This window comes from Triturus cristatus, chromosome 11 (assembly GCF_964204655.1).
Source record: "Triturus cristatus chromosome 11, aTriCri1.1, whole genome shotgun sequence".
NCBI classification, from domain to species: domain Eukaryota; kingdom Metazoa; phylum Chordata; class Amphibia; order Caudata; family Salamandridae; genus Triturus; species Triturus cristatus.
This window is the reverse complement of record NC_140594.1, coordinates 125,025,262-125,151,194: the sequence shown is the minus strand read 5'-3', so window position 1 is coordinate 125,151,194 and position 125,933 is coordinate 125,025,262. Positions and strand designations below refer to the sequence as shown.

General features: G+C 47.7%; 1 protein-coding gene across 1 annotated transcript; it reads right to left on the bottom strand.

Moving 5' to 3' along the window:
- Positions 1-4,616: 4,616 nt before the first annotated feature.
- Positions 4,617-83,866, bottom strand: C11H12orf43 (chromosome 11 C12orf43 homolog). The gene is given in 7 exon segments (XM_085636092.1): positions 4,617-4,798; positions 4,800-5,129; positions 6,555-6,645; positions 9,563-9,633; positions 19,794-19,892; positions 20,297-20,345; positions 83,677-83,866. Coding segments are annotated over 7 exon segments (777 nt in total). The 5' UTR covers positions 83,780-83,866; the 3' UTR covers positions 4,617-4,764.
- Between the last annotated feature and the right edge of the window lie 42,067 nt (positions 83,867-125,933).

The following is a 125,933-nucleotide window of genomic DNA, read 5'->3' as shown; positions in this document are numbered from 1 at the left end:
GGTGCAGTTTTAAAGAAAAAAGAGGCTTCCCAGCAGACCATGAAGAAGCCCCGTGAAAGTTGGAAGGTTGGGGAGTCACCCCACTCGTGGATACCCCAGGAACCAGGATAGTTACACCAGGGAAGCCGGGTGCATAGGTGCAAAGTGACATCAGAAACCGCCGTAGACCACAATGGAGGAGTTCAGTGAAGATGCCGCTGGCGGAGAAGGTGAAATAGTGCAGTGGAACCAAAAGGTGGAGTCAAGATGAGAGGTACCTGCAAGCAGAGGGGACAGAGTATATGCCACTCAGGAGTGACCAGGAGGCACGGAAGACAAATGCCCACCGATGTCACAGATGCAGGAGAGTGGACGGTGACCTTGACGTTGTAAGCTGTATGGACCAGGCAACGCTGTAGAGAACCAAGAATCATTCACAAGCTGTCCCATTTCGGATGTCATGAGCCAAGGGGGGTCAGTGTCCGGCAGGGGCCCCATAAAGCCTTTGCAATAGCAACTAATGTAGTTGTAGAAAAGGGTGCAGTGTCGGGACCAGCAAGATCCAAGTAACTCACCACTAGCAGGTAAGTCAGAGCAGACCCAAAGCAACAGGGGAGCCCAGTGGAGCCAAAGAAGATCCTCAATGGGAGCCACGGGCCGAAGGCACCGTAGTCGCAGGAGGACCTCGAGCAGCTCACCAAAGGATGAAGGCCCACAGTGTAAAGGATGCGGTGCAGGTGAAGATCTTGGCTGCATGAGATGCTTGAGGCTGGAGCTTCTTGGAGCTCAAAGATCTCTGAAGGAGATGGTCAACAAGCCTTGGCAATGGCGAGTTGACGCGGTGCACAGGGGTACTGCCCCAGCAGTTCCGACGAAGAATACTGGCTTCAAACTTGCTGAGAAGACAGTGCACGCCTCGAGGGAGTTGCCGAACCACAACCTGTGTTGCTGAATCTTTTGGAGTCCGTAGGAGCTCAGGAACAGCAGACTGGTCAGCTTAGTTGCTGTGCCTGCAGATGCAGGGGAGTGACTCTTTCACTGCAAGGGAGACTTCTTCGGGTGTCTTGGATGTCCACAGGCCTCGTGAAGAACCTGTATGGAGCACAGGCCCAGATGTTTCGGATCTGAATCTAGGGACCCATCCACAGGTAAGCGCTTAAGTCCCCTAAGGAAAGGGTTGGGATGACTGAGGGGTCCCTCCCAGAGGAGGGGCTGGACAGTGGGTGGGGGGGAATACTCCCATGTCCTTTGTCCTGTTTTGCGCCAGAGTGGGAGCCAATGGCTCCCTGAACTGGTTTCAACTAGAGTATGCAATGAGAGCACCAAACTTGCCCTTCAAAGAAGTCAAGTGGCGCAGGCAAGTGCCCCCCACCCTGTTTCAATACAGCAAGTTCTGTCTGGGAGGTGGTCACACCTTGCTGTGACAGGAAAGCCATCGTCCTGCCTTCCCCTGCTCGAGCTTGACTCAGCAGCTGGAGGGCAAAATTATGCCTCTGGTCAGGAGCAGCCATAGTTTTCTGTCCGGGTCTAGAACACTAGTACCGGGAGCACTGCGGGCCTCCTGGAGGAGCTTTCATACCTCCCACACCCTTTACGGTGTGGGATTATGATTTCAACATGTTTGATACCAAACACGACAGGGTTCGTTACAGCCTGTTTAGAGATAGCCATCACGTAATGACGTATGGCCACTCTATGTATTGTAATGGCTGTTGCACTTAAAAACTGGGAGAATGGACTCCGAAGGTTGTACAGGTGTCCTGCTCATGCAGGTGCACCCTCCCACATAACCGAGCACCCTGCCTTCAGGATTGATAGGCCTGCCTTAGGGGTGACAAAGGTTTTAAGTGCAGTGACCTCAGATATAAGAAAACATATCTGTCGTAAGTGGTGCTAGCACCAGCTTACACAGGCTGCAATGACAGTCCTGTAGTCTCAAATTGAGTGGTCTCCCGTGGGTGGTATAATACATGCTTCAGCCCATGGGGGGCCCCTATGGTACCTATGCCCTGGGTACCTTAGTACCATATCCTAGGGACTTATGATATCCGATATCCTTGATAAGATTGCCCACGCATGTAACTGGGTCAGTAGAGTAGCGAGATTTCAAACGCGTTTGAAATCTCGCTACTCTACTGACCCAGTTACACGCGTGGACTATCTTTATATTATCCAAAACCCCTATTGTGGGGTACTTATCAAATCACAGCGTGTATGAAGGGAGATACACCTCACTTGTTTGAATACTGAGGAAAGTGGATGAGTGCTTTTCTTGGCCTTTATTGAGAGGTTTGACCCTGAACTATTTCGCTTGAATATGATGATGTTATTCTTCAATTTATAATCTTAGCCCTGATGAAGTTCCGCCTTGGGAACGAAACACATTGGCTGAAGGCCGTTTTAAGATTTTGAATACAAATAAAACTACTGGAGTCACTTGGATTATTATGACTTCATTCCTGGTGAACCTTCCTTTCTCACAAAAATAATTTATATCACCTTAGAAGAAAGCCAGATGTCCAGGACGCGTCATGCGACAGTTATATGTCTAAACACAAACAATAGGAATGACTGATGGTGGTCATTTCCCGGCCACCATAAAAATCTCTCCAAAGAATCCAAGCACCTCTTGCATATCTTGGACAGGTTTTTGCTATAGATAGTACAACACTCATTGATACTAAATAGCACACAGTTACAAAGTACCCCTCATGCACAAACAAGCAAAGTGCACCAACCTATCAACAAATCAAAGACAGGTAGAGCATGACTGACACAAAATCCTCCTTTGCTCTCACAAAAATATGTAATCCTGGCAGAGCATGGCCACGGTTACTGAAAATCTCACAAACACATACACTTCTGGTTATCATCTCTCTTTCATATCATCATCCCACAGTCATAGAAATATGCAACTTGCCTTAAACTCAGGAGTATCCAAGACACATCACGAAGAACAACAAGATGACCCAATGACACATTATCAACCCATCAAACATACCACTCCAACATGGTTTTGAGCATGTCATTGAACACATTCAGATAAGCCATCTCTCCCTCATACCACTGCATGGTCCCTTTACCTAGAGAATTTTCACACATGCTTTCTTTCTAAAACATTTGGGACTGCCAGCCAGCCATTTTTCAGGGACCACAGAATCTTTCTCAGGTCATAGGGTTTGGAGCCTCACTTTTTTGTGCTCTAAACTCTGACAGTTAAGTGTTGTTTAGATCATTACTCTAGTCTAAATCATCACAGGTTGGCACAGGAAGCCAACGGAGGCTGCACAACACGTCTGACATGCTCATCGTAATTCAGACTAGCCACTACTCAAGCTGGATTTTTTTTAGTAGCCTCACAAAAACGTTTAGAGGCTCCAACAAGAATCAGTCGACAGCATTCAAGTCCAGATCCTTCTGTTTATTCTATGGTAGATCTAATCTCTTCAGAACAACATGGCTCAATAATGACTAATTGGCAAATATAGACACTGCACATCTTTTTAAGGCATTTAGCTTTTTTTTCCAAATAGAAAACAAAACTGGAAAGACCCCCCCTAACGTCTTGACTCTCAAAGCTCCCCCCCTAACGTCTTGACTCTCAAAGCAACAGTAGGCCTCCCCTGCCTTCATGTTTTGTTTTTTTAATGGTTCCCATGAACAGTTCTGTTTTACTGGCCCTTATCAAATGAAACTCATCCCCTAGGTTGGAGAAAGCAGCAGAGTCAAGCTCAAAACAACGCCACTTCAAATCTTGCATGGAAAAATAGTGTTTCTTAGCACCATGAAATTCCATTCTAACAAACCAACAGACTGGAAATTGGGCACAGTTTGTAATTATGGAAAAAAAGAAGTGGGTAAGAAGAATTTATGTAAAACCAATATTACATACAGACATGCATGATTTAAAAAAACAACAACCTTACTGCATTAAGTCCCAGTCTTCTGTTTAACCAGATCATGTCTTTACATTTAGAAATGTATAGATGGTGAACTCCTCTCTCACTAGGGTGCGTCAGAAAGGTTGGTTGTCACTTCCCAAATGAAAGCTTGACGATGGGAACAAAGATAGGAGGACACCCCAGTGTGGGGAGAGGGAGGCCTACTACTGAAGGGATGAGTCGGTGCTCCCTGGTGTGGTTCAGTGCAAGTCTGAGTGGTGGAAACATGCCGACTGCCTTTCAGCAGGAGAAAATTAGTCACAATCTGTACTAATTGCAAAGACTGGAACACAAAAATAGATTTTCTCTGCTGAGTACTTCAGTGAGGAAACCTTTAAGGGTGCAGCATGCTCTGCTCTGTAGGATGAGGTTCCAGGTACCGCACTAGACAAAGGTCATTATGTTTCCACTAGAAAAAACTTTACGTTTGCCGGGAGGGGTTAAATCAGAGAAAGAAGGAGCATCCAGTAGGCAGTAATGGAATACAATGGTCATAATGTGACATGCACTGAGAGGCGGGCCTCTAGGGCCAACAGGATACTTCCAGACTGCACAGTAACCCTAGAAGGCCAGAAGAGCTGCAGTGCTGGTCTGATCCAGCTGTTTGTTCTAGTTCTAGTTCTACTGGCCTTTCACAAGATGCAGTCCTCCTGCCATTCTCTTTCTTTCACCAGCCAAAAGTCTAACCATGAAATTGTCAACCTCCCACTGTTGTATTTGCAGGATGGATATATTCAACATTTATATCGGACCGCTCACTCCTTCCACACAAGGAAGCAAAGTGCTGGCTAGAAACTGTGGATACAATTGAAGTGAGATTTAAGGCCACCATCACTATGGCAAGTCAGGCTCCATCAGAAGACAGACCTTCCTCAGATAGGAGCCAATAGCTTCTTCTTTTTTTTCTTTTTCTTCTTCTTAAGTTTGACTGTGTCCAAAGTGTCACAGTTCTGGGAATTGCACACTTGCTGTTCCTGCTCTCTGGCAAATGTCTGCTCATCCACAGTGCTACTTGTCCCATTAACTTTGGCCTTCTTCTTCTTCTTCTTCTTTTTCTTTTTCTTGGCAGGATTCTCGTTGCTGCACTCCCCACCCACGGCATCATGCGAGTCCTGCTCTGGGATGGGAATGGCACTGTGCTTTAAAATGTCCGTGCCGGATACTGCTGCCTCTCGGCATCTCTGAAGCTCTTCATCACTGTCCTGATCACTGCGGGGAGAGCCAGCAAGAGAAGGCATGTGTCAGAGAGCCCAGAAGACATTTTTCTGGAATTCCTACTAAGCGGACCCCTGCAGCATTAGGATTCCCAGCTTTGGGCAACCACTGCCCCAGTTTAGTCATATGCCCAACCCCAATTCAGGGAACACCTGCCAGTTACGCAGGCTCTTCTAGCATCAGTTCATAATGCCCAGTCCACACATTAATTCCTTCCCAACCCTTTTTTCCTTACACCTCCTCATTGATTATCTTATCCCCTTACCTCTTTGTAATCTTATGCTCTCCCAGAACTCTGTTCTCTCTCTCTCTCATTAATACTCTGCATTTGCCATCTAAGTCTGTTCTCTCTCGCATTAATACCCTGCATTTGCCATCTAGGGATCTCCCTCTATGGAACGTTCTGTCGGGATTATTCCCTGCACCAGCGCCTCCAGCATGTCAGGGATGTTTTGTTCTCTGCAGGACCTGGTTCTTATTGTGCAAAATTGCTATGCACAGTACATAACGCAAAAGACCAATGTTGCCTTTGGAGTTCGTTTTGAGTAATTTTATGATGATTTGGATTTTGATAAAGGATCACAGATCGGATCTAGAAGAATGATATCAGATTTAGTAGAAAGATACCAGTTTTGTTATCCAGTAGGCCTAATTAAACAGCAGGCAATGAACAGAGGAGAACAGTAAAACAAATCAAGTTTGTTTATTACTTTCATTATAAAACCTATACGGTCTTAATGCCAAAGGTTCAATTCAAAAGCCAAATGAAGTCTGACATTGCAAACCATGGACTGAACACCAACACATCAAAAGGTGTGGTATCCCTTTGTAAAATGGAAGCCGTCCATGACGGACAACTTACGCTTTGTGAATTTGACACAGTGACATCGAGGGGAGCAGGCAGCAGCGCATGAGACAAATTGCATTATTCCACTCAATATTCGTTCACATTGAGGCATTTTTCTTCTTAAATGTAGCTCCTTCCTTTTAAGAGGCATGAGAAGCCACGTTGGCATACTATGGATGGGAATGCAGCAATGGAGATCTGCTGTCTGAGGCATCAGGCCTACAACCATTCATGTCTAGGTCTATGCAAGAGCTTCCCAACTGAATCCTGCCTCATTAATATTAATGGGACAGGGATTCTGCGACTTTTATCGAATGTCAAGCTGTGGTATGACGGATTAGTCGCAAGGTGAAAACATTCTCGGACTGAACTGCAGATGCGGCACAAAAATTGCAATGCGGACAAATACACCAAGCTCAAAATTCCTCAAACCTAACTCCTAAGGCAACATCGTTCTTTTGCTTTATACAAACACACTTGGGTTACCTTTGGAAAATAGTCTAGCCCTATAACCCCAAAGACATCTAGGCACAATTTATGACACTGTTCCTGCCCCTGATCCCACGTCTCACCCAGAACTCGACGGCTGCCGGCGCCTTCTAAGGGATGGAGGGTCAACATCCGCAGAGCACCCAGGAACAGATGAAAAGAACAAGCGGAATCCTATGAAGAGAAAACAGCCACAAGTTTAAAATTCACAAAAAAATAAGAAAGCGTTTAATCGTATCAAGTACTCTAGGGTGTGCTCTCTCTGATGGTGCCCAAACTGCTGAAGACACACTCCGATGGGACCATGCTACTGGACGCGCTCAGCTAGGGGAACCATCAGATTTCTATAGTACTCTCAGGGAACTCTAGTGTAACAGGACAATGTCCAAGTCATTTAGAACTGACAACAGAGCTGGGGAAAGACCAAACTTCTGTGGCCCTTCAGGCTTGAACTTAAATTCTTCTCTGACTGAGAAAGACAAGACAACAAGTGTACATTTTCGAGCTCTTCCATTGGCTAACCATGCTCCAGTTTCAAACTAAAGATTGTGCTCTCATCAGCACCAACCTCAGACCAGTTTGCTGGAGACCATGTGAGGCAAGTGCTAAATGTACTCTCTTCCAGAAAGGTTATCAGCTCTCCCATGGCGAGCAAAAAGAGAATCCTCCTAATTACCAACCTGCACGTAGTTCATGATATTACCGAACTATGTGCACACTAATCAGCCTAATGATAGAATATAACTCAGAGGATTGTCCGCAATACTCAAACTGGGTTGCTAAAACACACACATGAGCAAAGGAATACAAATCAAAAGAAAGTACACGTCTTATGCAAGGGCTCTTTGTGATGAAACTTCTGTTGTGCCAACAAGCTTCTCAGTGTCTTGTGTTATGCTTTCAAGACGTAGACCAAATTTGTGCAAAAACAAATGAAAACTAGCATTTACTTGAAAATTATACTAATTTCAATGCGATACCACAGGGGATGATGGACGGAGCGTTTAAGCAAATCAAACACTCAGCCCCAGTCAACTGATCTGGGTTTAATCCATCATCATTCTTTAGCTCACTCCACCACCCCAGTTCAGACATGGCCATATGCAAATCAGTCTGACCTTGTGCCTCATGGGAACAGTCCAGCCCGAACTGCCAAGCCATGTCTTCCCTGGACCGGAAACAAGCATCCTGGGACCGGTTTCGGGTTCATAACCCGCATCAGCCAGGCTATCATGAATCCAGTGGCAAAGTGAGCAAGGGCCCCACGACAACTAAGGATGAACAAAGCGATACTAAAGGGGATCGCCCTAAGTTGGCAGGGTATGCCCAGACGTAGGTCCCTTGCTCACTTTGCCACTGGATTCAAGCTAGCCTGGCTGATGACGGCTGATTAGCCAGAAACCGGTCCCAGGATGCTTGTTTCCGGTCTAGGGAAGATATGGCTTGGCAGTTCAGGCTGGACTGTTCCCATGAGGCACAGGGTCAGACTGATTTGTATATGGCCATGTCTGAACGGAGGTGGCGGAGTGAGCTAAAGAATGATGATGGATTAAACCCAGATCAGTTGACTGGGGGTGAGTGCTTGCAATGTTCAACACTCCGTCCATAATCCCCTTTGGTTTTGCTTTGTTCGCACTAATTTCAATGCTACATAATTCGAAAAAGTAATTGTAGGTTTCATCTGTTTCTATGGAAAGCTACACTTCCATTTTAAAATTCTTTTTAGAATTATTGTAGTCAATATAAAAAAAGAGGCAATACCATTGTGGTAATTTACGTGAGTTAGCTCACATGCTTAAATGCTTTTCTTTTAGTTATAAAATACTTTGATAAATGTGTAAAACTATTTTAAGAAACAATGTTAATTGTATTATGCATTTTTTTAAAGGATGTACATTTTGACCAGGTGCCAGGGTTTACAAACAGATGGCTTTTGAGCTAAATGCATGCCACTTTTTTTTCAGTTTGAATTTTTTTATCACACACTTTTCATCCTACAATATATTCAGAGACACACCACAAACCGTAAAGACATCTCCAAAGTAGTAGAATTATCTATTACTAAACCAAGTTGTGATTCATGACCTCTTAAACAGTAACCAATAGGAGCCCAGCCCACAGTAAAAGGTCCGTGTTTCTTGGAGTCGTTGGATGTAGAACAGCTAGTAGTTTCCATACTGGGGCTCCAAAGTAGGTCTACGAGAGACCGATCAATTGTAGATGTTCTGGATAGCCATTATGTTTCATTTAGAGTCACTCTACGTGCACGTATCTTATGAGAATGTCTTGAATCCACTTTCCTGGCTATCTTTCTTGGCTATATACTGTAGGAGCTGTCAACTACCTTCAACACCAGGCACCAATAAATTATTTCTGAGTGTTGTGTGAGCCGCGACGGTCATTGTTCTAAATTTTTCTTTCCAACCCCACACAATGAATACTGTTGTCAGTGAAAAATCTCCGCTTTTATACTGACTGGGAACACCTGAAGGAGGCAATCACTATCACAAAGCTATAGGATTTAGATGGCACGGTTAAGGATATGCTGCTAAAAGCTCACACTGCCGGAGGAAGGTTGCACTTTGGGTTGCCACTTCGCTCACTGCTGGCAGGACACCAGGTTTCTATTCCTTTGCTTTAATTTAACAACCTTATTAATTCCAGGGGTTGCAATTCTCGCTTGAGAGAAAACTGGACAAACATAAAAACAAGGATTATGAAAAATGAAAGACAAAGACTGGAAACCTGGTGAGCTGCAGATATGGTGCAACGTGGCCACTTACTTGTGACACTGGATTTAAAAACAGTACAGACTAAGCCTCTCAGAAAGATGACAATGCTGAGGTAAAACAGCCCTGATGGTGACTGCTCAAATCTTACAGCACTGACTGATTGCTCGCACTCACACTGGTTGAGTCGTGGACCAGAGTCTTATAGCATTGACTCCGCACTACCGGAAGAAGGTCACACCACTGAGCTCCTAAAACACTAACGAGTCACTGCTGGAGTCCAATGGCACCAAGAGTCAACTGGTGCACTGGTACCACATTTCAGGATAAACTCTGCCTAGTCCATGATCAATCATACTCACCATCCTCCTCTTCATCCGCAGCCTGCTTCACAATTGAGGCCTGGACTGCAGCATCTGAGACACAAATGTAACTGAAAGAGAACAGTATAACTGATCAATAACTGGAGAAACTGAAGCACTGCCTGGTTTGAGATTAAGTGCTGGAGTGAGACATGTCTAGCCAATGGGACTGGCAACATTCAGCTTTGCAAATTCTTAATGATCCTAACATCCTTTCCTCATGGTCACCCTTGCCCCCTTTTTATTAACCCTACTGCCCTTTCCCCGCGTTCAGACTTGCAGCTTCTTAATAACCCTAGCGCCCTTTCCCCACATTCAGTCTGACCCCTTCTTGTTAATCCTACCACCCTTTTCTGACATGCAACATTTTATTAAACCCCCATCACCCTTCCCCAAGAGACTCTAGATCGTTCCACTTGGTCTCCTCCTCCTGACCCTTTAATAGGCTTATTCAAAACATCAGCATTGTTTTTCGAACTATTGACTCGTGGCACTACTGGTGCTACATACAGTTTCCAGACATAATGTGTATCTAATACCAGCCCATGCAGGGGTCTTTCACATTCATATACAAAGGAAAAAGATGTTGAAAGATTCCTTCACATCAGGACATTGGAAGAGGGGAAGACGAGAAGTTATCAACATGAGAGGACGAGGCCAGGCTGTGTACAACCAGGGAATGTGTTTCTGGCTGTAAGAGATGCACAATAATTGAGTTAGAGTATTTTTCCTTTAAGGGGAGTCAACTGTACACCTCAGGGATGAAGATATCTGTAGGAGAGTGGGTCTGCTTCTTATAGTTACCCCCACGTTTTCCTGATGTATCACTGTTTTCGACTTAGATTGACTGGGATCCTGCTATCCAGGACCAGAGTCTAGCTGCTTTCGCCTCTAAATTAATTGCATGTACTTTAGGTACACTCCAGATTGGATTCTGGGGTACCTAGTATATGGTATACTATGTACCCAGGGCATAGGTACCTCAGAGGCCTCCCAGGGGCTGCAGCATGTATTGTGCCACCCCTCAGAGACCATTCAAACTGACACCACAAGTCTGCTACTGCATCAATCAATCAAATAATTTGTAACGCGCACTACATACCCGCAAGAGTTTCAAGGCGCTGAGGGTGGGGAGAAGAGGGTGCTGTTGCTACTGGTCGAACAGCCAGGTCTTGAGTTGTCTCCTGAAGGTTAGAAGGTCTTCGGTTTGTCGTAGGATGAGGGGGAGGGTGTTCCAGGTCTTGGCGGCACGGTGGGAGAAGGATTTGCCTCCGGCTGTGGTTCTACGGATGCGTGGGACGGTAGCCAGGGAGAGGTCTGCGGAGCGGAGTTTCCTGTTGGGTACGTAGAAGGAGAGTCGACTGTTGAGATAGGCTGGGCCGGTCTTGTGGAGTGCCTTGTGTGCGTGGATCAGGAGCTTGAAGGAGATTCTTCTGTCGACAGGGAGCCAGTGCAGGTTCCTCAGGTGGGGGGTGATGTGGTCGCGGCGCGGGACGTCGAGGATCAGGCGTGCAGAGGCATTCTGGATTCTTTGCAGTCTGTTGATGAGCTTGGTCGGGGCTCCGGCGTAGAGGGCGTTTCCGTAGTCGAGTCTGCTGCTGACTAGGGCCTGGGTGACTGTTTTCCTTGTGTCTGTCGGGATCCATCTGTAGATCTTGCGGAGCATACGGAGGGTGTTGAAGCTGGTGGAGGAGACAGCGTTGACTTGTTTGGTCATGGTGAGTTTCGAGTCGAGGATGACTCTCAGGTTGCGTGCTTGGTTGGTGGGTGCGGGGGGTGTCCCCAGCGACGCGGGCCACCAGGAGTCGTCCCATGCTGAGGGATTGGGCCCGGGGATGAGGATCTCCGTCTTGTCTGTGTTCAGCTTAAGGCGGCTATCCTCCATCCAGTAAGCGACGGCCTTCATTCCCTGGTGGAGGTTGGATTTGGTGGTGAGGGGGTCCTTGGTGAGGGAGAAGATCAGTTGTGTGTCATCGGCGTAGGAGATTATGTTGAGGTCGTGATGTCGGGCGATACGTGCGAGAGGCGCCATGTAGACGTTGAACAGCGTCGGGCTGAGGGAGGATTCCTACGGGACGCCGCAAATTATCTCGGAGGCTTCGGATCGGAACGGGGAAAGGCGGACTCTCTGGGTTCTGCCAGAGAGGAAGGAGGAGGTCCAGTCCAGACCCTTGTCTCGGATCCCTGCGTCGTGGAGTCGTGTGCGTAGTGTGCGGTGGCAGATGGTGTCGAAGGCGGCAGAGACGTCCAGAAGGATGAGGGCCGCCGTCTCGCCGTTGTCCAGTAGGATAGGACCCTGATGTCGTCTGTGGCAGCGATGAGGGCGGCCTCGGTGCTGTGGTTGCGGCAGAATCCTGACTGGGAGGGGTCCAGGATGCTGTTGTCTTCGAGGTAGCGGGTGAGCTGGATGTTGACTATCTTCTCGATGACCTTAGCTGGGAACGGAAGCAGGGAGATGGGCCGGAAGTTTTTCAGTTCGCTCGCGTCCGCCTTGGGTTTCTTCAGTAGAGCGTTGATCTCGGCGTGTTTCCAGCTTTCCAGGAAGGTCGCGTTCTTGAAGGAGAGGTGGATGATGTTGCGTAGGTGGGGTGCGATGGAGCTGCCGGCTTTGTTGAAGATGTGGTGTGGAAAAGGGTCAGACGGCGAGCCAGAGTGGATTGTGCCCATGGTCTTGATTGTGTCTTCAATGCTCACGTTGGCCCAGGTTGTCAGGGGGTCGTAGTCGGTGGGGTGTGGTGGTTCCGGCATGCTGGGGCCTTTTCGGGTCGTACGGGGGTTGAAGCTATCATGGATGTTGGCGATCTTGCGGTGGAAGAAGGTGGCGAGGGAGTCGCACAGGGCTTGCGACGGCGGGATGTCGTTGGCGTTGGAGCTGGGGTTGGGGTTGGAGAGTTCCTTCACGATGTTAAAGAGCTCCTTGCTATTGTCTGCGTTGTTGTCGAGACGGTCTTTGAAGGAGGGCCTCTTGGCGGTCCTGATGAGATGGTGATGGTTGCGGATGGCGTCTTTGTGGGCTGTGCGGCGACTTCTCGCTATGCCATATGTTTTACAACTTCCGGCAGGTGCGCTTTGACGCTAGGAGTTCCGGGGTGAACCAGTTGGCTCTCTTGCTGGTGTCTTGGAGGGTTTGTTTTTTCAGCGGGCTAAGGTGTTGGCGCAGTCGTCCATCCATCGTCTAAGGGTGCGCGCACCATCGTCTAGGTTGGAGGGGTTGGTCGGTGGGTTGAGTGCGAGGTTTGACTGTACTTGTACTTCGGTGATTTTGCCCCAGCAGCGACGGGGGGATCTGTAGGGTGCGGTGATGTGCGACGGGTTTCCGGAAGGTGAAGTGGATGCAGTGGTGGTCGGTCCAGGTGGGTTCGGAGACGTGGCTGAAGGAGACGTGTGGGCTTGAGGAGAAGATGGCGTAGAGCGTGTATCCGGCGATGTGGGTCGGCGACGTGACGAGCTGTTCCAGTCAGAGGTTGGCGAGGTTGTCTATCAGGGTGGAGGAGTTGCTGTCGTTGTTCTCCAGATGGAAGTTCAGGTCTCCGAGGAGGATGTAGTCGGTGGAGGTCAGTGCCTGCGTGCTGATGAAGTCGGCGATGGCGTCGCAGAATTGTGGTCAGGGTCCGGGTGGGCTGTAGACGAGGGTGCCTCTTAGGGTGGTCTTGGGGTCCGTGTGGATCTGGAACTGCATGTGTTCGGCGGTGCTGAGAGTGTCGTCTGTGTTTGTTGAGACCATGATGGTCTTTTTGTGGATGATGGCGATTCCTCCTCCGACTCCGTTGGTGCGGTCTCTGCGGGCGATCATGTATCCGTCGGGGATGACTATGGCGATGTCTGGAGAGGAGGCTTCGTTCATCCAGGTCTCGGTCAGGAAGGCGACGTCTGGAGATGCGGTGTCGAGTAGGTCCCAGAGCTGGACGGTGTGTTTGCGTGCGGAGCGGGTGTTGATCAGGATGCATCGGAGCTGGTTGTGTTTTGTCGTGGCGGGTGTCTCTGCGTCTTTGATGCAGGAGAAGCTGCAGTTCTGGCAGGCGAAGGGACCGTGGGTGCGCTTCGGGGTGGCCCTGCAGCAGGTGGGGGTTCGTCCTGGGTTGAGAGCGATGAGGGTGCTGGCGTCGTATCGGAGGCGGTCTTCATGGCTGGTGCGGGGGCCAGGGGTTCTGGCGCTGGGCGCGGACGGGCTTGCCTTCAGCCACACAGTGGCCGCCATTTTAAAGGGAGGTGGGAGGGAGGAGCAGCTGGGTCGCGGGGGGCGGGGCCGCAGGGGATGCAGCGGCGGGAACGGCAGCAGCGCGAGCAGGCACAACAGGGGGCACAGAAGGCAAAATGGGCAGCGGGGCACAGAGGAGCAAAAAGGCACACAAGAACGGGGCACAGAAGGCAAGTGGGCAGCGGGGCACAGAGGAGCAAAAAGGCACACAAGAACGGGGCACAGACGGCAAGTGGGCAGTGGGGCACAGAGGAGCAAAAGGCACACAAGAATGGGGCATAGAAGGCAAGTGGGCAGCGGGGCACAGAGGAGCAAAAAGGCACACAAGAACAGGGCATAGAAGGCAAGTGGGCAGCAGGGCACAGAGGAGCAAAAAGGCACACAAGAACGGGGCACAGAAGGCAAGTGGGCAGCGGGGCACAGAGGAGCAAAAGGCACACAAGAACGGGGCACTGAAGGCAAGTGGGCAACGGGGCACAGAGGAGCAGAAGGGCACAGAGACACTCAGAGAGCGCAGGTGGAGCTGCAGCGGGGGGGGGGGGGGGGGGGAGCGACCTACCTGGCAAGGTCAAGGGTCGCTCTTCTCACCGTGCAGCGGGCGCCATTTTAAGGGGAGGTGGGAGGGAGGAGCAGCTGGGAGGCGGGAGGCAGGGGCAGCGAATGGGCACGGGGTGGCTGGGCCGCAGGGGATGCAGCGGCGGGAGCGGCACGAGCAGGCACAACAGGGGGCACAGAAGGCAAAATGGGCAGCGGGGCACAGAGGAGCAAAAAGCACACAAGAACGGGGCACAGAAGGCAAGTGGGCAGCGGGGCACAGAGGAGCAAAAAGGCACACAAGAACGGGACACAGAAGGCAAGCGGGCAGCGGGGCACAGAGGAGCAAAAAGGCACACAAGAACGGGGCACAGAAGGCAAGCGGGCAGCGGGGCACAGAGGAGCAAAAGGCACACAAGTACGGGGCACTGAAGGCAAGTGGGCAGCAGGGCACAGAGGAGCAGAAGGGCACAGAGACACTCAGAGAGCGCAGGTGGAGCTTCAGCGGGAGGGAGCGACCTACTTGGCAAAGTCAAGGGCCCTGTGTAAGGTGGTGCATGCACCCCTTACTTAGATATAGGTTCACTATATCTATTCTAAATCACTGCACATATAAACCTATCAGTCACCCATATGACAGGCCTTATCAATCCTGAAGGCAGGGTGCTGGGTTTTATGTGAGAGGGTGCACCTGCATGAGCAGAGCCCCTCTACAGCCTTCGGAACCTATTTTCCGGGGTTGTTTGTGATGCAGCCAACCATATATATTGAAGTGCATTATAACCTTGCGGTAAATGCTAACTTTAAAACGGTTGCTTAGAAACATGTCATACAGTAACTGGTGGGGAGGTATGATTCCACCCTTCTAGAGGGACATATGTGACACGCCGGGCTACCCGGTACCAGTTTTCTTGACCTGGGCATCACAAAATGGATGCTTTCAGTCACAGACACGAGTCTGCCCTCCTGCTGCTGAGCCAAGCTCGAGCAGGGGAAGGCTTGTCAATAGGTTTCCTGTCACAGGGAGGTATGACCACCTCCCAGACAGGATTTAGTGTATTGGGGCTGGGTGGGTGCACTCTGACAATGCTTTGAAGTCTGCACTGGGGGCACATTTGGTGCCCCTGTGCATAGGCCAGCTCAAAAGCAGGAGCCATTTGCTCCCGATCTGGCGCGAAACTGGACAAAGGACATGGGTGTAGCCATCCCTCTGTCCTGACCCTCCCATAGGTGGGTCCCCAGAGTTTGTCCCACCCCTTCCTTGGGTATAAAGTAGGAACACCTGACTACAGGACTTTAGATTTTACCTGGACTAAACTCTGCTACAGAAACCAAGTACTTCGACGATCTACACTACGTTGGATGACTGAAGAACCTCCCTTGGAGTAAAGGAATTACTCTCCTGCAAGGCAGGCACCTTTAACGCATCTGACCGGTTTGCATCTCCCGACCTCCTGAGGACTCCTAAGATTTCTGCAACACAGGAGGTGGGTTCCCGAGCGTCCCTGAGGTTGATCTGACCTCTCAGGAATTCTGAGACCAGTATCCCTCGTGGGGACCGTGCAACCCGAACCCCTGTGCACCGTGTACTTTTGCAGCAGCATATGCTTTTCGGCGAACCCTTAGGCTGTGTTTTAGGCTACTTTTAGTCCTGACCCAGAGCAGTAATTGCACCAAAGATTTCCGGCCTACACTCCACGAGTGTTCCGTGGGCTGGTATTTCGTGATTCAGCTCGACGTCCCTTCGCGATCCCTGGTCCGTTGTTCTGTGGGTCCCTGTGAAGGTAACTTTGACTTTCAGTGGGCTTTCCTGGTTGCCGCAGCCGTATCCTGACTCTTCATAGCTTGGAGAGTCCCCAGGCCCTTGCTGGTCCTCGCCGAAGCTTATTTACTCTGCTCACGTGGGTTGAAGTTGCCCAGGCTTGTTGGTGTTCAATCCGGACACTGACAAACCCCCCCCCCAACCCCCAAGCACTCAACATCCTTCGTGGGACAGCTCACCTCTGGACTTTAGTCATCGTCTACGTCTCCTGGTCGCTGTGGCTGCGGAGTCCAGCATCGCATCTTCTCACCTGAAGCACACGACACATCAGTGGGCATTCGTCTATCGTGCCCCTGGTCACTGTGAAGTGACCCAGACTCTGTCCCCTCTGCTTTCAGGTTCTTCTCACCTCGGATCCAGGCTTTGATTCCACCGAACACTTTTTATCTTCCCTGCAGCAGCACTTTTCCGCATCACGCCTTTGAAAACGACGAAGGTTCCCAACATCACATGACCCCTATGCACCCGGCTCCTCTGGTATAGGTAACACGGGTATCTCGATACTCTCAAGGGTGCTGGCCTTAGAACCTTCTATGTTTGAAAGGGTTTGCTGAAAGTCCTCTCCGAAATGTCCTTAATCTTTAAAATTCCAACCGCAACTTTCCCATAGGATTGTACGGAGCTCGCGCCTGTGTTCACACACTGAACCTGTCCTCCGTGGGTCCATGTGACACTACTTTGGGTGGTTCCTTGGGGTCCCAGGAATTCTACGTGCTCTAGGCACTGTGTCTAGTTAAGTCGTGGTTGTTATACCACTTTCTTAGTATATGGTTTCCCTGCAGCCCACTGTGTATTGTGCTATTTACTGTCGTTCTAGTGATTTAATATTGTGTGCTTTGTGCTCTAATCTCATAAAGAGGTTAGTAGAGAGTGTTGAGTAATAAATACATATATTTTATATATCTCGTGTGGTTCTCTTTTCATTTGGTCATTCAGGAGGTTCTAATCTGGTAAAACAAGCTGCTTTACACTCCTTCGAGACTTAGCCTGAAGGCTGCTCTCCATAGATACCACTAGGATAGCTTTCAATAAAGGTTGTCTTTAACCTAATCATCAATAAGGGTTGTTTGGACTGGTACAAGGTGCCCACTTTAAATTAGTGGTCAGCATATACCAGGCCAACTTCTCACAATATCGTCACTGCTACCATTAAAATATATTAGCAGACACGTGTCAAGGAACTGGTGGAAGGGAGGCTGTGGAGGGCTCAGAGATCTTTACCCAGGTGCAAAATATGAAGAAGCACAAAAAAGGTTCAGGTTGGGAACCGGGCAATTTTTACAATACGCTAAACTAACGAGTGGTGAGAGAATCCTGAACAAGTTTCCCACAAACATGTAATGCGAAGAAAATAATGGTGGCAAGACAGATAACAAACTTAACAGTCTAACCTCTAGAAATCAGATGATTAGAGGATACTTAAAAGTAAGGAAGCAACAGGACACGCTCATCCACAAACTGCTGATTGAAACCGCATTGAAAAAGGATTGTCTACATGTAAAAAAACAAATACACTAGAGCAATAATAGATTCAAATTAGTACAATTAAATTTCTTTCATAGAAACAATTTGACAGCCTCGAAGTGGAGTAAAATATACCAAGCCAAAACCAGTAACTGCCCCAAACGGGGCGAAACGGTCACTGATTTTATAGATATAATAAAGTCCTTTAGAATGGTCACAAAACTGGCCCCCATCATGGGAAACACTCCACAATTATGAACTAAGCACTGACTGCTAGGACTAATTTCCAAACCCAAATGAGGTTTAGCATCTACAGAAACACAGATTAATCACTAGAACCGTATGTATAGAGTGCGCATTAGGTGTGCATGGGTTGTGTCCTTATTACAGGATTCAATAGGAGTGGTAAACACGGGGCTAGAATCCGTGGAGTCCTAATGAAAGACTATTAGGAGAACAGCTTGAAACATGTTGACAAAAACACATTACTGAGACAACCAGACTCATTAAGGTCAGGTTTCTTCTCAGTAAACGACCCCTGATTTTTAACCATACTAACTAGTGGAAGGAATTAAAGAGTGGCCAACAAGTGAGGTATTTTTCGATTTTCTTTCCCTTTCCACTCCACATCACTGAACTAGCCATCGTCTACAGTAAAAAGTGCTCCTATGTAATTCGCAAGTCGCAGCACACCTCAATCCGTAGAGGATTTAGAGGAACCCCAGTGAAGAAGCATGCCACCTAGGGACAGCCCTGGTGGGTGAGGGGTCTCTAGAAAAAAAGTATAGACAAAGGATTACAACAAATTCTTGCTGTATCAATAACCAATTGCCTAAAGTCAGGTTTTCTTCGATATACTCAATTTTTGTCTCACTATGTATGAAAGTGCTGCATAGCCATACACTGGACACACCTCCGGAAGAGGGAGGCTTGGGAGAAGGACTTTGTAGAGTGGATGCTGGTGAAGGAACCCCAGATTAGGGTCCACAAGAACCGATGTAAGGTCCAGGAGTGGATGGAAATAATCAGAAAACTGACTAAGCCAAAAGTCAGATGGTAGACCACCATGAGTCTAGGATGCATGCATAAAAAACATCTGAAACAGAATTGTAAGGAAACAGAACTGAGTGATAGGAGAAAAACAAAGGGGGGGGGGGTGTTCAGGGGAAGCTGGAGTCCATCCTGTCGTGGGTCTGGGTACAAAAGAGGTTATTCATATACACACAGCATTGGTGAGGGTGTCCAGACAGCCTTTGCGTCTTTACGCAAAGGTTGGAACAGGGACGTAGCTCGGGACTTCTGAGAAGCAGAATGGAAGAAAGTGTTAGCTATCCGAAAAACAGTGTTCACACATTCCTCCCTGTGCCTCCAACTCCTCACCTCCTCCTAATCACAGACTGTGCTCTCTCCACATTTTCAAGACACACACTGTGTGCCTTCTCCAAGCCTCCTCCCCACTCAAACACTGACCTCTTCAACTCCTCCTTTAGTTATACTCTCACCTCTACATTCATACATGTACACTTGGGGCCCGATTCACAAAGCCAAACTTACACACTTGTTCAAGTTTATGATATTTTGCAATTCACAAAGGAATTTTATGAGTAGTATCTTTACGACTGCCGAGTCAACTCGGCACATAGAAAGATAGGCAGTGTAACTTTACTTTTGTGAATCAGCCCTTGGGTTCTCACCACAATTATCAATCCTTCCCACTCCTCTTACACATACAGATACAGCATCCTCAGTGGCAAAGCTAAGCAGCCCGAGGCCATAATTCAAGAAAGGGCAAGGGGCCCGAAGTCCATAGTTTGGTAGTAGAAAACAGCTATAACTGGGGTGCAGAGGGCCCCTCGCACTCCTGGGTTCCTGTGCCCGTCCAACTGTAACACTACTGATAGGTACATCCCTGAACAATCTTGTGCTCGCAGACTGCCCTCTACAGTGCTCCACCTCATGTACTCGGTCGTCTCCCCTCCATCTCATCAGACCTCATTCTCCATTAAGGGCCATTTGATGACAAGCACAGCACTGCACAACATTCAATTGATGCCTCAATGTACAAAGATACAACTTGCAGTATGACAGCTTGACAGAACCTTAAACATAAGTGGAGATTAGTGCAGTGCAAGACTGTGATTGCGCCTATATTGTCAGGAACATTTGCGCGTAAAAGTGAGCCAACAGTGCTCTCCACACATGGCAGGCGTTACCTGTCTAGCATGGCACCCAGTTTCTTGGCCACGTGTGCTCGGAACTCGGGTGTGGTCTGGAGCTCGTTGCCATCCTGCTCATGCTCGTCGGCCTTAAATCTGTCAAGAGATGGGATAATTTCACAGTCGGACAGATGCATCAAAAGTTTGGTCCTCTCACCTACTTCTCATCTGGACTAGTACATACAACAACACATGCCAAGTCAAACCTTAAATGATGGGAGAGGATAGCCCACCCTTTATGCCACTGTTATCTATAGCTGGAGCCTTGGGAAGGTGGGCTGCACGATCAACAGCGCTAGCGTAAAGGTAATCTTTTTCCTTCTTTGGTAGACCACAGACTTCATAGTCAGCAGCTCCTCAAAACTAACTACCACCAATATCCCTTCTTTGAGACCTAAATAGTGGACAGTTTAATCGCTATAATATGTTATAAAAGCCTACAGCAAAACCTCTCACCTAGTGCAAAAGCCTGTAGTACTTATTCAGTGGTCTGTACTCACCTAGTGCTAGGCTGTGCGAGACTGCAAGTGGAACCATCCTTTACAGGGGCTGAAAAGGAAAAGAAATAAAGAAATTAAAAGTGAGCACACCATAGGATAAGATTACAGAGACACAGATGATAAACATGGTTTCCTCCACAAAGCAAATCCTAGTGTACATGTGATAAGTACCGAATATAACAACACATGAAGATCTGCTTTCCAGATGATAAAGAAATAAAATGATGAGTAATAAACAAAAGGAACGCTGACCTCCTGGAGAACTTCAACACTTGATAGTAAGATGTGATGCCCCTACTATCAGGCAACAGCGCTGCTGGGAGGCCTGCCTTGCCCTAGACAGACAAGTCAAAGCTGGCAGCAACCACTTTTGTAAATGACTTCACCTTCACCGCAACACAGTCACCAACATGTTGTTGCCTTCCACGTAACCCACCATAATATAGTCATTTTTACCCAGTGGTCATACAAGTTGTCAAGATTGGAACTGAAAGGCAATATCAACCTCTATTTAGCCACTGTCAAATTTCAAGGTTGCCAATTTCAAAAAGTACCACATCCACCATATTCTGAACTGATGCAGCGGAGGGTGAATTGGTGCAGCTTGCTCTGCAGTATATAGCACAGCTCACTGGTTCTTTAATTGAATGTCTCACGCCTGTCCATCACAACTCTTACTTAGTACACACTGGAGGAAAAGATAAGCTGCAGGCCAAAACTGATTACTGGCAAGCATGATGGTCGCTCTGTGAAGAGCTCCTCTCAACCAGCAGCGAATCGGTCTTTCTCCGCAACTCCCCAGGGCCATCCAACCCGGGTCAAGCTGGGCTGTGGTGGTGATCCAAAAAGCCATCACGAACATGCTGGTCCGGCGCAACTGATACCCCTGAGAGCCGGAATATTCATCTGGCCCATGGCGCCATTTTTCTCAGGGAGCAGTGACCGGTGGCGGCCTGAGCACCATAAAAGAGGATCAGCAGGTCATGTTGAGATTTGTCCGCGGTGCTGCTGGTTTGTTAATAGTCCCCGAGGAGCCCCTGGAGGGAGCGATGGGCCTGAGGAGCCGAAACTGTGGAGAGGTGAGGCCTGTTGGTCGCCAAGGCAGTCTGCTCTGGGGTGCTGCTGGAGGCGCCGGCGTTCTGTGGGGCCCAACCACAATTGGGGAGTGTTAGAAATGAGATTTCTGGTTGGCTAGGGCATGCGCCTAAGCCAGGCAGAAACCACCATCAGGTCAAAGGAGTTAACACTTAAGATAACCCCTGCTCACCCACTTGGTATCGCAGAGGCAATGTGTAAAGAGTTTGTGACAAACTCACACACACACACACACACACACACACACACACACACACGCAGACACACGCAGACACACTCACACTGACACACACACACTGACACACTGACACACACACACAAAATAGCCTTTGTATTATCCATAAAACACATTAGATCATACTCACATATATGCCCGTGCATCAGTGCACCAACGTACCCACTTTCAGAGGGTATACATTAGGCAAAAGCATTAGGTAGCAGTACTCAGCATAGCACCTTATGCAAGTTTCATAATCATCCGTGCACCTTAGTACACACTTGCCATAATCCACCTATTGTGAGCACCTCCAGCTCACCTTAGCCTCATGCAGACATATATCCCCCTTAGTGCGGGGATCACAAAGCCAAGTCAGGCACCCCCCAAGGGGCCACCTCTGCCACCTTGTTATGCAGTAACGGTGCTCCGGCCTCTTAGGCTACTGGACCATCTGCCCAGCTACTACCCGGCTATCACTTCCGATTGGGGCCTCTATGCTTCCATCTGAAACTGAGGAGCAGCAGCCTCCGTAACAACAGGGCCTCAAATGCAGCTGCCCGTGACCGCGCAGTGCAACTGCGGGAGCCCAGAGACTCACTACTACTGCAGTTCCTCACCGGGCCTTGGGGCACCAAAGCGACGACTCTCTCTTCGTGCTTACACGGAGCAAGGTCTCCGTCAACGTGGCTCTCCTTCCTTCCTGCAAGGCAGGGACAGGACCCGGAGCAAAGTCTCCAGTGGACTTTCCTCTCGAAAGGTGGCCCTGCCCTCAATAAAGGCTTGGCCACGAGCCCCTTTCCTCTTGCCTGGCTTCCGTTAACGGCTAGGTTGCTGGGCAATGCTTCCTGCGGCTTCTTGTCTAGCAGTCTCCGCCGCGGCTCCCTTTCACTGCTGGCCCCGCCCACAACCAGGCTTAGCCTCTGCCTGGCTTCCGGCAGCGGCGCGAGCTTAAAATGGAGACCGCTCACCACGTACGGAACTGCATCACGAGCACACGCCAGGTGCTCAAATATACCTGGCACAAAAGGAAACGTGAAGAGCTCCACGCACTCCACTGCCGCGGGGGCCCACACCTCTCCACAACCACAGAGGGAAATGACCCAGCGCTCTCTGCGGCCACAGGAGCACCCAGCCTGTCTCCACCCTGGAGACACCACACAGAGACTGGGCAGCGATCTTCTCGTGTCGGGCGCACTCCCCAGAGGCAAGGGCACTTAATTCTCCAAATGCAGGGTGAAACTCTAGTGTGTACCCTGCGCTGAGTCCAAGGTCACCCAGGGCAGAGCTGGGCACAGGCAGGCCAGCTCACAGGACCCTCCAGCAGAGTGGAAATCCTTCATGGTGGTTCCTCCTGGTGGCCAGCAGTCCTCTTCCTCCGGTTTCAAAGTAAAAGCACCTCACATGGGGTCACAGCCCCAATATTTATATTGTACAAGGTTTTTGCTCTTCCCACTGGCACAGTGCTCTGAGCCCAGTCCAAACCAGTTCTGGGGGGCACTTATGCATATCTTTTCAAGTGCACGACCACCTCTATTGTTAGTGTAGGCTCTGGCCCCAAACACACCACGGGGGGTTGAGTCATCATTGTGGAAGGCAGGCACAGCCCTATTCAGGTTCACGTGCTACTCCTCCCACCACTCCTAATGCAGATCAGGCCTATTCAGTCTAGAGCTGACTCACCCAGCCTCTCTGGAGCCACAGCACCTCCCCAGGCCCCAACTCCAAGGCCAGACAGTCAATACGCAACAGGCAGGCACAAAGACACATAGCACACAGATATGCCTACTTCTAAAAGTGGCATTTCTAAAATAGTGATAATAAATCCGCGAACACAAGTACGCAGCATTTATCGCCACTATTCCAAACATACCAAACTTGATCACGCTACCCCTCTCATGTCAGTAATTACCACTGAAGCACAGATCAGGGAATCCCCAATGCATTCCTGTGAGAGGGCAGCCTCACAGCAGTGAGAAACCAAATAGGCTTTTTGTCACTAACAGGACATGCCACACAGTTAAGGCCCATGTCCTACCGTTTACCTATACCGCACCCTGCCCATAGGGCTAGGTAGGGCCTACCTTAGGGGTGACTGACTGACATGTAGTAAAGGGGAGTCACAGACGTGGCAACCACTTTATGTGCCACGTCACAGCGGCAGTAAACTGCGCGCGCAGGCCCTGCAATGGCAGAGGCCGGAGACAGGTTTGAAAGGCCACTTTGGTGGGTGGCGCAAGCAGCACTGCAAGCCTACAAGTAGCATTTAATTTACTGGCCCTGGGTATATGAGATACCACTATACAAGGGAGTGATAGGTAAATTAAATACGCCAAACAGGTGTAGACCAATCTTACCAAGTTTACCATAGAGAGCACATGCACTTTAGCACTGAACAGCAGTGATAAAGTGCCCAGTCCTAAAACCACCAACAGCAGGTCAGAAAAAATACCGAGCTAAGATACGTGGTCTGGCGCTCGATCATTTGTAACTTGCCAGAGTGAGATGGTCACGCTTTTGGCGCGGTCTCTGCAGCCTTCTCTGGGGGAACTGACGGGCACGGGTCCTTCCGGGGGTGCTGGACTGGACTTCGTTGGCACTGGGGGTCACCTCCCCTACCCCCTCCCAGACATTGTGCCATTGCAGTTTCTGAAGGGCGCACTTTCTCTGAGGGGTACCGGAGGTAACTTTGGATTGAGCCCCACTTAGACTTGATCGATGCCTGAAGCCTAGAGGGGCATAACTACTACTTGCAGTTCTTATCCTTCCCTCTGGACGGCCAATCCTCCAGAGGATAGCTTTGTTGTGCGGGGGCCAGGGGGTTTTGCTCGGGGTCCCAGCCACCCTACTTTGGAAGCTTGGCCCAGATTATATCCGTGGGTTGGTGTGATACTCACATTTGGACAGGGGAGGTCCTCCCCTAAAAGCATTGGGGTCCCGGCAATGCTTCCTTCTGGTATCGTTGGCATGGCAAGAGATAAGACTACCACTACGGCCTCCCAGCAAAAGATAGGCAAATACACTAAACAACAGACCCCCACGGGATGGGGCTAGGAGTGGAGGGAGGAGCTCCTGTACCAGATGTAGACCTCGCCCATACTCAATGCCATTCAGGACCTCAAGGTCACTTTGGAAGGCAAGATGGGTGGAACTTAAGGTGGACCTTGTACTGATCAGACAGGACTTAATGCAACACCATGCACAGGGTGACAGAGGTGGAAAGTAGGGTTTCGGAGGCCGAAGATACAGTCAAATTGTATGGGGAATGCTTGGCCACCCTGGCCACCCTGCAATGTCTGGTGAGCCAACTGGAGGCCCGTGCCGAGGATGCGGGGAGAGGTCTTGCAGGAATAATCTCCGCATGGTAGGCATACCGGAGGGGGCAGAGGGATCTGCGCCAACAGGATTCATGTGGGACTGGTTGAACAGCTGGGTACCGAAGCACTGATCGCCAGGCCATCGGTCGGTGCACAGCTCAGACCGTTCATTGTGCGCATACTCAACTTCTTGGACAGTTATGCAGTCCTCAGGGCAGCCCGCAAGGCTGGCCATTTGAGTCTTCAATCTTCTCCAGTGATGATCTTCCAGGACTGTACTCTGAAAGTACAACAGCATCGTCGGTCCTTTCAGGAAGCCAAGCAAAATTAGAAAGCCATGGGACCTAAGTATATGCTCTTGTTCCTGGCCCACTTGAAGGTACTCTATCAAGATACGAGCCTTTTCTCTGATTTACCTGGGGCAGTATGGGACTGGGTAGAGGAGAGACCTCTGTGACGCCCAGCAGCTAATTAATCTCCTGAGATAGGGAGGGATGGGCCTGGAAAGATGCTGGAGGCCCAACACGAGAATAGCGTAGGGCCTTGCGAAAACACTTGAGGAAAGGGGGTCGCAGGGCCCTTTCGCTGGGTCCTGAAAGTGCAGTAGCTGGAGAAGACTTGCCTGCTGTGGGGGAGGACCACTTGACGCTACGTGCTTGGACATCCCCCTGCAGGCGGCTCCTGGTATACCGTGATGCTCTCTGGGGGTACTGTTTGGGAGTGATGCACACATGTTTTTACTGCTCGGTTTTGCTGTTCTTCTTCTGTACCACCTTTGGCAAGGACCCTTATACCCTTCTTGAGTTGTTTAGTTCTTTTTGGGGGGTTGATTTGGGCAGCAGGGATAATATGCATCATACAACAGCCCTACTGGCTTCAGTCCCTAGTCGCAGCATGACAGGTACTTGCAGTTCACAAAGAATGGGGGGGGGGGATTTTGTTAGGGGAGATACTGGGGTGTTTTTGATTGTTTCCCTTTCATGTGCAGATGTTGAACGCTGTTGTAGGCAGGACGCACATGATCCTTGGGCACGACACACTGACACGCATGAGCCATGGCTGACTAATTCTCAGAAGGGCCCTACACAGGTTCCGGGTCCATTGGTTAGGGCGCGTAGCCCTTTGGCAGTCTCCAGGGTATGGCATGATGGATTGGGCTGTTATGCTACAGTATCCAGTGTTCTCCACGGGTGCCCGTGCTCCCCTCCCCTCCACTCCATTGCCCTCCGCCCCCCAGATTTCTTGGTTAAACTGAAGGACATTATACGGGAAATGCCAGATGTGCCATGGCTAATTGTTTGGGACTTCAATCAGGTGTGCTACGTGAGCCTTGACCATTCTTTGACTTCCGTGAGGACAATGTTCCCTCTAGTATTTTGCACGTGCGCACCTTACACAGAAGATAGGTCGTGAACCCACTACCCTTGCAGCCTTTGCGCATATCTGGAATCTAATAGACAATAGAGGGCACACCATCCTGGGGATAGAGGATTCACCTTCACCTTCTACTCAGAGTCACATTGCTCATTCTCCTGATTAAACTACTTTTGCATGAAGGCTAGGAGAGCCACAGGGTAGGGTGACCAGATTCTCAAAACAAACAAGCATTGGCATAACCAATAGGTCTCGCCTTTGCGACCTTATAAGTGTTTAGCCATGCAACAGTTGCATAACTAAATACTTATAAGGTCCCAAAAGCAAGACCTATTGGCTATGGCAAGGGGCCGTGCGGCCGGAAAAGTGATCGCGATCAAACATCAAAGCGGCCGTGGGGCCGCGAAAGTGAAAGTAATCACGGTCAAGCGCGGCGCGCGCGCCCGCGCACATGCACTGTAGCTCTAGGCTGGCCTGGTAGCACTTTTTGGAGCCCTCTCAATAAGTCTCGCCAGACCAGCACATGCACTGGGTCAGGCGAGACCTAAAAAACGGGACAGGTCATAGACATAAAAGTAGGCCTGTAGTTTACAGTAACCGTGGACATAATAGTAGGACTATTAGACAGCTGTCATTGACATAGAAAAGGGACAACAATGACAAAAGGATCCTGCTGGGGCAGCTCTGATGCGGAGCCAGGGTCCCGACGGTGCAGGTAGGGCTGGGGAAGCGTCATGCAGGTTGGTTTCACTTTTCACTGCTGCTGGATTCTGCTGCAGTCCCTTGCTGCTTTGAAGGGCAGAGCAGGGTCACTTAAAATACTGTTACTCGTCGTATCTTCCTACTGACATCCCAACCTTCACCTCACTAACAAGATTTGTAGACACAATCTTCTCTTTTCTATGCCCGTGAATCCCTACCCAATGGCGCGCGCAGTTCTGGTGTGATGGAAGCCCCGGAGGGCAGTGGCGTTGCGTTGTAGAAAGAGAAGGGAAATCCAGAGAGAAAAAGTCTCTCTTTAAAGGATTTTCCTTCTCGCTACAATGCTCACCTAAGTAATATCACGCCTTAACAAGCAGTGCAAACAGCATGCACACATCTATTTTACTCCAGTACACATGCTCAACCGAGACACTAGTAGAAAAACTGGACATTTCTATGTTTAACCAGGGCACTGCAGAAAAACCGGGACATTTCTTTGATTTGGAAGAAAGTGTCGGGAAACTTCTCCAAAAACCAGGACCGTCCGTGGAAAACCGTGACGTCTGGTCACCCCACCACAGGGTCATGACTGGTTGTTGGCCCGGGGAGTCTCCCAGTGATGATGGGTTTGGTTTCGGACCCGGGGAGGGTGGGGTCGCGATGGCGCTTGGACCACTGGTACCTGCAAAAGGACGATTTCAGGGAGATGTGCCAAAACACATGCCAGCAATTCCCTTGCTGACAACAGGGGTTCTGTATCTTCCCACATTACACTTTGAAAAGCTTAGGAAGCAACGGGAGAGGGAGAGAGAGGGGGAGATGTGAGAAGTTGGCCTGGTATATGCTGTCCACTAATTAAAGTGGGCACCTTGTACCAGTCCAAACAACCCTTATTGATGATTAGGTTATAGACAACCTTTATAGAAAGCTATCCTAGTGGTAGCTGTGGAGAGCAGCCTTCAGGCTAAGTCTCGAAGGAATGTAAGGCAGCTTGTTTTACCAGATCAGAACCTCCTGAATGACCAAATGAAAGGAGACCACACAAGAGATATATAAAATATATGTATTTATTACTAAACACCCTCTACTAACCTCTTTATGCGATTAGAGCACAACGCACACAATATTAAATCAATAGAATGATAGTAAATAGCACAATATACAGCGGGCTCCAGGGGGAGACCGAACCATGTACTAAGAAAGTGATATAACAACCACCAGTTCACTAGACACAGTGCCTAGAGCACATAGAATCGCTGGGACCCCAAGGAACCACCCAAGGTAGTGACAAAGGGAACCCACGGAGGACGGGTGCAGTGTGAGAACACAGAAGCGAGCTCCGTACAACTCTATGGGAAAGTCGCTGATGGAAAATTTTAGGACACTTCGGAGAGGACTTCAAGCAAACCCTTTGGAACATAGAAGATTCTAACGCCAGCACCCCTGTGAGTACCAAGGTACCCATGTTACCTATCCCAGATGAGCCGGGTGCATAGGGGTCAAGTGGTGTCGGAAACCCTAGTCGTTTTCAATGGCGTGATGCGAAGTGCTGCTGCCGGGAAGATGAAAAGTGTCCTGTGGAATCCAAGCCTGGATCGTAGGTGAGAAGAACCTGGAAGCAGAAGGGACAGAGTCTGGGTCACTTCAGAGTGAACAGGGGCACGACAGACGAATGCCCACCGATTTCGGGTGCTTCAGATGTGAAGATGGGATGCTTGACTTTGCAGCCACGGGTACCAGGAGACGTCGACCAAAGTCCGGAGGTGGGCTGTCCCACGAAGGATGTTGAGTGCTGGCGGGGTCAGTTTCCGGATTGAACACCAACAAGCCTTGGCAACTGCACCCCACGCGGTCAGAGGAAACAAGCTACGGTGAGGACCAGCAAGGTCCTGGGGACTCTCCAAGCAATGGAGAGTCAAGGCACGTCTGGAGCAACCAGGAAAGCTCAAGGAAAGTCAAAGTTACCTTCACGGGGGGCGTGGCTTAGCCGGCTGCAAGATGGCCACACCCCGAGTGGGCTCTGCCAGCCAAGCCGTTCAATCCGCCACGATCGTGCGGACTCCGGTGGAGGTGACCCTCCACCATTCTTACTTTCTGCATCCAGGGGCACCGTTCGATCCCCCGGCGGGCGCTCGCCACCAGCGCCACATCGAGTTCTGCTGCCCTTCCGGGCGTGGCTGCTCGCCGTCCAGCCGTCTCTTCATCCCGGTGGGTCGCGATGCTGCTGGGGTGATCCGCGGTTGGGTTGGGGGCACGTGCACCGCACCGCAGGGACCGGGCCTTTCCTCCCGCTGTCGGGTGCTATCTGGTGCCCTAAGAGCCCATCGCCTCTTGCTGCCTCATTTGGGCCCGCGACGTGGGCGGCACGCTCCCCCGCTTCCCTTGCCCCCACGGGCGCAGGCCTACCCCAGCGCTCCTGCTGATCTGCCGCGATGGTTGGGGGCTTCACGGAAGTCCTGTCGGTTGCGGAGTGAGAGGCCCACCACTGCCGCCCTGCACGCCAGGCTCATCACACCAGCACCCACCCGCCTTTGAGGTTCGCTGACCTGATTTGTGGCCCTTATTCACCTGCCGCTGAGAGTGGCGGTGCCCACAAACCCTTCACAGCTTCTTCATCACCGGAAGGCACGTCTGCTGTGCTGGTGCCCGGAGCGGCGTTGGCCTCTGTGGGGACCCTATCCTTGCCAGCCTGCGACTTGAGACAGCCTCTCTTTTGCCTCACCTTCCTGCCTTCGGCCCCACTTGGCTCCTCTGCCCAGCGTGCTGCAGGCGCCTGTTACCGTCTTTTCGAACTCTAACCCCACTTGCGTGGCCCAGCACCTCACCACCTCCCACCCAGATCTGCATGACTGCGTTGGGGCCTGGTCGGAAGCTGCCTTCCTGCTCTGGCCCTGACCTTGCTGGCCTGTGTCGCCTGGTCAGCGCCCTGCCTGCATCAGCCTCTCTCTTGGGACCTGTGCCTGCCGCACTGTCCAACACGCCGTCCACGGCCATAATCCCTCTCACTGTCTCCTGCCTCTCCGCCTCTAGATCGTCGGTGGTTCCAGTGGTGCGCTTGTGTGGGCACTGCGGCCCTGCCATGAGGAAGGCTGACCCCATCAACCCAAACTGGCCTTCGACCAGTGCAGGCAAACGCGACAAGATGGAGCTGCCTTGGACACGGGCGAGCCCGCCGCCCAGACTGAAGTTGGCCCGGCCCAAGAGGACGCCCTAAAAGCCATCATGTTAGACGTGAAAGCTACCGTGACTGGCATTGCCACTCAGCTCGACCAACTGTACACCCGTCTGGATACGGTCAAAGCCAGGGTTGACTCGTATGACACACAGCTGACTTGCTGGAGGCAAGAGTATCTGATGTTGAAAACGCCGCGACCCAAGACCACCATAAACTACTCGAAATGGACAAAGATCTAGAACTGATAAATAACAAGAACGAGGATTTGGAGGCGCGCTCCCGTAGGAGCGACCTCCGCATTACGGGCGCGCCCGAATCCTCCAACATCTCCAATATGGAAGACTTTGTTGAGCAACTCATTCGGGACCTATTTGGCGATGTTCTTTACCCTGTCTTCATCGTTGAGCGTGCCCACCGCTCTCTGGGTCCTCGGCCCGCTCCTGGCCTGCCTGCCCGTCCAATAATCGCAAAATTACTAAATTTTAGGGACCGTGATGCTGTTCTCCGCGTAGCCAGGGAGAAGGGTGAAATGCGCCATCAGGGGAACTCTCTTGCCTTTTATCCTGATTACACGATGGTGGTGCAGGCTGCACGTCGCGAGTTCCTCCCGGCCAAGCGACTGCTTCAGAAACATGACATGTCCTATTCCTTGGCTTACCCGGCTAAGCTGCGAGCCAAACAAGGCTCCCAAGTGCACGTCTTCACGGAGCGGAAGGCAGCACTGAAGCCGCAATGATCGTCACCATCCAGTTCCTAGGCAGCTGCCGATGGCAATTTGAGCGACAATGACTGATTATTGCCTCTACTATTGGGTTCTTGTTCGTGCTCTCTGACACGATGTTATCTGCCCTTGCAAGATTATCACCTGGTCGCGAGGGCACGTGTGCGACGGGCTCGTGGGGCTGCTGGTCCTGTTTAGACCTCTGGATCACCACTCAGGATGTCTTTGCGTGGGTCACCTCCTTGGGACACATGGCACGCACCCTCTCTGACCATGCTCCCGTGCGGCTTGGTATGCAACTCCCGCACTCCCAGCGGTGTGCGTTTGCCTGGCGGTAGCCTCCCCAATGCCCTTCGGGATTCGGTATTTTGCGACAAGATCCAAACGGCAATCACAAATTATTTTGACCTCAACGTTCGCTCCGTCGATTTCCCTTCCATGCTTTGGGAGGGTTTTAAGGCAGTGATCCGGGGCGAATGCATCTCCAAGCAATCGGGCTTACTGCACTCTATTCATGGTGCTCTTGCGAGATTGGAGGGGGAGATCAAGGCTCTGAACTCCTTGCAATCTCTGGACCCTAGCCCCAACACCCTGGCACAGCTTAGGGGTAAACTCACTGATTTCAATGGCGAGGCCAATAGAGAGCTCTCATTTCTGGGCAGGGAGGCAAGGGCACGTCGCTCCCGTGAGGGGGATCGCCCTGGCAAGACTCTTGCCAATCTCCTACTGCGTTACAACAAACAAATGATGGACGGAATGCTGACAATGCATACATTCTCCCCCAGTCAAGAGATCTGGGTTAAATCCATCGTTCTTTTGCCCACTACACCACCCCAGTTTAGACATGGCCATATGCAAATCAGTCTTGACCCTGTGCCTCATGGGAACAGTCCAGCCCGAACTGCCAAGCCATGTCTTCCCTGGACCGGAATCAAGCATCCTAGGACCGGTTTCTGGCTATCAGCCGTCATCAGCCAGGATAGCTTGACTCCAGTGGCGTAGTGAGCACGGGTCCCACGTCTGGGAATACCCATCCCACTTAGGGCGAAAAGCGTTACAACAAACAAATGATGGACGGAATGCTGACAATGCATACATTCTCCCCCAGTCAAGAGATCTGGGTTAAATCCATCGTTCTTTTGCCCACTACACCACCCCAGTTTAGACATGGCCATATGCAAATCAGTCTTGACCCTGTGCCTCATGGGAACAGTCCAGCCCGAACTGCCAAGCCATGTCTTCCCTGGACCGGAATCAAGCATCCTAGGACCGGTTTCTGGCTATCAGCCGTCATCAGCCAGGATAGCTTGACTCCAGTGGCGTAGTGAGCACGGGTCCCACGTCTGGGAATACCCATCCCACTTAGGGCGAAAAGCGTTACAACAAACAAATGATGGACGGAATGCTGACAATGCATACATTCTCCCCCAGTCAAGAGATCTGGGTTAAATCCATCGTTCTTTTGCCCACTACACCACCCCAGTTTAGACATGGCCATATGCAAATCAGTCTTGACCCTGTGCCTCATGGGAACAGTCCAGCCCGAACTGCCAAGCCATGTCTTCCCTGGACCGGAATCAAGCATCCTAGGACCGGTTTCTGGCTATCAGCCGTCATCAGCCAGGATAGCTTGACTCCAGTGGCGTAGTGAGCACGGGTCCCACGTCTGGGAATACCCATCCCACTTAGGGCGAAAAGCGTTACAACAAACAAATGATGGACGGAATGCTGACAATGCATACATTCTCCCCCAGTCAAGAGATCTGGGTTAAATCCATCGTTCTTTTGCCCACTACACCACCCCAGTTTAGACATGGCCATATGCAAATCAGTCTTGACCCTGTGCCTCATGGGAACAGTCCAGCCCGAACTGCCAAGCCATGTCTTCCCTGGACCGGAATCAAGCATCCTAGGACCGGTTTCTGGCTATCAGCCGTCATCAGCCAGGATAGCTTGACTCCAGTGGCGTAGTGAGCACGGGTCCCACGTCTGGGAATACCCATCCCACTTAGGGCGAAAAGCGTTACAACAAACAAATGATGGACGGAATGCTGACAATGCATACATTCTCCCCCAGTCAAGAGATCTGGGTTAAATCCATCGTTCTTTTGCCCACTACACCACCCCAGTTTAGACATGGCCATATGCAAATCAGTCTTGACCCTGTGCCTCATGGGAACAGTCCAGCCCGAACTGCCAAGCCATGTCTTCCCTGGACCGGAATCAAGCATCCTAGGACCGGTTTCTGGCTATCAGCCGTCATCAGCCAGGATAGCTTGACTCCAGTGGCGTAGTGAGCACGGGTCCCACGTCTGGGAATACCCATCCCACTTAGGGCGAAAAGCGTTACAACAAACAAATGATGGACGGAATGCTGACAATGCATACATTCTCCCCCAGTCAAGAGATCTGGGTTAAATCCATCGTTCTTTTGCCCACTACACCACCCCAGTTTAGACATGGCCATATGCAAATCAGTCTTGACCCTGTGCCTCATGGGAACAGTCCAGCCCGAACTGCCAAGCCATGTCTTCCCTGGACCGGAATCAAGCATCCTAGGACCGGTTTCTGGCTATCAGCCGTCATCAGCCAGGATAGCTTGACTCCAGTGGCGTAGTGAGCACGGGTCCCACGTCTGGGAATACCCATCCCACTTAGGGCGAAAAGCGTTACAACAAACAAATGATGGACGGAATGCTGACAATGCATACATTCTCCCCCAGTCAAGAGATCTGGGTTAAATCCATCGTTCTTTTGCCCACTACACCACCCCAGTTTAGACATGGCCATATGCAAATCAGTCTTGACCCTGTGCCTCATGGGAACAGTCCAGCCCGAACTGCCAAGCCATGTCTTCCCTGGACCGGAATCAAGCATCCTAGGACCGGTTTCTGGCTATCAGCCGTCATCAGCCAGGATAGCTTGACTCCAGTGGCGTAGTGAGCACGGGTCCCACGTCTGGGAATACCCATCCCACTTAGGGCGAAAAGCGTTACAACAAACAAATGATGGACGGAATGCTGACAATGCATACATTCTCCCCCAGTCAAGAGATCTGGGTTAAATCCATCGTTCTTTTGCCCACTACACCACCCCAGTTTAGACATGGCCATATGCAAATCAGTCTTGACCCTGTGCCTCATGGGAACAGTCCAGCCCGAACTGCCAAGCCATGTCTTCCCTGGACCGGAATCAAGCATCCTAGGACCGGTTTCTGGCTATCAGCCGTCATCAGCCAGGATAGCTTGACTCCAGTGGCGTAGTGAGCACGGGTCCCACGTCTGGGAATACCCATCCCACTTAGGGCGAAAAGCGTTACAACAAACAAATGATGGACGGAATGCTGACAATGCATACATTCTCCCCCAGTCAAGAGATCTGGGTTAAATCCATCGTTCTTTTGCCCACTACACCACCCCAGTTTAGACATGGCCATATGCAAATCAGTCTTGACCCTGTGCCTCATGGGAACAGTCCAGCCCGAACTGCCAAGCCATGTCTTCCCTGGACCGGAATCAAGCATCCTAGGACCGGTTTCTGGCTATCAGCCGTCATCAGCCAGGATAGCTTGACTCCAGTGGCGTAGTGAGCACGGGTCCCACGTCTGGGAATACCCATCCCACTTAGGGCGAAAAGCGTTACAACAAACAAATGATGGACGGAATGCTGACAATGCATACATTCTCCCCCAGTCAAGAGATCTGGGTTAAATCCATCGTTCTTTTGCCCACTACACCACCCCAGTTTAGACATGGCCATATGCAAATCAGTCTTGACCCTGTGCCTCATGGGAACAGTCCAGCCCGAACTGCCAAGCCATGTCTTCCCTGGACCGGAATCAAGCATCCTAGGACCGGTTTCTGGCTATCAGCCGTCATCAGCCAGGATAGCTTGACTCCAGTGGCGTAGTGAGCACGGGTGCCACGTCTGGGAATACCCATCCCACTTAGGGCGAAAAGCGTTACAACAAACAAATGATGGACGGAATGCTGACAATGCATACATTCTCCCCCAGTCAAGAGATCTGGGTTAAATCCATCGTTCTTTTGCCCACTACACCACCCCAGTTTAGACATGGCCATATGCAAATCAGTCTTGACCCTGTGCCTCATGGGAACAGTCCAGCCCGAACTGCCAAGCCATGTCTTCCCTGGACCGGAATCAAGCATCCTAGGACCGGTTTCTGGCTATCAGCCGTCATCAGCCAGGATAGCTTGACTCCAGTGGCGTAGTGAGCACGGGTCCCACGTCTGGGAATACCCATCCCACTTAGGGCGAAAAGCGTTACAACAAACAAATGATGGACGGAATGCTGACAATGCATACATTCTCCCCCAGTCAAGAGATCTGGGTTAAATCCATCGTTCTTTTGCCCACTACACCACCCCAGTTTAGACATGGCCATGTACCGCTTTGTTCGCCATAAGTTGGCAGGGTATGCTCAGACGTGAGTCCCTTGCTCACTTTGCCACTGGATTCAAGCAAGCCTGGCTGAAGACGGCTGAAATGCCAGAAACCGGTCCTAGGAAGCTTGTTTCCGGTCCAGGGAAGGCATGGCTTGGCAGTTCGGGCTGGACTGTTCCCATGAGGGACAGGGTCAGACTGATTTGCATATGGTCATGTCTGAACTGGGGTGGCAGAGTGGGCTAAAGAACGGTGATGGATCAAACCCGGATCTGTTGACTGGGTGTGAGTGTTTGATTGGTTCTGATGCTCCGTCCATCACCACCCCCTTTTGTACCGCTTTGTTCGCCATAAGTTGGCAGGGTATGCTCAGACGTGAGTCCCTTGCTCACTTTGCCACTGGATTCAAGCAAGCCTGGCTGAAGACGGCTGAAATGCCAGAAACCGGTCCTAGGAAGCTTGCTTCCGGTCCAGGGAAGGCATGGCTTGGCAGTTCGGGCTGGACTGTTCCCATGAGGGACAGGGTCAGACTGATTTGCATATGGTCATGTCTGAACTGGGGTGGCAGAGTGGGCTAAAGAACGGTGATGGATCAAACCCGGATCTGTTGACTGGGTGTGAGTGTTTGATTGGTTCTGATGCTCCGTCCATCACCACCCCCTTTTGTACCGCTTTGTTCGCCATAAGTTGGCAGGGTATGCTCAGACGTGAGTCCCTTGCTCACTTTGCCACTGGATTCAAGCAAGCTTGGCTGAAGATGGCTGAAATGCCAGAAACCGGTCCTAGGAAGCTTGTTTCCGGTCCAGGGAAGGCATGGCTTGGCAGTTCGGGCTGGACTGTTCCCATGAGGGACAGGGTCAGACTGATTTGCATATGGTCATGTCTGAACTGGGGTGGCAGAGTGGGCTAAAGAACGGTGATGGATCAAACCCGGATCTGTTGACTGGGTGTGAGTGTTTGATTGGTTCTGATGCTCCGTCCATCACCACCCCCTTTTGTACCGCTTTAATCTCCTACTGCAGCTCATGCTGCCTTCTATATCGCCGTGCTCCAGGATGGAGGCCCGGAAAATCAGACCTCTCCCAAAGAGGTGGTGGCCAGATTCACCGCCTTTTACTCTCAACCGCTGGAGTTGTGCCCCCGCGCGACATCCTTGATCAATACTTCGATACTCTTCAGCTCCTATGGCTGGGTAACGGCCACCGGGAATACCTCGACGAGTAATTTCTCCAAGGAGATTCTGGCTGCTATTAATGGCCTACCAGGCAACAAAGCTCCCGGCTCCGACGGCCTGCCAGCGTCCTTTTACAAGACTTTCGTGCCCCTCCTGGTTCCACACCTTGCCGGTATGTACAACAAATCTTTTGAGTGTGGCCATTTTCCTCCTTCGCTCCGTGAGGCCCTATTAACACTCACCCTGAAGCCAGACAAACCCCCAGAGCTCCGTGACTCCTATCGCCCTCTGTCTCTCATCAACACCGATAAAAAGATATTTGCCAAATTGCTAGCCTTCCGCCTACTCCCCTCATGCCCCTGATAGATCACCCAGACCAGTCTGGCTTCATCCCCCGCTGCGCCACTACGCACAATCTCCGGACTATATTCGCCGTTCTCCATCAAATTAACCCCGCTATACCGGCCGTGGCTGCCCTTTTGGATGCCACCAAAGCTTTTGATAATCTTGAGCGGCCATTGCTCTTTTACCTTTTCCCTCGCTTAGGCTTTAGCCCGTTTTTTCTGCGCAAAGTCCAGCTTCTTTACACTCTCCCCACTTCTCACCTTCAGCTCACCGGTCAGATCACAGAGCCCATCACCGTCGCAAGGGGCACAAGGCAAGGGTGCCCGCTTTCACCCATGCTATTCGCTATTGCTATGGAGCCCCTTGCCACCAGGCTCAGGCAACATCACACCCAGAGTCGTCTCGGCTTCGCGGCTCGTGCCTTGGTTGGCTCCATGTATGCAGAAAACATCACACTCTACGTCTGCCCTCCCCAGGAGACTCTCGGCTCCATGGTCCGCGAGGTGGTGCGCTTCGGAAGTCTGTCTGGCATCCAGGTCAACTGGGGTAAGTCCGTTCTTTTTTCCCTCACGGACGCCACTGTCCCCTTCACTCCGGACTACCCGTTTGTTTGGGCATCGAGACCCACTAAATATCTGGGCATTTGGCTCAGCAGGGATGTGGACGAACTTTGGAAGGCGAATTTCAGCCGGGCAGTGGACTGGTTGGAGACCAAGATTCACCTCTGGCGACGATTGCCCCTGTCCCTGGCGGGACGCATCACCATCGCCAAAATGGTGGTGCTTCCGAAGTTTCTGTACTTATTCTTGAACATCCTCATCCCCCTCACGGCTCACCTTTTTCGCAGACTCCGCTCACGTATAATCATCCTTGTCTGGGCCGGGCGCCAGCCCAGTATCGCTTACAACATTCTCACACTGCCCTTATCGCAAGGGGGACTGGGTGCCCCAGACTTCAAACCATATGCCCTCAGCGCCCAAGCCAGCTTCCTTCCCTTCTGGTTGCACCCAATGCCTTTTCAACCTCACGTTGTGGTGGAGGCTGACCTCGCTGCCCCCTAGCCGCTCCCGACTGCTCTCTTTGCCCCTGTAAACCCCCCGCGTGGCAAAATAGACACGGTGGAGACCTTGCGCTGGGCCTGGGACGGCCTCAGGAGATGCTCTAGCATGCTAATGCCATGCCCATTGCACCCAAACTGGCATTCCCCCATCTGCAGACTGCCGAAATGGTTAAGCGCGCAACTCACCTGGGGCTAGCCATGGTGTCGGACCTTTATCCTGATAATACCGTCTTCACCCTTGCTGCCGAGTCCGGCCCCATGGACATGCTGCTGCCTGGAGTGAAGACTTGAGCACCGATCTCTCTCAGGAGGTCTGGCTGTACTGTTGCAATCAGACTAAATGACTGTCCCCCAATTACAGCCTGTGATTAATACATTTTAAATACCGGCATAGATTATACCGCTCTCCTGTCATGCTGCACACAATGGGCCTCATTCCCAGCAACAGACGTCTGCGATGCTCCGCTCCCGACTTTTCCCACCTAGCCTGGCTCTGCCCAAAGGTCTTTGCCTACTGGCGCGATGTGTGCACCGCTATCACGGAGATCACTTCCACGCCCGTCACGTCAGACGCACTGCTCGGCCTCTCCGGCTTTGTGAAATACTGTCCAGATGCCTCCCGCAAGCTGACCGCCATGCTGCTCGTTCTTGCACGGCGTAGGGTCTCAATGCACTAGGGACGAAGGTATGCGCCCAAAGTCGCGCTTGGCTCGAAGACGCTGCACGTTGTCAGACACTTTTGTCCGAATTCTGGGACCTGGTGCCAGCAACCAGCCGTCTGATTGACATTTGGGGTCCCCGGTCCCCTTGTTTCTTACCTCCAACGCCAGAGCGCCTTACCCTCTGCAGCCTCTCCCGCACCCTCCGCTGGCGACGGCTGCCGGAGATGGCTCATGATGTGCAGGCCCTTGTCCTTTGTCCAGTTTGACGCCAGAGCAGGAGCAAATAGCTCCTGCGACCGGTTTGAACTGGACTATGCACAGGGACACCAAATATGCCCCCAGTGCCGACTTTCAAACACTCTCAGAGTGCACCCACCCAGCCCCAATACACTAAATCCTGTCTGGGAGATGGTCACACCTCCCTTAGACAGGAAACCTATTGTCAAGCCTTCCCCTGCTCGAGCTCAGCTGTCACCAAACACGACAGGGTTTCTAAGCAGCCATTTTAAAGTTAGCATTTTCCGCGAGGTTATAATGCACTTAAATATATATGGTTGGCTACATCACAAACAACCCCGGAAAATAGGTTCCGAAGGCTGCAGAGGGGATCTGCTCATGCAGGGGCACCCTCTCACATAAAACCCAGCACTCTGCCTTCAGGATTGGTAAGGCCTGCCATAGGGGTGACTGATAGGTTTATATGTGCAGTGATTTAGAATAGATATAGTGAACCTATATCCAAGTAAGGGGCGCATGCATCACCTTACACAGGTTGCAGTAGCAGACCTGTGGTGTCAGTTTCAATGGTCTCTCAGGGGTGGCATAATACATGCTGCAGCCCCTGGGAGGCCTCTGGGGTACCCATGCCTTGGGTACATGGTGTACCATATACTAGGGACTGATAAGGGTACCCCGGTATCCAATCTGAAGTGTACCTTAAGTACATGGAATCAATTTAGGGAGAAAGCAGATAAACTGGGGTCCTGATTAGCAGGATCCCAGTCAGACTATTCGAAAACCAGCAAAACACAAGGAAATAAGTGGCGGTAACCATGTAGTCAGATTCCACCTTCCTACAGGAGAGGGAGAGAGAGACAGAGAGAGAGACGGGGACCTTGAGGATCGTATACTTAACTTCGAGTCAGTACACAACGTCACAGTGGGAATCTCTTTTACGGGACTCGCTACAAACCCAGACTTTGCTCCTCTAGGAGCTTAAGCAGGAGGCAAGAGCGGCATGGCTGGCCACCCGCAGTAGAGTCTATCAATGGGGCAATAAAGCCAGCAAGACGTTGCACTATCAGTGCACCCCCAGGGAGGTGGGAGACCCAGAAGCGTTTTTGTTGGCAGACAATGGCTCCCGGGTGACTGGGAGCAAGTACATTGTGAATGCCTTTCCAGCTTACTAACGAAAGCTCTATGGTGCGCACCCCTTGTGCTCTCGTGCAGCCCTACCTCAATTCGCATCGGATCTACCGATGCCGTGCCAGACCAATGAAGAGCGGGATGTGTTGGAGGCAGGTGCTACATGTGCCGAGCTGTGCACGGCCATCGCTCAACTGCAGGCTTGTAAGGCGCCAGGTCCCAATGGTTTCCCGGCCGAGTTCTGGTGCCTAGTGTGGCCACAGACTGGCCCGCTACTACTGGAGACCTTACGAGAGGACTTGGAGAGGGGTGAATTGCCCTTGATCTTCGGATGGCAGAGATTATGGTGATCCCGAAGCCGGGAGCGGAGGATACGCATTGCAGGAACTTCCGACTAATCTTGCTTTCAATTCATAAAAATATGGGCGAAGATGCTGGCCGCCCGACATTGGGGGAGTAAAAGCACATTGGACTGTGTGGTTTTGTTCATCTTCTTTACTCGACTAGGGTTTGGGCCAAAGTTTGTGAGCTATGTTCGCTTTCTTTACACCAAATTGGTAGCCAGGGTATGGGTAAGAAGGGGGGCGTCAGAGTGGTTTCCGGTGGCGAGGGGCACCGAACAAGGTTGCCCCTTGTCACCTTTGCTTTTTGTGTTGGTGAGTGACCCTCTAGCTGCATGGGTGAGGTTCGATGTACTTATTAGGGGCTTTCAGTGGTCTGAGGAGGTGGGCAACAGAATTTGGTTGTATGCCAATGACGTCATCTTACTGTTGGATAATACGGAGGTTTCAGGCCCTAGAGCGCTCCAGAGTCTAGACATCTTTAGATCCTACTCTGGCCTTCGGATGAATGCCCAAAAATCTGTAATTTATCCCATTGCTCCTTGTCCAGTGGAAATGCTGTGAGGATACCGATCCTCTCTCAGGCTTTAAATACTTAGGGGTCTTTGTCACCAGCTATGTGACCTGCTCCTTTGAATGGAACCTGACCCCTCAGTTAGTTTCCCTTGGATGGGGCATCAAGTTCTGGTCCACTCTTCCTCTATCCCTTTTAGGGGCGCTTGGCCATTTTTAAAATGGTGACCCTGCAGCGTCTGTTCTACCAACTGCAAAACCATACATTCCCTATCGATAATGCCTTCTTCAGTAAGGTTAATGCACAAATCAGACTGTTGCTTGGAGGTGGGGGGGGGGAGGGGGGCGTATTCTGCATCACTTTGGTTAAATGTTGTAAACCTGCTGTTGGATGGGGGAAGCCATCCCAGATAAGTTCCTAAACTACTTGGCGGAGCATCTGTTGGTTGTGAATGAGTGGTGGTTTGGGGGCTTTGCGGATCCTGCGTATGCCACGGACGGCTGTTTGATGGGCGGGTGGGACCTTCAACGCCTGCTATATGGAGAGTGGGCCTCTGCGGCTATTCCTCCCCGCACCCGCGTGGTGTTTGGGATACAGAATGCAGCCCTGAAGACCGTGACGTGGGCTGATCGTCTCACACTGTGAAACACCGTTGTGGCAGGGCACCAGACTTCTGCAGGTGATGGCCCAGAGGGGATTCTCGGCCTGAGACGTAATAGGCATTTTAACACTGGTGGATGTGCATACTCTCTCTATTATACAACCTGTGGAAGCACAAATCTCAAGGAGCATAAATTGTCAAATATATAAAACAATATTGCGGAATGTGCCGGACCGGATGGTCGGCGTGCGGCAAGTGTGGGAGGGAGAACTGGCTCACCTTAATGACGATTGAAGGGAGGCAGTGGAAGCCCCCAGAGAGGTGATGTTAGCCACCTAGTTTAGAATAATTCAACTAAAGGTACTTGACAGAATATCCCACTAGTGCAAGGCTCCGCCGCATGGGCCTGATCCCCACGGTAAACTGTCTGCGGTGTGATAATTAGAGGGGAGATTTACCTCACATGTTTTGGCACTGCCAGGAGTTGGCTCCTTTCTGTGGTGGTGTGCTGGGACGGCTCGAGAGGGTGCTAGGATTGGATATTCCCGGAGACCCTAAACTTATTCTTCTGCATATCACAGATGGAGGGCAGCAGCGGCCATGGAGGGCACTGGCAGGTTAAATTTACTGCTCTAATGACCGTCATAGAAACTTCGGGAAAAGTGTACTTCCCCAAATAATCCAAGAGGCTTATTTACTATTCCAACTCCAGCCCTGGAATAGTTTAAAGAAAGTTAAATTCCCCAAGTCTCATTTTGTTTAAACTATTCTATAGGGCTTGTGCCTCGAATATCAACGATTAAGTGGGGGACCCGTTGTGAAAAATGTACACATGGGAAGCAATTTTCACTAATTTCACTTTTCGTCTCTGTACATCAGTTTGCAAATAGGTGATATGCAAATATGCGGAAACCAACTGTAGAGTCAGGTGAGTAGAACTATACCAATTAGTTGTTCCAATCCCATTCTGCATCGCTTCTATGTTTAGGTCTAGCCTAGCGCAGCGCGCATACACTGCTCAATGGGAGGCTTCTTGTGAGGGCTCAAAACTTCTCTGTGTGGGTCGGACTCCTCCCACACATCTGATTGGCCTATGAGTGTGTCTTTCAATAATGAAAGCATGCAAATGGCCAAAGGCGGGTGAATGTCCCACCTCTTCTTCAAATGTTCACTCCCCCGGCGTATTGCTCTCGGGAGTGAGCAGCGGCGCACAGGCTGGCAGCTGCATGCCTCCTTCGCCGTGGATCAAGTTACTAATAAGCAGCCTGCACTCCATGTTTGCACCCCTCCCACTCTTAGTTTGTTCTTTGTAGTTACAATGAGACTCCAAGTCCCACAGAGATTATTAAATTATGCTCCATATATCTTGTTTGCGACGCTGCGCCGTTCTGTGACCCAGAGAGTCCGGCCCAGATCTTCCACTCTCTCACTCTCACTCACTCACTGACTGACTGACTCTCTCACTCACTCACTCACCGACTGACTGACTCTCTCACTCACTCACTCACTCACTGACTGACTCTCTCACTCACTCACTCACCGACTGACTGACTCTCTCACTCACTCACTCACCGACTGACTGACTCTCTCACTCACTCACTCACTCACCGACTGACTGACTCTCTCACTCACTCACTCACTCACCGACTGACTGACTCTCTCACTCACTCACTCACTCACCGACTGACTGACTCTCTCACTCACTCACTCACTCACTCACCGACTGACTGACTCTCTCACTCACTCACTCACTCACTCACCGACTGACTGACTCTCTCACTCACTCACTCACTCACTCACCGACTGACTGACTCTCTCACTCACTCACTCACTCACTCACTCACCGACTGACTGACTCTCTCACTCACTCACTCACTCACTCACTCTCTCTCACTCACTCACTGACTCTCTCTCACTCACTCACTCACTCTCTCTCACTCACTCACTCACTCTCTCTCACTCACTCACTGACTCTCTCTCACTCACTCACTCTCTCTCACTCACTCACTGACTCTCTCTCACTCACTCACTGACTCTCTCTCACTCACTCACTGACTCACTCACTCACTGACTCTCACTCACTCACTGACTCACTCACTCACTGACTCTCACTCACTCACTGACTGACTCTCTCACTCACTCACTGACTCTCACTCACTCACTGACTGACTCTCTCACTCACTGACTCTCTCTCACTCACTCACTGACTCTCTCTCACTCACTCACTCTCTCTCACTCACGCACTGACTGACTCTCTCTCACTCACGCACTGACTGACTCTCACTGACTGACTGACTGACTCACTCTCACTGACTGACTGACTCACTCTCACTGACTGACTGACTCACTCTGACTGACTGACTGACTCACTCTCACTGACTGACTGACTGACTCACTCTCACTGACTGACTGACTGACTCACTCTCACTGACTGACTGACTGACTCACTCTCACTGACTGACTGACTGACTCACTCTCACTGACTGACTGACTGACTCACTCTCACTGACTGACTGACTGACTCACTCTCACTGACTGACTGACTGACTCACTCTCACTGACTGACTGACTGACTCACTCTCACTGACTGACTGACTGACTCACTCTCACTGACTGACTGACTGACTCACTCTCACTGACTGACTGACTGACTCACTCTCACTGACTGACTGACTCACTCTCACTGACTGACTGACTCACTCTCACTGACTGACTGACTCACTCTCACTGACTGACTGACTCACTCTCACTGACTGACTCACTCTCACTGACTGACTCACTCTCACTGACTGACTCACTCTCACTGACTGACTCACTCTCACTGACTGACTCACTCTCACTGACTGACTCACTCTCACTGACTCACTCACTCTCACTGACTCACTCACTCTCACTGACTCACTCACTCTCACTGACTCACTCACTCTCACTGACTCACTCACTCTCACTGACTCACTCACTCTCACTCACTCTCACTGACTCACTCTCACTGACTCACTCTCACTGACTCACTCTCACTGACTCACTCTCACTGACTCACTCTCACTGACTCACTCTCACTGACTCACTCTCACTGACTCACTCTCACTGACTCACTCTCACTGACTCACTCTCACTGACTCACTCTCACTGACTCACTCTCACTCTCTCACTGACTCACTCTCTCACTGACTCACTCTCTCACTGACTCACTCTCTCACTGACTCACTCTCTCACTGACTCACTCTTTCACTGACTCACTCTCTCACTGACTCACTCTCTCACTGACTCACTCTCTCACTGACTCACTCTCTCACTGACTCACTCTCTCACTGACTCACTCTCTCACTGACTCACTCTCTCACTGACTGACTCACTCTCTCTCACTGACTGACTGATTAACTTACTGACTGACTCACTGACTGACTGACTCTCACTCTCTCTCACTGCCTGACTCTCTCACTGACTCTCACTCTCTCTCACTGACTGACTCTCACTCTCTCCCTAACCCCTGTCCCGCCAACCCTACCTCCCCCTCCCTACAGATCCAAAAGACATAAATTATAGTTGATGTTATTATCCTAAAACCTTAACTAAGACATTAAACAAAAACACTATCACTGGGCTATATAGTCGCCATAGCTACGTATAGTTCATTGAATCTGTATCCTCATTAATCCATCTGCTTATAGGCTCCCAGATTTCCAGACCTCCTCTTTTTGTTCTATATCCCCTTCTTTTATATATTGCCAGCTCCCATCTATAGATAGCGAGCAACTTTCCTATCCAGCAATGTATTGAGGAAGGATTACAGTCTAGCCAAGTGCGGGCAACACATAGTCTATAGATCACCATAGCTATAAATACCAATATCCGATTAGATTCCACCATTTCCTGATTAGTTACCCCCAGAATTATTACCTCGGGTGTGAGCTCCACCATATATTCCAGCATTGTACTTAGATTTTGACCTATAAAAGTTAATAAAGTGGCAAGCTTAGAATATAGGACAAACATGTGTACACTGTCAGCAGCTACCGCCGCTCATCGAGAACATTGTGTCCCTGTCGTCCCACCCCATCTAAAAATCCGTGCAGGAGTTATATATAAATTAAGCCATGTTTTGAAGCACTGTACTTGAAGACTTGCAGAACTACATTCTGTCTGGCTTAACAAAAGGGAGTCCTCACATTCTCCTATCCCTGCTTGTAAAAGCTCCTGCCAGCGATTTGTATGTTTTGTTGATTAATTTATATATTGAGGACAGTATTGTGCGATCCCTAAAAACCATATCTTGTAAAGGAATTTTACAACCGCAAACCTCCTTTTTTAATAAAAAAATCCCTTAACTGTAGATATTTGAAAAAGTGGTTATTCCGAATCCCAAATTTCTCCTTAGTTGTATTAAATGAAAAAAATTCCTTGTCTTCCATAAGATCACCCAGATATCGTACACTGTTTTTAGCCCACATTCCCATATACCCGTCGTGAAATATATCTGGCAATAGATAGTTATTATCTATTGGGGTATATCTATGAAGTCTACCGATGTTCACTTTTTTCCAGACGGCGGTCAATACTTTAAAAGAGCCCAATAATACCTTAAATCTAACCATGTTAAAATAAGCAAAATTAATCTGATGCATAAGACAACTTTGAACTTCTGCCCCATATATTAAGTCATATATAGAAATATTAAATGTATCTCCTATATCCCCCAGATCACCTTTCATCAGATAGGCCATCTGTTTCACAGCTGTTGCCCAGTAATATATCAGAATATTTGGAACCGCCCATCCCCCGCGATCTCTAGGTAGAGTCATGAATTTTATGGCTCTTCGGGGGTGCTGCCCAGCCCACAAAAACCTAGAGATAAGTTGATTTATTGCTAAAAACCAAGCTTTCCTTATTTCCAGTGGGATAGCTCTTAAAAAATATAAAATGTTAGGGAGAAATAGCATTTTGATTACATTACACCTACCCATTAATGTGAGTTGCAGATTATTTATCCTGCTAAAATCTATCCTGGATTTCTGCATCAAAGGCTTTAAATTAAGGTCTATAACGAAATGGTAACAGTTCCTAATAGAGTAGAGGATAAGTACTCAGTAACCCAAGTGTGGTTAAGAGTAAAGTGTAAGTGTCTCCAAAGGATGGTTGAGTGTGCTTGGAAGGGTAAGAACTCCTAATATCTTTTTTGCCCTCACACACTCTTGCGAGTGTAAAGCATCATCATTGGGCGGTGCTCCTCGTGGGGGTGGCGCTGCAGTCCCTCATGGGCCCTTCAAGAGGGCTCTTTGTTGGAGATCTTTTAAGGAGGTGCCGTACTTGTGCGTGTGGGTCAAGAACGTGGGTGAAAGTGAAGTTAAAATTACCTCTCGGTACCTGAATAAGTTTAATTAAAGGTCCTTGAGGTAAATTAAAAAGATGATTGGGTTTGGAGGCTCTCCTTCAGACTAAATAAAGGGTGGGACTAGTGTGTTCCCACCTGCTCTCAAACAGTGAGCGAAAGTGTATGGTGAACTAAAAGTGAGTGATGGTCGACATATTTCGCGCAAACTAATGGTCCCTAATGGATCCCTGTGCGCTTCTTCAGGACCTAGTGCATGAAAACAAAGATAGTGGGAGTCAGGGGAAGACACCCTATACTTCCACTTCATCTATCGTCAGGTAGTATGAGACGTCACTGCGTCCGAGACACGTATTAACCGTAGTCTCAGTAACCGGAACCTGTTGGAGACATAATGGGAGAGAAGAGATGAAGAGATAAAGGAGAGCTGTATGTGGAGTATACACAGCTAATAATATAATGGATAGGCAAAGAATTACTTCATCTCCTGGGACCACATACTATGTGGCCCTGCCATTCATAGGTGTAGCAGAGAACCGTGAATACTATTTCATATGATTCGGTCTTGTCCTCTAAAGGAAGGGAGGGAAATGAGGGTAGCGCGAAGAGAGGGTGGCTACCCTGGTTGTATAAGCACACAGCAGTCGGCTGATGGTAGACAAAGTCTGGAAACAAAGTAGGCGATGTGTGATAGTTAGGAAGAAGTGTTGATAAAGTACCAACAGGTGGTAGGGTCCTAGCGTAGTGACTAGAGTGTGATCAATACAGAACAACCATCCTTTGGAGACACTTACACCTTACTCTTAACCACACTTGGGTTACTGAGTACTTATCCTCTACTCTATTAGGAACTGTTACCATTTCGTTATAAATGTTGTCTTAGGAGCATAGGTACAGGACCTCTCTTATTCTCAAACTAGCTCCTAGTCCCCCCTTCTTGTGATATTTTTAAATTAAGGTCAACAATTTCATCATTTATCTCTACCTCCAGCATTCCGGGCTATTCGGGGATCATCCAAATTTATTCTATGGTTTTTAACAATTATCGTTTTGTTTTCATTGAGGCGATAGCCAGAGAATTTACCATAATGGCTAGCTAGTTTTTCTAATTCAATAAGGGCACCCTGAGGGTTAGGTGTAGCAATTGCCAGATCATCAGCGTAGGCTAGAATCTTGGTGTTTCCTCCTCTGGTGTTGATACCCTGGATTTGCTGGTTCTCCTCTATTTTTCTAATTAAGGGATCAATATAAATAGCAAACAATAGAGGAGAACAAGGGCAGCCTTGCCTCATGCCTCTTGTAATATTGATTAAATCAGATATGACACCCATCGATATTACTCTTGCAGTAGGTTCCCGATACATACTTTTAATAGCCATGGTGAACCCTGTGCCAAATCCCATTTTTCCCCCCAGTTGCCCACAAAAAGGGCTAGGAGACCCTATTGAATGCCTTTTCAGCATCTAAGCGTATTAAAGCCATGGGGTATCCTGTAACCTTAGTGTAGTCAAACAGGGCAATGGTCCGACGAATATGTTCCGTAGTCCCACGACCCGGCACAAATCCGTATTTTAGCATAGACTTTTATATCACTATTGATCAGCGTAATAGGTCGGTATGACCCTAGTTCATTTATAGGTTTGTCTTTCTTTGGAAAAACTACAATATTAGCCGATTTCCAAGTTTCAGGTGGGGCCTCACCTGATTGAACTCTACAGAAGATCTCTAACATAACCATGAGCTGTGCCCTAAATGTTTTGTAGAATCCTCCTGGTATCAAAACCATGCTTGCTGCTTTCCCTAATGGCAAAGAATCAATAGCCACTTTTACTTCCTCGATTTCAATTGGGGAATCTAGCATTTACTTCTCCTCAGGGGTTAATAGTTTCAGATTTATTTCCTTTAGATATTCCTCAATATCACAGATTTCCAGTCGCCGGTCCTCTGTATATAATTTTTTATCGAATTTTTGGAAAGCAGATAAACCTATATTGGGGTCAATAATTTCAGTAATTCGAGATTGTACAACTTTTTCCCTGGTCCGAACTGCAAGCATATGCCCAACCCTTTCATTGCTCTCGTAAGCTCTACTTCGCCAAGCCATATATTGACCAAGTGCTTTTTTAATACAGATTTCAGTAATTGCGGATCTAGCAATAACAATCTTTGATTGCACCATACTTGGATCACCTCCCTCAGATAAAACCTCAATCAAGTGAGCTTCAGCATTGCTCAGTTTTTCATACAATATATGTAGCAAGTTATTATCCTTATTTTGTATCTCCCAACCATATTTAGATGTCTCCCCTCTTATGGCAGCTTTTAGCGTATCCCAGACTACCTGTATACTAGTGCTATTAATATTCTCCTTGATGAATCTAGGAATCCACCACTCCATATGATGAACATAGCCTTCGTCACTAAGCAGAGCTCTGTTAAATGTCCATCGAACAGGTTGTAACATTGGTTCTCATTGATATTAATTTTGAGAACCAAAGGGTTATGGTCTGTCATCACTCTGGGATATTTAAATATTTTGCTTTCTAATACCAATTCTTGTGAGACCAAAAAATAGTCCAATCTAGCCTGCGTCTTGTGAGGGGTGGAAAAATACGTAAAACTAGGGTCGTCCTTTACTTGTTTAGCCCAGATATCTATCAGGCCATTCAATAATCTCATTTGTAGCAGGGATTTATCGACTTTAGGTTTACGCCCTTGATATGTAATTTGAGGGTGGTTAGAGACCGAGCAGCTCGAAGTTAAAATCTCCACAGATGACAAGCGGGAGAGGCCACCCAACTAGCTCTACATTCAGCCAGTCAATTAGTGCTGAGTCATCGAGCACTTATCCATATATCGAACACAAAGTAAACATACTATTGCCCACACAACACTGCGTAATTACCCATCTTCCCATTTTATCAGCAATGAATCGGGGAAAGGTAGCTACGCCCCTCCTGGCAATTATTGCCACCCCTCTTGTCCTGACATCCTGCGTAGTATAAGAGATCAATTGATATCCATCAAGTTCCAGCATCTTCTGCCTACCAGCTTCTATGTGCGTTTCCTGAAGGCAGATGATGTCAGCCTTCAGGTATTGGATATCAAGACTAGTTCTATATCTTTTTGCAGGATTATTTAGCCCACATATGTTTATTGAGGCAATCCTAAGCTTCCCCGTCATCGTTAAGAAAAATGAAAACACCCCGTGATATCACCCGATCAGGTCTAGAAGACAGCTGTCTAGAACGTGTAACCTTCCCCATATCTTCATTTGGATCTTCCCCCTCCCCCTCCCCCCCACCCATCCAATAAGGCAAAAAAGGTCCGAGGACCCTTGTGATGCCTCCTGCATTCCGCTGTTCTCCCAGGTTCCTCCCTAGCCAATACAAAATATATATATATATATATATATATATATATATATATCACTGAAAAAACCATAGGTTTCACACATGTTATAGTTAGCGGAAATTTTACTGATAAAAAACCAATGAAATTCCCCCGTTATAGTTAGTGCAGGCAACTATAACTCATGCGACCGCAATCTTCTGCTGATGCTAATACTGTATTTAGACACTTATTTGCCCAGGTCTTCTTCCATACATTTTTAGCTATACATATATTACAAATATTTTTTTTTCATAAAGACACATATGTCATCAGCAGAAGATTGCGGTCGCGTGAGTTATAGTTGCCTGCACTAACTATAACGGGGGAATTTCATTGGTTTTTTATCAGTAAAATTTCCGCTAACTATAACATGTGTGAAACCTATGGTTTTTTCAGTGAATTTGCAAGGTTTTTTAAATGCTAATTCCTAACTATAACATGTGTGAAACCTATGGTTTTTTCAGTGAATTTGTACGGTTTTTTAAATGCTAAGTTACTTTACGCCATTCGTGGCGTGCGCGCCCACTTAACGCAGTTCGTTCCGTGCGCGCACGGTGCGCTTCGCGCACCGCGCGCCCACTTTACGCAGTTAGTGCCGTGCACGCACGGTGGGCACGCGGTGCGCGTAGATGGGCCATGTACGCACGATGCGCTTCGCGCACCGTGCGCACATGGAGGACATATGATGCACTTCGTTTCGAAAGGTAATATTTTAATTTTTCGTAAATGTTATAAGCCATGCACCATTTGCACACGGGGTGGAGAGAGTGTGGATATTTTTTTTTTTATTATTTTTTTTTTAATATTTCAGTTTATGTCATCTCTAATAAGCCATGCACAATTGGAGCCCTTCGGGCACCAATTGCACACGGGGTGGGGAGAATGTGGATAGTTTTTTTTTTTAATAATTTTTTTACCGTACGCGTAATCGGCGAAATTAGCGAAAAAATAAAAATTCCGTTTTTGGCCTTGGGGGACCTTTGGGGACTCCCTCAACATGGCTATGTGTGTGGGAGCTGTCTAAACAGCCCCTTTACATGTTTTTGTGCTTTGTTTTTTAAACAGGACTATCAGTGCGAGAGAGAAAATGGCGGCCGCCGCTTCCTGGTTTCGGCCGATTCGAATGTTTACTAAGATCTAAGAGCCAATCAGAATCGCGCTCGCGCACGCCACCGTACGCGTACGGTAAGCGTACGGTAAGCGTACCGTAAGCGCACCGTAAGCTGGCTCAGATATATATATTGATTTAAAGGCTATTTTCTCAGAATCTACTGAACAGATTTACACCAAACCTACAAAAGGCACTTCCTTGACCTGAGGACTACCTCTCTGCCAAATTTCTAGTAATTCTGTTCAGCCGTTCGGGCTGTAGCCCTGTCTAAAGGTCCTATGGAAAAATGCATGGGAAAAACGCGTTTTGGGACCCCCCTTTTATCTCAGCCCCCGCTTGACGAATCCCCCCGAGACTTTCAGGGTAGGAGCGGAGCGTAGCGCCCCACCTATTTTGAAAAATTCGCGAGGATTCGTCGACCGGCGCCAAAGTTATTCAAAATAGAATGTTGCGGATTTCCTATGGAAACGTGGTCCTAACTATAACTACCTACTGGCGACCGCCAGTAGGTAATATATATATATATATATATATATATATATATATATATATCTTATAGCAGAGTTTTCAACCATCATATTGTGTACAATATCAGTTATCCATTTACTAGCCTAAATAAATTCCTTCAGCCGCCTGTGAGTTCCTGCAGGTAGTTCTGGGCCAGGATCTCCGAGGTAAATACTCTGGTGTTTCCCTGAAAGATAACCTTTAAACGTGCCGGGTTCATTAAATAAAACCTTGCAGCCTTTTTTTTGGGAATGGACTGATCAATTGCCGAAGCCTCCATCTTCTTTCCACCGTTGTATGGTAGAAGTCCGGGCGTACGAAGAAAGAGTGCCCCTCCACTGTTCTTTTTGCATCGGTCTTGCTTTCTCAAATATTGCTTGACATAAAAGAAAATTCCACCAAAAAATGAGAATAGCTGGAGGTTTCTCGTTTTGGCCTGCATTGCTCTTTTTCAGCATTAATGGGAACCTATGCACCCGCTGCAGCTCGGCTTCCCAGTTCCAATGTGACAACTCTGGAAAAGCCCCTTTGAAAAGTTTCAACACAAACCCGCGAATGTCATTTCCTTTGGCATTTTCCTCTATACCCAACAGTCGTACGTTGTTCCTTCGCTGTCTGTTTTCGAATTCTTCCAGCTTCCAGAGTACATCGCTCATTCTAGCTTCATTTGCTGTTGATTTTTGATCAGTGCTCTCTAATCCAGCCTCTAGCCCCACCACGCGCTCTTCCAAGGCAGTGGTTCGTGCCGCAATTTCTGAGCAAGCCGTAGTCGCCTTACGGATCACACCCTGCAGTTTTTTGTTTGCTACCTGTGCCCTCTTATGCTCTTGACGAGCTTCTGCCTGCATTGATTTGAGCGTAGAGTATATTAGTCCCTCAGAGGGGGCAAGGTCTGCCTTGCTGACCGTAGCCTTGAGGTCTTTGAACGGGGACTCATCAATAATTTCTTCCTCAGTTCCTATTTCCAACTGGATAGCAGAGTAGTTCCACTGTAGATGGCCAGCTTGGCTGTTGTCGGAGTAAGAGCCTCTGTTTTTCTCTAGACCAGTAAGGCTCCTTTTCTTTGTTCAATTTGGTGCTCTTCTCAGAGTGTCTGTTGTTGTAGGGGGCTATCACTGTCCTCCCCTGTAGCTTCGGGCTCCGTATCGTCAGGATCGCTAACATTGGTGTGATCTGATTCATCTGTTAAAGAGAACAAATTCGCCATCCGGAGTTCCTACATTTTTATTACCAGTCCTTACTGAGTCAATGCCATAGTCCTTGAGCCCGGTCCCTCCAAACAGTTCCAAGCTATCTGCTTGCGCGTTATTATGCTCCGCTCCCTCCTACCTCCACCCTTCTTTAAATCCCATATTAGACCTATTTGTGTCACTAGATTCTGAGATGGGGGCTTCTGATAGAACAGTCTCATGAGACGCTTTGAGCATAGCATTTACTGCTGTACCTGGGGCTAAGTCTCTATCCATATCCGCTATTTTGCTAGCAGTCTTATCCCTAGGTGGGGGTTTTACCGGTTTGCCACTTGCCCCCCTTCCGGAGAACATCCCAGGCACAGTGTGAAGTTTTGGCTTGACTGCAGGATCACCGGGGGCACTGCTCACCGCTGGGCATACTGCCATCGATCTCCGCCCCTTCCTGGCTAAGCGTGCGAGCAGCGTCTGCACTTTTCAAAACAGCCGTTTTCCTGCCGGCAGGGATTGCCTTCATTCCGGTCGCTGTGCCTTCCTTCACCGGGGGTTTTGCTCGGGGGGGCATTCCGCGCCCAACTGGTCCTCTCAAGCACCTCTAGGCACCGGATAGAGTTTGAAGAACCTTCACCGGCCAAATGTACGTTCCGATTTTGATTGTCTGCACTCCGACGTAAAGCACCTTTACTGTTCATCTGATCAGAACTTCAAAGCGCTGCAGTGACCTCATCCGGAATCTCGAATTGTTTTCCAGCAAGTTTTTATAATCCACCTCTTTTAGTTTCTTCTTATCTCTGCTGTAACTCTGTATATCACAAGGGGTTCGTCAGCAGTAGGTTACACCATGGCAAGGGAGTGACTCTCACAACGGTCACGCAGCCGCCATCTTGCTGCACCGCACTCTCTCTCTCACTGACTGACTCTCTCTGTCTCACTGACTGACTCTCTCAATATCTCTCTCACTGACTCTCTCACGGACTCTCCGACTGACTGACTGACTCTCTCACGGACTCTCCGACTGACTGACTGACTCTCTCACTGACTCTCCGACTGACTGACTGACTCTCTCACTGACTCTCCGACTGACTGACTGACTCTCTCACTGACTCTCCGACTGACTGACTGACTCTCTCACTGACTCTCCGACTGACTGACTGACTCTCTCACTGACTCTCCGACTGACTGACTGACTCTCTCACTGACTCTCCGACTGACTGACTGACTCTCTCACTGACTCTCCGACTGACTGACTGACTCTCTCACTGACTCTCCGACTGACTGACTGACTCTCTCACTGACTCTCCGACTGACTGACTCTCTCACTGACTCTCCGACTGACTGACTCTCTCACTGACTCTCCGACTGACTGACTCCCTCACTGACTCTCCGACTGACTGACTCCCTCACTGACTCTCCGACTGACTGACTCTCTCACTGACTCTCCGACTGACTGACTCTCTCACTGACTCTCCGACTGACTGACTCTCTCACTGACTCTCCGACTGACTGACTCTCCGACTGACTGACTCTCCGACTGACTGACTCTCCGACTGACTGACTCTCTCACTGACTCTCTCTCACTGACTGACTCTCTCACTGACTGACTCTCTCACTCTCTCCCACTGACTGACTCTCTCACTGACTGACTCTCTCACTCTCTCCCACTGACTGACTCTCACACTCTCTCCCACTGACTGACTCTCACACTCTCTCCCACTGACTGACTCTCACACTCTCTCCCACTGACTGACTCTCAGTCTCCCGCTGACTGACTCTCAGTCTCCCGCTGACCGACTCTCAGTCTCCCGCTGACCGACTCTCAGTCTCCCGCTGACCGACTCTCAGTCTCCCGCTGACCGACTCTCAGTCTCCCGCTGACCGACTCTCAGTCTCCCGCTGACCGACTCTCAGTCTCCCGCTGACCGACTCTCAGTCTCCCGCTGACCGACTCTCAGTCTCCCGCTGACCGACTCTCAGTCTCCCGCTGACCGACTCTCAGTCTCCCGCTGACCGACTCTCAGTCTCCCGCTGACCGACTCACTCTCTCACTGACTCTCTCTCTCACTGACTCTCTCTCTCTCACTGACTCTCTCTCACTGACTCACTCTCTCTCTCTCACTGACTCACTCTCTCTCTCACTGACTCACTCTCTCTCTCACTGACTCACTCTCTCTCTCACTGACTCACTCTCTCTCTCACTGACTCACTCTCTCTCTCACTGACTCACTCTCTCTCTCACTGACTCACTCTCTCTCTCACTGACTCACTCTCTCTCACTGACTCACTCTCTCTCTCACTGACTCACTCTCTCTCTCACTGACTCACTCTCTCTCACTGACTCACTCTCTCTCACTGACTCACTCTCTCTCACTGACTCACTCTCTCTCACTGACTCACTCTCTCTCACTGACTCACTCTCTCTCTCTCTCTCTCTCTCTCTCTCTCTCTCTCAATGACTGACTCTCACTCTCTCACTGACTGACTCTCCCACTGACTGACTGACACTCTCAATGACTGACTGACACTCTCGCTGACTGACTCTCTCACTGACTGACTGACACTCTCACTGACTGACTGACACTCTCACTGACTGACTGAGTCTCACTAACTAACTGACTCTCTCACTGACTCTCTAACTGACTGTTATACAGGTACTATTTCCCAACCTTCACCCTCCTGTTATGTATGCCCCCCCCCCCATAACAACAAAAAAACATAACAAGCAGCCATTGGGACAGGCAGATAGAAGTTGCCAGCATTGATAGGACAAAAAAAACTCAAGACATTATTAATTGTTAATACTGTTTTTTAATATGGTCGCTCATTTGTACATAATGATTTCTTGACCATAAATAAGGTAACAAAAATGCTTCTGGCACTTCTTTATTATAACTTTTCAGCATGCTGCAGACTTCTGTGCAGCACAGCTTAAAGACATAGGCAAAGTCAATATCCATGGCTAAACACTTATAAGGTCCCAAAGGCGAGACATATTGGCTATGCCAATGCTGGTTTTGTTTTATAATCAGTCTCAACAAGATCCCGCTAACCATACTATTTAATTTATAGCCCCTCATGTTCAAAATGCATGTGCTGCACTAAACTTGTTCTCAGTAAACAGCATGGTTGCTTCTTGAAGAGAGGTCTGTGCTACATCAAATGTATAAACTAACTCCATAACAATATTTTGAATACTCATCTAAACACAGCTGAAGCGTCAATAGTTAGGATGTGTCAGAGATCTGCGGACAGATGTTTGGGACCCTGCAGACAATTCATTTCTGATAATGCCATATCTGAAATTATAGGGTCAGGTGCCTGCAAGGCCTTCTGTCTCACCACAAGTTAAGAGGATCAAGAGAAGAAGCCAATTAATAAATATTAATATTCGGTCAGAGATGACGACCAAGTCAATCAACATGCTCACCTATGTGCGATCATAGATATTTTGAGCTCCATAAAGTTTTGATGACACTGTAGTAAATGGGAAGAAACCAAAATGTACTATTCCACCAGATCCTGACAGGAGTTGATGGGACATGGCTGATGTACATATTTGGATCCTGCACCAGTGTATCAGTGCGGCCTGCACTAGCTCCAGCTGCCCTTCATGGCTCTGGTTTTAGGAGTCGGCTGGTGTTTTGAGCGTTCTGGGTTAGAAGTAGCCGTTCAGCTACCTGCAAGGGTAATTTCCCTGAATCTCACGCTGCAGGGCTTCTCCTGTCACAGCCAGTGCCATCACCCTTCGCAGTGAACAAACATTTGTCAACTTAACTGTGTCCCTCTGCCAGCTTGTTCGTTAGCTGAATATGGGAGCTGTTGTATCATTTAGAGCAGTTGGGTCAAGTTTGTGCTGCTCTTCATCAGGGCACCCAGAGAAGGAGTGTCATTGGCAGAGGAGTTAGCCAGCAAGCGTTCAGTGACGTGGGTGCATTCAAAGTATCAAGGAAAGTGTGAAAACTGGGTGACGCTGGGAATGACAATAGCTAAGCGCAACATTGCCCAAAGATGGGGATCCAGTGTCGGCCCCACACTGACTCAATGGTGCAAAGACATGGATATGGTGATGGTGGCGGAAAAGTCAGTGTACTTTCATCGGAGATGCCCTAAGAAGTGGGGAAAGATGTGGGGTGGATGGAATCGGTATCGAGGGAACATTTGTGAACCCCCCAAACCCATTGCCACAGACTCTGAGGATAGCGATGCAGCGGAGTAGTCGGGTCATGAAATGAAGGGACAGGAACGATAAGAATGAAAAAGATAAAGAACATAGTGAATAAAGGAGTGATAGCCCAGAAACATGAGAATGTGACTGTTCAGGATATGTTTATGCAGTTCGTATATTGCTATGCTATGAAGAGATTGTAAAACTGTGCAAGTTGTTAAATAAAAAGAATTTAAAAAAAATAAAATAAAAATAAAGTGTGAAAGGGACCACAGACATCACCTGTGGTTCCCCCCTTATCTGCTAGGTTCGCTGGCTGGCTGTTGCATCTTGTCAGTGCCTGTAACAGTGGAGAGCGTGGCACAAGTATTCATTCTTTTAGCAAGGTGCAGATGTTCATCCTGAACAAGAGGTGCCTTTGCGGAGATTTTATATAGCATTTTAATCGGCTAGACTTTGCTGCTCGGCTTTCATATAAAAAGGAGTTTCAGTTTTTTTATAAATCCGGTTAAGTTGCACTTAATGTTATGCCTGCTTCATGTTGGCTAGTAACATACCATTTGTTTTCTCTCGTTCGCACCACTATCTATTGGTTTCTTTACCAGATGTTTTACTCGACTTTGTGTACTCTTTATTATTACGACATATGTGCATTTTTTTTTTATGGTGAAGCACTACAGAATCTCCATAAATAAAATAAATTAATAAAAATGGTTGACCGAATGTAGCCACTCAATACTCCAGATAGCGAATATGTAAAGACAAGCCAATTCAACTCTGCCTTAAGTGAGCAAGAGAAGTCAACCCACCAGGCTACAGAGTTTGTTCCTCCTTCCCGCTAAAGGAAAAGCCTTCATGACTTCAGGCAAGTAGGAGGTTGTCTCAACACTGGTTCAGGCTTGGGAGAAGTCTATTTTAGACATCTGTGGGTTGGAAGTTGTCTATCAAGGTCATACAATGTACTTGATGATTGTTCCTACAAACTCAGGGTCCAAACTGGCATCTTGGTCAGTAGATCCTTAAGAAGTCAGCATGCATGCAGTGGGTCCTAGATCTTAAGAATGTGACTGTTCCTATGGTTGAAAACTTACTAAAATGGACTGGGGTTGAGGTGGTAGAACTTGAAGCACAGCAGAGACAATAGGGCACAGTAGTGTCAATACGAATGGAATGCCACTGTGCTGGTACTTGCTGCTAAATCAGAAGATAAACCCCCATAAGTGTTGCAAAGGAAGAGGAGAGATATCATATGTGTAAAAGGAGACATCGTACCAGTGATGCAAGTGCGACTACAGGGTAATGCCCACTCCCTCTTGGCCGATGAGATGAGTCTAGAAACCTATTAGGGTCCTAAAAAAACTGCAGAGACTAATAACAGAGCCTTTTGCCTCTTTATTTAGCAGACGTCTTTAGTGTGATGGATAGGCAGAAAGGGATTGTCTAACCCTAAAGAAAGTCGAGTGACCTATAGTGGCGGCTGGTGACTTTTGAAAGTAGTAGGCACAAAGATTCTTTCCAACTTTCACTGCATGGGCGAGGCAGTCACACTGTACCACGGTCTGAACTGCATAATGTAAAAGCAAAAATCCTGGGACCAATTCGGTCTTTCCTGCTTGACCAAAATGGGTGATCCTAGGCAAATATTTTATCTCACCAAGCCTCCCTTTTCTAAGTTATCACATATGAGTGGTTCTTAAAATACACAAGTTTAGGAGCAGTTGCTATGTAGAAAGACATTATGTTTGATTTCATCGAAAATAATGTTGCTTCCTGTTAATATTGCTTCATGCAGCATAAGAAACTAGGCCACATATACATGACAAATGACTATTAGCATTGTCATTGGGGTCTGTTCTCCTTTTTGATAGTCATAGTTTAAGTATAATAAAACAGGCGGGTACACAGGAATGTTTCTAAATTCACGTGAATCATCTTTAAAAAATTATATTTAAAAGACAAGCAGGCACACATACTCCAACACACGCTTACAGTCACACAAATCTGCGCCAGCAAGCCACTCCTTATTGAGGTGTGGGGCAGCTAACACCAGGGATGAAAATGCTGTGTTAATCACTGTAAATTAGACAAAGAACAGTGTCAGCCCGGGCATCGTGCTTCATGCAGCTCAAACATCAGTGCACACCTTCCTTCAAATTCAGCAATGCTTACATAACGCAGACCCTTAATCATTATCTGTTCTCCTTATGGTTTCAGGTTCCGAGTCCAGGTAATTACATTTGACTCCAGCAGTTTACCACTGGCTCAGGATGGAAAATTAGGGTCCCGTAGGCAATTACAGATGTGTTCATGGACTCATATTACCGCCAAAGCCACAGTCTGCCTGGAGTCGCAGCACGCACTCTATACGTTAAGATCAAGGGTTTCCCACCGCAGCTTGCTCTCACAGAAGCATGGTAAACGGAAACCTGTAGTTTATACCTACAAGTGAAAGAGACCCATCTGCACATCACTCACTCTTCTCATCGGTTTTTCAGAAAATACATTTTAAAAACTCATGTACAGCGTGATGGGATGATCGGTTATTAGGTCTTTCCTAGGCAACGCTTGCGCTGTCTCGAGGCATGTTGTATTCAGAATATATGCTTTAAGCTCCGCCCAGCGCTTTTACTGTGGTTGGTTATAAGAGTCCATCTGTTCCACAGAAATAATAGGCTCGTATCGTCCAATAGCATTATTAAATACGGACTACAAGATACTAGCCAAATTACTAGCAAGCCGGTTGGCCCCAATTGTGCTGCACCTAGTGCATGCGGATCAAAATGGATTTGTTCCCGCACGCTGTACATCACTAAACCTGAGACGCCTCTTTAGAGTAGCTCACTACTCTTGGGAGTACTGGACGCACTCGGGCTGCCTAGTACTCAACCTGGAGAAAACGTTTGATACTCTGGAATGGGATTTTCCATTTTGCGGCGGTAAGCAAGCATGACCTGGGTGCCAACTTCCATAGTCTGGTGAAATGGCTGTATACTCAGCCCACTGCTAGAGTTAAGACATGCCAATATCTCAGTCAATCCCAATTGAGCGGGGAACACGGCAGGGCTGCACGCTCTCCACACAACTGTTTTCACGGGCCATTAAGTGGCTGGCCGAGTCTCTGCGTAAAACGAAAGAAGACTGGGGCATCCCCTTGTGAGACGGCATACATGTGGTCTCCCTGTATGCAGATGGCCGGTTAATATATCTACGGGATATTAGGAAGCCGTGCAAAACGATAGAAAGAGTGCTGTCAGAGTTCGCCTCCCTATCAGGGCTTTGAGTAAACTGGGAAATTCATGCCTGTACTCCTTCGCAAAGTCAACTACTGACCTGATGATGTTGCTTAACAACACACCAGTACGCTGGCAGCAGGCAACATTTCGATACTTGGTACTTCGAATCTACCGAGAGCCGCAGGACCTTTTGGAGGGAAACCTCACACTGGCTACGTCAGATCGCAGATGACATTCAAGGGCACCCTTCCACTGACCATAATGGGTCGAATTGCCCTCCTGAAAATGGTGATGCGCCCAAGGCTACTCTACCACTTCACCACCTTACCACTATATGTTAAACCAGTGCTTTTCCTCATGTTTGAACGTGACATGCAGCAATTCATATGGCACAACAGACGTAGTATGGTAGCACTGGCCAAACTATACCTACCAACTAATAGAGGAGGTCTAGCCATGCCCAACATGGAGCATTACTATTTGGCGGAACAGTTACAATGGGTGGCCCGGTGGATTGGGGATCTCCACCTCAAAGACACCACCATGCGGCAAACAGGCTACTCCCGCCCCAGATCATAACACTATTTCACCCTGGAAGGACAGGTGTACCCAGCTGTTGGCGAGTGTGGCCTATACATGCTTCAGTTGTAACTTCAGTATCACAAAAACTGTTGTCCCGTTTGCGCCCTCCCTACCCCTGCTTGGCACGCCTAGACAGCGCCAAACAATCACAGTGGCAGAGTCCGCTCGTGGGAAGGGGCGGAAATCCATACTCTAGGGGGCTTATACCATGAGAAGCAGCTGCTGCTATTCGATATGCTGGTCGAAGACTATAGCCTGCCGCGCGGTCAATTCCTACTCCACGCTGCGCTGACGCTAAAGACATTGTGAGGTGACATAACGCAGGGCGGCATCTCACCAGATGGTTAGCAGATTCACTACGGACACACGCAGCACTCCCGCTGGTGTCACCTAGAGCCCACTGGGACACAGATCTACAGCGGCCAAGCAGCGAACGGGAGTGAGAGGCTATTCTAGAGGGGCCCACGCATATTCCTCAGAATGCCAGATTTCGTCTCATTCAATATTTCATAACACACAGAGCTTATATGACACCAGCCAAGATTAATCAATACTTCAGCAGTAATGACGCTCAGTGTCCCTGATGCGGGCTGGTGGGAGGTGATCCTCTACATATGCTATGGGCCTGTACTGCATTAGTCCCTTATTGGGAAACACTCACAAAGCTCTTAGCCCAGTGAACTGGCCGCGCAATATAGTGGACTTGGGAGGTATGTCTTTTGGGTCTCTATCAGAGGCCAAAAAAGTATAAAGTAACAACCCGGTTCATAGACCTAGGACTCATCGTAGCCAAACGATTAATTACCAGACGTTGGAAGTCCCCTGAACCCCCAGCAATGAAGGCCTGGTTCCAATGCTTAACATGCTGGACCCAGGCAGAAAGCGTGGACACTATAGGATTGGTTGCGTTGCCGTTGGCAGCAGCATAGGATGCAATACTAACAGACTTCTGCAGCCCCTGGCAGGTGGATCCGGGAGCACAGGAGACCCCACTCATGGGCAGATGAGGTGCGTGAGCAAATCACTGGTACAGAGTGACTTGGGCATCATGAAAATGCGGTCTCAGCCCGGGAAACCTACAAAGCCCCAAACACTGTGCGCTTCATAAACATGTCCAAGTTAAAACATGTTTATTCAGACAACAATGGTTGGCGTCATACAAACTCAGTGTGTGATTAAGGTGCAGTTATGGGAGGGGGATGTGTCAGGGAAGGTGGCATTACATTGCAACAGGTATATGCTGTTCCCCGGTTATGTTGAATCAATGATGCTTTATACCCTTATGTTTCATTTGTCAGTGTTAATACCCTGTTATACCTAGCACTCCAAAATGCTCTGTGTATGCAAAAGCTACCTGTGTAATGCTTGTATGTTAATATCCGCTTTGTGAATCCTCTTCTCAATGTTAACATACACCTGATTATCAGTGGAACCTTTCTAAATGCCTGCAAAGTTCAAACAATTCAATAAACAAATTTAAACAAAAAAAAAGAGTCCATCTGTCCCGCCTTGTGTGCCCAGTTCCCTCCCAGAGGGACATCACCAATTGTTTCTTTTGGTTGGCCATCTCTGGCCATCTGCTGTCATTGCTGCTCTCCTTCCTGCGCCGCTGTTTGTTTTCAAAAGGGAGTTTCTTTGCACTGGTTTTTGTTGGCCATGGGTTTCCCCTTGTTTGTTTGCTTTCCTAGGTTTCTGTTTCAACTAAAGCTCCCCTTGGTTTTCTTTGTGCCTGTTTAGGCTCTGAACTTGCTCGTGCCCACACTTGCTGCCTCTCCTCTGGCTGGAGCTGCCTTCTACTCCTCCCTCCTGTATATTTATTTATTTTCAGCTGGCTCTGCAATGTTTGTATCGCATGATCCCACGAGTCTGCATTTAAAAACAAGCTTTCTCCCTCTTTTGGGCTGCAGCTGCCTCCTTCCTCCTGCTTGTTTAATTTTAATTTCCTGGTTGCTCTGCGATTATCCCACAAGCCTGCATTTAAAAACTACTTAAAATGCAATTAACAGTTTAGTTAAACAAATATTTTCCATGAATAGCGAGAAACAGGACAGATGCCGCTTTGCCCTGTTCCGACTTTTAAGCACTTCACCTGAGTGCTAGTGTTTTTCAGGTTTGTGCCAAATGTCTGCTCCGTTTTCCCTGTGCTGCGGAGCGCCTTACATAGTTGGGCAAGATATAATGTTTTTTATGCGCTCCAATGTGCATTAACCTTTTTTTTTTTTTTTATTGAACATTCAAACATGCCATCAGATAGTCTGGCACTACGTGCTTTTATTTGTGGGTGCCTCTTTCTGTTTATTTATTCCAGCACCAGTTCCAGCGTACTCCAGAAGCCATGTCTGCACTTCTGACTTGTGTTTCTTTTTGAGGATGGTACTTAAGGGACATTTTTACTCAGCGAGTTTATAAGATGCATAGTAAATCCCGAGGCGCACTGCTGGAGTTCAGCAGTGGGTGTGCGACATCAGGCGGTGGTGAGCAGCCCCTTGCCGGCATAAAAGGCAGATCAGTCCGCACTCACGGTGGCTAATCGGCAAATGGGACTACTTTCATGCCCTTTTTAGGTCTCGCTGAGCCAAAGGCTCGAAGAGACATTTTGTATGTGGGATTTTCAAAGTGCTACCCACAGTCTTTTGGCTGGCCCATACCTTGAGTGCACGATCACATGCACGTGCACAGCTGCTCCCACTCCCCCCTCCCTTCTCTATAGCTTTCTTTCACTTTAGCCGCTTTGACCCTTGCATTCCCCCCTCCCTTCTCACCCAGCCCTTTGATGCTCTGCTGGATTACTTTCACTTTCGCCGCTTTGATGTTTGATTTTTATTGCCTTTGTTTATGTGACGGAGATCCATTGCATTTGGCAGAACATTTCTGGGGCCGTATTGCATGAAATACACCAGGTGGCGCTAACGTGTTTTACAGAGCACCATACAGCATTTTGTTCTGCGTTAAAAACAAGCATTTGCAATGCAATAGGTCTCGCATTTATGCAGTTTGAGCTATTGGCATTGTACATGACAATGCCCTTTATGTTTTGGTTTTCAAAACATAAATAAAAGGCATTGTCATATACAATGCCAATAGCTTAAACCCGCGTAAATGCGAGACCTATTGCATTGCAAATGCTTGTTTTGTTTGGTGAAAAGGCATCCCTACTTTCTACTAACAAGCTAGCCTTCATTCGATAGCGACCTGTTATTCAGATACATCGCTCCTATGTTTATACTTGCATCACTCGTGTGCTGGCTGCTATTACTACGATTCTCTTTCCCGTTTGTGTATTTATGTTCCCTCCCTCTCGGTCAACCTTCATCCTCTATCCAAAAGAACACTTTGATACAATGTGGAAGACAAGATGGTGAGTCTGCCATTTATGGTCATGCATATATGGGGTATTGAGTGGTTTATAAGTAGGGCTCCCGGTTTTCCGTTTAAACGGATTTTTACATATAAATACAGACGGAAAACAAGTTTTCCTTTGTCTGTATTTATATGTAAAAACGGGAAAATACTAGCACATTTTGCAGCGCTTCTGTGCTCCTGGATGATCTGTGGCTGCTAGCGCCATTAGGCCTGCATTGTTCTCAGCGCCCCACCTGTGCGAAGTTAATCACTCTCACACATAGCGCATTCAGCCCCCCTCCCTTGGCTCGGGCTGAGCTCTCACTCTCGCAGACACGCCTGGGGTGGACAGGGGGTAGTCAACTGACAACAAAAGTCTGCAGTGCAGAAGAATCCTGTATACAGGTTCTCGGATTGAAACTGGAGCACTTCAATTTCTCTTTTAAAGACCCATTTTTCACAAATGGCTGCGTTTCTTAAGTAAAATGAATAAATGCCTAATGAGCTATTAAAATCCAAAAATACTACATTCCCTGCAGGAAACGGCATCCATCCAATTACAGCCACATTGCACAAGAGCTGGACATCAGTCCGTAATGGGTAAGCGGACCGGCTACAGGCACTGTTAATGAGTCACCACAGTGACTGCAAGATGGCAACAGAGATATCTCTGTATTATGCCTCAGTCTCTTTATTGCTGTTGTCTTTGGGCACGAGTTGTTTATTTCTCCGAGTGAGAGCCACCGTACGTCATAGCCTGGAACACTGAATAACAACCAAGGAGAGATTTGTGCTGCAAATTGTGTTTCTTTCTCGAAGTGCTCACATTTGCTGTAATACGCATTGTGTTCTTTAGGCAACACCCAGAGATGAAAAAACGGTCAGTGGTAAGCAGAGTAAAATTTATCTAGGCTAATCCACCACACTGACAGGAAATTTGTACCATTCTCATTCAATATGCATTATTACATATATCGAATTATTTATAATTCAATTATTAATTAACATATATCAGTTGTAATTAGAGCGTCTACAAGCTATGGTTCAGCGCACCTTGTGAAAGGCCAAAGGTCGGAAGAAAAAGCCCTTTTCGTACCTCACGCCTATATTGGTATACATGCCTGGGAAAAGCTTATTTTGCGCATTATTCGTGTCGACACGGTAGTGGGCAGCAGAGAGAAGAAACCGGATCCATGACTTTTCAGCCCGGGCTGCGCTGGAAGGCATGGCTCAGTCAGACACACATACAGGGAAGAGGGTGTAAGTGAGACTCAGAAACAGTCTTTGCAGAGTTTGTGACCTGACTGCATTGCCCATAGCCATTGCTGTCTCTTCCTTCTTGCCTGGACAAGGACAATGTCCAATTCTGCTGCCCCCCCCTCTTTTTTCCTCTTCCTCCCTCCCTTTGTCGTGCTCCTCCTCACTTGTAGAAAACCGTGACTGTTCTTTCCTCTTGTCATTCGTTCCCCAGTGAAATGGATCCAAAAAAAGAGGACACGTCTTACAAAAGTCTTTTTCTGACATGTTTCTATTCCAAAACGCGGCCTCAGGAGGAGAAAAAAGGTTTTAAAATACGAACAATAAACACATAACTGAATAAAACAAGACAGAGTCGTCGCAAAGTGGCCAGATTGGTTTTATTCACACCCAAACACATTAGCGCCACCTTACAGAGTTTGCCAGTCTAGCGCTACTTTTCTTTTCATGTCCTTAGCTTTCTGAATAATTAGTGTAAAAGCTTTAAGTTGTATTCCCTAGGAGTGTTTGATTTTTCCAGAATGTTGTTACTTTTTTCAGGCAGCAACTTACTCTGGTCTAGTGCATAGTTTGAATAGAGTTGCTTCTAGGTGTTTATAGCAGGGCACAATTGGGTTGTAGCTGAAGGGAGTGTGAGTTTATCTCAGTGGGACAGTATGGTGTTCAGTGGGGCAGAGGATACAGCACTCTCTGCAGATGACAGAAACGGCAAGGCTCTGAGACAAATGGCTTGTGATAGCACTTTTAAGCGTATTTGGGACATTCTGCGAATGGCAACGTTTTCAGATGAACAAACTAGGCGCTTTTCCACTTATGGACCATTACGGCTTGCTCTTGATGACCGCTAGGCTGTGAGCGTTTAGCGCGTAATATTGAGATCCTTACGACGCTCTTCGCGCTAATTGCGTGTTTTAATCTACCTGTTGTAATATTTAATTTCATTTCAGTTTTTTACCCTGTTTTTAATGCAGCCCCTCACCTGCACTATAAATTGTGATTCCACCGCACTTGGCGGGTCCTTGTCCTGATAGTTAGGATTTGGGCGGCCATCTTGGGTTGGTCGGACGCCGGACGGCGACACTTGGGTTTCATGGTCTAGACGTCATAAGGACACTAGACCTCTATTTAAGGGGGACAAACTAGGCGCTTTTTCCACTTATGGACCATTACGGCTTGCTCTTGATGACCGCTAGGCTGTGAGCGTGTAGCGCGTAATATTGAGATCCTTACGACGCTCTTCGCGCTAATTGCGTGTTTTAATCTACCTGTTGTAATATTTAATTTCATTTCAGTTTTTTACCCTGTTTTTAATGCAGCCCCTCACCTGCACTATAAATTGTGATTCCACCGCACTTGGCGGGTCCTTGTCCTGATAGTTAGGATTTGGGCGGCCATCTTGGGTTGGTCGGACACCGGACGGCGCCACTGGGGTTTCATGGTCTAGACGTCATAAGGACGCTAGACCTCTACTTAAGAGGGCCTTGCCATCGCGCAGCGGATACGCGCAGCGGATCGCCGTACTTCCGCCGGAGTTACGCCAGAGTTTAGCCTGTCTGTGCCTGTCCGTGCCAGACCGGGGCTTGGGGCTATGACTCCCTCTACGAACTCCTGCGGTAGAGTCATTTATTCAGGTGAGGACTTAAAATCTCTTTGTCCCACTTTCCCCACAAACTGCACCGTTTGTCGTTTTCCGATCTCTAAGTTTGTGTGTGCTGGCTGTGGCTATTCTCTTGGTAAAGGGTCCTTGGCCAAAATAATACATCAGTCCTACACTCGGGGTAGTAGAAGGCGGAGACGGAATCTACATCCTAGTAGCCCTCCACTCCAGTTTTGGAGTATTAATTGCCGATCCCTCCCGAAACATAGGCATCACATCTACGACTTTATTATTGAAGAGCAGCCTGATGCATTGTTTCTCACTGAGACCTGGCTTCAGGATTGTTCTGGTCCTGATGTCGCTGTTGCTGTTCCCAACAACTACGTCATGGTAAGATTGGACAGAAAGTCCGGACAGGGGGGAGGGATTGCCATTATTTTTAAGGCAATATATACATGCAAGTTTGAAGTCCTTCCTATGTCTGGAAGCGAGACTGCATTCTTCAAATTAGTGATCAATCCTCAATTCACCTTATCGGGCCTGTTAATCTATCGCCCTCCTGGGAATGCCTCGTCTTGGATATCTTCATTTGTTGACATCATAACTCCCCTACTTCTCAGGGCAGCCTATTTCACCATTCTTGGTGATCTTAATTTACATCTTGAAGACCCTCAGTGTACAAACAGCAAACGTTTCTTATCTGACCTGGAGGCTCTTAATCTGCCCCTGTTGAATACTGGTTCCACCCATTCCGCTGGACATTTATTGGATCCTATTCTTTCTAATGTCTTTTTTGATTGCTCTCAGAGTGCCCGTCCTCTGGAGTGGTCAGATCCCTTTGCTGTTCGTTTTTCTTTATTGTACACTAAACATCAGGTAAATAGAATCCTAGATAAGGGCGCTCCAACTTATCGCTGGGGGAAACTCGATATCAATAGGTTTAATCACCATCTTTCTAATACCTGTCCTGAGGAATGTACGGCTTCAGCCGCTGAGATGAACACGGCTGTCTCCCACTGGCTTATAAATGCTGTCACTACTCTACTCCCGCCTTCTTCCACACATTTCAGGTCACATCGCCCCCCGGCGCCTTGGTTTTCCACTGATTTGAAAGCCCTGCGCACTAAATGCAAGGCCTTAGAGCGGAAATGGCGGCACTCTTACTCAGCCCCCCAGAAGACTGCTTATAAAGAGGCTTTAAGAGATTACCATCTAAAATGTAAAACCGCCAGAGCAGCTTACATTGCAGATACTGTTACACAAGCTCAGAACTGCCCTCGTACTCTTTTCTCTGTCGTTAAAAAACTGACAGGTGCGGATACCATCCCAACACCTCCAGCTTTAGATGAGGCCCAGTGTAACTCCATTGCAAAATTTTTCATAGCAAAGGTTGAACGTATTTACGACTCCATGAGCCCCCCTCTGAATACAGAGGAATTGTGTTCTGACAGACTGGAGATATCGAACCGCTTTCTTCTAGGGTGAAGTTGACACATTGGGAATTGTTTGACGACACTTCGTTCTCCATCTGTTTAAGCAGTATACGATCGGGCTCACCGCGTGATCCTGTACCTGTAAAATTTCTGAAATTACTTGATCTTGCTCCTCGGAGGGTTCTTATGAGACTTCTAAACGCCTCATTACGCGAATCCCAGGTGCTACGGGACTGGAAACACGCAATGGTTGTTCCCCTTCTAAAAAAAGCTGGAGCTGATATGTCCAATCTTGCCAATTTCAGACCAATATCAATGCTACCCGTACTTTCTAAAGTGCTGGAAAGGCATGTCAACACCCAATTATACCATCTAGTGGAATCGTCGGGATTTCTGCATCCATCCCAGTCTGGTTTTCGTGCCAATCCTTCCACTGAGACCGCCCTTCTTGAGGTAACAGAGAGTTTAAGACACGGTATCGACCGCGGCGAAACATCTGCGCTTATCCTTTTGGATTTAAGTGCGGCGTTCGATACCGTGTCCCATTCTATTCTTTTGAACTCTCTTTGTTCCCTGGGACTGGACGGTCCGGCTTTGGCCTGGATTGCCTCCTTTCTAAGTGAGCGCACTTTCCAGGTCTTTTCCACGAAAGCCACTTCTTCCACTTGTACATCGGCATATGGCGTTCCTCAGGGGTCTATACTCAGCCCTCTGCTGTTCAACATCTATGTAAGACCCCTCGCTTCTATTGCAGAAGACGCCGGGCTGACCATTTTTTCATATGCTGATGACACTCAGATTGTTTTTTCCCTCTCTAGCTGTGAAAGCAATGATATATCGGTTTTGAAAACCGGGTTGTCACGTATAGCTGAGTGGATGCAAAGGCATCTCCTCAAGCTAAACGGTGACAAAACCGAAATCCTTATTTTCGGGAAACAGAAAGATCTATGGGGCCCACAACATTGGCCTAGTGAGATGGGACCTCTGCCTCAGCCCTCTTCAGTGGTCCGCAACCTCGGTTTTCTCATCGACGACAAACTCTCCATGAGACAGCAGGCCACTCAGGTAGCCGCCATCTGTTTTACTACCTTACGATGGCTCCAGAAAATGTTATGGATGCTGCCTCTATCCACCAGGAGAACCGTTGTCCAGGCGTTGGTAACCTCTCGCCTGGACTACGGAAATGTCCTCTACCTTGGTGCTGATGTGGCCACTGTTAATAAACTTCAGGCTGTTCAGAATTCTGCAGCCCGTCTTCTTTGTAACATCCCGAGAAGACAATCAGCTATGCAGGCATTACGTGATCTACATTGGCTCAGGATTCCCAGTCGTATCAAATTTAAAGCCTTATGCTATCTTTTTAAAATTAAGCAGGGCTCGGCCCCGAAGTATCTGCGTAACCTCGTTCAACCTTATAAGCCAAATCACACACTCAGATCCTCCGCTAACTGTGACTTTGTGATTCCCCGATTCAAACTTGTAAAAATGGGAGGGCGGGCTTTCACTCACCTTGCCCCGAAACACTGGAATGCGTTACCCTCCACCTTGAAAACTGAGACGAATTTCCTCGCCTTTAGGAAAAAATTGAAAACATTACTGTTCGTGATTTGCATGTTGATCCAGTTGTCTCATGGTGCTGCTTCTAAAGGTCCGTTTGTTCTTCTCTAGTCTATCCCTTCGCGCCGGGAAACCCACTGTGGGTAGCTGTTGCGCGTTATAAGTTCAAATAAATAAATAAATAAAATGAATGTATTGTGTTGACCAAGAACAACCAAATGCATGTGTGCATTGTCAATTTAAATAAATGTGGAAAAATACTAGCTGCAGCGTTGCCTTCTGCTTGTGGCAAAAATAAATGTGGATAAATACAGAAAAAATGCCCAAAAAATAAATATGGATAAATACAGACGGAAATGGCAAAAAAATAAATACCATAAAACCGGGAGCCCTAGTTATAAGAGATGCCATAATTTTGCTGTGAGATTTCTGGAGAACTATATGAAATTAAGTTACGAAGGCCTGATGTAAAAAAGTTATGGACAGGACTTTAGTTCAAGCAGAAAAGCTCTATCAAACGTGACCGAAAATTACATGTAATGTGAAAACACAAGGTGCGTGTCCTCTTGGGTGGACACAATGACATTACGCCATACCTTCTATGGTCATAGAGAGATCCCAAAAATGATGAGATATGTTCCATGTCACTGGTACACCAGTTTTCCATTTCTGGACATTGCTGTTACAGATAGTTTTACAATATCATTATCATCACCTGTGTTGCTCCAATGGCTCAAATAAAATGCATCAAGACTACAACTCCCAAACTGCACTGGTTTGTCAAATCAAAGTCCAGCAATGAAACAGTGATGTTCCAAAAACATGGAGCCAACTTCTCACCCTACACCTGCTCCCTCGGTTTGATATTATATGTTTTATCACCTTTACCTCGTAGTTGCACATTCTGAAAACTATGTTAGAAAATTATGCTGACAATGAAATCTCAAGCTGCTGTGGCTAATAAAGTTGATAAGATCTGGCTTGATGACTAAATTCATATTACATTTGTCATAATTTTAAAAAATTCACTTTCCTCTTTACGTTAATAAAGTGTTTCTCTTTAAAACATCGCTCACCTGTGGCTGGACTGAACAGATTACACAATCGATGTGAGAAACTACCTGCGATGGTAAAACGATTTTTTTGTAAAAACTCGGACAACTACAGAAATATAGTTTACATTTTGATTTCTGTATGTCTTTCTTTGCTTCGCTCCCAATTTGTGAAGACATGTTTTACTTAGTTAAAAAACAAATAATCTTTCAATGTTTTCCCCAAAAATCTTTTGCCTCAGCTCGTTTTGCGACTTTTGTGTTTTTTGGCTTTCCGAACAAAACGTTGTCAGCCGACGGCAGTTTTAGGTCTCGCCTAGCGTTGCAGCGCACATGCGCTGCTCGCTCTGCGAGACACATTGTGAGAGAGGAGATTTCAGAAGGGTACTTGAAGCCCCGCTCATCATTTTCATTGGGTCGTGTCAGCGTTTATGCTAAACGCTGGCTTCCCATTGAAAAGGATGCTTCTTGGTTACCTCCCTCTCTCCCTTTAGGACGGCCCATCCGGACTGGGTCGTTAGTTTCACGGCTGTCGTGAAGGAATTTCTTATCACAAGGGGGCGTGTAAGTGTGAACACATCTGTTTCACTCAGCCGCGAGTTTATTTTTGCATCGCGCTTTCACTTAAAGTGAAAGCGCAATGCAAATATAAACAACCCCCCCACTCCCCCAATAAGATTTGAGCACCTCTCCCTGACTCGTACGTCTCCTCCTTCCTGCTCCTTCAGTTGTGATCCCTTTTACATCCCTATTTCACCTCCTCCAAGTTTCCTTAACATTGTGACCCCACCCCGTTAACTTCACACTGTCGTTCTTGGATTCATTTAATTAACAGCCTCACCTTTGGGCACCCGTTCGACACCTTTCCTCTTACCGCAAGTCCTAACCACTCCACCCCATCGGCCTCTGACCCTCTTCAGCCCTGCTCTTCGTACTCACTGTTGTTTCACTCTGACTGCCCACTCACTGCAAATAAATGTTACCGATTCAAGCCCACACTTTGCAGCCCTTTACGCTGTGCCTATGGCCTCACCCCCGGAGGGGAGTATCGAGGAGTAGCTGCCACCTCGAGGAGCCCCTCTCTGCCCGCCCCACCCCTGGGGCTCCGGGAGCATGCAGGGCAGGAAACTTTTCGCAATCCTGGGGAGCAGCCGGAGCCTCTGACCCCTCCCCCTTCTTCCACTGCCAGGTAAGTTTATGTTGTCTTTGCTGCCGTGCGCGAGGAGCGGTATTTTACCAACCCAGACCTGCACTCGTGGCACGTGCATGCATTATGGGTCGTTTTGGGCACCATCCGTGGTGGGTGCACCCGGCCGTGCATTGCTGTGCAGTCCTGCTAGCTACGACTTTCTGATTCTTATGTTGAGTGACGAGGGGGGGCTGTATTACAATATACACTTGGTCAGGGTGCTGTGTGTATGACATTCTGCTCTGGGTACTGGCTGTGCATGCTCTTGATTGCAACAGACTGTTCTGGTTACTGTCTGTAGCACAGATTCGCTGACCGTCACAGCTCACGGAGAGGGTCTCGTTTTCTACATGTTGCCGTCTGTGATCACACCGTGCAGGTTCTGTCTGTCTCATATAGTTTTATCATGCTGTGAAGAGTGTAAATGTGCAGGTTGCTGTGTGCACACGACGTGCAGCGTGTCTCGCATGCTGTTGGTACTGGCTGCCTCGCTGACATTGTGCAGGCTGCTTACAGAGCATGGTGCGGATTGTGTGGATGCAGGCTGTGCACAGTTTATGAAGGGTGTGACTGTGTCTGAATGTGTACCTGCACGAGTTGCACAGAGTGCTGATTGCTGGCAGTGTACACAACACATTTTCCAGTTGACAATAAGAGCACATATCAGTTTAAGACTAATGCAAAATGTACTGTCACAAGTGCAAAAATGCTCAGGAAAAGTGCCTCACACCGGAGAAATGTATGTGATCAAGAGACCACTTTAAGGTGCCCTACTACCGCTGACAGCAACTGAAACGCTAATGCACTGCAACCCTCTCATCTTCGTATGATCTTGGTGTCCATGTTAAAAGCAACAATCGATACCCAGAGTGTATCTTGTTTTTAAGTTTTATCTGCAGTGATGGTGATCTCACACCTGTAACTGCAGTCATAGTAATCTCACACCTATATGTGTAGTAATAGTGATCTCACACCTATATGTGCAGTAATAGTGATCACACCTAGATCTGCAGTGATAGTGATCACACCTATATCTGCAGTAATGGTGATCTCACACCAATATCTGCAGTAATGGTGATCTCACACCAATATCTACAGTAACAGAAATCTAATATCCAGAGTTCTTGTTACAGAACGGGGGAGTTTATGTAATATCCACTCAAAGTACTTATTGCACAATGCATGGGTATATGTAATATCCACTCAGAGTCCTTATACCAAAATGGGTGGGTATTAACATTTTAAAGGCATTATAATGATGTTGTGATTTTTTTTTTTTACATTAATAAAAGCCAGTACCATTTACTGATAACTCACACTAGTACAAATGCAATGCAATAGATTTCGCAGCTACAAAAAAGTAAGCTATTGCCATTTTGCATTACAGCATTTCCTTAATGTTTCATGTATGGGAAAAAAAACAAAATGTCATTTACAATGCCAATAGCTCAAAATAATGTCATTGCAAGACCTATTGCATTGTAAATGCTTGTTACTATTGCAAACATGCAGCTAACATACACAGAGATCTGCGTGCCATTAGACTTCAGTCTTCATGGCCCGCAGATCGCCGTGTACAATAGCTGCATGGTTGGTGCAATCCTGTCTAAGCGGCAAGGTACTTGAGCGTGTACCACAGCGCCATGTTGGAAGGAGAAACTGCAGTGTACGTTAGCAGTCCTAATAAACCCATGGCTCTCCATCGCCACACCGGACCCTGGTAACATTTTATATACTTTCAAGACTATTGGCTAGTTTGACCATGTGTCATTTGTGTTAACCTGGTGCTACTGAAGAAAAGATGTGGAATTGTTTTGTTCCCGTTTTAATATTGTCTTGATCTCCATCAAAAAACGGAATCGACGTCTGCTGTTGTGATTAAAAAAATTGTACAGAGGTTTAAGATTCTGGACTGAAACTGTTGCTAAAAATTCAAAGGATTCTCGGTTTACAAGTAAAGTTGTACTGTTTCTCTTACGATTATAGGGAGTTTGGGTGAGTGTCAGATCCTTTTTATAGTTCAGCTGGTCACCACACGTCTTACTGGCCACTCTCCGCCTGATAATTCCCCTAGGCGCCCTGCTCCATAATTACCTAGAGGAGCTCACCCTTGTATAATTCTCCCCAGAATGCTTTCTTGCCCGGGTACTTCTCTCTCCAAATCCTCATTGCTCTCTCGCGCCCATGTGCTACGCAAACAAATGATGGACGGAATGCTGAATAAATAATACATTCACCCCCAGTCAAGAGATCTGGGTTAAATCCATCGTTCTTTTGCTCACCATGCCACCCCAGTTTAGACCCAGCTATATGCAAATCAGTCTTGACGCTGTGCCTCATGGGTACAGTCCAGACCGAACTGCCAAACCAGGTCCTCCCGGGACTGGAAATAAGCATCCTGGGACCGGTTTCTGGGTATTACCCTTCATCAGCCAGGCTAGCTTGAATCCAGTGGCACAGTGAGCAAAGGACCCACTACTTTTTAAGTTACTATTGCTACTCAGAGTGATATACCTAGATATCACACTGGGACATTTCCTAGAGGAAAGGTAAGTAATTCAGTTTTTGTACATATGGAGTTTTTCAAGGTTTCGTACAAATTATTGGATAAACGGTAAGTACTTAGGTTTTGGAGTTGGTATTGTGGGGTTAGAGCCAGGGTTTCCCCAGGGTCAAGGATGCACTCTCAAAGCACCCTCAGCGGCACTAGGGCGGCCAGGTGCAGAGTGCTGAGGCCCAATGTTACCCAATGGGAGATAGGGGGGCCTCCGGTTGGTGGCTGCTCACGAGCAGGCCACAAGGTGTGGGAGAAAAGCTCCTGGGCTTAAGCTCAGGGCAAAGGGGGATCCGAGTTAGCACACAAGGTGCACCCACAGCGTCACAGGGGCGGCCGGGTGCAGCGTGCTGTTTTGGCGTCGAGTGCCCTGTTGTTTTCAATGGGGAATGCCGGTTTTGGTTTTTAACTGCAGGCTCGGTTCAGGAAGTCTTCCAAGAGGAACCAACAGCTGGACAGGTAAGTTGGAGGGCTCGGGACATAGGTGCACCTCAGGTCCTCTTCTCCAGGGTGCAGGGCATCTGGATGCAGGGGTGGTTTTTGAGGTCGGATTTCACCTTACCTGGCCACTCGTGGTTGGGGGTGTGAGGAGGGGGGGGGGGGTGGGGGAGTCTCCGTGCAGAGGCTGCAGGCGATGTCAGGGAGTCCTGGAGGGGTTAACCCAAGTGTCGGTTCCAGGCGATGGGTTTCTATGTCCTCAGAAGGCTCGGAGTCTTTCTTGGCTGTTTCTTTTGAGACCTGGTCTTTGTGGAAGGCAGTCAGTCCTCCCAGGGGTTCTGGAGGTCACTGCCTGCAGGACAAAGACTTTTGGAGCAGAATCTCTGGAAACTGCAGACGGGCTGGTAGGGCTGGAGGCAAGTCAGTTCTTCTCTGCAGTCTCCTCTGCTGGGCGTCTTCTTTCGTCCTTCTTTATTGGTTGCGGGAATCTGCCTTCTTAGTTCAGGGCTGGCCCCCAAATACTGTACAAATACTGTATTTAGGGTGTGGGGGGTTAGGGGTCTTGAGGCCAGCTTGGTGTGCTCACCCCACGTGGGGAAGTGGGCACAATCACTAATCCTGATTGGAGAGTGCCTGCCATCTGCAAGATGACGGGCATTGAAGAGTGGGCTTCACCTCGCCTCCCCCAACTCAGGGGTGGGGTTGTCAGCGGTAGGCACAACTTTTGGGCTGCTCTAATTTTTCCCGCCTGTCTTCCCGCTGAAAAGGAGGGGAGACAGAAGGGGGGGGGGGGCTGCACTGGCATCAGTTTGGGTTTATTATGCTGAGAAGTTTGATACCAAACTTCCCGGAATTCAGTAAAGCCATAATGGTGCTGTGGAGTTTGTAATGAAAAACTCACAGACCATATACTCTTTTGTGGCTTTACTGCACTTACAATGTCTACGAATGGACTTAGATATTGTAGGGGTACAGTGCTCATGCAACTGTACCCTCACCAGTGGTATAGTGCACCCAGCTAGAGGGGTGTCTTACCTATACCATAGCAAGTGGGTTGCAGGCATGGCACACTGGTATGCGTGCCATGTCGGCTCTTCACTTTTCTCTGCAACAAAACACACAGCCTGCAATGGCAGTGTATGTGTTTAGGTACAGGACCTCTAAGGATGGCACAATAAGTGCTGCAGCCCTTAGAGGCCTTCAATGGTCACAGTGCCCTTGGTACCCATGGTACCTCTCATAAGGGACTTACATGTGGCCAGAGAGGTGCCAATTGAGGGTGCAAGGTACAGTTTTGGGAAACAACACAGGTCCTGAGAACGTGATTGGCAGGGACCTAGGGCACATCAATTCAAAGTGCATCAGAAATCTGGAAAAAAGTGGGGGGCTTCTGCAACTGAAACCCAGCTTCCTACACTTCCACGTTATTTCCACTGAGTTTCACATTCCCTTTTGCTTCCCACAACCCTCGTCCTTCCTGTTACTTCCACCACGCCTGTTGTCCATGTTGCTTGTGGCACTTTGTGTTGCTTTTTCCTCACTTGCGCCCACAGTGATACTTCCACCCTATGCCCTCCGTGTTGTTTCCCAAACCCACCTAAAAATAAAAAAGTTTTTCGCTGCTTTTTTTTTTCTTTGTATTTAGATTTAACATTGGGATACTGGGCGGCATAGCTAAAAACCATTGCCAATAGGGCCCAAAGGCGAGACCTATTGGCTTTGCCAATGCTTGTTTTTATTACATCTCCACTTTCTTCTTCTAAAATGTTAGCATGGATGTGTACACTCAATAGCACAGCAAGTGTATTATGATGACCTGAGAATAACAATGGCAATAAATTGAACTGGAGAAGTTAAAGCAAAAAGTTTCAAAAGTGTGGAGAGGAATTAGAAAAGTTAACATTACACTTCTTGGCGCTGCATCTCTGCTATCTGTCTTAAAGATATTTAATTAAAAAAATTAATGAGTTCCATTGAGTTGGGTAACAATAAACATCTGTTAGTCAGCGCCAAGATACCTCCGGGTGAACGTGTGCTTTACAAATACATGTTATGTTATGAATGCATACTGTGATATGGTTCAGTGGTATACTGAGGAAAATTCAATGAAACATTTAAAAACTGAAATGAAAAAAAAATTGAAGTTGGCTGAAGATTAGAACTTGCATCCCCTAGGCGGTCATCTGACTAAAATGGTACTTGTTGCTGCTATGGTGTAGGCAGCTGTAAACTTTTTAAAATATATTTTCGTTCTCAAGAGAGCTATTCTTGAGCATCAACAAAACATTAAGCAAACTCAGTGGGAAGAAAGCAATAAGCAGGGCCACTGGAATTATGTGATTGTGATGCTGCATCAATTTTTGCATAATTATAGATTTACTGCATTTGCCACATAGTTCATCATCTGCCTCATGATCTGCAGATTTTAACAGCAAATTTGTTTTTAGCTCAAACGGTTCAAAAGTTATAGAAACCATAGCGACACGTATTGCAGCACCGTGGAAGGCCCTTAGCAAACCTGGACTAGTCACTCTTCTGTTATTCGTTGCTATATTTGAGTATTAAACTGGTACTAATGAGGTGCAACCAATGCCCAGATGGCGTTACAAAATTTTACATGCATTGGCAAAGCCAAAAGGTCTCTGCAATTCTCATGGTATTGGCCTTGTCCATGTGAAGATCTTTTAGCCATGTTGCCAAGCAGCACATCTGCTGTTCAGCATGGCTGAAAGTTACTGAAAGCCCAGAATCAAAGGATGTTGAGCTGACGCCAAGTCTCTTCACCCCCTCACCCAATGTTCAGTTAATTGTCCTGCCCCTCCTAACACAAAAAAAACACTATGGTGTGGCCTGCGCTGGCCTCATGATAGCGCTTTTTTTCAGTGATTTTCAGCCATGAGGAACAACAGATGTGCTACTAGACAACATGGATCAAAGATATTCACATTGACAAGGCCAACAACTCGAGCATTGCCAAGATCTGTTGGCTTTGCCAATGCTTGTTCTGGGTCGACGGGGTCTTGCTGAACAAATGTGGAAGCCATAAGTGAGGAACAGTTGAGGAGCTTTGAACTGAAACAAGGATGTGGCGTATCGGCCAGAGCTACAGACAGGGAATCTGGAGAACCAGGTTTGAATCTCGGGGTCAGCGGAACAATTTGTGATTCTGGGCAAGTCACTTAAGATTCTCCCTGCCTATGACAATAAATGTTTCAAGTAACTGGTGAGCACTTAAAGCGTTCCAATACCATCGGATTGTGCAAAAAAAAAGAAATATAGCAGCAGCGACAAGGGAGGTAGTTGGGCACAGGTCGAGCAGGGAAGCAGGAGGAGATGGGCAAGCATCAATGGGAGAGAGTGGGAGCTAGCAGTCCAATACCATTGGCTTGTGTTCGCGCTATGGCAAGACGTAGGACGGGAAGAGGGCGCCAGTACCATCGGATCACACAGAAAAACAAAATAAACACATGCTGTTCGTGCTTTAACAACTTTTTAAGAAATGCGACCAACACACAAGGTAGTGGTGGATATTGAGTCGCACAATCACATGAACATTTGAGTCAGAAGAAGAGGCATTTTGATGTTTTCGTTGGGTGTTCTTTTGGAATCTTTCTGTTCTACAGCTCCAATTCTGCTTTGGGCTTTTTCACACTTCATCGGTTACCTCAACCTTTTCCTCTTTTCGTTTTTTCTACTTATTCATTTCTGTGGTCACAGGGTTTATTTTCAAATTTAGAAATCCGCTTTAAGTTTTTCGGTTATTGACTATTTTTAGGAGAGAAAATCTTTTTAGAAATAGATATCCAAGCCTCTTTTGCATTCACGTCAGAACACTTATTGTATTATCCATGATTATTTTACAGCCTTGAGGAAGTCACGGTGGTGACGAAACGCGCGTTGGCTGTTTCTGACTCAACGTTCTACGTGTCAAGTTTTGTGTCTACTAAAACTGCACAAAAGGAAATATGTATATCAACTTTTTATGACATGGGATGTAACTTGTTAGATGTATTACTCTGTGTCTGACAATTATTAAATGTATATTTACAGCATATACTCGTACGTCTCATAACCTTTCTATGCCAAGCTGTTATCTCTCTCTATTATCTGGTACTTGCAGTGTATGAGATTAATTTCAAACAAATGTGTTTGGCTTTACTTTATTAGAGTGCCGGGGTTTCTCTGTTTGTTTTTAAGAAATGCATTTGTTTATGTACACAAGCAGGCATTTTAATGGTATGTATAAAAGGAAGACGGTCTGAAAACACAAGTACTCCTATGGAGTGCTTGAAAGGAAAGAAAAAATAGCTCAGCAAATTGAGAGCAGTGTAAGGAGACATGTACTTGGTCCATGCGCTATGGGAAGGCCAAACACAAGAGGGCATGATACCCGCATGCCATGACGAATGGCATAAAAGAAGACGAGAGCAACACTGAAGTTTAGCAATGGTAGGGGATAGTCAGCCTGTAAGCCCACAGATAGAACACAAAATGTCTCTTCGAGACAGCGCATGTACTCTCTAGCCAAGACCTAAAAATTACGAAATAATGAAGCAATGCTATTACAAAATGAACAGCATTATGGCATATAATTTGTGTTTTCTGGTAGCATAATTTACTCAACCCTGCAGAATAATTTGGCCCGCTGCCGATTCATAATTCCATGGCCCTGGCCATAAGAAATGTGTCTTGTCCATAGAGTGCTATTATGATCTAAGTGATAAAGAATTTAAGTTAGCTAGTGCTTGGGACCAATGCCAAAAACAGCCACTAATGTTTTTTTAAAATATCTGCTTCGAATTAGACACACCTACTTATTTTTACAGTTGTTACTACAGATGCCACTCGTACAAAAGCAACTGAGCTTTAAATGTTACATATTCTTCCCTAAACATGTGAGCTCTAAGTATGTACTAGTAAAAACCTGTGCTAATGAAAGTTTTAATTAAGCCCCATTCGAGGTTGAAAACTGCATTTTTCTTGCTTAAACAATAAACCTACTCACAGACTTTGGCTTTACGTAGAAACATGTCTGCAAAGAGTTCTACCAGACAATGCATGTATGATGGTAAATGCAACAAAATTGATCTCCAATGCATTGGCCTCTGGAATCGCTAAAAGGAATATAGCTCGGGCCTGGGGAGTGAGTGGGCTGCCGCAGATTCTGAATTGGGAATCTGATTTAGACTGGTGCCAACGGGTTGATTATGTGGTGTATCAGAGCCGGTGCTGCCCCAAAAAATGGGAGGTCTGGGACAATGGGCTCAGATACAGGGATTAGTGGGTGCCATTAGGAACCAACTGGTTTACCGGTGATTTGGGTATGGACCTGGGGATACTACAGAACCAAATTCCTTGTGTATGGATTACGGCTGTTTGCACACTTCTTATTTCAATGTATTCTACCTGTCAGGCTGCCTGTACAATAACATGTACTTTTACAATGTCTATTCTGCATAAGATAATAAATTTATGCTCAATGTATACTGAGCAACTGCTCAATAAAAAGACTTTAAAAAAAATTAATCTCCAGTCCTCTTAATTTCTAGAAAACATTTGTATACTAGGTCCATCAAATTCTCAATTTAAGTAAGCATTTCCTCGGTTCCGCTTGATAGTTCTAGAGTTGCTTCAACAGTGGCAGTGGCAGGGGTCTGTCATGGCATCCTCAGAATGCTGCGGAAAGTCCTCCCCCCTACTGCCCATGGAGGCAAAGAGTCGTGGTCCAGGCCCCGATTCTTTCACGCCTGGACTATTGCAACTCACTGTATCTGGGAGCTCCAAAATCTACTCTAATGAAGCTTCAGGTGGCACAGAATTGTGCTGAGCGACTTCTGACTGGCTCTTGTAGAATGCAGTCAGCCAGGCTCAGTCTGAAATCCCTACACTGGTTGCCGATTGAGGAGAGGATTTCCTTCAAGGCCTTATGTACTGCTCACAAGACTCTTATGGGTACATGCCCTCGCATCAACCAGTCTCTGATCACCGTGTACCTTCCTAAGAAGTCTCTCCGCTCGGCGAATTTAAATCTAGCCAACATCCCAAAAATAAATAGGATGCGTAGCAGAGGCCACCCTTTTTCCACTGTTAACCATAGCACCCTCCTCAACACTCTTCAACAGAGAATGGGATTGGATGGCACAGTGCTTAAATGGTTTGCCTCTTTCCTCTCAGACAGATCCCAAATGATTAAGATAGCGAACAGTCTTTCATCTCCATTGGCTGTAGGTCAAGGTGTCCCTCAAGGCTCTATCCTGGCACCCACTCTGTTTAATCTCTACCTGGAACCATTAGGGAACCTCCTAAGCAAATCTGGGATCCATTACCATCTTTATGCGGATGACACTCAAATCTACCTCAAGGTGTCTTCCGCACACGATCTCTCTTTACTCGACTCTACTCTCAACTCCATCAGAACTGGATGTTAGCTCACCAACTCATTCTAAATCCCCGCCAAAACTGAATTCCTCCTCCTTTCGACCTCTCTCTCACCTCCTCCTGTTCAATCGTGGACGGATCAGCGGAACCTGCTCAACAACAAACCCATCATTGTCGATAGCGCTAAATCTCTAGGTGTCATTCTTGACAAAAGACTCAACTTAATCTCCCACATCAACTCTATTGCCAAGAACGCACGGTACCAGTTGCGCCTTCTATGGGGGGATCCGTCGGTTCTTCCCGGAGAAAGACTTAAAAGCCTTGGAACAATCGCTGGTTCTCTCAAGACTGGATTATTGAAATTCTCTTCTGACGGGCCTACCCAAAACCCACCTCTCCCCTCTCAAATCCATCCTCCATTCAGCAGCTCGCTTCATTTCAGGGTCTAAACGAAGCGACCACATCACTCCTATCATGTCCTCTCTTCGATGGCTTCCGATTGAGGCAAGATCTATTTACAAAACTGCCTGCATCACACACAAAGCCTTGCACAAGTCCTCCCCTCGTTACCTGGCAAATAAATTGAAATTGTCCGGAGGCTCTTGACCCTCTCGTAATGCGGAAAAGCTTCTCCTTTAGCCCCCAGTCTTCAAAAGGGAAAGATCGATGGCGCAATCCTTCTCAGGCAATGCTGTGAGAATATGGAACTCACTTCCCCCATTGCTCCGTGCCACCTCCTCTACCCGGATCTTCAAAGCTGAACTCAAAACTCTTCTCTTCCAAAGACACTTTCAGAACTAATACTTTCATACTCCGGCCCCTCTTGGAAGTTTGCTCTTCATTGTAAATTTGTATTTTTTTCCTGTGCATACCTCACCCCTGCGTGCTGTGTTGGATTTTGTGTTTGTGTACCCTTTATTCTCAGGCCCCTCTTGGAAGTTCGCTCTTCATTGTAAATTTGTATTTTTTTCCTGTGCATCCCTCACCCCTGCGTGCTGTGTTGGATTTTGTGTTTGTGTACCATTTATTCTCAGGCCCCTCTTGGAATTTCGCTCTTCGTTGTAAATTTGTATTTTTTTCCTGTACATTCCTCACCACTGTGTGCTGTGTTGGAATTTGTGTTTGTGTACCCTTCATTTTTAGTCTGTGTAATGTTATATTCTGGACCACTTTTCTCTTGTAACGTAACTAGCTCTATTGTACAGCGCTCTGACACCTTTGGGTAATGTCCACGCTTTATAAAAATGCACTAAATATATAAAACTCTGTAAAAAAAAAAAATTACAATACTTGTACTCGCATCCTGTAGGGAACATAAACCATTATGCAGGCAAGGGTTAATTCAAAGTTCCTAGACGTTTCGTTATCAACATGTTTGGTCCAAAAAAGAAAAGATAAAAAAATGTGATCATTCATCAAACTATCACGAAGTCCACATCATCCTACACATTAATGTTTCTGTGACTTTGCATCACTCCAAGATGGCCGCCAGACAATCTAGAACAAATTGCTTTCTTACATCAACTACACCAGCAATAAATACAGCATTCTCTCGTTGACAGGGGCGTCCATCTTCAATTAGCAGGATGCGGACATTCGAAAAAGTAAAATAAAACGAACTACAAGATATGCAAGAAGTTAATTACCATTCTTGTCCACTTCAACCACGTAAACATGTGTTTACCTTTAACATTTTTAATCTAAATGTACGACCACTATACTGTTCGGCGGCGGTAAGCAACATTTTGCACCAATTATTACACTTATAACACATCACTGTCAAACACCCTTGGCGTAATTCCTGAAACTCCAAAACGGTCGTCAGATAAGCAATCTATTCCAGCCTGGTCGCTGCCTTTAGTTTCAACAAAAAGACGCAACCAGCCGCAGTCGGTTGACATAGATTAACCCTCTGTATCTGCCTACAACTCCGGTCCTTCATCAGTTTCAACGTTTGAGCGCCGTACAAACACATCCACCTTTTCTATACACCCCTTTTCTCCCCACGATACCTCGCACCGGTGCCACCTCCCACGTCGCTTCTCGAAAACGTTGCAGATCCTCGCTGCTGTCAGAGTCCGAGTCAACATGCGGGCCACGCACTAGAGCTGCCATCTTAGCATTGGCTGCCTAACGTGTCCCGTGGATATAAAAAGAGGGCTTAAGAAGTAAGCTCTCCAACTACATGGTGTGGACTACAGTAACAGGTACCGAACCAAGATGGCCGACGAGGTACTCTACTTAAAAGATTGTGAAGAATTGGTCCAAGTGAATTAAAGTGGAAAGTGCCTTAAAGTTGCAGGCCGCTGTCCTCGTTGACAATGACACTACCAAGATTTAAAGAGGATGTTGCTGGGGACATGAAGCTAGGATAAAAGCGGAGCTCGAAGGAGAAGACGCCCTTCTGGAATATGCTTGACCTTAAATACATGGAGAAGCTTCATTCTATTACAGGACTGGAGGCTTTAGATTATGCAGCAAAGAAGTGAGATGAGACTGAGTTGAATCAGATGGTCTATTTTATTGAGTGGTAGATGAACATCACTAACACACCTTTCAGCAATCATAAACAACTGCACAGCAGCAAAATGATGCAAATGCAGTTCACTAAACACAACACGGTGTGCACACCACACAATAGAAACAGAAAAGATCTTTCAAGGAAGGGGAATCAATAGGTGTTCCCAATGCTCAATTAAAAATTTGCGAACATACGTGACAAGAATTTTCAATTCTATTAAGGACAAGGAGGCGAGGATTATGCTTTCTCATTTCTTTACTAGAAATGCTCAGCAGCCAATAAAAACACAGTATATGTAAAGAAAAAACTACAATACCCATAAACACAAGGGTATGACGTATATAACCATAGAGTCCACAGTATAAAAGGTAATATGGCAAGTACAACATCCTCTTTCTTTGGTGAGGAGAGCAGTTCAAATATAAGGGAACGGTTCAAGAGTCACGATGACCAACAGGAGGGACAACCATCAAGAACCGCAGGAGTCCATAAGGAAAAAACACGCAGCACTGGAAGGCCACAGGATCCTGGTAGCAGAAAGCCATCGGATGCAGAAGAAGCCAGGAGAAGTAGTAACATCGTCACTTCGGATCAGAACCTGAAAAGAGATAGACTGCCGTAAAAGCCATCCAATATATAATAAAATATAAAAAGGGGGGGGAAATATCAGAGAGCAATGAATTATCAGACAATATATAGTACATTTGCAAAAACATCAGTATAAATGCAAAGAAATACATCAGAAGAAACACAATGGGTGGGATAATCCTCGCCTCCTTGTCCTTAATAGAATTGAAAATTCTTGTCACGTATGTTCGCAAATTTTTAATTCTATGTCAGGACAGGAGGCTCCGATTATGCTTGTTCAAAGCTTATCCACCACTACTGAGGCCACATGATCAATAGGTTTATAATAAAAAGATTTAAACATGGAATCAGAAGACCAATCTGCGGCCTTCATAATGTCAGACAAAGTAACACCCATTGAAAAAGCTTTAGAAGCCATAGCTCCCCGTGCCGAATGAGCACCAAAAATGGACACATCAATGCCGGCCTCAGACATAAGCCAGCGAACCCAACGAGCTAAAGTAGCCGGGGTAACAGGGCGAAAGGGCTTCTGCAAAGCAATCAACAGTTGACCCTGCAAATCAGAATGTAAAGAAGCAGTACAAACCTCATAATCCTTGACGCATTGGACCACACAAAGGTTGGGATGGAGAGGAAAAGAAGGATAGGAAATCAATGAAGTATTCGTTTTGGTACGACGAGAGAGTCGAAAAGTGACACCCTCAGGGGTAAAACAACGACCAGCCAAGTCTAATGCTCGAACATCAGACACCCGTCTGCAAGAGACAAGGCATAACAACATGGTCAGTTTGGCCAACAACTGTTTGCGGGAAAGCAAGGAGTTGGAAGGCCAGGCGTCCAGAAACTTCAAGACAATAGATACATCCCATAAAGACGTGTATTTAGGAGAAGGGGGAGTCGCCAGGCGAATACCCTTGAGCAATTTAGAAATTAAAGGGTGTTCTCCAACAGGTTTACCCTCAAGAGGTCCATGACCTGCCGAAATGGCAGAACGGAAGTTATTAACCGTCCGGTAAGCTAAGCCTGAAGAGGCAAGAGACGCCAAAAAGTTAATAAATAGAGAGACATCCGCTGTAGCGGGATCAGCCTCCCGTTGAACACACCAATCACACCATCGTTTCCAAGCACCTGAGTAGCGTTTGTGAGTGTTGGGTGCCCAAGAGTCACTGATAAATTTGCAAGCGTCGTGTGAAAGGCCTGGGACCGACCAACGGTCCCCGAAAGTCGCCAAGCCAGAAGACGGAGAGCGCCTGACTGGATCAGGGGATGCGGATTCCCGAGAGGGTCCAGCAAAAGATTCCACTTCTGGGGAAGAAGGATCGGCACCGCACAACACATTTCCAGAAGAACTGGGAACCAAGCCTGAGCCCTCCACAGAGGAGCAATCAGAATCATCTCTGACTGATAACGCTTTGTGCGAGCCAGGACTCTCGGAATCATCATGAACGGAGGAAAGGCATAACACAGAAGGGCAGGCCAGGTCTGGAGAAATGCGTCCGTGGCCAGGGCTTCCGGATCCGGTCTCCAGCTGAAGAACCGGGGAAGCTGCGTGTTGAGGCGAGAGGCAGACAGGTCGATGTGACTCTGCCCCCAAAACCGCCGGAGGGAGCGAAAGATGCGAGGGTGAAGCCTCCAATCGCTGAAATCCCGAAGGTGACGCGAATGCCAATCCGCAATCAGGTTGTTGCGGCCTGGAAGGTACTCGGCAATAACAGTGATCTTCTTCTGTAGACAAAAATGGCAAAAAAACTTGGCGATCTCTGCCAAGAGTTTGGACTTCGTGCCGCCCAACTTGTTGACATAGCAAACCACGGACACATTGTCCATGCGGAGAAGAATGCAACAGTTGGACTGAAGAGGCGTGAAGCAACGAATCGCAAAGGACCCGGCCAGGAGTTCCAGACAATTGATGTGAAGAGACAACTCCTGAGGGGACCATCGACCCCCCGTTGAAATTGGACCGCACCGGGCTCCCCAGCCCCACAGGCTGGCATCGGACTCGATCACCATCTCCGGGGAAGAACCGAACAGGGCTCGCCCATTCCAGGCCTCCATGTGGTCCAGCCACCACTGCATCTCGCACCTCGCCTCCTCTGAAAGAGGAATCTGATCTGAATAGCGAAGACCCTGCTGGAGATGACGGATCTTTAACCGTTGTAATGCCCTGTAATGCAGAGGACCTGGGAAAATCGCCTGAATTGAAGACGCCAAAAGACCGACTACACGAGCTATAGATCTCAATGACACAATCCGTTTGGAGATAATCGAAAGTAATTCCCGTTTGATGTAACGAATCTTCTGAGTGGGTAAAAGAAGCTGACAGGTCAGAGAATTGACCTGGAAGCCGAGAAAGTCCATCACCTGAGAAGGAATGAGGACAGATTTCTGCGGGTTCACAAGAAATCCCAGAGATTGGAGAAGATCGATCGTCCAATCGAGATGCAAGATCAATTTGTGAGGACAATCTGCCATGATCAGAATGTCGTCCAGATAAACAATCATGCGGAGACCCCGAGCGCGTAAGTGTTCCACAACTGGCCTCAGAAGTTTCGTGAAGCACCAGGGTGCCGACGAGAGGCCGAACGGGAGGACTTGGTATTCAAACCAGTTCCCTTGCCACTGGAACTGGAGATACCGCCGATGTGGCCCGAAGATTGGGATTGACAAATAGGCGTCCTTGAGATCTAGACGAACCATCCAATCTCCCGCTCGGAGAAGATTTCGCAAAAGATGGATCCCTTCCATCTTGAAATGTCGGTAAACCACTCCGCCGTTGAATTCTTTTAGATTGAGGACCAGGCGGGAACCGCCCCCTCGTTTCGGAACCAGAAACACCGAGCTCACAAACCCTCGAGGATGACGGGTAGTCTGAAGAATAGCCCCTTTCGCAAGAAGGGAGGCGATTTACGATGAAATGATCTCCCGAACCTGAAGAGAAAAAAAATCAACGGGGTGGGAAGGAGGGATTGAGGCGTGGGCTGATAAAATTCTATTTTGTAGCCCTGAACAGTTTCGAGAACCCAAGCATCGCTGGAGATTAACTGCCAATTGTGGAGAAAAAACTGGAGCCTTCCCCCCAAAACCACTTCGGAAAAAGGAATCAGCCTCACCTGAAGTGTTGGAGTCGTGATGACCTCCTTGTTGTCCTCCGAAGCGACCCTTCCGGAACTGTCCCCTCCCTTTACGGGAGGGATAGAAGTTTGAACGGGTGGTAAAGCCGGAATCTTGTCCACCACCACTGTGGGACTGAAATCCTCTCTGAGAATTTAGCTGGGATCCTCAGCCGAACGAACGTCCCCTAAGACGTCCGGCCTTTGCAAAAACCGGCCGAAACGCCCGCCGCAGCGAGGCTTGGGCCTTGTCAAGGCCACTGAAAGTGGCCACAAAACTGGAAAGCTCTTTGAGGAATGGTTGACCAAATAAGAGCCCCTGAGCCAAGGGACCGGCCTCCGAAGAGGAGAGCTCCGCCAGCCTGGGATCCAGGCGGAGAAGGATGGAGCGGCGTCGTTCACATGAAAGCGCACAATTGGCATTGGCCAATTGACATATGGCCCTCTGAGCCCATTCAATGAGTTCATCCGGGTTGACAAGAGCTGATGACTCCTTAGCCAGAACACCCAAATCCCAAATTTTTGTGAGTGGGCCCAATAAATCCAATAATTTATCCTGGCAGGAGCCCCAAGATCTGTCTAAACCTTTTTTGGGGTCTCTGGCGTATTTCTTAAGGTAGGTGACCATGGTAGGGTCAACCTCCGGGGTCTCGGCTAAATGGTCCGCCAGATCTGGACGGGGACACTCCGATCTCATGCGGGCCCGGACATCCTTATCAAAAGGCTGGCGAATGTGTGATTCCACATAATCCGCCACCACTGGAGAAGGCAACCAAGAAGAAGAGTGGGGATGCATAATGTCCGAAGGTTCAAATGTTAGAATGGGTGGATTTGAGGGAGCGTCAACAAAATGCTCCTTGCGAGTCTTTTTGCGAGGAGGTGGTTCAAACTCAGAAGAGGAGGAATGCGCATCGTCAGCATCAGGATCATGGAAAGATGAAAAAGAGGTCCCAGCCGACCCCTTAGTAGAGGCCGTGTCCGAAGACAGTGTTTTAGCCAACCGCTGAAAATCAGACCTATGAGGGTTGACAGGGGACTTTGACGCACGAGCAGGCGGTAACCAACCCTGTTGCTGAGCGTAAAGCGATAAATGACGCTTCAAAGGATTAATAGCGCGCACAAGCGCCTTATTCACGGAGTGTTGCACCCCTTGATCCAGCGCCTCCACCAAATCATGCTCCAAAGAGCCAGAAGGATCTTCCTCGTAATGATAGTCATCCTCCTCATAATATTCCTCCATACTGACACAGAGTGTAACAATATTCAATGCCCACAAGAATGACTAAAAATCAATAGTGGCCAAAGGCGCAATGCAGGGGGAGTGAAAAAACCCCACAGCAAGCCAAAGTGTAGATTAGAAATCTGAACACTTAATCAAATAAATTCAAATGTGGAGGGAGGGCTTGCTGTCAGAAAAAACTAGCACTCTAGGCAATGCCTATGCTTAATTATGCAGCCCAAACGTTTAAATATCAAATGGGCGTAAAATGGGGCAAATACTCAGGCTGTGGGCTCTCGGCGCGAAGCAACCGGTCTGACAGGCGAGAAACACCTGATTTTGTAAACAAATATGGCCGCCGCGCATGCGCGGTAACAACCGCCTGGTATTTCAAAATACGGAGCACTCGCAGCGCTAGCGCGAGCCTCCAAGCCCCTGTCTCCCTCTCCACAAAACAAAGACACGGGCGCGAAGCGCCCGTCCCCGGGAGGTGAAACCACTGGCTCCCCGCACGTTAAGGCAAGCGCGGCGAGCGGAATGAAAAAACAATGCGTGCCGATAAAGTAACCATGGAGATGTAAACACCACACGTCGAACGCTACAAATGAAAGCCTGGAAGCAATATGCAACACTATCAAGCATACATACAATTAGTCACAGGAAATGAATTAGAAAAAGAAAGAAGCACTTAACTGGCTGCGGAGCAGCAAAGAAAGAGGATGTTGTACTTGCCATATTACCTTTTATACTGTGGACTCTATGGTTATATACGTCATACCCTTGTGTTTATGGGTATTGTAGTTTTTTCTTTACATATACTGTGTTTTTATTGGCTGCTGAGCATTTCTAGTAAAGAAATGAGAAAGCATAATCGGAGCCTCCTGTCCTGACATAGAATTCAAAGATGCTCATTTAGGGCCTGGGTCGACCATGGCCAGATTCGAACTTGTGACCTGCGGTCGTACCAAGGTTGCTGCAACAAGAGCTCTATCAAAGGCGCTCTCTCGCCGCCTTCAACGCACATGTCAAAAACACAACTGTGGAATCTACTGTAGCGCGTCCTTCTTTTTAGGGGCACGTTATCCCACGTGGGTGTACCTCCATGTCTCTTGTCACTCTTTCTTTATTCACTAGTGGTCTCCATTTGACAATCAAACAGTTCGCCTTTCGTGCGGTATTTTTAGTTTGCCTGTTCAAATTTACTTTTTATTTGCCATTGGTCTCCTGCCAGTGACGGATGGAAAAGTTCGTTCTACAGGTTTCAGCACCTGGTATTTTTGTTTAAATGTATCGCTTCGTTATCGGTCAGATCGCTCAGATGTGCATAGGTGGTGATTAAGAGAGTACTACACAGATTTATAAGCCACGTTAATCATGTTTTGAAGGTTTGAGTGGAGGCTTCCCTGCACTGCCAACCAACATTATTTAACTGTAAACAAGACGGTCTGAATTTCTGTCTCTGTAACCATACATTTGTTGGCCTCTCGACTGACAGTGTTAGTAAAAGGTTTCGGTAATTCACAGTTTGTATAACCACATCATTTCAATAGAGCAGTGGTCTTCAAACTGTTTAGCTGACTCCCCTGGGTGGTATACAGACTCTGGCCAAGAGGAACATTATGTATGACCCTGAGGAATGCAGATAAACATCACGCTGAAAAGAAAAGTGTTTTAGATGGTATTTACAGTACACAGCAAAGGCTTCTGCCTGGCCGCAGTCCTGAGGGGAGAACCTGCCCATGTTCTAAGAACGTGGTTTGTAGGCACAGCAAAGGCCCACCTGTGTGGGTAGCAGGCATGCAGCCATACATTTATGTATGGCGGAAGGGTTTACTTAAATAAAAATATAAAACTTACCTTCTCCAGAACGTAGGCCGCTTCAGCTCCTGACCAGGTCAGATTTCGTGCTTTTTCTGCAGCTCTCCGACTCCTAAACAGGAAGCAGCCACCCACAGACGGCCTCCCTCCCGTCCGCCAATCACAGCAATGGCAGCGCCAGGATTGGCTGATGTTATCCCTGCCCATTAGGAGACCGGGGGCTGCGGCATGAAGCAACCCTTGGTCTCTTAAAGGGAAAGCTAGTACGTATGTTTGGGCTGATCGTAGAAATTACAAGCCCAAAAACGAACATGCGCACTATTGCTGTGACAGTTGTCTAATGCGCTGCTGTCATTCAACTCCCTGCAGCCCCGCCCCCACCCCCTCCCACTCCCTTCAGCGTCCCTTGTTCTACTTCTCTGACGCTAATTCCAATCAGGAGTCCTGATTGGAATTAATAGCGTCGGAGAAGTAGAACGAATAATTTGAATGGGGCCTTGGCATTGGTGGGGCAACGCCCCAGCGCCCCCAATGGATGCACCGCCACTGGTCTGTTTACTTGTATGCAATATCTGCTCCCATCACAAGGAGGAAAAAGTTTCGCAAGTCTGTGTTATGGAGATTTGTAGAGCGATCTTTCATTGGGAGGGTATCCTGGCTTGAGCAGGTGTGAGTCTAACCAAACCTAGGGCCTAGTTGGACTACTTAAAAAGCCAGGGCTTCAGCTTGTTGCCGAATAAGAAGTGAGGAGCTGGCTCTTATGTGTAGCGGCAGGTCATTCCATGTTTTAGGAACAATGTAGGACAGTGATATTTAGAGTACGGCTGGGGGCTGCGTGCAACCCTTACATGTGGCACCCTGGTCAACAGCAGCACTGGACTCTACTCAGCACGAATATTAAAAGATGTTAAACAAATAGGCAAGCATTTACTTAAAGGGAACCCACTTGGTGGGTTCCCAAACATTTGCTTCATTTGACCGTACCATACCACACTGGGCGTGTCCTCTTTTGATTAAGCTTATCTAATTCCAGGGGATACGGACACAACCCCCTCTTGTTGTCCCTAGCTCTCCCTTTGTTCTTCATAGTCATTCGCAGCGCACAGCTGTGAGAGCAGATCTTCTCTTGACCTGCGCAAAACACCTTCCCTCCCCTTCCCCTCCCCCCCCCTCCCCCCCTTTTTTTCACTATGGCTGAGAACCCTGGTTTAGGGTTCACTCTGGATGATGTCAATAACATCCTTGACAATCCTCCACTATTGGCTGACTTCAACCTAGCTACCTCGATCGCACAAACAGCCGATTGGGACAACCTCAATGAGAAAAAGCGCAACCGGATAAGAACCATACTCCACGGTGTAATCCTCACTGAATATCTGAGAAACAACACCGCGCCAAGAGGCCTGATAGTCACGAATGCCCCACGTATCTTTCTAGAGGATCCGACCTTTCGGAAGGACTGGGCCCAAATAGCGTGGAGATGCACCCGTGACTGGATGATTCTCATCATCCAAACATCTAAACGCCTCTCCGATGCGTTCCTCATAGAAATACAAACAACAGAATCACATTTCAAAGCCACTCTTTCCTCTTTTAAGAAAAAACTAGAAGAAACGAACAAAGAAATAAATGAATATAAAGAAGGTCTTACCCAAAGCAAGATTACCAAATTTCAAAAAGATCTCAAGAGATTCTCTTACACCAAAACCTACCCATATGCCGCCGAAGACTTTCAACCACCCAATCGAGCGGACCTGTCAGGTACAACATCAGATGAAGACTCATCCGGAAGTAGCAACTCTAGCAATAGCAGTTATCGCCGACGCCAACAAGGCAGAGGGGGTTCCACGGGATGGCAACAACCATGGACCCCGGGGCCCCGGGGTCCCAACGCATTATACCCACCCATGTACCCCCCAATACACCCACAATTTGGATATGGTTGGAACCCACCATTTGGTCCACCACCTCCTTACATGAACCAACACCAACAACAGCCTTTTTTAGGAAGAGGCCGAAGAGGTCGCGGAAGGAGACGCAGAGGGAACACAGTCCACTGGCAGGACGACCCTCCACAGGGAGCACAGACGAGGAGCCAAACCCGAGACCAGCAACCAGGCCCGAGCACACGCTAAGCCTTATCACCAACCTCTCCAAGCATACTCTAACACCCGCAGAGGAAGACATCCTTGAGAAAGGTTTAGGCTACGCACCTACGTCTAAGTTGGACAAATTCAAACTTCATTGCGAACTAGCTGAATTTTTTCGCAAACTAAAACTCAAGGCGTTCTTCGAAAACACTCCGATTCTTCCTGACCCTATTGACCAGGGGGACACCACCCTCCGAGTAAAGTCTACCTTTGTGCCCCCGCCGAGCTCTATCCCCCCGGAAATCTTGGTATACGAGCAAGCGGTGTTCAAGGAAGTAGAAGCCCTCGAAGAACCCCACACATTTCAAAATACCAGTAAACAAGAACGACTGGCCTTACAAACACTGAAGAATAACCCTGACATAATCATCAAACCTGCTGACAAAGGGGGTGGCACGGTAATCCTCAATAAAAAGGATTACCAGCAGGAGTGCCAACGTCTACTCAACGACATTAAGAACTACGAGCAGCTCGATCATGATCCCAGCTCTTCACTCAAAGCGAAAATCGAGACCCTTGTAGGAGAAGCTGAACAAAGTGGGCACATCTCTAAAAGTGAGGCAAAATTCCTGACCACCACCAAAGGAAAAATACCATACTTTTATACTGTTCCCAAGATTCACAAGAACAGGTTTCCCCCCCCAGGTCGCCCGATTGTTTCAGGCATTGGGTCCCTTCTGGAACCCCTCTCACGCTTCTGTGATCATTTTTTACAACCTTTGGTCCAGTCCACAAGCACGTATCTCAAAGACACCAAAGATCTGCTGGGACTCTTAGCCAACATTCACTACGACCCCGAAAGCTCTTTCCTGGTGTCACTGGACGTGGAGAGCCTGTACACCAGCCTCCCCCAAGATGATACCCTACGTGTTCTTGAACAGGCCCTCAATGAGGCTGATTGGCAATACCACACGCCCCCCTCTTTTGTCCTGAAATGCGCTACCCTCGCACTCAAGGATAATTACTTCGAATATGAGGGCAAGCTCTACCTACAGAAGTATGGTACATCAATGGGGAGCGTTTTCGCTCCCAGCATAGCGGGCCTGTATGTTTTTAGCTTTGAGACCAAACATCTGCTCAACAACAACCAGCCACGCAATCCACACATCAAGTTCTACAAACGCTACATTGATGACATTCTCCTTATCTGGGAAGGTTCGAGCGAAAACCTCATTTCCTTCTGTGACTGGTTAAACACGTGTGACCCAAATTTGCGCTTCACACACAGCTTTGACAGATACCATACCACCTTTCTGGATCTCGACATATATGCAGTGGCAGGGGGTCTCATGAGTAAAACACACTTCAAACCCACTGCACGTAACTCCCTCCTCCATTTTTCCAGCTTCCACCCACGGGCCCTCCGGGAGAATCTCCCATATGGCCAATTTCTGCGACTTCGCAGAAACTGTAGCGATCCCAAGGACTATAAAGCACAAGCCCAAGACCTCTGCCTTAAACTGCACCAACGCGGTTACCCAAGGCACATAACAAAGACCGCTAACAAAAGGGCCAGAAATCAAAACCGAGAGGGTCTTCTCACAACGTACCCAAAGGAACCCACCCCTCCCCCACTCACATGTGTCACCACGTACAACACAGTGTCCAACAAAGTGGCACAGATCGTTAAAAAGAACTGGAAGATCCTCCACACAGGCCACCTTAATTGGGACCCTCCCCTTCTCTCTACCAAAAGGGCAAGATCCATCAAGGACACCATTGTGTCTACTAGACCATTGGCCCCAACCAGACCTCCACACACGGTACTTAATGCCTGGGGCCTCCCCAATATCAAAGGGCACTACCCCTGTGGCAACTGCAGTGTATGCCACATCACAGAGACAACCAAGCAGCTGAATTTGGAACCTGGGAAGACATGGGAGTTACGTAAACACACCAACTGCAACACAGAGAATGTTGTATACCGCATCTTATGTCCATGTGATCTGACTTACATTGGAATGACCACACGCAAAGTCAAAACCCGCATCTGTGAACACCGCAGCACCATTCGCTGCAAGAAGAATACCACCAGAATGACAAACCACTTCCTGGAAAAAGGCCACACGACTAACGACATGAGATGGGTGATAATTGAAGCTTTGGACAACAACATCCCCAACATCCAGTCTCGCCTCCTAGAACAGGAACAAAGATGGATTTATCGTCTTTCGAGCAACATCACCGGCTTGAACGATAACATCCCTTGGAACAGCCTGAGAAAGCCCTGACCTCCTGGGACGATGCCACCAGCCTTTATCTATAGGCTTCGCCATACTGTATTCCTAATCTGGTTCATCCTCCCAAACACCCATTAATAGCTCTTATACCTGGCTCTCTCTTCCCCGCTGCCCAGGGCTCATGCACCGCCCCCCGGGCGGCCCCCAGGCACTGCACAGATTGTATAGTCGTGCCTCCTCTCTATATGCTCCCCGTTGGGATCTCCTGGCAATACCCAGTTCTATTTATCATACCTGCTTCGCCTAAAGATTCACTACTATGCATGACTTCCTCGAGCGCCACTACCCACCATCCGCGCTTCGGGCTACTTTTACACGCATGCGCGCCACACTGAGTGTAGCACTGTCATGCATTTACATCCGCGCATGCGCGGAAGCACGACGCTGCTCCTACACGCATGCGCACTAAAGCCAGTGACGCCCGAGCTAGCCAGCACGAATGCACGTACTCAATGGCGCCCCTCCCTACTTAACCTCCTCCCTCCCCGGGGTTCGTCAGCATCCGGGACTTCGGGAGACCACAGTAGGTGCAAGGCGAGGGCAGCTTCACAATCAAGTAAGGTGTCTCCTATTTGCTCTAGCAGGATACGAGCCCATTCCTGCCAACCACGCTCTCTTAACCTGTTCCTTTTACCTACAGTTCGTTTGTAAGAAGCGCCCCCCTCCCGCTTCCTGCACAGCGCAGTCACTCAGCCATAGTGTAATTACCCTTCTACTTTTGTTACTTTTTGCGCATGGTCCGTTTTTAGTCTGTGCCCAGTCATCTTCCACAGCGCTTAGAGGCTCCATGCAGCCCCTCACTTTTAGCGCACCCTGGGCCACTCATTGTGTACATTCCTCATTCTGAGGATCCGCAATCATTACCAGCAATATCACTTGGCGGCTGTTTGTATGACTTTCACGTATAGCCCCACATAGTGCCGCGGCATTTACCACTTGGCACCCGTAGTCCACAGATCGTTTTTACGCAGCATCTAGCACTACTAATGGTCTTGCCTCCGCTCCTCTGCATAGCAGCATGATACACTTCATAGGTATGTGTGTCACTTACGGTACGCTCATTGAAGACAGGTTTGATATCTCACGGCACAATAAAACCTACCAGTATGTCGCCTGCCATTCAGTGCATCAAATGTTAAATATGTATTGTGCGCTGTCTTGTTTTTCCTTCCACAGGTTTGCGCCAAGTGTCCGCTAATGTGTTGACACCGCGTTCCACACACCTTAGTGAGTGTGTAGGTAACCCTATTTTTAATTTTTTTCACCACGTGGCACTACACCTTTTGCCACTCACTCCTCACTGGTCCTGATGAAAGCTCCTCATTACTTTTACTAGAGAGCTGAAACATGTAGACCCACCACTTAGTCAACTAATAGATAATTACTTCTCCATTTAGTTGCACCACATAGCCTTTTAACCAATACCCTGAGCCGCCAATAATAAATTTTTCTATGGTAAGGATCCTCAGCGGTATTTTTTAAATTTTCACCACATCACACTTTTACACTACACCAGCTCCGCTGTAGTCAGGCGTCGCAGCACAACCGGGAGGCACTCGGCCACCCGGTTGGGGCCCCGATGATGAAGCATGACACCAACCAGGTTGGTGTGTGAGGGGTCTTTTAACCCACTTGGTGGGTTCCCAAACATTTGCTTCATTTGACCGTACCATACCACACTGGGCGTGTCCTCTTTTGATTAAGCTAATTTAAATTAAAGCAAGAAAGTAGCTAGGCTATCCTGCACCGCTTAGAATTAGAAACGCCTTCGTTTTTAAAGACATCTTGCAGCAAAAGTGTAAAAGTGATAAAGTCTGTGAAAATTCAAAAAATGTATATCATTAACATGCACAACTTTTTTACCGTAGTACATCAGATTATATCAGTGCATTCAGAAGTATTTTTTTTTTAAATTGATAGTTTCAAACATGATTTTAGAAACTTTCATTCTTCCGCACCACACACCACCCACTCTGATAACAATGACAATAATTAAATAAGAGGCAAGTCATTTGATATGTGCACTCTTTAAGTAGGCTGTGGTTATATAATACATGAACAACATTATGGTTTATTAAATCAAACACAGGAGAATGTTTTGTATAGCACATATCCCAAAGTCATGTATTTTAAGATCCTCATATGTGATAATGAAAAATGAGGCAAAGGAAAATAAAACAATTGCACAGGATTACACAATTAAGCTAAGTGAAGAAGCCAGTATTAATCCCACGTTTTTTGTTTCACATGGTGCAATTCAGACACTAGATGTATATGCTTCTCTTCCCCTACAAACACCTTAATGCCAGCTCCCTCCAACCTAAACTGCCACTCTGCTGGCATCAATGCAGCCCTCCATCACATAACAGACCAAACTTTGTAGCCCCTGTGATGTAGGAGGAGGCTCAACCACCAGATCTGGTTTTCTGTATGTGCTGGATATGTGCAAATAGGGTCCAGATGAGCACAGGCGTCTGGAAGGTCTGTGAAAGCAAATATGATCAAGTAAAGGGCCAGTGTTATGTAGTGCCTTGTAAGTGGGGGTGAAGAGTCTGAATTGTGCTTGTTTGTATATGGGGAGTGTTAGACCTGGCACCATTGGCGTGGGTCTCCCTTCCATTTTTTGCTGTTGCCTCCTGTGTTTTTGCTATGTTTTTGCTGGTCTAGATGCTTTGGGCACTTTGCCACTGCTGTTCAGTTCCAAAGTGCAAGTGTTCCCTATTGTAAATTGTTGTAATGGATTAGTGACTCCATGATTGGCTTATTTGATTTACTTGTCAGACCCTAGTACAGTGCACCATGTGTGCCCAGGGCCTGTAAATCAAATGCTGCTGTTGGGCTTGCAGCACTGGTTGTGCCACCCACAGAAGCGGCTTGTAAAATATGGCTCATGCCTGTCATTGCAGAGCCTGTGTGCAGCCTGGGGCTGCCATGTCGACTTGGCAAGTGCACCCCCTTGCCAGTCCCTAAACCTTCCCTTTTCTACATGTTAGTCACCCCTAAGGTAGGCCCAAGGTACCCCCATGGGCAGGGTGCATTGTATGTAAAAGGTAGGACATGCCCTGATGTGTGTGGCATGTCCTGATAGTGAATTGCAGCCAATTTCGTTTTTCACTATTGCAAGACTACCTGTTCCCATAGGCCAGAATGGGCAGTTTGATTATAACATCTTATAATCCTAAATGACCCAGGGAACTAGGAAGAAATTCGAGTTTAGTATGCCTGAACTCAGAATGGTAAAATACATCTTTTAGTCAGGGTGATTTTTACATTCTGTGTTTGAAAATACCACTTTTAGAAAGTAGGTCTTTTCTTGCCCAACCATCCAGCATGCCTCTGCTAGGTTTGTGTATTCCATGTCTGATTTGTGAGTGATAAGGGGCTGGAGAGGGCTTTGGCTCCAGCGATCTGATGGGTCAGGGCTGGGCTGGATAGGACCTGCATTGAATAGAGAGTGGGGGGGGGGGGCAGAGATTTCCTTTCACTGACCTGAGCCCTCATAGAATAGAGAGTAGGGGAGGAGATTTCCTTTCAATCACCTGGGCCAGGTCTGCTCTCAAACCATGCTGTCTCCACCTCCTGCCAGGAAGCTTCACAGAACTGGTTTTGGCTGGGCACAGGCACCCTCTGCCTTCAGAGGACAAAGGATATACTGGTATAAATATTGGGGCCCAGACCCCAGAACTTTAGATCACTTCTGGGAATCAAGACAAACCTTTGCCAAGGAGAAGAACCAAGGAAGCTGAAGGAGGAGATTGCCCCTGTGCTGTTTGCTATTTCTGGGGTTGGCCTGCAGTGGTTACTTTATTTGGCAGGGAAAGGGAAGAGGACTTTTTTGAACTTTTCATAATCTTAAAGAAGAATCTCCAAGGGCTTGAAGTGTGCTTGCCTCCTGCCTGAAGTCTCAGGGATACAAGACTTCACCACCAGCTCCCCTGAATTCCCTTGCTGGGAATTCTACCTGCAGAGAGGTGCCTACTGTTGTTTGGGCCTTCTGAAAAGACTGCATGTCGCTGGGAGCTGGAAGCATGACGCAACAAGGAGAAATGTGTCGCCACAACAGCAGTTGCCGTCGCATCTCCGAAGAAGCGTGCCGCCGCCGGAGCTGTTCACCGTCGTATCACTGATGAAGCGTGTCACATCACCGGAGAAGCGTGACGCCGCCGCAGAGGTCACCGTCACATCACCGGCGAAGCATGTTGCAGGGCCTGTCGCGACTCAGAAGTTAAGAGTTCGCCACACGGCCGTCAGGCGTGCACGCATCACATCCAACGTTACCACATCACATCAAAGACGCCATTTTGTCGCACCGGATCATCGCATCGCATCGAGGCGCCATCTTGTCGCATCGTCACCGGATCACAATAAGAAACAACGCATCAACTGCCCACACAGTAAGGAAGCGATGCATCACCTCCCCTACGCAGCAGTAAGGAAACAACGCATCCACTAACCTGAGTGTAAGGAACAGCGCATCAACTTCCCTGCGAACCTATTTTTGCATTGCGTGACGCATCTAAGGTACTTTGAGAGTAAAGTGTCGCATTTTCCATCTACATTGAACTAAGCTATTTTCTACCATTTTAAAGTCTTATTTTTGACTATAGTATTGTGGATTTTTGTCATTTGGTCTTGTGTTAAGTCTAGTGAAGATTTCTTATTTTTCTAAACTGGTGTGGTGTCCGTTTGTAGTGTTTTCACTGTATTACTGTATGTGTTCACAAATGCTTTACAAACTGCCTCTGAGATAAGCCTGTCTGCTCGTGCCAAGTTACCAAGGGGGTGAGCAGGGGTTATCCAGGAGTGTACCCCCCTTATCCTGACTAGAAGCAAGGGTCCCTATTTGGACAAAGGTACATACCTCTGTCAACTAGAGACCCACAATTCTAACGGGGAGCCAGTGGGTCTCCTTCAGGTGCCATGTGATGTGAGTGCGGCTTGGAAGGTTGAGATTGATTCTGGTCGCTGATTTCTGAGCGGTCTGCAGCCTTCGGGTGAGTTTTTTGTGACAAAGGTGTGCATGAAGGTTTTCCGGGTGCTGATAAGCGACTTTTGGAAATCTTCCTCAGCATCTTCAGGGTATGGAAGCATGAGGCGATGACGGTGTTGACTTTATCAGTCATGTCGAGTTTGATGACGATCCTGAGGTTCTTGGTGTGGGGGTGGGTGTCCATCCCAGCTGTAATGGCCACCAGGTAGAGTCCCATGGTGAAGTGCTCTTCCCAAAGACTACAATTTTGGTATTGTCGGTGTTCAGCTTCAGACAGTTAGTCTTCATCCAGAAGGCGATTTCAGTTATGCTGGTGCTAAACTTGATCTGAGTATTGGGCGTCTTGTCCGTGAGGATAAGTTCTGGTTCAACAGCTTAGAAGAGGATGCTGATGTTGAGAAAGTGGATGTTACTGGCTGGAGGGATTATGTATGCGTTGAAGAGGGTTGGGCTCAGGGAGGACTCTTGCGGAATTCCGCAGGTGAGGTCTCGGCTGTCTGAGTTGTTTAATGTAGCAAGACTCCATGATTGACAAACAAACATAACATCTTAAAGACTTCCTTAGATGAAATAAATACACATTTGTTTTAAAATCTTATCAGATTGTGATCCAATTGTTGAAATTGGTGATGGTTTTGGGGAGGCTGTTGCTATATCAGTGTCAGTGGGTGTTGAGAGCGGAGTTTCACTCCTTGCCAGTGATGCTGCTCCAGTTTTGGTGGGCTGGAATGGCGGTGGTGCTTATGCATTGGACTGGGGCGGGGTTTCTGAACTTGATGAGGGTGGTGTCTGTCCAAGAGACTGGTTTGGGCTCTTTGACTCGAATGTTGCCAAAGTGGTGTAAATAAGGTCTAGGAGATGTCGAGGGTAGGTCCTTTTACTCAATGGGTGAGGTCAGGCTTCCAGGGACTTCGATGAGTGCTTCTGAGTTGGGAATGGTGTGGTCTTCCAGGTGGAAGTTTAAGCCTCCAAGTAGGATGTAATTGCTGGTGTTGAGGACGAGTGGTGTGACAAAGTCAGTGATGTTTTTGGTGAAGTTGATGCACGGCAGTGGTGGTTTGTAGATGAGTGTTGCTTGAGGTGATATTGGCTATAATGGGGAGCTTGAACCACAGGTGTTCGAAGTTGGAGGATGACGTGTCCATGAAGGTGGTGAAGCTGATGGCATTCTTGTGGATTATGGCGATTCCACCTCTGGGCTTGTGAAGTCTGTCCTGCCTGGCGAGCTTGTAGCCGTGGGCAATGGCTGTGGCGATGTGGAGTTCAGCTAGGTTTCTGTGAGGAAAAGTAAGTCCGGGGCATTGTTGTGCAACAGGCCCCAGATCTCTCGGACACGTTTGGTGAGTGTGCAGGTGTTGAGCATGTTTGTGAGTGCAGAATGTTAGGTGGTGTGTGGTTGCAGGACTGTGAGAGTGTGAGAGCGGGGTGTTGGGTGCGGTTGGTGTGGTAGATGGTGGATGTTTGTAACTGCAAAAAAACTTGCAGGAAGCTCAGGAAAATACTCCCTCTGTTTTGTGGGGTGCAGCGAGGCAGCAGCATAGGGAGCGGTGGCCGGGGTTGAGGGCATGGAGGGTTGCAGCAAGAGGGGAGGACCACGGTTCCTGGCAATGGGCACGATCCAGGCACAGATAGGCTTGCCCCTGGCATGTCCGTGCTGCGGTTGCTGTTAAGTGGGCCTTTGCAGGGGATGTGTAATATCACTTCTTGTGCAGATGGATGATGGGGAATCCAGTGATGTAATTTCCTGTGCAGATGGATGATGAAAATTAGTCCTCTTGCTCGGCTTCTTTGTGTAAAGGCTGTTTTTGCAGGAAACCAGTGATGTCACTTCCTGTGCAGATGGATGATGGAAAAAATATGAAGAATTAAGGCTCCCATACTAAAGATGTCAATGTGAGTACTGCCCTGAACCTTGCTTATGCTAGGAACCCCTTCCAAATTAGTTCAGTCTCACTGTCCTTGGAGACTCAAAATGTTGAGAGGGATGAATGAGGAGAGAATGTGAGGGCACAACCTATGCAGCATTAAAGAGACATGGCATGGGGTGCGCAAGAAAATTGGAAACAAGTACCTAAGAATACGATGTGGTGAAAAACAGTTGGGGCACTGCAACTTTTCCTGACTTTTGCGTTTTAAAGTTTTAATTCTATTCTGGTCACAAAAGTTAGTCTTAGATTTGTCTCTGTCTCATGACTGTCAACCTTTTAAATAAAAAATGTGTTTGGAGTCAGGCATTTAAAAGGGAAATCCCATTAGGCATATTGGCAAAAAACATGAAAGAAGCATGTGACACACAGGAAATGTAGGTAAGTTGACAGATATGCTATTTTTCCTGTAATATAGCAGCCATAAAACAAAACAACATAGAAAAAACAACCATTAGTTGTAAAATACATAAACCAAGAAGCAGCCCCAACAGGTGCCATGCATCACAGGTTAGACATGCGCATTTCATTGCTTTGATTCTCATCACCACACTGAAATGAACACTTCTGCTAGCCTTTCACAATGTTCGATGCACTCTAGCATGCTGTTTATTTTATAGCTAGAAGGAGCTGTCAGCATGGCTGCCCTGGATAGCCCGGGGTGAGGGGCGGTTATAGGTTACCATGGATACCGGCATGGGACTGTTATGTTTTTCTTGTGGTTGGGGCATTGGGTTAAGCCCCCTCATTGTCACCTAGTCTGTACTTCTTCTGACTCGTTGATAGCCAATCGCCAGTCAGGAGCCCTGATTACGTAGTATTCTCATTCAGGTTGCCTTAACACTGCCATGGAACTGGTAGTTGGGTATTTCTACCAGAGAAGTCTTTCATGTGGTTTTGGTGAACTCTTAAGCTCTCAGGCCAAGCATTCAGGTTCCTTCTTGTTTGTGGCCTGTACAGTACAGCACAAGCTGAGCCACTGCTGGGGCAGATAGCAGGTTAGCTCTTCTATCCCTTCATGAGAGATGGTGAGTTTTGAAGAAGCCCGATCTAAAAACAAGCATTGGCAATGTCAATATGTCTGGCTTTAAAGGAATGTTATAGGGCAGTGTGACGCATTACAAGTAGACAACATGGACATGGATATGTATTTGTGTGGAAGCAAATAACTTTAGAATAATATTTGTGTAGGTTATACGGTCAGGTGACAGTTGCACTGTCAAGCCAGACCTAAACATCTGTGTAGGTTAATCACTGCTCGTCACCCATCTGTGCTGCTGCCAGAAAAAAACACCATTAATTATCTAGTTGTCTAAGACGCCTTAAGAGCTTTACAATGTGTGTGCCCCTTAAAGTTCAAGCATGGGGTGTTGGATAAATGAACAAAATGATCACGGCTGTGTGGAGGGCAAGCACAGTCAGTGGTTTGGCACTCAAAGCACAAAGCTACTTTACCAAGCTCCCAGGGCTTGTTTAGCACTATTCCCAGTCACAATATCAGTCACCCTGCACTTATTGCACTCACCACTGTATTTGGGTTCTATACAAACGATATGTGGACTTTGTGCTTCGTTTTAACTTCTAAATGCCATTTCACCACCTGCCCTCCTTAAACAATGCAGAAGGCAAGCAGTCAAATGCTATAAAAGGACGCGTAATGGAGCAGGGATTCAGGGTACACCTTCCTCACCCCGAAAAGAAGAAGGGTTCCCGGCAGAAAGCGGGGAGCACCATGTTTAAAAAACAAAAGTATAAGCACTGCCCATGCCGATAGGTCTGACTTTAAAGGAATGTTGTATGGTAATGTGAAGCATTACAAGAAAATAGCATGGGAATATCAATGTTTTTATGCGGAAGCAAAGGACTGAAGAGTAACATTAGTGAAGGTTAAAAGGTCAGGTAACAGTTGCACTGTCAAGTAAGACCCTAAAATCCAAGTAGGTTAATGACCGACCTCTTTTATCTAGTTACCTAAAGCACTTTAAAAGCATTCCAATGTCTTGTGTGTGTGCCCCGGAAACTTCCAGCTTAGACAGGGGATAAATAGACAAAATGATCACAGCTGTGGAGGGCAATCACTTTTTTTGTGAAAGCACACAATTTCTTCCCAATCAAAACGTGTACACCTGGCTACCGACATATGGGTGGAGCAAAAGCCACTCTCTAGTGATCCTCACATAATTGTCTGGCCAGTGCTGCACTGTCAAAACAGAAACTTGCTGCTTTTCAGTTTTACTGCAGAAGAGCTGTAGGCGGCATTGCCTACATGTGCTCGGAGGCAGACCGCATGTGGTTGTGGGATTCCCTGCCACTCTTCCATAACAACACAGAAGAACGGCAGACACAAACAAAATGAGGTACGCAGGGAGAGACAGACTACATCACTGTAGCTCAGACACCCATGCAGTGGGTGCGGCGGTGTATATGCCGCAGTGAAATATCCCTACATTTTGTCTGCTGGGCTTTGATATAAAGCTCCTTAAGATGGCATGCTTTAGTGATAGTGACTTGTAAAGCACTCAGAGACCTTGAATAGGTATCCTGGCTCTAAGAACAGTGAGCGACACATTGGTGTAGGTTTACTAGGTGACAGCTTATTTAATTCTTTGGTTTTCATTTTTCAGAACTTTAAAATCTGAATCTAGCTAGTTCATCTGAAGATAGATAAGACTACAACTCACAGAATGCATTAGGTTGTTGAATAGAAACCACCGTCTTGAACAATGTGTTCTTCAGTAACCTGGAGTTGTCTAGTGATACTATGACGCGGTGGGACCTTTGCCATGTTGGCTCTGGTTTGATCATGGCACAGATGGAGGCAAAACAAGGCACCCTCTGGAGGTAAAGTTCCTTTGCTGACACTTATTGCTCTGTGACCCCACTGCTTCACGGTGTTTGACACTCATGGCGCTCTCAACGTTTATGACCAATTACCATGGATTGTCAGTGACAAAGTATCAAAAATATACTATTTCTGTCTTAAAAAACTGGGAGGTAGCAGACTAGACAAAACAGATGTAGCACTTCACTTGCATGCAAAGGTTACAGGCTGTATTGAACAATTGATGTATGCAATCTATATTGACACCTGTTTCCAGCCCCAGGCTTCCATTTAACAACAGTGACATGGAGTGAGGTGGCTCCCATGTATGCATAGCATATATTTATTTCTAAAAAGACGTGCAAAGCAAGTGGTTTCAACTTCAGATGGAAAACACCAATGACTTGAGACCATAAGTACTTAAATGACTCAATAATTTAAAATAAATACCCTTTTGAGATCTGTACCGGTATTGTCAACTACAAGTACCAGAATGCAAATGCACAATGTTGACTTTAAGCGACTAACACATGCTGTTAAATGAAATACATGTGTATGGATTTAATGAATGAGGTTGTGCACACATTTGAGCACTTCTCTTCTCATTGACTTTAATATTGGTAGGCACAAACAAAGATAGAAGACTGTGGTGATGTATTATGCAGATGTCATAAATCCTGTACCGTGACACTGGTTGATGCTGGCCCTGCTGGCCTGGTAGGTCATCCTGGCATCAGGTATCAACATTCATATAATGATTACCGAATGTTCTGATTGGCTGTCCATGGAATGAAGAGTTCAGAAGTTCTTGGAAAACAGTTTTAAAAGGAACACAACATGGGAAGCAGCTGGCAGTCCGCATTTAAAGCAAGTGGGATCAACATTTGACGTCAATTGGTACTCATGATCTATGACCTTCAAAGAGCATTAGATCAACTTGTAAAGCTGCATTTTTGTTTTTGTCACACCAGAGTCGTCTGGAGCAATGAAAATGTTGGAACTAAAAATCTAAAACCAGAAAAAAGAACTAATTTCACTAAAGGTACCGTAGTAGCAACAGCCAAGGTAATAGGGTTGAGACACGTGTACAAATGACGCAGTACAAGTGGGTCTTTTTATTCAAGATGTAAATGACCTCACTTCAGACTATGGCACAGATACTGGTATTGGACAAAAATTGAACAATCTTCATCAAGGAATCCATTAACACACACATAGGTGGTGCATTGCATATATTGATAGGTGTTATTTTTTATAGAACCCCATTTTTCGTCAACATGTTACATGACTCTTCATGATAACACTGAAGGTCAGAACAAGCCCAGATAAAAAGTAATTAGTATACACAAGAAAAGATTGAGACCAGAAGCACGGAGACTGTGAAAGACCAGAAAGTGGCGGCTAAGGCTGAAACACAGGAGGCAGGTCTTCCAGGTCAGGCAGAAACTTGCAGCCAACAGAAACAACCAAGGCACCCTGTCCAGGAAAATTAGCCGGGTAGTGGGAACAAGTTCCCTTGCTTAGTTGTAGGGTTCCCCTACGCTCAGTTGGCTCATTGTATTTTGAGTTCCCTGCACCTTTGTTTTGATTTGAAGAATTTGATTGTTTCTTTACTCTCTTCACTTGTACTTTGTTGGCCACTGTTTCCATCTTGGACCCTCGACTTTTAAATTCCGCTCCATGCTACAGCCACCTTACGGCCTTATGCTGATGAGCTCAGAAACGGTCTCCAGGCACTTTTAGGTTTGCTAACTCTGCCGTTTATGGAGCATCAGGTGAATTGCAAGAGAACTGGGATAGTGTTCTGCTGTGGTTTACTTGTGAATATTGCACTGTCTAGTGGTCTGCATTTGTTAATATAGTTCGACTAGCTATAGCAGTGGGGCATGTGATCCCTCTAACACCTTCGAGAGAGGAAGACATGTACCAACCTGAACGTCTGAGTGACGAGTCACCATCCTCCGGTGCGTTTGTCTGCTACCTTCCTCCTTTTCCCTTAGCAAGAACTTGTAGGCCAGAGTTCCCTCACTTCCCAGCCTGTGGCTCTTCTTTGGTGAAGAGTGGTGGTCTTATATCGGAGCCGATTCCCTTCATCTTAAACATGACTCTCCCTGGTCGTGACAACATGCAAGCAAATCTTGCACCGCCATTTTCACCATGTCCTGGAAAACCCACGATTCCATGAAAGCAGTGGGAAGACTTTTTTACTGTTTAAGTGTCTTCCATCTGGGGTTGTAAAATATCTGATGATAAAAAGCTGTCAGTGTTATTAAAATGTTTTGAGACAGACGGTTTAAGACGCTTTAGAATGTTAATAGAGGAACCATTTTAAGGCAGTTGAGAGAAAAGAAAATGTTATATTGTAAAGATTACATTTTCTTTTTCATGAGCACAAAAGGAGAGGGACCGTGCAGCCCAGGACGGACTGGTGCGGCCTTAATTTAATTATTGCCCGGTGTTCTGCTGCCCGTGTTGCAGCGCGGAACATCAAATTCCCCCTTCGTCACAGACCAAATACCTCAGCGTCAATTCACTCATATACATTCATTTGTGGGGCCCATAACACCAATACTTACACTCCGTTGATCTGTTTTCCGAGGGAAATAAGTTTCCAAGCGCTGACATGAAAGGAATACCTTTACCGTACTCTAAACACATTGACCTCAGACCTAAGATATCCCTCTCAGAAGGAGATGGATCATTTAGTTGTTTGCAGGTTTAGATTCACAGTCATTTATCTAGTCTTTAAAATCTCATTAAATTCCCTTCTTAAATAATTGACACAACGCATTTTTCAATTAATCAATTATCCTTTATCTAAGAAATATTTAAAGAAACGTTAGAAATCATCATCAGCATTTCAGAGCATCATATTTACCTATTCTGGCTAAAGTCGTCCTCTAAGTCAGTCAGTCAAGGAAGAATTTTATTCAGCAAAGTCAGGCCGCAATTCAGTCTCTCAAAGATTCAGGATAACAGCTGTCCAGCAGTGTCACCGTCCTCTCCGTCAGCATAACGTCAGGAAATCGAGTTCGTCAAAGAAGAGCAAGACATAATAGTTCAATTCCCTACCTACTTTTATAATGAAAATAATGTCAAAAAGTATCAAGATCGGGGTTTAGAAAGTCCTGATTGGTCCACTTGGGGTCGAGAGGTACAGTTCTCAGGGTGTCAAACGATGAAGTCATCAAACTTGCTTGTTCCGGCTTTTAAATCGAGCTTTGTCTTTGGTATTGGATAGGTTCCCGGAGCGTCCTTGAAGGGTACATGTTCTCCCGGGGTCAGGTCCAGGCCACTGCTGCTGGCGGTGACGCCTGCGCACTTCACCCAGAACCTCGTGTTGTCGGGGCAGTCACGTTTAACATCTCGTTCAGCCATCTTGTCTAGGCCGAAATGGTCAACTTAAGCAAAATAAACACAAAAACGTATTTAAAACATAGAAATGGCTAATAAAATGTTATCCCCTTGCTAATACCCATATGTGTCTGTATTTATCTAGCAGAAGCAACACTCAGAGCAGTTTATACTCACTGAATAAAGCACAAATCACAAATACATCACCAAAGCGACATATAACATGCAATATTCTAATTTCCTACTATTAATATGCGTACTCGAGTTAGTTCACAATTAACCCCCTGTATGCCCATGACGAGCTGGACTCGTCATGGAGCACAGTCGCGCTGTGCCCATGACGAGTCCAGCTCATCATGAGGCATACCCTGGGGAATCCCTCTGGTGCGGGCACCAGAGGGATTCCTTTTCATGCAAAATAGCCTCGGGAGCTGGGTAAGAGCTTCCCCAGCTCCTGAGGCCCCCCCCCCCCTTTCACTGTAATGACGATCGGCGCGCATCTCAGCCCCCTGAGCACGTAGAAAGACGGGAGAGGTATCGTTGGAAAGGGGAGAATCTCCCCTTTCCAATGGTACCCCTCCCCAGTGGATCCCTGCTTGGGGATCGCCACAGGATGAGGAAATATGAATTTTTATGATCAATTGTGTCCCCTATCTTAGACCCCAACGGCTCCATGTACATGCTACAAGTACATGTATGTTCCCTCCACTTAAAGATATGAAGACGCAAATACAATTGTGTCCAACGTTAACATGTCCTCTTTCAGATCCACCATGAATGGGTCGGATATTCCGTTCCTAAGTATGCCTTGCCACCGTCTTTATATGGTGTACTTTTCACGTTTTTCAGCTCTGGCAAGTTAGGCCCTGAATTCTGCCATCGAGCCTTTTCCTGCTTTCTGCCTCTGAATGCTCTAGCCTGGACCTGCATCTGTATCCATGACCTTTGTCTTACTTCCTGCGCGGCTAACGGTGCCTGGCCCGGCCTGTTGCCTGCCAAGACTGTATTCAGCCTTCAAGTTATCTGCTCCGCTCCTCGAGAAATGCATTCCTGTCTAGTAGTTTAGGTAAACATCCTTCCAGCTACAGAGCAAAGGGCCCGGCCTTACTGTCTCCGTGCAAGTAATTCATAGCTTCTGTTGCCATGGTAGGCCCATGCCCCCTCGCATCTCATGTAGACACGTAGACGCTTATACACGCACTAGAAGTCAGTATAGGATAGCCTCTGCCTGAGAGACCTTTCCTTCCAGAAAATACAGTTCCTTAAACACAAGATATTAGATACGATTTGGGATTAGGTTGTTCTGACATCCCAGACTTCTGTCTCCTCATGTAGGGCTAAATGTCAAGTCCCCTTCACCCTCCAGTTACACGTCAATCACACGTCATGCTGCCGTGTGCGCATCTCTGCCATGTATTCCTGCTGACTTTGCAGGATTCTCTTATGGATCCACCCACCTGTGTCATCCTCAGAATGACGTTTCTAGTACACGCCCTCATGCACGCCTATTGTAACGCCTTTTTCATTACGTATGTGTATTCTTATCTCTCTTCTCAACTGTTACGCCTTCTGCATATGTCTTCACTGTAATGCATTTACTATATATATGATAACCTGTCAATAAAGTATTGCTCTATCCCTTCCCGAACCTTCGTGGTGACGGAATCCGATTGCCTGGTTCGAACCAATTCCTTTGTAAGGAATAAATCCCCTTTTAAAACCTCAAATACCACGGATTCTGCCTCTTATTTTTACTGAGTTATTCTTATTGAATTTTACCGCATAAATTAAGTCTAGGTAATTAAAATTTACCACATAATTGGCGCCCGAACAGGGACACCTCCCCCACCCCACGCGCCGGAGGTGCATTGCAGACCCGGTCTCCTGCCACAGCCGGACGGACAACTACGCGTACCTGCAGGATTTCCTGTACCTCCCTCAGGCCAACGGAGGTGACTGAGGCTGCGATCAACACCCAGACGAGGCGGTGAGGAGTGCGGAGGATCCCGACCAGAGCCTAGCTGAGAGAGCAAGATCCGAGGTATACAGAGGCCCACCAGGTTCCGAAGTTCCGAAGTATCCACGTCACGAGTCGAGTCGAGTCCAGTCTGGTCTAGTCCAGTCCAGACTTTCCGAGGCCTTCTGTTCCGTTCCGTGCTTCCCGGTGAGTACCGTTGCTGGGGACGCATCTAGATGTGCGCATTGGTTTGTGCCGGTCAAGACGGGTTTGGGTACACAGATCCGGTCTGCACTGTTTTAGCAGTGTATCTGTACTGTTCAGCAGTACATCTAGTATTATGCAGTTAGCTAGTTTTATTCCAATTATTATTGTTCGTTTTAAAATGTTTTAATATGTTTTAAATGTCGTGGTATGAGTGATTGTTCGATCTTCATTACTGTGTTTATTGTATTAATTGTGTTCAAGTCCGAGAAAGAATCAAGTAGCAAGGTTTAAGATGCCGTTATTCTCAAAATTAAGACAGATTAGAACTAGAAAAGGGATACTCGAGGAAGCCGTTCCCATTCCACCTAGGGACACTCCAGGGTACTTTATGTACCATAAACATGGCCTAGAGGCCGTATTATATTTCGAATTGTGGGTAGACTACACCAAGGATTTAGCAGGGAATCAGAGATGGCCCACTGCTGGGACATGGGATGCAGATTGCATCATGAGAGTAGAAGAAGCATTATGGAAAAAGAAAGCCAGACAGTCACAGAAAGATGCCATTGAATTATGGCGTAAAGAATCGCATAGACGCACAGAGAAAGCACTCAGAAAAGAAGAGAAAAGTAGGGAGGATTCAGACAAAGCCCGAGAAAACGTATTAATTGAGGAAGGTATCCGAGCAAAAGCAGAACAAGTAGACAGACAACGAAACACTCTTATGAATGGTATGTATTCTCTTCTGGCCGAGGGTTTACCTAAGGCCACCCTGGAAGTACCGAAAGATCTGCCACCTCCATTGCTTCCGACTAAATTGCACCCCAAGACCGCAAAGGACATTTTCCTTTCTTCCTATTTAGACGATGTAGCCCCCGAATATGTTAATGCTCCGCCGCCACGCACACCACCTGCTAATGACGCTCGACCCCGAGATAATCTGCCCCCACTTCTGCAGCAACATACTCCTCCTTCCGTTCCAAACCTTCCACCCGTTCCTTCACTCCTTCCTGCACCTATTCTTCCTACCTTACACCCAACAAATCCTTTTGGACCTAGCACCGCAGGAGGTGCGACAGGAAGTTTTCATACGCCGCCATCAGCGCGTCGATTGACTTATAGGGATTTAGCACACCAACGTACACCTCAAACAGCGAATTATGACATATTTAAAGAGCCTCTTACAGATTGTAGATATGATCCAGTACCCGGTAAAGACGACAGAATGATGCTATCATCAGTACGTCTACGACGAGTTGCGAATTATTTAATGATACTACCAGGAATGATTGATCATCTAGACAAAATATATCACTTTGTCCAAACAGGGCAAGGTCCTGAAAGTATTGGCGAGGCCATGGCATACCAGAAAGTGGACACGCAAAAACTGTTGTTACGCTTCTTTATAAACTGCCTGATAAGACACAGAGATAGGCCAGGTGTAGACGCGGAAGAAATGAAAGCACTTAACAAATGGGGTCAGAATATAGCAGACGGAAAACATGATAAACAGAATAGTATAGAAAGTATGTACCGAAGGATCAGAAAAACAGTAGAACAAATATGTGAAAGAGAACAACCTGAAAGAGAAACAGATGCAGATAAGACTGAGTCCTCGGGGGAGGAGGAACAGCTAGAAATGACAACAGGACAATTACAATTACCAGCTAGAGAAATGATAGCTTATGTAGGTAAAGGAAGATCCTTTAATAATTCATTACGTCCGATACGTCCAGAAAGTAAGAGAATTTTTCAAGCAGCCATGTCAAATCCAAAGACCCCTGAACACTTATTTCAGGCTACTGATAAAATACTTCAAGAACGAATGGGGTACCATGTACTCGATTCTATGGATGAACAAGAATTAGCCAGGTCAGCAGTACAATGGGCTGACAGTTCTGATAAATATAGTGATGACGCGCTAGCACACACGTTTTTGAATCTTTCACCAGACGAACAGCGTTTAGCTGGTATGTACATGATACAACACCTCCTTATATTGTATAAAAGCCAACACTCCGATCCTGGTCCCCTACCTGATATACTGATCGAACTACTCATGAATAAATGGAGAGGTCTAGGTACCGATCTAATTAAAGTAATTCTAGAGTATCGGCACAGATATAGTGCCTTTTTGTGTCCAGAGCTTGATCCAGCTCCCTCCATGGAAAGAAAAATGTATTACATAGACAGACAGAATCCCTTACGCGAAGTGCACCCAGTTAGAAATGATGATAATACTTTTAGACGCGTGTTTGTGTACACGCCTATAACTAAAATAGAACTATTGGAAATGAAAAAATTAGTGCCCAGCCATGACAGAGATCCAGCAGGTTTTCACCGTGAAATAAAAGACATGTTACTCATGGGTGATTATACCTATCCTGACATTATGAAAATATTGAAAGTATTATTGCCTGCCGGTATTTACGAGAAACTCAAAGAAAAAGAATGGGAGGTGGGAGAACAAAAGATTGATTGGACAGCATTAGAAAACGAAGAAAATGCCCGAACTGCAGGCCTAGGGCTTGGGGACAAAACTAAAGCATTACCAGGATTATTAGTACAAGTATTGCCACGTTTATTAACTACGAAAAAGGAAGACTGGGGAGCAATCTCAGCTTGCAAACAGAAACCCGATGAAGACACTAGTGATTTTTATTCCCGATTTGAAAAATGTTTCGGTATTAATAGCGGCCTGAAAGCAAGTAGCGATTCATATCCACGTCTTTTTGTAACAAAATTAGTCGAGAATTCCTTGCCACAGGTTAAGAATAGAGTATTGAAAGTAGAGAGCTCTTGGCAAGCTAATACCCCGTCACAAATGTTACAAATGTTACAGTACCACCAGAATAGAATTAGAGAAGAACAAGAACACGAACAAAGACGTATGAAAGACACAAAAATGAAAATGCTCGTCGCCCAGTCAGTTCCAGCTGACAGTCATAAAAAGGGTGCGACACAGTCCAGTAATTCAGCGGTTCCTGTTAAAGGGACATGCAACTATTGTAAACAGCCAGGTCATTATATAAACGATTGTGCAGTTCTGAAGCATAATATCTCTACGGGTAAAACCAAGGAGAGACCGCGTCCACCTAGACAGGATCAGATCCAACCACAAGTACCTCAGAATGTACAGCCTATGCCAGCTTCACAACAGACCGTAGCGGTACCGCAACCACAGCCTAGTGTCGCAACACAAAACACGACACAACAGATGTACCAGTATGCACAAAATGACTATCCCGATTATCAGCGATACACATGAAACAGCCTAGAGAGGGAGGTTGGCTTACCCCTTATTGAGGTTCCTATAGATCAAGAGGGTCCTTATGTACATAGTCAAGTATTAGGGAAAGACAGAAAGTTCTTAATTGATACAGGGGCAAGCAGAACAACTATAAGTCACGACGAGGTTCCAGGGGCACCCCTCTCAGTCTCACAGAATGTTTCCCTTGGATTTTCAGGAAAACCTATTGTTAATGAAGTATCGCAACCTCTTCCTCTTGCAGTTGGTCCATTGACACGGACTACAGATTTATTGCTTACAAAATCATGCCCAGAAAACTTGTTAGGTATAAAGACATTGAAAGCTCTAGGAGCTGTAATATGTTGTTCCCCGGAAGGGGTACGACTATTTTTGCGTGACTTTAAAGGTCACTATGTATTTAGAGACATGGATCACCGGTTACAGAATGTCCCTGCAGATTTATGGGCACAGGGCCCCACTGATGTAGGTTGTATGCATATTACACCATATCGAGTTACACTCAAAGCAGGAGTGGTATGACCACGAATTCGACAATACAAGTTACCTCCAGATGCTGTAGTGGCTTTGCTGCAAATCATTGACGAGCTCATTGCACAAGGAGTGGTTGTGGAAACCGACTCCAATGTATGTAATTCTCCTATTATTCCAATTCTTAAACAAACTGATCCAAATGCACCCCCAGTTTATCCATTAATTATTGATCTGCGCGAATTGAATAAATGCATTGTACCACAGTACCCCGTGGTTCCAGATATCTCTTCATTATTGACAGCTATTGATTCAGAAGCAACGTTCTTTACTGTAATTGACCTCAAGAACGCCTTCTTTAGCGTCCCAATTGATCCGGAAAGCCAATATTTGTTTGGATTTTGTTTAAATGGACGAAGCTTCAAATTTGCACGCGCACCTCAAGGATTCACAGAAAGCCCCAGCATTTATAGCCAAGCACTGAAAAGACAACTTGACAGTATCCACATGCCTGTTAACACTACCTTGCTTCAGTATGTCGATGATCTGCTGATCACCGCCCGAAGCGAGCCCGAATGTGAAAAAGCATCACTGACGGTTTTACATTTCCTGGCCGACAAGGGGCACAAGGTGTCCCCTTCGAAGCTGCAATTCTGTGTTCAGCAAGTTGTGTACCTTGGGCACTTGCTGTCCAAGGGGGGGAGACAGCTCACACCTGACCGCATCCAGTTAATTATAAACATGCCACCACCCAAGACACAAAAGGAGGTGCGGGCCTTCATAGGTCTCACTTCGTACTGTAGACAATGGATTCCCCAATATGCATTTCTAGTAAAGCCACTCATTCAGTTGACAACCCAGGAGGCAGCGACTTCGACTGTCCTCCCTTGGACTCAGGCACATACACAAGCTTTTGAAGACTTAAAGAAAGCCTTATGTCAAGCACCTGTTTTAGCGACACCATGTTACAGTAAGCCTTTTACACTTTTCGTTACAGAACGCGAAGGTACTGCCTTGTCAGTACTCACTCAGGAACAAGCAGGTTCACACAAGCCGTGTGCTTATTTTTCTAGCACATTAGATCCAGTAGCCCAGGCTCTGCCTACGTGCCTGAAATCAGTCGCAGCGACAGCTTTAGCGATCAGACAAAGCGATTCCATAGTATTAGGACATCAATTGACAGTGCAAGTTCCACATTCCGTGGAAGTTCTTTTAAACCGAACTCAGACTCAGCACTTGACTATAGCACGACTGACAGGTTATGAATTAACATTGTTCCAGCCACACATAGAAATCAGACGCTGTAGTACATTAAATCCTGCCACACTTTTGCCATTAAGTGGAACAGACCCATTGGCACATGATTGTATTGAAGTCATTACTGTTACGACGAAACCCAGACAAGACTTGACAGACATTCCATTACCGGATCCAGACCTGACACTTTATGTGGATGGTTCATGCATGAGAACAAGTACGGGAGAATTAGTGGCCGCTTACGCAGTCACGACAGACACCGAAGTTATTGAAACGAATTGTATTGACACATTGTCAGCTCAAGCAGCAGAGCTCATCGCTCTGACACAAGCCTGTATTCAAGCCAAAAATAAAAGAGTCAACATATACACAGATTCACGTTATGCATTCGGAGTTGTACACGACTTCGGGGTCCTTTGGCGAGAGAGAGGTTATTTAACTTCTCACGGTGCCAACATTCAACACGGTCCCCTCATTCAAGCTCTGTTAGATGCAATACATCTGCCTACTTCGATATCTATCATGAAGTGCAAGGCCCATACAAAAGTTACCGATATCATTTCCCAGGGTAACGACCTAGCAGACCGAACAGCTAAGCAAACAGCACAGAATAAGACTCATGCAACTGACTTGACAAAGACAATAGTTCCGACATCGACACACTGCATGACAGTTAGGGATCCCGCCCTTGATGTAATCGATATACAGACACATGCTACACCAGAGGAAATCAAGAAATGGACTGAACTAGGAGGGATCCAAACAGATCAGGGATGGATGACGAAGGGAAAATCTACATGGAATGGATCATCTCCTTCCTCGACGGAAGAACACAGCGAGTCCGCCTACCACCTTACAAGTCAGAGGCCTCCGAAGTCATCTGCGGCGTCCCCCAAGGATCATCCCTGAGCCCCACCCTCTTCAACGTCTACATGAGCCCCCTCGCGGCCATCGTACGCAAACACCACCTCAGCATCATCTCCTACGCCGACGACACCCAGCTGATCCTCTCCCTGACCAACAACCCCGCCGCCGCCAGAGCCAACCTACACGAAGGGATGAAAGAGGTAGCCGAATGGATGACGACCAGCCGCCTGAAACTGAACTCGGACAAGACGGAGGTCCTCATCCTGGGCTCCTCTCCCTCCGCCTGGGACGACTCCTGGTGGCCTCCCGCCCTGGGCACCGCACCCAAACCGACAGACCATGCACGTAACCTGGGCTTCATCCTGGACTCCTCCCTCTCCATGACCAGGCAAGTCAACAGCGTCTCCTCGGCGTGCTTCAACATCCTACGCATGCTACGGAAGATCTTCTGGTGGATCCCCACAGAGACCAGGAAGACCGTCACCCAGGCCCTCGTCACCAGCCGACTGGACTACGGCAACGCCCTCTACGCCGGGACCACCGCCAAGCTCCAGAAGAGACTCCAGCGGATCCAAAACGCCTCAGCCAGACTCATCCTCGACATCCCACGATCCAGCCACATCTCCGGACATCTGAGAGACCTTCACTGGCTCCCCATCAACAAGAGAATCACCTTCCGCCTCCTCACCCACGCACACAAAGCCCTACACGACCAAGGCCCGAGCTACCTCAACAACCGAGTCAACTTCTACGCTCCCAAACGCCACCTCCGATCAGCCAACCACGCCCTCGCCGCCGTCCCCCGCATCCGCAGAGCAACTACAGGAGGAAGGTCCTTCTCCTACCTGGCCGCCAAGACCTGGAACTCCCTCCCGTCCGACCTGCGCCTGACCCAAGACCACCTCTCCTTCAGGAAGAAGCTGAAGACCTGGCTGTTCGAGCAGTAGCGGCACCCCCCCCCCCCCCAGCGCCTTGAGACCCTACGGGTATGTAGCGCGCTTTACAAGTTCACTGATTGATTGATTGATTGATTGATGGTTTCTCCCAGACTCCATGGTTCAAGTTATCGTTAACACAATACATAGTCCAGTGCATCTAGGAGAGAAAGCTATGTTAGGCAGTATTCAAAACATTTGGTTTAATAAACACTTACGAGCTGCAGCCAAACAGAAAGTCCGTACTTGTATGATTTGTTGTCAGTTCAACCCAGGTAAAGGCGTTCCTGTAGAACAAGGTGGATTTCAACCTCCCGATCACCCTTTTGAAGTCCTCCAGATGGATTATATCCAGATGGAACGTTGTCGAGGATTCAAATATGTCCTCGTAGTTGTATGCGCACTTTCTCGTTGGACAGAAGCATATCCAGTCTCAGATTACACTGCCCCGACCACTGCCAAGCAGCTGGTTCGTGAATTCTTCCCACGGTATGGTTTGCCCCGCATCGTGTACTCAGATAACGGCCAACCGTTCTCATCCGAGCTAATGAAACACATTTCACTTCTGTTAGGCTATCAATGGAAATTCCACTGTGTCCGGCATCCCGAGGCAGCAGGTCTCGTGGAACGTCATAATCAGACTCTGAAAATTCGACTTTCTAAAATCTGTAGAGAGAAAGGCGTCGACTGGATAGTAGCTTTACCAGTTGCACTCTTTTACATGAGAATGATAGCACATTCTCGAACAGGGCTATCCCCGTACGAGGTGGTCTTCGGTAGGCCACCAAATATGTGGGGGACGCCTATACCTCGTAAAATCACTGATGTTGATTGTAATATGCTGACAGATTACCTTGCTTCCTTGATGTCTGCACTACAATCTTGCCGTTCACAGGTAGCTGCAGCCTTTCCCGACAACACCGAGGTGAAGCCCCATGAAGTGGTTCCCGGAGATTTTGTTTTCATAAGAAATTTCGACAGGAGGAGCCCGCTGGAGCCCCGCTGGCAAACGCCGAAATTAGTACTCCTGACCACGAGGACAGCAGTGAAGATTGAGGGTCACAAGGGTTGGCTACATTCGAGCCATATCAAGAAATTTCATGGACTGCCTTCTGATTTGAACTCTCAGCCCTGCCCTCCTCCACAGACTGATTCAAAACTCCCCCTGGTCGAGAAAACTGCTGCCCAAGAATATAAACTGAAACTAAGGTCTAGCAAGTCAGACAATTTGATTGTTTAAGTCCTCTCCTAGGTGAATCGGTTAAATTAGTCTCTGACATGTATCCTCTAGACCGAAATCGAGAGAGAGATAGACAGAAGCAGCTCAAGAAACGTGCATATTGTAAATCACTTCATAGTCACTGTATCGTGACATTATTGATTATGTTTTTCCTAAATCTTCTGATTATTGCTGCAAGTATACTATTGCACATATACTATCCTATTTTCAAGCGTGCTCATTCTGCTTACAATGTTACTGCCGAACACTCTTTTAGTGAATTACCTCCACATGAGTTGCCCTACAGACTTGCGCTGCGCAATAACACATTCATTAGTATGTTACATCACTCCCATCAGGCCAACAACGCTACAAATTGTTGGATATGTGGCCGACTCCCTCCCTACCAGAAATACAAGGGAGTTCTGCCCCTCTTTCCATATCCATTCACACACAATGGTTCCTGTGGTGCATGGTTTAGTTTGATTAATTCTTTAGATTCAAATACCTTAGTTTACCAGAGCAACTGGGTATGGGGAAACCTGAACTTAGTTTTGCTTAAAACCTGCTACCCTAACAAGGAGGGACTTCCCAAAAGGACAGGAACTGATCTAGAAAATGAAGTATATGGATTAGGTAACTTTACACTTAACCTCATGATTCTGAATGTTGAATCCGAAGCTGCACCAGTCTTGTCTGCTATGTCAGTATTACCAGTCAAAGGTGAATTATGTGTAAGAAAGAATGGTTCAGTACATCTGGGTCATAGTAAATGTACTACTGTGATCGAATTCAGTGATAAAGGCAAGTCTACATTTAGAGCTTCCCGTCATTCCTACTTCATTTGTGGTCATACCGCATATATACGTTTACCTCTAGATTGGGATGGTACCTGTTACATTGAATTCCTTCTGCCACCTGTTTTCCTAGCCCCTCCTGATTATCATAGAAACACCCATCTAGTACACAATAGACCCCAGAGAGATCTCCCGATTGTCGACTACACTGAAACGGCATGGGAACAATATACAGACTTCAATAAAGGTCTCTTTCCCTACATAGGTGTTGTCTCTAATAGTAAACTGATACGCAGATTAACCAGAACCCTTGAAGCAGTAGTGAATGAAACTACCTCTGCCCTAGGCAACTTAACAGAGGAGCAGTCTGCGATGCGGATTGTTGTTCTCCAGAATCGTCTTGTCCTTGACGTCATCCTGGCCGATAGGGGCGGAGCCTGTAGAGTCATCGGATCAAGTTGCTGTGTTTTCATTCCAGAAAACGCGCCATCAGTATATAAAGCCATAACACATCTTCATAAGATTGCAAGCCAGATACATCAGAATCCAGGCACCTGGACGTGGTCCGGTTGGTTCTGGAGCATGTTGTCAGCCTGGGGATGGAAAGTCCTATCCTTCCTAGGTATTGGCCTTCTCATAGTATTCAGTTGCTGCCTGTGTCTACAATGTGGACCAGCGATTTGCGGCCTGTGTGCCACATCATGTATTCCACGTTCAAGTTCTAATTCAAAATCCCGGAAGAAGAAAGAAGAGCAAATGATGTTACATGAACAGATTGATGGATTCCGGAGGATCGATATCTCATGAAGGGTCCGTAGGGGACAAGGAGGGAATGAGGAAATATGAATTTTTATGATCAATTGTGTCCCCTATCTTAGACCCCAACGGCTCCATGTACATGCTACAAGTACATGTATGTTCCCTCCACTTCAAGCTATGAAGACGCAAATACAATTGTGTCCAACGTTAACATGTCCTCTTTCAGATCCACCATGAATGGGTCGGATATTCCGTTCCTAAGTATGCCTTGCCACCGTCTTTATATGGTGTACTTTTCACGTTTTTCAGCTCTGGCAAGTTAGGCCCTGAATTCTGCCATCGAGCCTTTTCCTGCTTTCTGCCTCTGAATGCTCCAGCCTGGACCTGCATCTGTATCCATGACCTTTGTCTTACTTCCTGCGCGGCTAACGGTGCCTGGCCCGGCCTGTTGCCTGCCAAGACTGTATTCAGCCTTCAAGTTATCTGCTCCGCTCCTCGAGAAATGCATTCCTGTCTAGTAGTTTAGGTAAACATCCTTCCAGCTACAGAGCAAAGGGCCCGGCCTTACTGTCTCCGTGCAAGTAATTCATAGCTTCTGTTGCCATGGTAGGCCCATGCCCCCTCGCATCTCATGTAGACACGTAGACGCTTATACACGCACTAGAAGTCAGTATAGGATAGCCTCTGCCTGAGAGACCTTTCCTTCCAGATAATACAGTTCCTTAAACACAAGATATTAGATACGATTTGGGATTAGGTTGTTCTGACATCCCAGACTTCTGTCTCCTCATGTAGGGCTAAATGTCAAGTCCCCTTCACCCTCCAGTTACATGTCAATCACACGTCATGCTGCCGTGTGCGCATCTCTGCCATGTATTCCTGCTGACTTTGCAGGATTCTCTTATGGATCCACCCACCTGTGTCATCCTCAGAATGACGTTTCTAGTACACGCCCTCATGCACGCCTATTGTAACGCCTTTTTCATTACGTATGTGTATTCTTATCTCTCTTCTCAACTGTTACGCCTTCTGCATATGTCTTCACTGTAATGCATTTACTATATATATGATAACCTGTCAATAAAGTATTGCTCTATCCCTTCCCGAACCTTCGTGGTGACGGAATCCGATTGCCTGGTTCGAACCAATTCCTTTGTAAGGAATAAATCCCCTTTTAAAACCTCAAATACCACGGATTCTGCCTCTTATTTTTACTGAGTTATTCTTATTGAATTTTACCGCATAAATTAAGTCTAGGTAATTAAAATTTACCACAAGGAGGGCGATCCCCTAGCAGGGATCCACCCACTAGACACCAGGGAGGGGGGAGCGGCCCCTTGGGCAAGGGCCTTTGCTCCCCCCAAATATCTTGGGCATTATTTAGTCTTTTTGCCCCCCCGGGGGGAAAAAAGCCCACTAGACACCAGGAAATTGATACAAAATACCAATAGGGGTGGGGGCTGCCCAAAACGGGCAGGCCCATGCCCCCACCCCACCCCCCAATAATCACAGTCTTTCTGCCCCCCCCTGGGGGCAGATGGGGCATTGGCCCCTAATCTGCGCCTTCGGGTGGGCAGAAAGCCCACTATACACCAGGGATTTTTTTTCAGTTTTTCTTAGGGTGGGGGCTGCCCGAAAGGGCACGCCAATGCCCCCACCCACCCACCACCATTACAGCCTTTCCCAGATGGGGCATTGGCCCCCAAACTGCCCCCCCCGGGGGGGGGCAAAAAGACCACTAGACACCAGGGAATTTACAAAAAAATAAAAATAGGGGTGGGGGCTGTCCAAAACGGGCAGGCCCATGCCCCCACCCCACCCCTCGATTATTACAGTCTTTCTGCCCCCCCCGGGGGCAGATGGGGCATTGGCCCCTAATCTGCCCCTTCGGGGGGGGCAGAAAGCCCACTAAACACCAGGGATTTTTTTTAGCGCAATTGTTTTTAGGGTGTGGGCTGCCCGAAAGGGGAACGCCAATGCCACCACCCACCCACCACCATTACAGCCTTTCTGCCCCCCTGGGGGGCAGATGGAGCATTGGCCCCCAATCTGCCCACCCGGGGGGGGGGGCAAAAAGACCACTAGACACCAGGGAATTTACAAAAAAAATAAAAATAGGGGTGGGGGCTGCCCAAAACGGGCAGGCCCATGCCCCCACCCCACCCCCCAATTATTACAGTCTTTCTGCCCCCCCGGGGGGCAGATGGGGCATTGGCTCCTAATCTGCCCCTTCGGGGGGGCAGAAAGCCCACTAAACACCAGGGATTTTATTTAGCGCAATTGTTTTTAGGGTGTGGACTGCCCGAAACGGGCACGCCAATGCCCCCACCCTCCCCTCCACAAAAATGACAGTCTTTCTGTCCCCCAGGAGGCAGATGGGAGCTGAAGCCCCCAAACTGGCCCCCCCTGGGGGCGCAGAATGCCCACTAGAAACCATGGTTTTTTTTGTTTTATTAGTGTAGGGGTATGGGCTCCCCAAAATGGGCATGACAATACCCCACCCCACCCCCAGAGAAATTCCAGTCTTTCTGCCCCCCCAGGAGGGCAGATGGTGGCAGTGGCCCCTGATCTGCCCCCTGGGGGGGCAGAAAGCCCACTAGGCGCCAGCGAGTACGCAGGCTTTTTTTATGCGTGGGGTGGGGGCTGCCCAAAATGGTCATACCAATGCCCCCACCCCCATAAAAAATAGCCACAGTCTTTCTGCCCATTTAGGGGCATATCAGGATGAAACCCCCTTCCCCGATTCCCCCCCTCCGAATTTTTTTTAGCAATGTGCATACCTGTGGATTTTGGTCCCTAGCGCAGTTGGCACGTAGGCAAACCTAGCAAACCTGTACATTATTTAAAACTAGACACCGAGGAGAATCCTGGATGGGGTGACCTCACTGGCTCACACCAGGTTCTGTTACCCAGAATCCATTGCAAACCTAAAAATGTGTCCAAAATAACACATTTTCCTCACATTTCTGTGGTGGAAAGTTCTGAAATCTACGTGGGTCCACAAAATTCCACCCACCCTACGTTCCCCAAAGTCTTCAGAGAAAAATGGTACCTCACTTGCGTGGATAGGCTTAGTGCCCACGTCAGGCAAGGGCCCAAAACCTATTGAGGAGACATCAAAATTACCTATCACAAAACAACCTGTTTTTGCAAGGGGGTTCGCATGAGTTTTTGGCCCCGGGCTCGGCAGCCACCAAGGGAAACCTACCAAACCCACGCATTTCTGAAAACTAGACACCGGGGGGATTCCAGGGAGGTATGGCTTGCGTGGATCCCCCAACGTTTCCTTACCCAGAATGCCCTGCAAACCTCAAATTTAGCTTAAAAAATCACCTTTTTCACATATTTTTGTGTGGGAAAGTTGTGGGATCACCGGGCTGACACAAATTTCCTACCACCCAGCGTTCCCACGGGTCTCCCGATAACAACGGTGCCTCACTCGTGTGGGAGGCCCAAGTACCCACGACAGGCAAGGGCCCAAAACGTATTGAGGCGACATGAAAATTGCCTACCTCAAAACGACCTGGTTTTGCAAGGGGGGTCACCTGGGTTTTTGGCCTGGTGCTCGGCGGCCACCTAGGAGAACCTACCAAACCCACACATTTCTGAAAACTAGACACCCGGGGGATTCCAGGGAGGTATGGCTTGCATCGATCCCCCAACGTTTCTTTACCCAGAATGCCCTGCTAACCTCAAAATTAGCTGAAAAAATCACCTTTTTCACACATTTTTGTGTGGGAACGTTGTGGCATCACCGGGCTGACACAAATTTCCTACCACCCAGCGTTCCCCCCCGGGTCTCCCGATAAAAACGGTGCCTCACTCGTGTGGGAGGCCCAAGTACCCGCGACAGGCAAGGGCCCAAAACATATTGAGGCGACATGAAAATTGCCTACCTCAAAACTACCTGGTTTTGCAAGGGGGGTCACCTGGGTTTTTGGCCCGGTGCTTGGCGGCCACCTATGGAAACCTACTAAACCCACGCATTTCTGAAAACTAGACACCGGGGGGATTCCAGGGAGGTATGGCTTGCGTGGATCCCCCAACGTTTCCTTACCCAGAATGCCCTGCAAACCTCAAATTTAGCTTAAAAAATCACCTTTTTCACATATTTTTGTGTGGGAAAGTTGTGGGATCACCGGGCTGACACAAATTTCCTACCACCCAGCGTTCCCCCGGGTCTACCGATAACAACGGTGCCTCACTCATGTGGGAGGCCCAAGTACCCACGACAGGCAAGGGGCCAAAACGTATTGAGGCGACATGAAAATTGCTTACCTCAAAACGACCTGGTTTTGCAAGGGGGGTCACCCGGGTTTTTGGCCCGGTGCTCGGTGGCCACCTAGGAGAACCTACCAAACCCACACATTTCTGAAAACTAGACACCCGGGGGATTCCAGGGAGGTATGGCTTGCGTGGATCCCCCAACGTTTCCTTACCCAGAATGCCCTGCTAACCTCAAATTTAGCTGAAAAAATCACCTTTTTCACACATTTTTGTGTGGGAACGTTGTGGCATCACCGGGCTGACACAAATTTCCTACCACCCAGCGTTCCCCCGGGTCTCCCGATAAAAACGGTGCCTCACTCGTGAGGGAGGCCCAAGTACCCGCGACAGGCAAGGGCCCAAAACGTATTGAGGCGACATGAAAATTGCCTACCTCAAAACGACCTGGTTTTGCAAGGGGGGTCACCTGGGTTTTTGGCCCGGTGCTTGGTGGCCACCTAGGGAAACCTACCAAACCCACGCATTTCTGAAAACTAGACACCGGGGGGATTCCAGGGAGGTATGGCTTGCGTGGATCCCCCAACGTTTCCTTACCCAGAATGCCCTGCAAACCTCAAATTTAGCTTAAAAAATCACCTTTTTCACATATTTTTGTGTGGGAAAGTTGTGGGATCACCGGGCTGACACAAATTTCATACCACCCAGCGTTCCCCCGGGTCTCCCGATAACTACGGTGCCTCACTCGTGTGGGAGGCCCAAGTACCCACGACAGGCAAGGGCCCAAAACGTATTGAGGCGACATGAAAATTGCCTACCTCAAAACGACCTGGTTTTGCAAGGGGGTCACCCGGGTTTTTGGCCCGGTGCTCGGCGGCCACCTAGGAGAACCTACCAAACCCACACATTTCTTAAAAAACTAGACACCCGGGGGATTCCAGGGAGGTATGGCTTGCGCGGATCCCCCAACGTTTCCTCACCCAGAATGCCCTGCAAACCTCAAATTTAGCTGAAAAAATCACCTTTTTCACACATTTTTGTGTGGGAACGTTGTGGCATCACCGGGCTGACACAAATTTCCTACCACCCAGCGTTACCCCGGGTCTCCCAATAAAAACGGTGCCTCACTCGTGTGGGAGGCCCAAGTACCCGCGACAGGCAAGGGCCCAAAACTTATTGAGGCGACATGAAAATTGCCTACCTCAAAACGACCTGGTTTTGCATGGGGGTCACCTGGGTTTTTGGCCCGGTGCTCGTCGGCCACCTAGGGGAACCTACCAAACCCACACATTTCTGAAAACTAGACACCCGGGGGATTCCAGGGAGGTATGGCTTGCGTGGATCCCCCAACGTTTCCTTACCCAGAATGCCCTGCAAACCTCAAATTTAGCTGAAAAAATCACCTTTTTCACACATTTTTATGTGGGAAAGTTGTGGCATCACCGGGCTGACATAAATTTCCTACCACCCAGCGTTCCCCCGGGTCTCCCGATAAAAACGGTGCCTCACTCGTGTGGGAGGCCCAAGTACCCGCGACAGGCAAGGGCCCAAGTTTTCAGAAATGTGTGGGTT